Genomic DNA, 133405 nt, shown 5'->3' on the forward strand with positions numbered 1-133405 from the left:
TAACCTTAGGCAAGGCAGCTTCCTTCAACAGAGGGCAGTTTCTGGGGAGAAACTCAGCTGTGAGCTGTCAGCAACTAATACTCCCAGCAGCTAATAATAAGTGCCTCAGTTCTGAAAGAGGGAATCTGAGTGATATATCATCATCACACTTGGTTAACTAGAATATCTCCTCAGTCAGTATATATATTTTCCCAGCACTATGAATAAAAGTCAGTTGAATGAGAAATTGAAAGTACCTCTGATTGGTCCCCTCCTGCAACCAATCAGGCTGGTGGCAGGCCAAGTTTTCATTTGTATAGGAGTGTAACTTTGTAACTTCACTTCAGCCTCTGATTGGTCACTTTCTGCAACCAATCAGACTGACCATGGACCACTACTTCATTTGCATGGGGTATACACCAAGTGGCTAATGGGAAACCTCTAGCGGGTATTTAAACCCCAGAAAATTCTGTAACCAAGCTCTTGAGCTGCTTGCTCAGGCCTGCTCTCACCTTGTGGAGTATACTTTTGAAACCGCCTTTGCAAAAATCATAACTGAGGAAATTATGACAGTGAAAGAGATCAGACCTAACCTACCCTATCTTCCTTCTAACTTCTAAAATGTCTTTGTTCATTCCTGGGTATAGGCCAAACTAGCCTTGGGAAAGAATTTATAGTGTAAACTCTGAGACAAAATTGATAACAGCCCTTTCCCCTTCTTGCTGGGACCAGTCTGCCTTTCTTTGTAGGTGTAACAAATTAGCTACAAGATTATAAATTACAGTTTAGGGGCCATGCAGCCTCCGGCTGCAAGAATCTGAACCTCCCCAAATTGCTTCTGGGAATAACATCACCATTGCAAATCCTAAGATCAGGGCTTGAGATATTTTGCAGACCCTGCATTCTCATGCAGCAGAGGACACCACCCAGACTGATAATCTGGCTCAACTAGCTCCACGATCCCACCCAGGAAGAACTCGCAAGAACTCACTTCGACCCCGTGATTTAATCTTCATCCCGACCAACTAGCACTCCCCACTTTCCGAACCCATACCTGCCAAATTATCCTTAAAAACTCTGATTCCAGAATGCTCAGGGAGACTGATTTGAGTGATAATGAAACTGGTCTCCCGCACAGCGATCAGCGTGAATTATTCTTTCGCCATTGCAATTCCCGTCTTCATAAATCAGCTCTGTCTAGGCAGCGGACAAGGTGAACCCATTGGGCGGTTACACTTTCGTTTTCAATACATCTCTGCTTTTATTGCTTCATTCTTTCTTTGCTTGGTGCATTTCGTCCAGTTCTTAGTTCAAGACGCTAAGAACTTGGACACCCTCCACGGGTAACGGGACTACAGGTGCCCGCCACCACGTCTAGCTAATTTTTTGTATTTTTAGTAGAGATGGGGTTTTGCTATGTTGCTCAGGCTGGTCTCGAACCACCGGGCTCAAGCAATCTGCCGGCCTTGGCCTCCCAAAGTGCCGGGATTAAAGGCGTGAGCCACCGCGCCTGGCCCACTAAACTTCTCTGTGCATCAGTTATTTCATTTGCCTAATGAGGATAATAGTAGTCACTACTGCGTTTTGTGAGCGTTGGTTAATATATGAAAAATGCCATGTGTTTGCCATTAGCATCAATCATGCCATAACCAGAAAAATTACATTGCATTTTTTATTTTAAAAAAGGTGGGGGCCAGAGTGGACCTGGGCCTTTTCCAACTTCTGAGAGGTCTCTATTACTAAGTAAGCCTTAAGAAGCAGAATTCCATGAAGGGAGCTAGGAAACCAGGATTTTCCAAAAGGAGGTGGCATTTGCATTGATCCTGGTAGGGCAGCCTCGAATTCCACGGGGTTGGGGTTGCGCCTTTTCCAAGGCAGCCCTGGGTTTGCGCAGGGATGCGGCTGCTCTGGGCGTGGTTCCGGGAAACGCAGCGGCGCCGACCTTGGGTCTCGCACATTCTTCACGTCCGTTCGCAGCGTCACCCGGATCTTCGCCGCTACCCTTGTGGGCCCCCCGGCGACGCTTCCTGCTCCGCCCCTAAGTCGGGAAGGTTCCTTGCGGTTCGCGGCGTGCCGGACGTGACAAACGGAAGCCGCACGTCTCACTAGTACCCTCGCAGACGGACAGCGCCAAGGAGCAATGGCAGCGCGCCGACCGCGATGGGCTGTGGCCAATAGCGGCTGCTCAGCAGGGCGCGCCGGGAGCAGCGGCCGGGAAGGGGCGGTGCGGGAGGCGGGGTGTGGGGCGGTAGTGTGGCCCCTGTTCCTGCCCGCGCGGTGTTCGGCATTCTGCAAGCCTCCGGAGCGGACGTCAGCAGTCGGCTCCCTCGTTGACCGAATCACCGACCTCTCTCCCCAGCTGTATTTCCAAAATGTCGCTTTCTAACAAGCTGACGCTGGACAAGCTGGACGTTAAAGGGAAGCGGGTCGTTATGAGGTAATTCTGCACGTTTGCCCGCGTGCTCTCTGTGCTCTGTCGCAAACCTCTGGCCGGAACCGACTTGTTCTCTCGTCTGCTCTAAGTTGCTTTTAGCTTTTGGCTGGGCCCCAGGGGTCCTAGGCTTGGAGGGCGAGGCTGCTCACGGGTTTGGTGGTTTCTAGCCGCATTTTCCCCAGCCCAGAAAGCAGCCGAAGTCACCCTTCGGGGATGGATCCCACTGAGGAAGGGCTGAGATTGCCGCTGGGACCCATTTTGTCCTTTTTCCTATTGGTGAAATGCAGTTCCGTTGCCTCCAGCTCCCAGTCGGCGAGATGGGACTTAATGCTTATCCTGCAAATCTCTAGGCTTCAAGGAAGGGACCTTGAAAGGTCATTTTACTTTCCCTTCCCCCACGCTCCTAGACCGTCGCAGCCAAATGAGAAGCGGCCCACATCTCACAGGTTCCTGCACAAAAGGATATTTTTCCAAGAGGATGTTGATTTAACTGTTCAGGAGTAGACCCCCCCGCCCCCCGCCACTAAAGAATTGGGGTGGGAGGGTAGGGCGGGGCGCACTGGAGGAGGCCCTGCAGAGCTTACGTAACAGGCGTCTGCTGCCCTGCAGCGCGGTATCGTTGGACTCTTGGGCACAGGATTTGCATCAGGATTGTGACATACTAGGTAATGGTAGAGCAGGGTGTGGCTGCTCATACTTGCTGGCCTCCAATCTCATCCCCACGTGTGGCTAGAAAAGTAGAATTTTAAAATTGGGGGAAGTTTCCTCGTGCACTTTGGGTCTCTTACTCTGCGCATGTGGATCTCTAGTCACTTGCCAACACGGCTTCTCTCATCTGCCAGAATTGTTGGTAGAGTGGGGAGCTTTTACATTTATCCTTTTTGTCACGTGTGGTATATTTGTGCATACCAGGAGCAAGGTGCAGGAGGATGAGTCGGTATGTAACTGATGGACTTGACTGTTTATATACCTTAACAGGATCCAAGAGTGGTGTTTTTGAGGGGTCATAAAGGTTTCTGTTGATAGCATTTTGCAACCTTGACCTTTTAGGGAAGTGGTTGATTGATGGGTACGTATTTGGCTGGTGTAATCTAGCCCCTTTTCCAATTTGGGCTGGTTCAAATGAGGGTTTGTGTTGGATATTAACAGACACGTAAGTCAGTAGGAGATCTCCCTTTACTCTAACTTTAAACATATGAGGACACGTTTGAGTTAGGGAACTGTATGGGTACCCTAAAAGGACATGTAGCTCTCCTCTTCTCTCTAATTTCACTTTGGTCAATATTTTTGCAGGTAACCGCTGCCCTGCTATGGAGATAGAAGAACCCAATAATTTATGTCCATGAAAAATACCTGGTTTCCACATTTCCCCAAATGACATAGGCCTTTGTAATCTGGACAAAGTAGGAGTCATAGCCATGTTAGTACTAGAGGAGTGCCCTTTCTGGCCCTCATACAATCCTAAAAAAAGGGGATAGACCCTGTAAAAAACAGGACAGGTGGACATTGGCATGCAACTAGCTTTTAGGTTTTAATTAGTTCCTTGCATCTCCCCTGTGTTCGAGGCTGATTCTTCCAGATGCATGGACCAACTAAAAGACAAGGAGTGGGACATTATGCTGATAACCTTCCTATAATTGCAGTCTTGGGCTTTATTTCTTCTCTCTCTAGGGAAACTGGCTTGAGGAAGCTAGCTGGGGGCGGGATTGGAGGAGCTGCTTAACTTTTCTCCCTCTGGACCTAATAAAGTTTCATTTAGCACACACTAACCCAAAGCCTTGAAGTGATTGGCTAGTCCTGTTTTGCTGATGGAAAATGACCTGTTCAGGGTTACTGAACTACCAAGTTGGTGGCAGAGCTAGGAGTAGAATTTAGGTCTCCTTGGCTATCAACTAGATCCTCTGAATATTCGAGACAATGACCAAGGATACGTTGAAATAGAACTTTCTCCCGTAACCTGGATACCTTCTACTTATTTAGGCTGAGGACAGGAAGTTACATGGTTCCCTGATTATTAATGTATTTCTTTTGAACAGAGAGTCACATTGTAGGCCTACTTTTTTGGAGGTGCCTAGGCAGCCATGTGGTGTCAGCTCAATTCCTTTTTGTTTCAACGTGGTGGTTGCTGGCGGTGTTTCCGGAATGGGGCTTCCTGAGTAGTGGCTGCCTCATTTGTCGTCTTTGTCCTGCAGAAGTGAACTATGGTATTTGCTGACTCTTCTGGTCCACTGGTTTGGATTGCCAAGGGAAATTAATTTGTTGAGGTAACATGGGATAGCCAGAAACCTCTGACTTGTTAATTACCAGGTTCCATCTTAGTTTTTTAGGACTCCGCAGTTGACTTTACAGCCTCTTTGAATACACTTCTGCTTATTTTTGTGGTAATTTCCTTTCTTTCTCTCATAGGTTGCCAGTCATCCTTTGCCTGCTTGTAAAGCACTTCCTTTTTGCTTGCTCCTGCCTTTTTTTTTAAACCTTACTGGTTTTCTCCAACTTGTAACTTGTAAAGAAACTGCTTTGATGTAGTGGGAAGAGAAACAGGAAAAAATTGAGAGCAGAGAAAAAGTCACTGAGACACCCACAATATCCCAGTTTTCCATCTGGGGCAGTGAAGCATTGATGGACATGGTTCCTTTGAGAGTTTTTAATGGAACTGGACCTGGGACCTGAGATTTCAGGTGATAGAGACTTGATATTCTTATTCCAGCTAAATCAGTATATTTTTTAATGTTTTATTTTGAAATAATTAAAGATTCATGGGAGGTTACAAAGTTAGAGAGGTCTTGTGTTCAACCCATTTTCCCCCAATGGATGCATCTTATCTAATTATAGAACAATATCAAAAGTAGGAAATTGACATTGGTATAAAGTGTGTATGGTTCTATGCCATTTTATTACGTGCGTAGATTTGTGTAACCGCCACCACAATCAAGATACAGAACTATTCGATCACCACCAAGATCTCCTTCATGCTACCTCTTTATAATAATAACCACCCCCCTTCCTGACTCCTGGTAACTACTGATCTGTCCACTGTTTCTAAAATTTTGTCACTTCAAAAATACTATACAGATTGAATCACATGGTATATAACCTTTTGGGATTAACTTTTTTCACTTAGCATAATGTCCTCAAAATTTATCCACATTGTCACATGTATCAAAAGTTCATACCTGTGTATTGCTGAGTAGTATTCCATGGTGTGGATGTATTATAGTTTGTTTAACTATCATTGAAGGATATTAGGGTTGTTTCTGATTTGGGGCTATTACAAATAAAGCTGCTGTGAACATTTGTATACAAGTCTTGGTATGGACATATGCTGTCATTTTTCATGGGTAAACACCTAGGAGTGGAATTGCTGGGCCACGTCCTTTTGAGGTATCCCCAGACTGTTTTCCAAGGTGGCTGCAGCATTTCACATTTCTACCAGCAGTATGTGAGTAATCAGTTTCTCTGCTTCATTACCAGCTATTTTAGTTATTTTTCGTTCTGATGGATATGTAGTAATAACTGACTTTGTGCCTGAAGCAAAGCTCAGGAGTGTTATAAGGAAACGAAAAAAAAAAAAAAGAAAATTGTGCATATTTTATGTAAAATGGAACAAGTAGAATCTGTAGGCAAGAGCAGTTCCTGTGTTGGAGTCCTCTGAGGAGAAGCTGAAAGCAGAGCTGTTGTGAGTGTAGGAGATAAGGGGAGGTAATCCAGAGGGCATTGAGGAGAGAGTATCAACCAAGTCTAATTCATTAGTAAGCTGACACCATGGCAGCTTGGATAGATGAGACAGTTTCTTAGGTGTCTCTGCCCAAAGATATTCCTCCCTGTAAGGGTTGGGGGTAGAGAGTAGCACTGCAAGAAGTGGCTTGTGCCCATCCTTTTGCCATTAGTCCTTTTGAGCATAGGCCTTCTGGGAGGTTGCATGGGGGAAAATGACCCATGGTAATGGGATATTCTCTCTTCTTTGGAATGTACTTTAAGGCTGGCAGGCTCCTTGTTCAGGATATTTAAAGAAGACAGAGAATCAAGTGGCCTGAAACAAAGTAGAGTGTATTTCTTTCATCAGAGGCTTACTGCCTTTAATTTTGAAGACTTTAAAACATGTTTTACTATAGAATTATTTTTCCTCAGCCTACCTTTGGAAAGGCTGTTCTTCAGTGAGGTAGATTGGAGTTCAGGCCTAGTGGATATAGGAAATTGGTGGTCTTTTCAGTATGTCTGTAGGAGTTTGTAATTGCCTTAGCCTTAGAGAGGAAGGGGTATTTAAAAAGGCAGAGGAAAAAGATGGAGGCTTATAATCAAGGATAGCAGCAGTCTTCTTGATTAGGTCATACTTCACTGTAGTCCCTTTGCAAGTGATGTTAGCTGTTTTTAGTAGTGGTTGATTTACTTGCCAAATCACAGAATTACATTTTGGAGAAACATATAACAACAACACTTTTATGGCATTTACTGTGTGTCAGGTACACTTCTAAGCACTTTACAAATTGCTGACTTAATTCTCTCAGTAACTACGAGGTAGATACTGTCATCCTGATGAGAAAAAAATCACTTAAAATAATCATGGCAGGCACAACTCTTAAACCTTAAAAATAGCTGCTATACATTATTGTTTTCATTCACATTGAAGTAGGCTGAGGTTCCAAGGAGTTCAGAATAATTGGTTCTTAAGAATGATAACATAGTAATATGTTGGGTAAGAGATACTGCAGTACATTATTTTCTTGTGTCGTCTTGATTACTTCCCTTCTAATTTGTCTGTTTGTCAGGTGGGCTGGGGCACATGTCCCACCCTCTCTTCTCAGGCTTTTTGAAAGAGGCTGTCTTATGTTGTGTGTATTGCTTGAAGGACCCCTAGTCTTAAGGCCCCAGGCTTTCTCCAAAAAGAATGATTTTCTCTTAGTGTGTTTTATTTTTATTTTAATTTTTTTCTCGAGTCATGTTAGTTTCACGAGGACCCAGAAATAGTATCAAGGGAATTAGGATCAAGATGCATTCCTTATTATTCCTCACCCCTCTAGCTGCTACCCGGATACTATTGTGCCAGGCCCAGACAGATATCTTTTTAGGTGGAACTAGCTTTAGCTTCCCAGATCTTCAGGGCTAGTTCCTGTGATTTAAGTTAGGTTTTTTTTTTAAAATTCTTTTTAAAGTATGAATACATACCTAAAAGGGCACAAATCACAAGTTCAAAGAATTACCACAAAATGAGCACATTTGTATGGTCACTGAGGTTAAGAGATAGAACATTACCAGAACCCCAAAGCCTCTGGTGTCGTTATCCCAGTCACCACTCCCGCCATCCTCCCCATGACTAACTACTATTTTGACTTTTAATGCCACTGATTATTTTTAAGATGAGATTTGAATTTCCGACTTATTTAACTGGTTCATTAAAAATGCATCTCCTAATCTTTGATGGAACAGTAAGTTGATCATGGTCTTGAATCTTTCTTTTTTAGAGTCGACTTCAATGTTCCTATGAAGAACAACCAGATAACAAACAACCAGAGGTAAGGTCCCTGCTAAGCCTTGGGCTGGGTTTAAGATGTGTGTAGGTACACAGGATGAAATGTTTTTCCTTTCATATTGTATTATGGAACTGTAGCAACTTAAAACAAATGATTTTGGCTTTCTATCAACCCACTCTCTGATCTGCTTTCTTATTTATGAGAATATACAAATATAAGCAAAATCTTAAGAAAGTGATTCCCCTCCCCTTGTTTTTTGAAAATTAGAAGAATTTGGAGTTCATTTTCTTTTTTTGAGATAGGGTCTCACTCTGTCACCCAGACTGGAGTATAGTGGTGTGATCACGGTTCACTGCAGCCTTAACCTTCTGGGCTCAAGCAGTCCTCTGGCCTCAGCTTCCCGAGGAGCTGGAACAACAGGTGCACACCACTACACCTGGTTAAATTAAAAAAAAATTTTTTTTTTTGTAGAGATGGGGTCTCACTATGTTGCCTAGGCTGTTCTCAAACTCCTGGACTCAACTGATCCTCCTGCCTTGGCTTCCTAAAGTGCTGGGACCACAGGTGTAAGCCCCCATACCTGGCAGAGTTATTCATTTTTAAAGAATATAAAAGTTGGCTGGGTGCGGTGGCTCACATCTGTAATCCCAGCACTTTGGAAGGCCGAGGCAGGAGGATTACTTGAGGCCAGTAGTTTGAGAACAGCCTGGCCAATATAGTAAGACACCATCTCTATAAAACACACACAAAAAATATAAAAATTTAAGGTTACTTGGCTTCTCTTGCAAAATGAAGAACTATGTAAGAGAAGGATTTTAAAAGTACCAGTAGTTACTAAGGTTATATGTAGTTTTACAAGCCCCCATTCAAATGGCTCAGATAAGTCAATTTTTGAGAATTTTCATTTGTTTTTGCTTCCAAAAAAACAAACAGGAAAGACTTCAGAAGTACGTTTTCAGTCAGTTTAGCTGCTCCAGTGTCTTGGATCCTAGATTCAGAAACAAATTTTAAGTGAGAGTACTGCTCTTGCTTTTGACTAGATTATAAAAGGTCTTTATTTTTGTCTTTACTTTCTTTTTAATTTTTTTAATTTTTAATTTTTGTAGATTTTATATATATATATGGGTTACATGAGATATTTTGATAAAAGCATGCAATACATAATCACATCAGGTTAAATGGGGTATCCATCAAGAAGGTTTTTATTTAATTTTTTTTTTTTTTTGAGACAGGGCCTCGTTCTGTTGCCCAGGCTGGAGTGCAGTGGCACGATCTTGGCTCACTGCAATCTCTGCCTCCTGGGCTCAAGCGATCCTCCCATCTCAGCCTCCCAGGGAGCTGAGACCACAGGCGTGGGCCACCACACCTGGCTACTTTTTCATATTTTTTTTGTAGAGACAGCGTTTTGCCCTTTTGCCCAAGCTGGCCTTGAGCTCCTGGACCCCGCCCACCTTGGCCTCCCAAAGTGCTGGGAATACAGGCATGAGTCACTGTGCTCTGCCTATTTTAAATTTTAAATGAAGGGTTTGTGTTGGCAAGGTGCTTTCTAATGATCTAGACCAGTGGTATCTAATAGAAATACAATGTGAGCCAAATTGTGTTAATTAAATTAAAGGGACATTTAACTTTTTTGGTACTAAGTCTTCAAGATCTGGCATGTGTTTTTATACTTACAGCACATCTCAATTTGATCTAGTTATATATCTGGTACTCAACAGACACACATGACTAAATGACTGTCGTAATGGACAGTGCAGGTCTAGCCCAGAACATTTTCAGGTATTGGTCCTAGAATAGAGCCTGTCATTTTGCCAAGCACATCCCTGCTGTACCATAGTGGCAGGGTCTTTGTATAAGGCAGATCTGATCCCGCTTGATCTTCATTATTGTGCAACATACAGAAACGATTGGAAATATGCCTATCAAGTTATTTTAAGAGTAAAGAAACATGTTTGGAAATCTTTTCATTTCTGGAAATCCATGGAGTTGATTAACAAAATGAAGCATTAGAAATAATAAAACTTGCTGATAAGGGATAGTCCTGAAAACTAATTGGTTCCATTGCACAAACTTTGTACCTGATACAGATTTTTAAATTTGATATAAATGAGTTCTTATATCTGCTAAATATTAATAACATAAGATATTTTAAAAGTATAACTTTTTTAATCATTCCATTCTTTGCTCAGATGTCATCATATCAGACTGTCCCTGGCCATCCTGTCTAAAAATCTCCTCTACCATTGTTCCCCGGTCATTTTTGTCCTCAAAAGTAGGGGAACAAAAATGGGGAATAATGGTTTGTTTTTTTTCTGTATCTCACCATCTGATATATTACATGTACGCACACACACATACATGTTTATTGTCTCTCTCCATTAGAATTTCACTTCCATGAGAACAGAGAGTTTTTAAAAAAGTTTTCTGTTTCATTCTCAGAACCTGGAATGATGCCTGGCACAAAAGAAGCATTCAATAAATATTTGGTGAATAAATAAATGCTTTTCTTGATCAATTTTAATTTCTTATAAACTGGCAAAATGGCAAGTTAGTAGCAGGTTTATAACAAAACTTTTAAATGTTTAAAGGGAGTTAATTTTTTGATTAATTTATAATGTAATGAATGTGATACATTATGGAAACCAAGCTCTAGACAGTGCAATTATTTTTTCCTACATAAAAAAGTGACTTAGGATCTATTAATAGGTGCAGAAAAGTTACTACATGTTTTTTATTTTTCCCCAAATTTCCTTTGATGGTTTCAAGATTTGAGAATTTTATGTATTTTCCATAGTCGTATAAGAAGTGTTTTCAGGGGTCCCCAAGATCACCCACATATCTCATGATGATTTGCTAGGACTCAGAGTTGTTCTCATGGCTAAAGTTTATTACAGTGAAAGAATGCATGACAAGATTAGGAAGAGGAAAAGACATGGGGGAGTCTAGAGAAATCCATGGGCTTCCAGTTTCCTGTGAGGGGACACATCAAGTGTTTTCCTTTCTTCAGCAGTGAAAAATGCAGTAATTGTCTGCAGTGTTTCTGCCTGGAGAAGCATGCTAGAGACTCAGATCCCAAGATTTTTGTTGGGAACTGGTAACATAGGGATCCTCTGCCTAGCAACTACCAAAATTATAAACTTCTGCTGGGTGTGGTGGCTCACGCCTGTATTCCCAGCAGTTTGGGAGGCTGAGGCCCGCAGATAACTTGAGCCCAGGAGTTCAAGACCAGCCTGGACAACATGGCAAAACCCCTACAAAAAATACAAAAATTAGCTGGGCATGGTGGTGCATTCCTGTAGTTCCAGCTACTTGGGAGGCTGAGGTAGGAAGATGACCTAAGCCCCTGGGGAGGTTGAAGCTGCAGTGAGCTGAGATTGTGCCTCTCCACTCCAGCCTGCTGGGTGACAGAGTGAGACCCTGTCTCAAAAAAAAAAAAAAAAGGAAAAGAAAAAAAAAATTCTAGACTTCTAGAGTGGGGCAAGTGTCCAGCATAAATCACCGTGTTTGTATAGACGGTCTAGGAAGAGTGAATAGCCCTTGTTGGTCTTGTCAGTTAACTTTGAAAGCCAAGTTCCCAGATACCAGCCAGAATCTAATCTTGCAGACAGGTCCTTCTGTAGATAGTAACCTCAGGCCTGCTGTGTTAACTCTTATCTGTGAAAGGGGCAGATACATAATGAGATTGTACAATCCTAGGTGGAGGGTTGGCATTGCATTTAACTTCTTTCCTTAAGGACCACCATTGAATTACTGATAGTAGATTTGAAGGAACTTGGAGAAGAAAAGGAGCTTTATGCTTTATGAGGTTATCAATAAACTAGTTCCTACTAATTTCTAGGAGTAACTTCGTTCTGTTTGTTGTCTCTCTTTGGTTGCAGGATTAAGGCTGCTGTCCCAAGCATCAAATTCTGCTTGGACAATGGAGCCAAGTCGGTAGTCCTTATGAGCCACCTAGGCCGGCCTGATGGTGTGCCCATGCCTGACAAGTACTCCTTAGAGCCAGTTGCTGTAGAACTCAAATCTCTGCTGGGCAAGTAAGTGCCAGGCTCTGGTGCTGGTAGACTTTGTGGCGGGGGAAGTTGTCAAGCACGTTGTTACTGTTTTTAACTTTCATACTGCTCAAGTGTCTTCATCTCTTCCTCTTCTCAGGGATGTTCTGTTCTTGAAGGACTGTGTAGGCCCAGAAGTGGAGAAAGCCTGTGCCAACCCAGCTGCTGGGTCTGTCATCCTGCTGGAGAACCTCCGCTTTCATGTGGAGGAAGAAGGGAAGGGAAAAGATGCTTCTGGGAACAAGGTAGGACCTGTGATTTTGACATTATTGGGGGTGAGGGCCTGAGTCTGTAAGAGACTGTGGTTGAAGAATAGAGAAAGCTCATTTATTTTAACTTAGACACCTTTTATTGAAGTATACAATGCCGACACAGCTTGATGGGTTATCTCAAAGTAAACACACTTGTGTAACCACCACCCAAGTCAAGGAATAGAATATTTCCCAGCATCCCAGAAGCCCTCCTTCATGTTCAGGTGGTGTTTAAATATGTTTGAAAAATATGTGAACACTTTTGAGGTGAAAGAGTATTCAGTGAATATGATGGTCATGATGATGTCACCTTGGATTTAAGGCATTTTCTTAAGATGTGTAAAGTATGTTCCTTTAAATCTCTCTTTAAGATAGAGGTACAGGTATCAACTTATTTCATAAAGAAACTAAGTCTCAAAAAAAAAAACTTAAGTTTCTGAAAGGCAGTTATACGATTAAAGTTAGAGGCAGTGGTGCTGTTGGTGGTCTTTAGAGCTCAGCCCATTCGATCAGCAAACTTTTTCTATAAATGGCCAGATAGTTAATATTTTAGGCTTTCTGTGTTGTGCAGTCACTTCCATCTGCATATAGTCTCTGTTGGAACTATTCACCTCTGCCGATGTTGTGCAAAAGCAGCCATAGATAACTCACCAAACAGATTACTGTGAACTGACAACCAGAATTCAAATATTCAATGATAAAACTGGCTCTTTGCAGATGATTTTGAATTTGCCCATTGACTAGAAAGGAAGCTGAAGGCATTTTTTAGTACTTTCCACTATTCTGGTCTTTAGTATCTCGGAGAACAAGATGCTCTGAGTCTAGTGTCTCAGTCTCCTTTGGCTTCTCACATTTATTAAGGTCATTGGGAGTGCCTGCTTTCAAGCAGTTTCTTTTTTTAGCACCAAAGATGCTGGTCTTGCCTTATCCTGCTTTTGGCATGGTCTTGCTACAGTATTAGGAGTCAAATGCTGACCTAAAATTTGGTGTCCTTTTAATCTGGAACTCATGATGCATGAACTCTAGGGCTTAGAAGTGGCAGGAGGCAAAGGGCAAATTGAAGCAAAACTTTTTATTTAGGAAATGATGAGCTGACTGTATAGTCTATGACTTTTTTAGTAAACTGACTTGACATTCACTATCTAATGGCTTTTAATACCTGAAATTTCAGGAGTCAGTCCCAAGTTCAAAATGGATTAAAAAAACAGTGAGGCTGGGTGCGGTGCCTCATGCCTGTAATCCCAGCGCTTTGGGAGGCCGAGGTGGGTGGATCACAAGGTCAGGAGTTCGAGACCTGCCTGGCCAACATGGTGAAACCCTGTTTCTACTAAAAATACAAAAAAGTCGGGCATGGTGGCAAGTGCCTGTAATCCCAGCTACTCCGGAGGCTAAGGCAGGAGAATTGCTTGAACCCAGGATGTGGAGGTTGCAGTGAGCCAAGTTTGCAGCACTGCATTCCAGCCTGGGCAACAGAGCAAGACTCTGTCTCAAAAAAACCACAAAAACAAAGTGAGGATATGAGGACATAAACATTTTCCCTTTATCCAAAGTGCCCACATTGATCTTTTAAGGGCCTTCTCTTTCTTCTAGTTATTTGCAGATCAGTAAATGAGAAATGGGTTCTGATTGATATTATTTCCATGGCACCTTTTTTCATGAAGAGCTTTCAATTTACCCTGTTTTTCCTTAAATATCTTTTTAAAGAGACAGGGTCTTGTTCTGTTGCCCATGGTGGAGTGCAGTGGCATGACATTAATTATTGCAGCCTCAAACTTGAGGGCTGAAGTGATCCTCCTGCCTCATCCTTGCAGGGAGCTAGGACTACAGGCACATACCACCATGTCCAACTGAGTTTTACTTTTTTTTTTTTTCCTAGTAGAGACGGGGTCTTGCTATGTTGCCCAGGCTCATCTTGAACTCCTGGGCTTAAGTGATCCTCCCATGTTGGCCTCCCAAAGTGTTGGGATTATAGGTGTGAGCTACTGCCCCTGGCCTCCTTAAATAGTTCGTAAATGGAGGGGTTTTAAATGCCTTTTTGATAGAAGGGAAAATTTCAGAGCAACTTCCCAAAGGTGACACAATGAATTAGCGTCAGAGCTGGACATAGAACTCAGGTCTCCTTACATTTGAGCATTGTTATCATTACTACATGTGTCATCTTCCAATCACTAGTGGCAGATGTTATTGTAGTCTACAGAGCTTATGGGAGTGCCACAATCTTCAATTTTAGCATTAGTACCTCTGCAATTCTTTGGATCTTTAGGGAAAAGCCCCATTTTTTATGGCAGTCCCCTTCACCTCCTTGATACATAGGAGCATAGGAGTGGGCAGTGACTTAAAATGAACATCTGCTTTGTGCTATGTACTCTTCTGTGTCCTGTCCCCTTTCATCTGGCTTGCTTCCTGTGCCTCTTTGCTTAATCTCCTGCCAGAGACTCTCTGGTTTGCTTATCCTCCCATCTTGCTTTCTGTCCCCTTTGGGGTATGCCTTGATGGCAAGCTGACATTTTAAAGCTCTATGTTTAACTTCTACATTTTCTTCCTCTCTTTTTGTAGAAGTATATTTCTTGTTTTCTCAGATGCCTAGCTTCCAGAGAAGGTCATAAAATACCTCTTTGTCAATGTGAAGTGTTTCTGAGGTTCTTTTCTGTTGTCATGTTTCCATCTGCCTTCTCTGTCCCAGCTTGCCCTTGTTGCTTTTATGAGGAATATGTGTGAGAGCCCCTTGCACTTCGCAGAAAGGCCTTGGTAGCCAGCAGCTTGAGTCAAGTATGATACTATCACAAGGAGAATGTTTAAAATGAGGAACTAAGTCAAGGAGAGGGAAGGATAATCAGAACCTTGAGCTGAAGGCTGGGGAGAGGCTAGTGGGGTGTGGTTAACTTCATGTGATTAGAGGTAAAGCCATCGTTCAGGAATATTAGGTTTGCAATTTGAGGGAAGTTAAGGGAGAGCAGAAACATGCAGAAATGACCAAAGTATCTGGAATATTTGGAAGAAAGAACACATCCTACTGCTGGTTGTAAAAAATCGCTGTCCCACCTACTCAGGGTCTTTAGAGATGTTCAAGAGGACTCTTGGTGTATGAAATGCTTTTATAGTTGTCTTTGGAGCCATCACATTTTCTGTTTTTGTTTTTCTCTATAGGTTAAAGCCGAGCCAGCCAAAATAGAAGCTTTCCGAGCTTCACTTTCCAAGCTAGGGGATGTCTACGTCAATGATGCTTTTGGCACTGCTCACAGAGCCCACAGGTACCAAGAACCTTGTAGACTACCACACTGAGAACAGTATTCCTATTTACTTGAGTAGCCCAAGCTCTGGGTTGTTTTTGGAGAGTTTTGTATTATACTGTAATCCTTTCAGCTTCTCTAATTGGAACTGCCACTATGGCTCTTGTTGAGTAGCTCTCATCCAAAGAGGAAATAAAGGTAAAAAAATGTTGGTAATTGTAGGGCTTTTTGTGGAGTTTCAGGAAGAGGTTGCTCTTTCTCACCTTAGATATTTTGTACAGAGTTATCCTTTTATGAACGTTATAAGATCAGACTCTCATGCTGTCAGTAGGAAGCAAATTGAGGAATCCTCTTCTGCTATCATCAACCGGCCAATTACTTATTGTGATTTGCCCTTTGGCCTGCTGAAGAGTGTTAACTGAGTATCTTAAATTCTACCTAAGTTCATTACTTTTTTACTCTTTCCCTTTGACCTTGCACTATTAGTTAAAAATCTTATCTTGTACCTAAGTGTTTTTTGTTGCAATGTAGGGATGAAAACCATGATTTCTTGCAGTCCAGAAGTAGAAATATTTTAGTGATAAGGAGCTGGCCTCTAGGACTAGGAGGAATGATAGGGATTGACTAGAATTTGAATGTCTTTGATCTTTTCTAGCTCCATGGTAGGAGTCAATCTGCCACAGAAGGCTGGTGGGTTTTTGATGAAGAAGGAGCTGAACTACTTTGCAAAGGCCTTGGAGAGCCCAGAGCGACCCTTCCTGGCCATCCTGGGCGGGTATGAAGAACTCTTTAAGATCATGCTTTAAGTATTGTTTGCCTGGTAGTAGGCCATAACTTGGGTGGTTTATTGTCATATAGCTCAGTCACACTGGGTAACTGAGGAGAATTTAATAAAGGAACTACAGGCTGGGCATGGTGGCTCACACCTGTAATCCCAGCACATTGGGAGGGCCCAGGCAGGAAGATTGCTTGAGCCCAGGAGTTTGAGATGGGCCCAGACAACAAAGTGAGATCTCATGTCTACAAAAAAAAATTAGCTGGGTGGTGGTGGTATGCACCTGTGGTCCCAGTTACCAGAGAGGCTGAGGTGGGAGGATCACTTGAGCCCGGGAGGTAGAGGCTGCAGTGCACTGTGATCACGCCACTGCACTCCAGCCTGGGTGACAGAGCAAGACCGTTTCAAAATAAATAAATATAAATAAATAAATAAATAAATAAACGAACGAACGAACGAACTACATACAGAGGTGTGGGTAGGGTTCAGGGAAACCACAAAGGGACAGTACAGTAATTTGGGGCTACCAACAGGCATCACCATTTCTATGCCTGAAGGGACAAAGGGAGGGGAATGGTTATCAGAATTCAGAGAGGAAAGTTGGTGTGGAGAGAGCTATCTGATGGGAACTGTAGCCTTTGGTCAAAGGACACAAGATCTGGTAGGGAGGGGGAGCCAGGGCAATAAATATTCTGATCTCCTTTCAGTCTCCTGCTGCTGCACCCCCTCCCACCCTCAATTTGGCTGAAACCCAAATGGAAGCCAGAGCGCAAGAAAGCTCCTTGATGTAGTCCATGCAGGTCCTCCTCCTGTGATGCAACAGGGTAGAGAAGGATAGAAGATGGCTCTGCAGGGAAGAATGGGAAAGATCCACCATAGGTGCTCATTTAGCAATTTTGAAGTGCTTGAGCCTTATAACCTGGCAGGGTATAACTATATAACCTGGCAGGGTATAACCATATAACCTGGCAGGGTATAACCATATAACCTGGCAGGGTATAACTATGAAAACCTCTTCATATGTGTTTAATATATAATTTAGACCTCATTTCTCCAGATTACATACCTATTTTATCTTTTCTCCTATAGGGAAAGGCAGCAAGTAGATAATGATTTTCCAATGGGTTAGTTAAAAATAGAAATTTCAGAATTGAGGGTTGAGAGGAGGATAAATTTTAGGTGAGAGAGCCAGCACTGCTTGGATAAGACAATTTCCTGTGGCTTGGTGTGGTGATCTAGGTAGCAGTCTCTTTATGGCTGGAGGCCCATTACCCTTCTATGAGCAGGGTTTTTTCCCCCAGGGGAGTGAACATACTATCTCCTGATGAAAATTGACTCTGGAGTTGGGTGTCAATTTCAGGTAGCATAGTTGCTTATACTGTTTGGCTCTGTGTCTCCACCCAAATCTCATCTCGAATTATCCCCACGTGTTGTGGGAGGGACCTGGTGATTGGATCAAGGGGGCGGTTCCCCCCATACTGTTCTTGTGATAGTGTTGTTTGGCAGTTCCACCCTTGCTCGCCTCTCTCTTGCCACCATGTAAGATGTGACTTGCTTCCCCTTTGCCTTCCGCCACGATTGTAAATTTCCTGAGGCCTCTCCAGCCATGCGGAACTGTGAGTCAATTAAACCTTTCTTTATAAATTACCAAGTCTCAGGTAGTCCTTTATAGCATTGTGAAAATGGGCTAATACAGTTGCTTTCTAGGCTTTATGAGCCCAGTTTCAGAGTCTTAAAAATAACTCAGGTAGATACAGGTTGTTGTGTCTTGTTCTTGGAAAAAGGTATCTATTCCTGGGCTTTGTTCTTCAACTTTCTGTAGACCTGGAATATGGGAGTGAGTGCCACCTAGTGCTACCTTATGGTTAGGTTTTTAGGTTCAGACTGAAATAGCTGTTACGGGGAATTGGATGTGAGATTTTTTTGCCACCTTTCTTGCAGTGTAGTTTCCCTAGGCCATTAACAGTTTTTGGGAAAACTTTTATATTTTATTAAACAAACTTTATTGTAAGAAACACTCATATGTACGGAAGTTGAGAGAATAGTGTAGTAAACTCCCAGGTATCCATTACCCTGTTTCAACAATTAATTGACATTTTTGCTAATCTTGTTTCTTTTATGTCCTAACTCTGTTTTGTCAGGAATGTACACACACACACACACACATATATATACACACACACACACACACACACGTATATATTCCTGACAAAGTGAATACAAGTGAAATAAATATGTGTATATATGTGTGTGTGTGTATATATATAGATATTTTAGATATGTAGACATATCTATATATCTAGATCTAGATCTATATATAGATTTTTTTTTTTCTGATACAGGGTCTCACTCTGCTGCCCAGGCTGAAATGCAGTGGCATGATCACAGCTCACTGCAGCTTTGACCTTCCAGGCTCAAGCGATCCTCCCACCTCAGCCTCCCGAGTAGCCGGGACTACAGGCATGCATCACCATGCCTGGCTAATTTTTGAATCTTTTTGTAGAGACAGGGTCTCACTGTGTTGCCCAGGCTGGTCTCGAACTCCGGGGCTCAGGCGATCTGCCTGCCTTGGTCTCCCAAAGTGTTGAGATTACAGGCGTGAGCTTGTGCCCTGCTGTCAGGAATGTTTTTAAGTTAGCCTTAGACATCATATACTTTCACTTACATAGGTTGAGTATCTTTTATCTGAAATGCTTGGGACCATAAATGTTTTGGATTTCAGATTTATTTTTGGATTTTGGAATATTTGCATGGTACTTACCAGTTGAGCATCCTAATCTGAAAATATGAAATCTGAAATGTTCCAATGATATTTCCTTTGAGCTCAAACAGTTTTGATCTTGGAGGATTTCAGATTTTTGGATTAGGGATACTCAACCTGTAATACTCCTGTATACATCTTGTAACTGCTAAGCAGATTTCTTTTAAATAATCACCATATTATACCTAACAAATTTAGCAGTTTTGTTACTATCATCCAATACCCAATCTGTATTCAGATGTCCTTGATCATCTCAGAAGTGTCTTTTTACAGTTGGTTTGTTTGAATAAGGATTCAAATGAAGTCCATGCATTGCCTTTGGCTGTTAGGTATCTCTTGTAATAATCTCCTATTTATTACTTTCATTCTGTTGATTTGTTGAAGAAACAGGCATTTGAGCTGTAAGCTATTCTTTAGAAGAAATTGAACTCCTTTCTAACTGCTTTCTTCCCTTTGTGTGTGTGTGTGTGTGTGTGTGTGTGTGTGTGTGTGTGTGTGTGTATGTATTTAAAACAATCTATCTTTACCCTTGGTGGTAGCCAATCTTTACAACTGAAATAAATAGTAAATAGTTTCTTGCCATCTGTTCACCCACATCACTGTTGTTTCATACCTCCTTTTCACAAATCCTAGCATAGGGTTTCTCACTGGATAGGCATTATCTTGTTTATTGAATGAAGAAGGAAACAGACACAAGGTGGTTTGTCCACGTAAGTGGGATTTAGTTATATGGGAATGTTTATGGAAGGCAGGCTATTACTTTGTTTCTCTTTAGTTTGGATCTTTTTTGTCTCATAGGGAGATGCAAGATACATGTGTATTTATCTTATTTCCATGTACTAGAAAATAAGATCCCAAAGGGTAGGGATCTTTCTGTTGCCTTTGCCCTCTGATGTTTCTCAAAGACCTAGAATAGTGCTTGGCACAGAGTAGGTGCCCAGTAAATGTGTTGAATTGGGTGACCCAACAAAAATAAATGCCATAAAGAAAATGTCCCAGGCTGGGCATGGTGGTTTAGGCATGTAACCCTAGTGCTTTGGAAGGCCAAGGCAGGAGGATCACTTGAGCTTAGGAGTTTGAAACTAGCCTGGGCAACATAGTGAGACCTTGTCTCTACAAAAAAATTTAAAAAGAAAAATTATCCAGGGGTAGTGTTGTACGCCTGTGGTTGCAGCTACTTGAGAGGCTGAGGCAAGAGGATTGCTTGAGCCTAGGAGTTCCAGGTTACAGTGAGCTATGATTGTACCACTGCACTCCAGCCTCGGCAACAGAGTGAGACTTTGTGTTGAAAAGAGAGAGAGAAAAAAAATGTCCCAGCAACTGAGCATAGGGTATGACTTTAGGAATATATATTTTTGTTCAGTATATATTTATTTAGTATACAGTCCAATCAATCCCTGCTCTAAGGTTAGGATAATTCTGAGTGGCTCTGGGATCCCACAATTAGCAATCGTGCTTAGATACAATTAGCAATCTTGATGCTCTGAATTTGTGTGTGTGTGTGTGTGTGTGTGTGTGTGTGTTGGGGAATGTGCAAAATAGATGTGGAACCCATAGTTTCCTTAGACAAGAGTAGGTCTTCTGAGCCCTGCTTAAAAAAAGAATATGGATTTAAATCTGTTGTCCATCAGCTTCTAGGTAGAATTAAAAAAAAAATGTATTGATGGTAAGTGGGGTGAGGAATTTTTAAAAAGATACACTGATATCTGGAGCCATACCTTAAAAGGATTTCTTAGAAATGGATTGAGTTTTTGGGTTGGAGAAACATAGGGCAAAGTTAGGCAGTACTTTTGTCACTTTGAGACTTTCTCTGTTCCTGTGCCTTGAAATAGAAACTCAGGTTCTATGTAATACCACTTCTCTAGTCCATTCTTCTTTAAGTGATGATTCTTGCTTTCTCTTGTAGAGCTAAAGTTGCAGACAAGATCCAGCTCATCAATAATATGCTGGACAAAGTCAATGAGATGATTATTGGTGGTGGAATGGCTTTTACCTTCCTTAAGGTGCTCAACAACATGGAGGTAGGAAACCAATGCCAAGTGGATGTGAAATAGCTCTCCATGATAATAGCAGGTTGTATAAATGTAAAAAGAAAACAGTCTTTTGACATGAGCCCTGAAAATTCCCATTTTTATTTATTTTGGCAAGTCTTTCGTCTTTGCATTGTTCCTTTATATTGTATTGTGTCTGGTTCCTGTCTGCTTTGTGAGGCAGTCTTGTTCTTAGTATAGATGCTGACCTCCATCATTTTGGCTCCCCTGTGTAGATTGGCACTTCTCTGTTTGATGAAGAGGGAGCCAAGATTGTCAAAGACCTAATGTCCAAAGCTGAGAAGAATGGTGTGAAGATTACCTTGCCTGTTGACTTTGTCACTGCTGACAAGTTTGATGAGAATGCCAAGACTGGCCAAGCCACTGTGGCTTCTGGCATACCTGCTGGCTGGATGGTGAGTCACTTGAGTGGGTTGGTAGTGTGAGTGAACAGAAACTCTGTGGTGTCATTTATTCATTGATTCAGCCAATCAACAAGCATTTTAAAACAATCTCTATAGGAGATCTGTCAGAGAGGGCTCTGCATGTTGCAGTGAGTCCCTCATGGAAGAATCCATGGGAGAAAAGCAGTGCTATTGGATTACTGGCCTTCAGTAATGCAGTAATGTGTTGTAAAACTTTGTTGTTATTGTTGTTTTTTTTTTGAGACAGAGTCTCGCTGTGTCACCAGGCTGGAGTGCAGTGGCACGATCTCGGCTCACTGCAACCTCTGCCTCCCAGGTTCAAGTGATTCTCCTGCCTAACCCTCCCCAGTAGCTGGGACTACAGGTGTGCACCACCATGCCCAGCTAATTTTTGTATTTTTCATAGAGACGGGGTTTCACCATGTTGGTCAGGATGATCTCAATCTCTTGACCTCGTGATCCACCTGCTTTGGCCTCCCAAAGTGCTGGGATTACAGGCGTGAGCCACTGTGCCCGGCCCATTTTTAGTTTTATCTGTTTTTTCTTCATCTGTTTAATGTGTATTAAGTACTTACTGCCTGCTGGAGATAGTGTCATGTACTTTCATGGTTTGGGTTGTTTTGGATTATGTTGCTATCTAGAAAGCTATATAAGAAAACTTTCTCATATGAAAAAATTAAGTATACTGATTACAAGCAGGGAGAAATGTAAGTGTATATTAAAGACTAATATAGTTGATTTTAGGGTGCTCCAAATATCATTTTGATTGCTGTATAAAATTGTATCATGTTTTTACATGCTAGTTTGCTTATTTTTCTTTTCAGGCATTCACGTATTATTTAGTTCAGTGTTTCTCAAAGTATGTTCCTAAGACCAGCAGTATCAGTATCATTTTTGGAACTTGTTAAAAATGCAAGTTCTTGGGTCCCACCCCAGACCTACGGAATCAGGAACTGGGGGTGGGGCCAAACAGTCTGTTTGAATAAGCCCTCCTGGTGATTCTCATGCATGGCAAAGTTTGAGTACTACTGATCTAGTTTACTGTCATTCCCAACACTATTGACATCTGTTGTTTTGTGGGGGACTGTAGAATTGTAAGGTTGTTTAAAGCATCCTTGGCCACTAGATGCCAGTAGCACCCTCCCAAGTTGCAACAACAATATTTCTAGACATTGCCACATGCCTATCTATTGTGAAGGGGCAGAACTGACCCTGGTTGAGAACCATTGATCTAGTTTTCACTAACATAAATATTGTGGCTAAGAATGTCTTTATTAAATAACTTTTGAGGTTTTCCGTTAGACTTGATCTTCCATACAGTAGAATTTTTGAGTATAAAGGGCATGAACAGGTTTATAAAGACTGAAGGGTACTATTTGGTTCTAGAAGAAACTTTGGTGTGCAGCCCTGAGTTCTGGTCTTGGTGGAGGTGGTGTTTAAGTAGCTTTTCTTGATAGCTCATCTTCTCTTTCACCTCTACCCCTCAGGGCTTGGACTGTGGTCCTGAAAGCAGCAAGAAGTATGCTGAGGCTGTCACTCGGGCTAAGCAGATTGTGTGGAATGGTCCTGTGGGGGTATTTGAATGGGAAGCTTTTGCCCGGGGAACCAAAGCTCTCATGGATGAGGTGGTGAAAGCCACTTCTAGGGGCTGCATCACCATCATAGGTAAGCAGTCCTATACAAAGCTAATACCCATATAAGCTGGCAGAATTCTGATCAGAGGAAGGTGGAATGGAGAACTTCTTCTATGTCTCTTTATTCTGGGTAAATGTTAAGAGGTAAACAGGTAGGTAATTTACAGAGGAGCCTCTTGGTAAGATAGAGTTGGGGGTTTATCAGCTACCTTTTGGGTTGGGGAGCACACTGCCTTACAGTTTTGGTGCCAATCCCTTTTTTTTCTTTTCTCTCTTTCCCCTTTTTACCTGGCTTTCATTCAACAGGTGGTGGAGACACTGCCACTTGCTGTGCCAAATGGAACACGGAGGATAAAGTCAGCCATGTGAGCACTGGGGGTGGTGCCAGTTTGGAGCTCCTGGAAGGTGAGGGTCTTCTGTTTTTTGGCTTGTTTGGGATAAGGGTGGACTGTGCAGTGAGAGGTGGGTAGAATGGAGTGGAGAAAGTTAGAAGGTAGTGTTGTCATTAGCAGTCATTACTAGCTGGGCAGTACAGAGGAACTTCAGATAAAGCTCCTGGCATCCACTGAGGCGGGGAGGGACAGATAGAAACTTGTTCTGAGAGTTATGGTCTAGTAGACCTGGAATCCACAATGTAAGAGTTGGCCAGCTCCTGGCCATATATCCTAAAAAAGAGCTGGCATGTTATTGGGAAGATAAAGTGGGGGAAATCTGGCTTACTGGGCCCTATAGTAATGCTGTCTATGTATGTGTGCTCTCTCAAAAACAGGTAAAGTCCTTCCTGGGGTGGATGCTCTCAGCAATATTTAGTACTTTCCTGCCTTTTAGTTCCTGTGCACAGCCCCTAAGTCAACTTAGCATTTTCTGCATCTCCACTTGGCATTAGCTAAAACCTTCCATGTCAAGATTCAGCTAGTGGCCAAGAGATGCAGTGCCAGGAACCCTTAAACAGTTGCACAGCATCTCAGCTCATCTTTACTGCACCCTGGATTTGCCTACATTCTTCAAGATCCCATTTGAATTTCTTAGTGACTAAACCATTGTGCATTCTAGAGTGCATATATTTATATTTTGCCTGTTAAAAAGAAAGTGAGCAGTGTTAGCTTAGTTCTCTTTTGATGTAGGTTATTATGATTAGCTTTGTCACTGTTTCACTACTCAGCATGGAAACAAGATGAAATTCCATTTGTAGGTAGTGAGACAAAATTGATGATCCATTAAGTAAACAATAAAAGTGTCCATTGAAACCGTGATTTTTTTTTTTTCCTGTCATACTTTGTTAGGAAGGGTGAGAATAGAATCTTGAGGGACGGATCAGATGTCTATATTGCTGAATGCAAGAAGTGGGGCAGCAGCAGTGGAGAGATGGGACAATTAGATAAATGTCTATTCTTTATCAAGGGCCTACTTTATGGCAGACATTGTGCTAGTGCTTTTATTCTAACTTTTATTTTTATCAGTTACACATGATCATAATTTAAAAAGTCAAGGCTTACAACAAAAAAGCCCCAGCCCATTCCTCCCATTCAAGATTCCCACTCCCCAGAGGTGACCACTTTCAACTCTTGAGTTTTTCAGGTATATACCTCCATGTTTCTAAGTAATATGCTTATATTGTTCACTTCTTTTTTTTTATTTTTTAAAGAAATCTATTTCATACCATGGAGGAAGGCTCTGTTCCACATATATTTCCACTTCTTCATTCTCTCGGTATAGTTTTGTCACAATTATAGATTAGATCAAAAGTCTACATAACTAATACTCACAGCTGAGCTATGTAGTATGCTATGATTAAATTTACTTATGTAACTTTTATTGTCTTTGGCATTAACAGTGTTTCAAAAAATTTTCTTTTTCTGTGTATACCCATCAGTGATTCATTCCCAATCTTCTAGAAGCATAAGTGTCTCAATATATTAAAACATATTAATAATCCTTGTTAGAGTTATCCCTGCAGGAGTCCTTAGTGCTCCTTTATCCAATTTGTACTTGATGCCCTCTAGGCAAGGTGTACAGCTAGCTGTTGCTCTGGTATTTCCTATAACCTTCTTGGGGATTCCTTTTACCTCCTGTGTTAGACTCCTGTTTTCTGGATTCCCCCTTTTCCCTCTTTCTTGGTCTACTTTTTGTAGAACACAAGACTCTACTAGCTTCCTGAGAAAGGGTGCCTGGGAGGCAAAATCTCTAAGACTTTGTAAGTCTGAAAATGTCTTTATTCGACCCTTATACTTGATTCCTAGTTTGGCTATATATAGAATTTTAGCCTGAGTATCACTTTTTGAGACTCGAAGCCACTGTTTCATTGTCACTATTGAGAATCTAAATGGCCATTCGGATTCTTTCATCATCTTTATAATTTTACCTTCCTATTTCTTTCCTGTCCTTTTAATGGAGTTTTGGGAGAGAGCAGAGGTAAACATGATTTGAAAAAGCCATGTCTGACCAGAAATTCTGTGCTGGCAAGATATGTATTTCACCTTTAGGGACAAAGAAATAAACTTTTGGACAGGACCACAGAGCTAGTAAGTAACAGCAGGGATTCAAGTCCAGGTTTGTCTGGTTCCAGTGGCTGATGCTTTTCCAATGTGCCTCCGTCCCTGACATGATGCTTCTAGGCTATAGATGCTTCTAGACTCTATCCCTGACATGATGCTTCTAGACTATTTTGTTTAACCCTGGATAGAATAGCAAAAGAAAATTTTGGTGGTTGCTCTAAACAAAACAGAAATTTGAAAGCTCAAGTTTTTTCTTCATTTGTATTTTAGTTAATACTGTACCCATATTTGTAGTTAATTTTAAATTGTACCATGTTTCTGCATACCTCTATGGGTACTCAGGAATTCTAGTCCAATTTTTGTGACTTTTTCCTACTGATTACCTTTCCTCCAACGTTTTAAAAATTATTTCAAATGGAACTGAAAGAAGCATAAACTCCCATAAACCCAGCACCTAGACTCTACAATTGCCAACATTATCTATCCAACAATCTCTGACTGTACCTTTTAAGTACTTTCTACTGGACTGTTTCCAGGATCACCCCTCATTTATTTGGGTTGTTAACCTAAAGAATGAATGGGGGAATCTCCAGTCATAAACAACTTGTCAATTAGGCAAATATTTGAGTTCCTTCTATGTGCTTAAAGATGTGATAGAGGGAATATAAGAGCATTTATGTTCTGAAGGAATTTTTAACCTAACCAAAGAAGATAGTAGATAACTTGTGTGCATATAAGCTAGAACAGTATAAGGGGCTGGGCATGGTGGCTTACGCCTGTAATCCCAGGACTTTGGGAGGCCGAGGCGGGCAGATCACCTGTCAGGAGTTTGGGACCAGCCTGGCCAACATGGTGAAACCCCGTTTCTACCAAAAATACAAAAATTAGCCGGGCGTGGTGGCGGGTGCCACTGTAGTCCCAGCTATTCAGAAGGCTGAGGCAGGAGAATCACTTGAACCCGGGAGGTGGAGGTTGCAGTGAGCTGAGATCATGCTACTGCATTCCTGCCTGGGCGACAGAGCGAGACTCTGCCTCAAAACAGAAACCCCACAAAACAGTATAAGGATGTGCTTTCTAATTTGGAATTATGAATTATTGGTAAAATATTGCAAAGGTGTATGCTTTAAGTTGTAAATTCACCTTTAACCCTAGACTATATATGTGTGTTTATATGCAGAAAAAAATAATTCCCATGTCGTAAGTGAACAATTTGGTTCTTTAGCTCAGTGTTTTCCTGTTTTCTTCATTTCCAAAATTTCCCTCTAGCACAGGGGTTTACACATGATCAAAAAGGAGTATACAATGAAGACACCTTCCTCAGTCCCCTACCTACCAGTTTCCCTCCCCAGAAGCAACCTCTGGAAGACCAGTTTCTTTCAATCTAAGGCTATTTAATATACATAAAGAGGCCGGGCGCGGTGGCTCACGCCTGTAATCCCAACACTTTGGGAGGCCCAGGCAGGCGGGTCATGAGGTCAGGAGATTGAGACCATCCTGGCTAACAAACACGGTGAAACCCTGTCTCTACTAAAAATACAAAAAATTAGCTGGGCGTGATGGTGGGCGCCTGTAGTCCCAGCTACTCGGGAGGCTGAGGCAGGAGAATGGCGTGAACCTGGGAAGCGGAGCTCGCAGTGAGCCGAGATCACGCCACTGCACTCCAGCCTGGGCGACAGTGAGACTCTGCATAAAGAGCATACCCATGTGTGTATCTATCTATCTGTCTGTCTGTATATAGATATATTAAAATGTAAATGGTGGCATACCTGCTGTTCTGTAGTTGATTAGTGTTTTCTTTCCTGCCTCTTGAATATTCCCTGTCACCTTGGATCCCTTAGAACATAGTGTGCATCACATCTTCCATTCTCACCCTGCCCCATGCTGGCTATATTCCTATATTCGTACTCAGATCATAGACACTTGTTTGCTACCCATAAAAGGAAGAACGAGATAACAGTGTCCTCATCCCATTTACCATCAGCACATATTTTTTAAAAATTCCACCTAGAAGCTGAAGGACAACAACAGATTTAAACCCATATTCTTCTACTCATTTTCAATTTGCTTCACTATGATGGTGTCACATGCTGATTCCAGATAAAAGCAAGTGAATTTCTGATACATAACCATTAAACAAATCTTACTGGTCTTTGGCCATCAGAATTACTGGGCTTTGTTCATCTCCCTTGAATCCTAAAAAATGAAAACACTGATAAGCTCAAATTTTTATTAACCTTGGAACAAATGCAATAATTCCTTACAGTCATACAGCATTTTACAATTTTGAAAGAATTTTCACATATACCAATTGAACCCTCACAACAGCCCTGTGAGGTAGGCAGGGTAGGTGTTACTTTCCTACTGCTAGTGAGGAGAACAAGGCTAAGAGGTGAAGTAAGGTCACACAGTTGGTAAATGATGGAGCTAGGACTAGAATCTAGGCCTTCTGACTTGCTGCCTCCCTGAGAACATTCAAGTAATAATATCCTATGCTATATAATGAATATTTATCTCCTATGATGTTGATCAGGTCTATTTTTATACATTTTACCTGTTTTTATATTACCTTTCCCTAATACTGAAAAACACTAAAACTGATACGAGACATTTGAGACATTTCTTCTCTGTTACTGGACTTTCTTAGATATATCAAACACTATCCTAAGATGAAACTTCTGTTTTGAGGATCCTTGGCTATAAATTCTCAATTATGATATGAACATTTATTTTACAAATTCTACAAAAGTATGTTGAACTTAAGAAAAACAAAACAGGTGTGTTTATATTCTCAAAAGCTTTGCCATCTTTCCCAATATGACTTTAATATGTGTATAAATGGAAAACAGGGAAAGGTGTTCAGCAACATTACAGTATTATTGGGAAACCTATGCAGAGTGCACATAAATGCAAGTTACATCACATTAATTTGTTTTCTTTGTTGGCCTTATAGAGGATGAACCATTAGTGTCTTTCAGGTTTGATCCTGTCTTATATGTGACATCCTCAGCAACAAGCTAAAATGATCTGAATTATACCAATAGCGGGGCTCAAGCAGCAGTGATCAAAACATAATATGTATGTGGTAAAAAGGAACACTTGTTCTTCAGTGGTTTTGCCTAGGTCCAGTGTAATTACTTATCAAAACATGTTTTAAGCTACAGCATCTCTGTTAAATTTAGAAATGTGAAACATGGAAGAGTTATCAACTTGGAATACAATACTAAAACTGAATATAACTGACCCAAAACTACCTGTCAAAAGCACAGTAAAGCCTAACAGGCATAAAAACTAAGGGGTAAAACCCAACTGCTCTGACATAAGAGTGAAAAACAGCAAATGCAAACCATCAGGTTAAAGTGAATCACAAAACATTAGGCATGTAGAGCATGTTTTAAAAATAGGAAAATGACACTGAGCTGTATTACCAGGAATAATATTTTTAAAATTCCAGGTATGGCCTTCTACATTTAACAGCAATGGAGAGAAACAAGCCTATGGGGGAGGTGCAGAAAATGAATGGGATCTAGAAAGGGAGTTGAGTTTGGAAGTTAAGGAAGTCAAAGAAACAAATACATCCAAAATGGATTTAGAATCTCTCCTCTAAATCCATCCTTTCCAAAAAATGTTTCCTATATTGAGAGATTTGGTAAAAAAAAAAAAAAAAAAAGCTAGTGACAGTAAGTAACTATATTACCTTATAAAATAAAGTAGTATTTAAATGTAGATCAGAAATTATGCTGTCAAAGATAAATCTGCTGACTAGGCTGTAGAATCTGAAACTTAAATGCTGCTATCAGTGATAGAAGGCAGAAAAGTGTCTCAAAAACAGAATTGCCATACTAGGACTCAACATTAATGAAACTATTAAGAAACAAGTACTTAACTGTTTGTAATTGAAGCCTACTGAAAAACACATTTGTATGTTTACTAAAGAGATCTAACAGTTTTAACTGACGAAAAATACTGCAGCTACGTTTCAGTCTTTTAAGGTAAAACAAGATCTAGAATATTCTAGTTCAGTATACTGGGCTCAAAACCAACTTTCCTTTTGAAATGCATCTAGACTAGACTATATTCCTTACATAATATCATTGTCATCATCATCATCATGTTTTCTCTTCAGTGGGTTTGCTTCATTGGCCGTGTTCTGTGACGAAACCATGTTGGTGGTAATAAGAATATTTTTGGGCCCAATCATTGAAGGATTTATCAGAACATTTTGAACTGCAGTTGTTGCAGGAACTGTAAACAGAGAAGAAAGCCCCCCCAAAACCAAGCTATGAATTACCCAGAATCTGAAACATATGATAAAAAGTATACAACAAAGCTGAATGTAATTCTAATACCAATTTCAATAGCATGAAGTGCAACTATATCATAGAAGAAACATAGGTACTTATACTGCAATGAGTTGAATTAAATTTTAAAAAATCTTTATTTTTAATTGGCAAATAATAATTGTGTATTTATTTTTGAATTACTATTTTTTTGAGACAGTGTCTCGCTCTGTCGTCCAAGCTGGCGTGATCTTGGCTCACTGCAACCTCCGCCTCCTGAGTTCAAGTGATTCTCGTGCCTCAGGTTCCCAAGTAGCTGGGATTATAGGCGTGCACCACCATACCTGGCTAATTTTTGTATTTTCAGTAGAGACGGGGTTTCACCACGTTGGCCAGGCTGGTCTCGAACTCCTGGCCTCAAGTGATCCTCCTGCCTCGGTCTCCCAAAGTGCTGGGATTACAGGTGTAAGCCATTGTACCCTGCCAATAATTGTGTATATGTACGGGATATAATGTGATGTTCTGATCTATGTATAGATAAAGATTAAACATATCTAGTACAAGGTTGAAGAAGTTCTGTTGTATTTTAACAACCTAGAATTTCAATTTAGTCATGGGAAACTGCACTGGATTCATCATGCAACATACTAAACAAAGGCCTATGTTCAAGGTCAGGAATCACTTCTCTAATAGGCCAGTATTTTACGTTAGTTGCTTATTGTGTGCGGTTAGGTTTCAGAAGATATGAAATCTAGACATACACATTAGTAAACTGTGCTATGACAGAATTCTTATTCCAATCTGTGTGTGTGTGTGTGTGTGTGTGTGTGTGTGTGTGTGTGTATCCTATGAAATAAAGGTACAATTTCATTTGAATTTACATTTATGTTCTGGATTGCATACACATATTCATCACTAAGTTTTGTCGCTTTCTTGAGCTTTTACCTTAACTGCTTTTCCTTGAAGACGACTTAGATTTGTGGACCCTAACTGTTTAGCTGACTGTGTTCTTTGAAAATCTGATGAACACACTGAATACTCTTTCCCTCCTCCCCAAAACGTTACATATATAGTAGTCCCCCCTTATCTGCAGTTTCAGCTACTTGTGGTCAACTGCGATCCAAAAATAGATGAGTACAGTACAGTAAGATACTTTGAGAGATCACACTCACATATATTTTATTACAGTATGTTGTTGTAATTGTTAATTAATTATTGTTAATTTCTTGCCGTGCCTAATTTATAAATTAAACCTTATAATTTAGAAAGTTTATAAATTTAACTTTAAAGGTTGTAAATTTAACTGGGGGTCTTGGAACAATCCCTCAAGGATAAGGGGGGAGACTACTTTATGTAAAATTTCACAGAATTTTAGAGGGCTCATAGGTCCCTCTGAAGAACCCTCATTTGCAGCATTACTGCCACCTTCCTGTTGGGTATTAAAACAATTTACCTCTTGCTATAGGAATACAAACGGTTCTACAATTTCAAATTATTCACAAATTCTGTCCCCCACTCCCAATCACATTACCTGGTTTGACAGGTGTGGACTGAGAAGGTGGAATCTGCACCGTAAATCTTTGGCTTGTCACTGACATTGGAGTTGCAACTTTATTTGGGACAGACACCGTTTGTGGGGTTGCTGTAGTTACAATAAACAGACCATGTTTGTTAGGTGACTTATACAGATTTATATTCTACACTCAGCTTACCGCAAACTATCTTCAAAGCAAAGGAAACTAATAAAAGGTGAGGAAAAAGTCATTAGAAATAAGAGCAAAACAACCTTAAAAAAATTTACAAGCTTGTTTAGATGTTACAAAATTCAGTATAGAATAGTGGTAAAGAATGTAGGCTCTGTAGCCTACCTGCTTGAGTTTGAATCCAGGCTCTCACCTACTAGCTGAGTGTCCTTGGGCAAGTTTATTTAAATTTTTGTGCCTCAGTTTTCTCCTCTGTAAAATGGGGGATATATCACCCATTTCATATAATTATTGTGAAAATTAAGTAAAAATAATCCCTGTAAAACTCTTCAAACAGCATCTAGTACACAGTAAGCACTGAGGTATAGCTGGATGAAGACATAAAGATGAGAGTTTAACCTACCAGAATAAAGACCCAGGTTTTCTATTTATTACCTTAGTTGGCACTTTTAATCTTGGTCACCTGCTGAGAATCAGAAGATGTCATCTATGCCCATGAAACTAAAGCAGAGATCAAATACACCCCTTGAGGTCTCCAGGTGGGCCCAGAAAATTTATTCCCTTTCTGTGTTCAGATACTTTTTAAGCAGAAAAATATCTTGGAGATAACCTAGTCTAAACCCCCAGTCATCTAAATTCTACCCATTATTCCAAGGTACAGCTCAAATACGACCCCGTTTTATAAAACTTTCCTTAATTTTCTCAGTTAAACGTCTTATATCCTGCCTCTGAAGTTCCCTTAACGTCATAGGAGTCATTATTATCTTATCTCATTGACTAGATTACAAGCCTTGACTAACATTTTTCATCCTTGTGAGCACATGGCTCTTTTACCTTGCTCCTAATAGGTACTCAACAAATGTTTGCTTAATAAATGTATTTTGTAAGACTCGAAGACTTAATATATATACTGACATCATTGCTCTCTTAAAAAATACATTTATGGAAATGTATCCATTTCCAATTTTTCATTTGGGGATGCAGGCTTTCCAATACATCCCTTCCCCCTGGAACCAGCAGTCTACCCAGAGATAGAGTTGCTGAGGACACTACAATTATCATCATTTCTAGAGACAAAGGTGAAGAAAGTCTAAGGGAATAAAGCCCAAAGGTACCGAGAAATCCGGGTTTTACTGCTTTCTCTCCCAAACACAGAAGGTGAGACCTTCCTCTAAAATATCTCCATCCCTAGGTAAGTTTTCCCATGTATTAAGGATCAGTTCAAAGAATTTGGTGAAGCGTAATGAAGCAATGTAAGTATTTTATTTTATAAAGAAAAAAGAAAACTCACAGTAGGTGGATGTTTTCTTGGCCTAAGGATTGTTAATACATTTTAGTAGGTATGGAGTTCAGGCTTTAAAACTGAACACATTAGACTGTAGATGGATCTTCCCCCAATTGAACAGAGTAAATACTCAGGTCTTAAGTCTATATAAATCATTTTAATTTTTTTTTTTTTTTGAGACAGAGTCTTACTCTGTCGTCCAAGCTGGAATGCAGTGGCATGATCTTGGCTCACTGTGACCTCCGCCTCTTGGGTTCAAGCGATTCTCGTGCCTCAGCCTCCCGAGTAGCTGGGATTACAGGCACCCGCCACCATGCCTGGCTAATTTTTGTATTTTTAGTAGAGACAGGGTTTCACCATGTTGGCCAGGCTGCTCTTGAACTCCTGACCTCAAGTGATAGGCCCGCCTTGGCCTCCCAAAGTGCTAGGATTACAGGTGTGAGCCACCGCACCTGGCCAACTCATTTTAATTTTTTTAAATTTTAAAACTTGCATCTTTATGCCTGGCGTGGTGGCTCACACCTGTAATCCTAGCACTTTGGGAGGCCGAGGCAGGCAGATCACTTGAGGTCAGGAGTTCAAGACCAGCCTGGCCAACATGGTGAAATCCCGTCTTTACTGAAAAAAAAAAAAAAAAACACAAAAAACCAAAAATTAGCCTGGTGTGGTGACGCACACCTGTAATCCCAGCTACTCGGGAGGCTGAGGCAGGAGAATTGCTTGAACCCAGGAGGCAGAGGTTGCAGTGAGCCAAGATTGTGCCATTGCACTCCAGCCTGGCCTGGGTAACAGAGCAAGAGTCTGTCTCAAAAAATAAAAAATAAAAACAAACAAAAAAACTTGCATCTTTAAAACTATCAGGTGTTTTTTGGTAGTGCCCTGGCTCTAGATTTTAACAGTCTCTGAAGTATGTACAACAAATGTCTAGCTAGGAATAAAAATCACAACTGATAACTAAAATTGGTTAACCTGCCTAACACACGAAACTGATTACCAGCCTAGGGGTTTAAAAAAGCTGGTATTCATTTAAGTAATGTGAACCCACAGACAAACAGTATATGATGAAAATTTACAAAGATTATAATGCAGATTTCTGTCCACAAAGGTCACAGGTAGGTAATTAGACATGTACAACTAATACTATACCAAACTGGTTTTACAATGCTGAAATGCAAATTTACATCCTGAGAATATGAAGAGAGGGTTTACACACCTCAAAAATCAAATGCTGTTTATACCTGAGCTATATGACAGCTATAGGACTCAAGTTATAAGCAATAAGAGCCAATAAATTAATACTGGTGAAAAGGGACTTTTCTGAAAATACTTTGAATACTAGACTATGCAAGAAACCCAGCAGGAATGTAGGAAAAAAAAAAAACAGGAAATCTAAGTCCATTATTTGTTTTCCTTATTATCTAAACAACGATATTAAAAAGAAACAAATAATGGTTTCTAAATACCATTCTCCACTAAAAGGAACTAGAGCTCTTTGGACAAGTGGATGATTCTAGGACCTAGGCAGAAAAATATAAAGATGAGTTTGGAACATCTTGTTGCATCAGAAAGCAAGAAATGATCACAGAATGATGCAGATACGTCAAAAGGACACAGGAAACAGCTTGAAGGGGCTCCCACTGACCAATCTAAAACAATCAGTACTATGTTTTAAAAAGGTTAGTATTAAAAACAATTTTTTTCTTTGAAATCCTTAAGATTTTTGTACACCTTAATCTTCTTTCTACTGTATTCTCATCAATGTATTTGGAAATTTAAATTTCTAATAAGTAGTCTACTGCCGTAAGTGTGTGTGGCACCTTATAGAAGGCGTAAAGTACACAGCTAAGAGTAAATTCCTGTTTTTGGCATCAGAGTTTATACCAACAACAATGGGGGCAATGTCCAATTTTATATTCATTTGAGATCAGACGTTCCTTGTGGCTTTCTCATTTTGAAATCCAGTAACATGTATGTTTATAGCTGTACTAGAGGATGAGTAAAATTATTAATAGTAACACATACACAAGAATTTCTGATTCACTTTTTGACTTGCATTATAGTTCAAAACCAAGTGCTGAGGCACTGCTTTACCAGCCAGAAATGCCATTGTCTCCTCTCACTTACCTATAGTAGGAGTAGTAGGTTTGCTACTAACAGCACCAACACTTAATCGTGGAACTAGTCTCCCTTGGTTAGGTCCCTAGGGGATTTAAAAAACAAATTAATGTTAAGATGTGACACCTAAATTTACCAGGAATGAAATTAGGATTGCTGATGTAAATGATTATGGATAATCCATGGCAAGAAAGTCCTGTTTTTGTTCTCTCAGTGTTCTAAATCCAACATTTAATCTGGGGTTTGTATAAACATATATACATGTCTCTATCTATATAAAAATAGATATGAATACGTATATAATCTTATGCAGTATTAAAGTTTAAGATAGCAGTTATCCCCATTCAAATAAGACTGTAACTACTTTGTGATTTTTAATCTTAATTGGTCAATTTCTTAACCCAAAAAAGAATAAAACTCTTATAGTGGAACTTCAGAAAAGGCAGCCTATTATGGGGAGAACTTTTTCAGTGGTGGGAGAGCTTTATGTCATATTTTAGAAAGCTGGCCTAATTCCTGATGGTATCATTTCCTCTGTTATTAGGCCTCACTAAAAAACTATGATATAGTGGAAAGATTGGGAGTTATGAGGCTTGGAATCAGTCCTAGCTTTGCTACTAACTTCATAAATGAGTTCAGGCCCTGCTTCCTGATGTGAAAACTGACGAGTTAGATGAACACTAAAGTTCCATCTAGCTCGAAAATTTTTTAAAATTAAAAAAATTCTAGTAAGTTATCTTAACCTTTAATCTACTATACTAGCTACAGGAATTTGCTTTTCACAAAGTCCCCTATCATATTCCACCTTTTGAAGAAAGAAAAGTTGACTAAAATTTCTTACCTTTTTAATTAAGGACTTCAGCCTATAGTTTGGAGCTGTTAAGCAGTATCTATCAGGTGGCAGTCTAGGTCCTGCATATGGCTTAATCAGTGGCAAAGGGGTTTGATTTTTCTGCCTTGCGATATCCAGTAAAAACTTAAAAAAAAAATCCTTATTAGAACTACAGTTTAAAAAATTGTAAGTAAAAATAACTTCAAATCAAAGTTTGCTCACATCTCTTGGGGGAGGAGAGGTAAAAGATTGGTCAGCACGACACTGGATTGCCAGTCTCACATCATCTGCATCAACATTAGGTTTCTTAGCATGGCTCGAATAAATTTTTGCATCATCCAGAATTGTAGTCACATAACCTATAAGAACAAAACAATCTTTTCTTAAACATATGAAGACAGCTTAATATTTATGGCTACTTGTCTTAATAAAACTTTCCACTAATTTGTAGACGGTTTATAAATTTTGTGGGTTTTTGTAGAGACAGGGTCTCACTATGTTGCCCAGGAAACTCCTGGCCTCCCTGCGACAGCCTCCCGAAGTGCTGAGATTACAGGTGTAAGCTACTGTGCTCAGCCTAAATGCTGATTTTAATAAGTAATTGTCCTGTCTATATGATCAGTTTTAAACAGATATCACAGTGTGAATACTACTGTCCCCTAGCTTGAGCTCCTTTCGTTCTTTAGGCTGAATTCTATGATACTGTTAACATAATTTGGTTGAAAATGTTCTTACAAGGCTGGGCGCGGTGGCTCACGCCTGTAATCCCAACACTTTGGGAGGCCGAGATGGGCGGATCACTTGAGTCAGTAGTTCGAGGCCAGCCTGGGCAATATGGCGAAACTCCCTTTCTACTAATAATACAACACTTAGCCAGGCGTGGTGGCAAGTGCCTGTAGTCCCAGCTCGGGAGGCTGAGGCACAAGAATCGCTTGAACCCAGGAGGCGGAGGCCGCAGTGAGCCAAGATCGCGCCACTGCCTTCTAGCCTGGGCAACAGCGAGTCCCTGTCTCAAAAAAGAAAATAAAAGAAAATGTTCTTACAATAAAAATATCTTTTCAAGTTCACAAGTTAGGCAAGTTTTTGGTGTTTCATTAACTTACGGAAAGCAAATTCCAACATTTGATTTATAACCCTTGGTTCATATTCTGTGATTCCCATATCCTTCAGGATCTGTGCCATCACCTGTGGATTCAAATAAAAACACCAGATGCAGAATTTGGTACTGGAAATCAAGGCTGCACTGAAGGGTAGTATTTATATTTATGATACAAGGTTCCCCTTCTTTGGGCTCCAAAGTCCTACTCACCCTTGCCCTCCCAAGTGAGTCAGTGATCACACGAAATCGCATAGTACGCTTTTGCAGAAAACTTTTATTTTTATTTTTTGGCGGGGTTGGGGGCGGGGTGTGGGGCAAAGAGAAGACAGAAGTTGGCTTCCCCAGCAGAGGTAAGTAGCTCCAGCTGGTTGTCATTTTTGGCTGTGGCGGCGGGTTAAGGTAGCATCAGAACCCTGGACGCGGAGTCAGGGCTGGCAGATTGCTAGAGACGAGGGGGAGGCAGGGGCCCGAAGCCCAGGACACAAAGCTGGGCAGCCGTTCCGCAAGCTCCGCTGGACCGCGACCCTCTGGCAAGACTTGGCCCAAGCGGCGAGATAGGGGCCCGGGGGCCAGGGCGCATCCCCATCACCCTCTCCTCCTGACGGCCCTGACTAGACTGAAACGAGCGTGCGAGCCGACCCTCAGGCCCTCAGCGTGGCCCCGCCTCGCAGGTCCCTGGCTGCACCTGGCTTCGCGATCCGCGGCTTATCCTTCGCACTTACCAAGGCATCTCTCGGAGCGTTCTTGGGAGGCGCCATCTTGCCCGACTCCATGTTATCCAGCCACTCGTCATCCGCGGAGACAGAGGAGAGAGGAGAGCTCGCGGGCTCCTCGCTCAGGCTCCACCCCTGCGGGGAGCGGGAGGAGGGAAACGGAAGGCGGGGTTACGTGCCAGCCGCCGGGGGCGGGAGTTTCAGCAAGCCGCTGGCCAGGGGAAGAGACGCGCTGGGGTGCCCGAGTTCAGTATTGGAAGAGGCAGGTAATCCTTCCCCATGGAGCCTGCTGGGGCCTGAAAGAAGTAGAGGGGCCGAGAAGCTCGACTTCCCAGAGTTGTTTCCCGGCAAAGGGCACCAAGTGGGCCAACCTCACCTTTGCGGGGGTCCCTCCTCACACCTCCACGGCTACCACCTTTGCCCCTTTCGGCTTCCCAGAATTCCAGACCCAGTCGGTGTTAGGGCTGCTTGGTCCAACACAGTTGGACCCGTTACGTTTGAATGTCACATCAACAAGGAATACATTTTTAGTATAAGTATATCCCAGATTTGCACAGGCCATACTTATGCTACGAAATAATTGTTCTGATATTCATATTTAACCGGGTGTCCTGGATTTTTATTAGCTAAATCTGACAATCCTACCCAATAGCTTGCTCTCCCCACAGCAAGACTTTGGTCAGCCCTTGTCACACTCAAAGCCCTACCGTGGCTGCCCATTTCACACTGATGAAAAACTAAAGCCTTCACTCGGCCCGTTAGAGACCCTCTAGCCTCTCTTGGCCCTGGACCAGCTTCCTGTCTCCCCGCTGAGGCCAACACAGGACCCTTCCTTGCCTCCCAGTTACACCCTTCCCAGCCCCTCACCCACAGAACAGCCCGAATGACTTTTCGTGAGAACCTACCATCCAGCCCCAGTGACTTTCAAAAAATATGCATCAGTTAACTATCTCTGGCTTAAAATGTCGCAGATAACTCATTCTTACCCTCCACATCCACCAACGCCCTAGGATTCTCCCTCAGGAACAGGAACCGTGACTCACCCAGGCCAGAAACGGAGCAGGCAGCCATGTTGGCGCTTTCCCTCAACAATCCACACTCAATCTAGCAACAAGTCTTGTCCGGGTGACCTCCCAAAGTTCTATCCATGTCTCCACATCTCCATCCAGTGCTACTATGCTAACGAGTCCAAGCCAACATCCTTACCAAGATTACAGAAATATGCTCCCCAAATAGTGTCCCCCCACATTCCTTACACAGCTAGACGGACCTTTCAGTCATAAATCCAATCATTATTTTCCTTAAAACCCTCCAGTGGCTCTCCTCACAAACACATACACAAATACATACTAATTTCCCAGGCTTAGCGGGTCCTTCAGTTTTGTGGCGCAGCTCACCTCATCAGACTCATCAGAATCAGCCGTCCACCTGGCCGCCATCTTGAAGTTCGGGCAGGAACTCCCCCCAACCAAGAACCATGTGTTCTCAATACATTGTTTCCAGTGAGAGCACGTGCTCCCACGCTGAGCTAGTGCCTTTCTCCACTCTTACTGTGGCCAACCTCTGTGTAAAACTAGTAACAGTCCCTTGCTTTTGAATATTTGCAAGGTACATTTAAAAATAGGTGGGGGCCAGGCACGGTGGCTCACGCCTGTAATCCCAGCACTTTGGGAGCCGAGGCGGGCGGATCACTTAACGTCAGGAGTTTGAGATCAGTTTGGCCAATGTGGTGAAACCCTGTCTCTACTAAAAATACAAAATTTAGCCGGGCATGGCAGGGCACGCCTGTAGTCCCAGCTACTCAGGAGGCTGAGGCAGGAGAATCGCTGGAACCCAGGAGGTGGACGTTGCAGTGAGTCGAGATTGCGCCACTGCACTCCAGCCTGGGCGACAGAGCGAGACTCCATCTCAAAAAAAGAAATAAAATAAAATAAAAATACGTGGTATATTTGCAAGGTACAACATTTAAGACTACTTTAAAATACCCTAGTAAAAGAAAGCCTCTCTCACCTGTTCCAGCCACTGATGTCACTTTCACAGATGGCACCATTGTTTATCAGTTTCTATTCTGTGCAATTTACAAATAGTATCTTGTTTATATATTTTTCCTCCCACTAGAATGGTACTATAGTCTTAGGGTGGCCAACCTTCAGAGAGCCAACCCAGGACATAGATGTGCTAGATGAAGAAAACCCATAACATATTATAAATAATTGTCCATATGTATCATTACTTAAGAATAAGTGTTCACTTGAAATTATATATTTTGTATGTATTATTTTCTGTTACATAAGTGCTATTTAAACAAAACAGTAGGACTAAACAGTGGCCATTAGTAGTAATTAATAGTAGGATAAGTTAAATAATATGTGTGAGAAAATCTAACAATATTTTTCATTATATTTCTGTCCTCAACAATTTAACTCTTGCACATTTAAATTTTGTACATCGTATTGTGTATTCTTTATATACAGAAATATAAGACTTTTAAAAGGAATGTAAATATAAGACAAATGGCTATCTATATATATTTTTAATTTTTAATTTTTCTGTGTATATAGTAAGTGTATATATTTATGGGTACATGAAATGTTTTGATGCATGCATGCAATGTGAAATAATCACATCATGGAAAATAGGGTATCTATCTCTTCAAGCATTTATCCTTTGTGTTACAAGCAATCCAATTGCACTCTTAGTTATTTTAAAATTTACAATTAAGTTATTATTGACTATAGTCACTCTGTTGTGCTAGCAAATACCAGGTTTTATTCATCGTTTCTATTTTGTTGTACACATAAACCTACCTGCGTCTCCACCCTCCCACTATACTTTCCAGCCTCTGGTAACCATCTTTCTACTCTCTGTGTCCATGAGTTCAATTGTTTTGAGTTTTGGATCCCACAAATAAGTGAAAACGTGTGATGTTTGTATTTCTGTCCTTGGCTTATTTCACTTACCATAATGACTTTCGGTTCCATCCATGTGGTTGCAAATAACAGGATCTCATTCTTTTTTATGGCTGAATAGTGCTCCATTGCATATAAGTACCACATTAAAATTTTTAAAAATTTTATGTTCAGGGGTGTATGTGCAGGTTTGTTATATAGGTAAACTTGTGTCACAGGGGTTTGTCATACAGATTATTTTGCCACCCTAGTACCAAATAGTTATTTTTCCTTATTCTCTCCCTCCTCTTACCCTCCAACGTTAGGTAGGCCCCAGTGTCTGTTGTTCCCCTCTTTGTGTCCATGAGTTCTCATCATTTACCTCCCACTTATGAGTGAGAACATGGGGTATTTGGTTTTCCGTTCCTGCATTAGTTTGCCAAGGATAATGGCCTTCAGCTCCATCCATGTTCCCAGAAGACCTGATCTTGTTCATTTTTATGGCTGCACAGTATTCCATGATGTATATGTACCACATTTCTTTATCCAATCTGTCCATTGATGGGCATTTAGATTGATTCCATGTTTTTACTATTGTGCATAGTGCTGCAATGAACTTTCACATACATGTATGTGTGTGCGTATATATATATATTTAGATGGAGTCTTGCTGTGTTGCGCAGGCTGGAGTGTAGTGATGTGATCTCGGTTCATTGTAACCTCTGCCTCCCAGGTTCAAGTGATTTCCGGCTAATTTACGTATTTTTTTAGTAGAGGCAGGGTTTCATCATGTTGGCCAGGCTGGTCTTGAACTTCTGACCTCAAGTGATCCACCTGCCTCGGCCTCCCAAAGTGCTAGGATTACAGGCATCCACTGCACCTGGCCTGCATTTGTCTTTATGGTAGATAATTTATATTCCTTTGGGTATATACCCAGTTATGCGATTGCTGGGTAAAATGGTAGTTCTGTTTTTAGTTCTTTGAGGAATCGCCACACTGCTTTCCAGAATGGTTGAACTAATTTATACTCCGTCTGACAGTATATAAGTGTTCCCTTTTCTCTGCAACCTTGCCAACACCTGTTATTTTTGACTTCTTTTTATTTGAGACTGGGTCTCACTCTGTCACCCTGGATGGACTACAGAGGCACGCTCACAGCTCAGTGCAGCTTCGACCTCCTGGGCTCAAGCGATCCTCCCACCTCAGCCTCCTTAGTAGCTAGGACTATAGGTGTGTGCCACCATGCCCAGCTAATTTTGGTACTTTTTGTAGAGGTGGGGTTTTGCCATGTTGCCCAGGCTCATCTCTAACTCCTGGGCTCAAGTGATCTGCCCATTTCAGCCTCCCAAAGTGCTAGGATTACAGAAATAAGCCACTGTGCCTGGCCTGACTTTTTAATAATAGCCATTCTGACTGGTGTGAAATGGTATCTCATTGTGGCTTTGATTTGCATTTCTCTGATGATCAGTGATATTGAGCTTTTTTCATATACATGTTGGCCACATGTATGTCTTCGTTTGAAAAGTATCTGCTTATATCCTTTGCCCACCTATTGATGGGGTTGTTTTTTTCTTGTAAATTTGTTTAAGTTGCTTAGAGATTCTGGATATTAGACCTTTGTCAGATGCGTAGTTTACAAATATTTTCTCCCATTCTGTAGGTTGTCTGTTTACTCTGTTGATAGTTTCTTTTGCAGTGCAGAAGCTCTCAAGTTTAATTAGATCCCATTTGTCAGTTTTTGCTTTTGTTGCAATTGCTTTTGGCATCTTTATTATAAATCTTTGCTCATTCCTATGTCCAGAATGGTATTGCCTGTGTTGTCTTCCAGGATTTTTATAGTTTCGAATTTTACATTTAAGTCTTTAATCCATCTTGCATTGATTTTGTATATGGTATAAGAAAGGGGTCCAGTTTCAATCTTTTGTCTATGGCTAGCCAGATATCCCAGCACCATTTATTGAATAGGGAGTCCTTTCCCCATTGCTTGTTTTTGTCAGCTTTGTTGAAGATCAGATGGTTGTAGGTGTATGACTTTATTTCTGGGTTCCCTATTTTGTTCCATTGGTCTATGTGTCTGTTTTTGTATCAGCACTGTGCTATTTTGATTACTGTAGTCCTGTAGTATAGTTTGAAGTCAGGTAATGTGATGCCTCCAGCTTTGTTCTCTTTGCTTAGGGTTGCCTGGGCTATTCGGGCTCTTTTTTTTTTTTTTTTTTTTTTGGTTCCAGATGAATTTTAAAATAGTTTTTTTGGCCGGGCATGGTGGCTCATGCCTGTAATCCCAGCACTTTGGGAGGCCGAGGCGGGTGGATCACCTGAGGTCAGGAGTTCAAAACCAGCCTGGCCAACATGGCGAAACCCACTTTTAGTAGAGATTTTTAGTCTCTACTAAAAATACAAAAATTAGCCAGGTGCGGTGGTGGGTGCCTGTAATCCCAGCCACTCGGGAGACTGAGGCAGGAGAATTGCTTGAACCCGGGAGGTGGAGGTTGCAGTGAGCTGAGATCACGCCATTGCACTCCAGACTGGGCAACAGAGCGAGACTCTGTCTCAAAAAAAAAAAAAAAAGAAAAAAACATCTTTTTCTAGTTATGTGAAGAATGTCATTGGTGGTTTGATAGGAATAGCATTGAATCTGTAAATTACTTTGGGCAGTATGGCCATTTAAACAATATTGATTCTTCCTATCCATGAGCATGGAATGTTTTTCCATTTGTTTGTATCATCTCATCTCAGATTTCTTTAAGCAGTGTTTTGGAGTTCTCATTGTAGAGATCTTTCACCTCACTGGTTAGCTATATTTCTAGGTATTTTATTCTTTTTGTGGCAATTGTGAATGGCATTGTATTCCTGATTTGGCTCTTGGCTTCACTGTTATTGGTGTATAGAAATGCTAGTGATTTTTGTCCATTGATTTTTGTATCCTGAAATTTTGCTGAAGTTGTTTATCAGCTAAAGGAGCTTTTGGCCTGAGACTATGGATTTTCTAGACACAGAATCATGTCATCTGCAAACAGGGACAGTTTGAAGTCCTCTCTTCCTATTTGGATGCCCTTTGTTTGTTTTGCCTGATTGCTCTGGACAGGAATCCAATACTACGTTGAATAGGAGTGGTGAGAGAGGGCATCCTTGTTTTGGTACCACATTTTCTTTATCCATTCATCTGTTGATGGACACTTAGACTGCTTCCAAATGATGGCTATTGTGAAGAGTACTGCAACAAACATGGGAGTGCAGACATCTCTTTGGTATATGGATTTTCTTTCTTTTGGATATACCCAGCAGTCAGATTGCTGGATTACATGGTACTCTATTTTTAGTTTTTTGAGGAACCTCCAAACCTCTTCTTTATAGTGGTTGAGTATTAATAATTTACAATCCCACCAACAGTGTAGGGGGCTCTCTTTTTTCCACACCCTCATCAGCATTTGTTATTGCCTGTCTTTTGTATAAAAGCCATTTTAACTGGAATGAGATAATATCTCATTGTAGTTTTGATTTGTATTTCTCTGATGGTCAATGATGTCAAACACCTTTTCATATACATTTTCCATTTTTGTGTCTTCTTTTGATAATGTCTATTCAACTCTTTTGCCTATTTTTTAAAATCAGATTATTAGATTGTTTTCCTATAGAGTTGTTTGAGCTTCTTATATTGTCTGGTTATTAATCCCTTGTCAGATGGGTAGTTTGCAAATATTTTCTCCTATTCTGTGGGTAGTCTCTTCACATTGTTGGTTGCACCATTTGCTGTACAGGAGCTTTTAAACTTGATGTGATCTCATTTGCCTATTTTTGCTTTGGTTGCCTGTGCTTGTGGGGTATTACTCAAGAAATCTTTGCCAAGATTGATGCCTCTTGGAATTTCTCCAGTGTTTTGTTTCAGTAGTTTCATAGTTTCAGGTCTTAGATTTAGGTATTTAATCCATTTTGATTTGATTTTTGTATATGGCAAGAGATATATGAGTCTAGTTTCATTCTTCTGCGTATGGATATTCAGTTTTCCCAGCACCATTTATTGAAGAGAGTGTCTTTTTCCCAGTGTACATTCTTGGCACCTTTGTCAACAATGAGTTCACTGTATTTGTGTGGATTTGTTTCTGGATTTTATACTTTGTTCCATTGGTCTATGTGTCCATTTTAATGCCAGTACCATGTTGTTTTGGTAACTGTAGCTCTGTAATATAATTTGAAGTCAGGTAATGTGATTCCTCCAGTTTTGTTCTTATTGCTTAGGATAGCATTGGCTATTCTGGAGTTTTATTGGTTCTATAAACATTTTAGGATTGTTTTTTCTGTTTCTGTGAAGAATGTCATCGGTATACTGATGGAAATTTTGTTGAATCTGTAGATTGCTTGTACCTTACAGATCTCCTGGCCTGTAAGGTTTTCTCTGAAAAGTTTGGTGCCCGATGTATTGCAGCTCCATTGTATGTTATTTGTTTCTTTTCTCTTGCTGCTTTTAGGATCCTTTGTTTGTCCTTGATCTTTGGGGTTCTGATTATTAAATGCCTTGAGGTAGTCTTCTTTGGGTAGTAATATGGTTTGACTGTGTCCCCAACCAAATCTCGTCTTGAATTGTAACTCCCACATTTCCCACATGTCATGGGAGGAACCCGGTGGGAGGTGACTGAATTATGGGGGTGAGTCTTTCCTGCACTGTTTTTGTGAGAGTGAATGAGTCTCATGAGATCTGAAGGTTTTAAAAATCTACGGTTTTTCTGCACAAGGTCTCTCTTTTTCCCTGCTGCCATCCATGTAAGACGTGACTTGCTCCTCCTTGCCTTCTGCCATGATTCTGAGGTCTCCCCAGCCACGTCGAACTGAGTCCAATTAAACCTCTTTCTTTTGTAAATTGCCCAGTCTCAGGTATATCTTTATCAGCAGTGTGAAAATGGACTAATACAATAAATTGGTACCAGAAGTGGAGTGCTGCTGAAAAGATACCCAAAAATGTGGAAGTGACTTTGGAACTGGGTAACAAGCAGAGGTTGGAACAGTTTGGAGGGCTCAGAAGAAGACAGGAAAATGTGGGAAAGTTTGAAACTCCCTAGGGACTTGTTTAATGGCTTTGCCCAAAATGCTGATAGCAATATGGACAAGAAAGTCCAGGCTAAGATGGTCTCAGATGGAAATGAGGAACTTGTTGGGAACTGGAGCAGAGGTGACTCTTGTTATGTTTTAGCAAAGAGACTGGTGGAATTTTGCCCCTGCCTTAGAGATTTGTGGAACTTCGAACTTGAGAGAGATGATTTAGGGTATCTGGTGGAAGAAATTTATAAGCAGCAAAGCACTCAAGAGGTGACTTGGGTGCTGTTAAAGGCATTCAGTTTTATAAGGGAAGAAAAGCATAAAAGTTTGGAAAATTTGCAGCCTTACAATGGCATAGAAGAGAAAATCCCATTTTCTGAGCACAAATTTAAGCCCACTGAAGAAATTTGCATAAGTAACAAGGGGCTGAATGTTAATCCCCAAGACAATGGGGAAAATGTATCCAGGGCATGTCAGAGGTCTTCAGGGCAGGCCCTCCATCACAGGCCCAGAGGCCTAGGAGGAAAAAGTGGTTTTGTGGGCCAGGTCCAGGGTCCCTGTGCTGTGTTCAGCCTAGGGACTTGCTACCCCACATCCCAGCCACTCCAGCCATGGGTGAAAGGGGTCAATGTAGAGCTTGGGCTGTGGCTTTAGAGGGTTCAAGCCTCAAGCCTTGGCAGCTTCCACATGGTATTGAGCCTGAAAGAGCACAGAATTCAAGAATTGAGGTTTGGGAACCTCTGCCTAGATCTCAGAGGATGTATGGAAATGCCTGGATCTCCAGGCAGAAGTTTGCTGTAGGCGTGGAGCCATCATGGGGAACCTCTGCTAGGGCAGTATGGGAGGGAAATGTGGGGTCAGAGTCCCCACAAAGAGTCCCTACTGGGGTACCACCTGGTGGAGCTGTGAGAAGAGGGCCACTGTCCTCCAGACCCCAGAATGGTAGATCCATTGACAGCTTGTACTGTGTATCTGGAAAAGCTGCACACTCACTGCCAGCCTGTGAAGGCAGCCAGGAGGGAGGCTATACCCTGCAAAGCCACCGGGCTAGAGCTACCCAAGACCATGGCAACCCACCTCTTGCATCAGCTTGACCTGGATGTGAGACATGGAGTCAAAGGAGATCATTTTGGACCTTTAAGATTTGTCTGCCCTGCTGGATTTTGGATTTGCACGGGGCCTGTAGCCCCTTTCTTTTGGCCAATTTCTCCCATTTGGAATGGCTGTATTTACCCAATGCCTGTACCTCCATTGTATCTAGGAAGTAAGTAGCTTTCTTTTGATTTTACAGGCTCATAGGCTCATAGGCAGAAGTGACTTGCCTTGTCTCAGATGAGACTTTGGACTGTGGACTTTTGAGTTAATGCTGAAATGAGTTAAGACTGGGGGACTGTTGCAAAGGCATGATTGGCTTTGACATGTGAGGATATGAGATTTGGAAGGGGCCAGGGTTGGAATGATATGGTTTGGCTATGTCCCCACCCAAATCTCATCTTGAATTGTAACTGCCGCAATTCCCACGTGTTGTGGAAGGTAGAGTGGAAGGTAATTGAATCATGGGGGTGGGTCTTTCCCCTGCTGTTTTAACAATAGTGAATAAGTCTCAGGAGATCCGATGGTTTTATCAAGAGGAGTCCCCCTGCACAATCTCTGTCTTTGCTTGCTGCCATCCATGTAAGTCATGACTTGCTCCTTCTTGCCTTCCACCTTGATTGTGAGGCTTCTGCAGCCACGTGGAACCGTAAGTCCATTAAACCCCTTTCTTTTGTAAATTGCCCAGTCTTGGGTATGTCTTTATCAGTGGTGTGAAAATGGACTAATAGACCTTCTTAGGTTAATTTTTAGGTATTTAAATTTATTTGTGGCAATTTTAAATAGGATTTTTTTTGTTTATTTTTTATTCACATTGTTTACTGTTGGTATATAGAAATGCTACTGATTTTTGTATGTTGATTTTGTATTCTACAACTTTACTGAATTTGTCAGTTCTGATGGTTTTTTGATGGAATCTTTAGATTTTTCCAAATATAGGGTTATATCATCTCCAAACAAGGATAATTTGATTTCTTCCTTTTCAGTTTGGATGCCCTGTATTGCTTTCTCTTGTCTGATTGCTCTAGCAAGCACTTCCAGTACTATGGTGAATAATGGTAGTGAAAGTGGGCATCCTTGTCCTGTTCCATATCTTAGAGGAAGGGCTTTCAGTTATTCCCCATTTAGTATGATACTAGCTATGGGTCTGTCATATATGGCTTTTATTATGTTGAGATATGTTCCTTCTATACCCATATTTCTGATGGTTTTTATCCTGAAGGGATGTTGAATTTTATCAAATGCTTTTTCACCATCAATTGAAATACTCATATGGTTTTCATTCTTCATTTTGTTGCTAAGATCTGTCACGTTGATTGATTTGTGTTTGTTGAACCATTTTTGCATCCCAGGGATAAATCCCACTTGATCATGATGAATGATCTTCTTAATGTTTTGTTCAATTTGGTTTGCTAGTATTTTGTTGAGGATTTATACATGAATATTCATCAAAGATATTGGCTTGTAGTTTTCTTTTTTTGAAGTGTCTTTGTCTGGTTTTGGTATCAGAGTAATACTGGCCTCATAGAAAGAGTTTGATAGTATTCTATCCTCCTCTGTTTTTCAGAATAGTTTTAGTAGAATTGGTATTAGTTCTTTAAATATTTCATAGAATTAATCAGTAAAGCCATCAGGTCCTGGGCTTTTCTTTCGTGGGAGACTTTTTATTATGTCTTTGATCTCATTATTTGTTATTGATCTGTTCAGGTTATGGATTTCTTTATGTTTCAATCTTGGTAGGTTGAATGCATCTAGGAATTTATCCACTTATTTTATAGTTTCCAATTTATTTGGATATAGTTGCTCATAGTAGCCACTAATGGTGCTTTGAATTTCTGCAGTATTAGTTGTAATGTTTCCTATTTCATCTGTGACTTTATTTATTTGGCTCTTTTCTCTTTTTTTCTTTGTCAGACTAAAGGTTTGTCAATTTTGTTTAACTTCTCAGAAAACTAACTTTTTGTTTCATTAATCTTTTGTATTCTTAATTTCAGTTTCATTTAATTTTTATTTGTTTCAATCTTTATTATTTCTATCTTTCCATTAATTTTGGGTTTGGTTTTGTCTTGTTTTCTAGTTCTTTTTAAGATGGATTGTTGTTGTTTATTTGAATTTTTTCCTCTTTTTTGATGTAGGTACATATAGGTATAAACTTTTTTTTTTCACTACTGCTTGTGTTTTATCCCATAGGTTTTGGTATGTTATGGTTTCATTATCATGTGTTTTCAAAATTTTTCTTGTTATTAATTTTTAGTTTTATTCTATTGTGGTCAGAGAAGAAACTTGATATTATTTCTTTTTTTTAAATTTTAAGGTGTGTTTTGTGACCTAGCCTATGGTACATCCTTGAGAATGATCCATGTGCTGAGGAGAAGAATATATATTCTGCAGCTGATGAAATGTTCTGTAGATGAAATGTTCTGTAATATCTATTAGGTTCATTTGTCCTGTAGTACAGATTAGGTCCAATGTTTCTTTGCTGATATTGTGTCTGGAAGTCCTGTCCAATGCTGAAAGTGGGATGTTGAAGTATCCAGTTATTGTTTTATTGGACTTTATCTCTCTTTTTAGCTCTAATAATATTTGTTTTGGATATCTGTGTGCTCCAGTGTTGGGTGTATATATATTTTAATTTGTTATAAGCTCTTGCTGAATTGGCCCCTTTATCTTTATATAGTGACCTTCTTTGTAGTTTTTGTCTTGAACCCTATTTCTTTTCAAGTAAGTTCAGCTAGTCCTGCTCTTCTTTGGTTTCCCTTGGCATGGAGTACCTTTTTCCATCTCTCTATTGTCAGTCTATGTGTGTCTTTCTAGGTGGAATGTGTTTCTTGTAGGCAACAGATTATTAGGTCTTGCTTTATTTTTATCTATTCAGCCACTCTATGTCTTTTATTTTTTATTTCCATAGGTTTTTGGGGAACATGTGGTATTTGGTTACATGAGTAAGTTCTTTAGTGGTGATTTGTGAGGTTTTGGTGCACCCATCACCTGAACAGTATACACTGAAGTTAATTTGTAGACTTTTATCACTATCCCCTTTGGACCCTTTCCCTGAGTCCCCAGAGTCCATTGTATTATTCTTATGCCTTTGCATCTTTATAACTTAGCTCCCACTTACGAGTGAGAAAATATGATGTTTGGCTTTCCATTCGTAAGTTACTTCACTTAGAATATTAGTCTTCAATCCCATCCAGGTGGCTGCAAATGCCATTAATTCATTCCTTTATGGCTGAGTAGTATTCAATCATGTACATATATAGCACAGTTTCTTTAACCACTCATTGATTGATGGGCATTTGGGCTGGTTCCATATTTTTGCAGTTGTGAATTGTGCTGCTATAAACATACTGAAATTGAATGTATTCACAATCAGGCTGATAGTTAACTCTAAAAATAGAGTACGGGATCAAACAAATGTATTCCTCAATGGAATAAGTGAGGTTGAAACTCGGTCTAATGTATGAGGAAACCATACCATGTGAATGACCTAGTGGTTTAAAACAATTTTTTTTTTTTCCATAGGTTACTGGGAAACAGGTAGTGTTTGGTTACATGAGTAAGTTCTTTAGTGGTGATTTGTGAGATTTTGTTTACCCATCACCAGAGCATTATACACTGCACCCTATTTGTAGTTTATCCCTTTCCCCCGGAGTCCCCAAAGACTATTGTGTCATTCTTATGCCTTTGCATCCTCATAGCTTAGCTCGCACTTATAAGTGAGAACATAGGATGTTTGGTTTTCCATTCCTCAGTTACCTTACTTAGTATAATAGTCTCTCATCTCATCCAGGCCTTGATACTGAGTTTTTTTTTTTGAGAAATATCCATACTGTTTTCCATAGTGGCTTTAATAATTTGTGTTTCTACGAGCAGTGTATAGAGTTTACTTTTCTTTTTTTTTCAGTTTTTTTTTTTTAGTATACTTTAAGTTTTAGGGTACATGTGCACAACGTGCAGGTTTGTTACCTATCTATACATGTGCCATGTTGGTGTGCTGCACCCATTAACTCGTCATTTAACATTAGGTATATCTCCTAATGCTGTCCCTCCCCACTCCCCCCACCCCACAACAGGCCCTGGTGTGTGATGTTCCCCTTCCTGTGTCCATGTGTTCTAACTGTTCAATTCCCACCTATGAGTGAGAACATGCAGTGTTTGGTTTTTTGTCCTTGCAATAGTTTGCTGAGAAGGATGGTTTCCAGCTTCATCCATGTACCTACAAAGGACATGAACTCATCCTTTTTATGGCTGCATAGTATTCCATGGTGTATATGTGCCACATTTTCTTAATCCAGTCTATCATTCTTGGACATTGGGCTTGGTTCCAAGTCTTTGCTATTGTGAATAGTGCCGCAATAAATATACGTGTGCATGCGTCTTTATAGCAGCATGATTTATAATCCTTTGGGTATATACCCAGTAATGGGATGGCTGGGCCAAATGGTATTTCTAGTTCTAGATCCCTGAGGAATCGCCACACTGACTTCCACAATGGTGGAACTAGTTTACAGTCCCACCAACAGTGTAAAAGTGTTCCTATTTCTCCACATGCTCTCCAGCACCTGTTGTTTCCTGATTTTTTAATGATCGCCATTCTAACTGGTGTGAGACGCTATCTCATTGTGGTTTTGATTTGCATTTCTCTGATGGCCAGTGATGGTGAGCATTTTTTCATGTGTCTTTTGGCTGCATAAATGTCTTCTTTTGAGAAGTGTCTGTTCATATCCTTCGCCCACTTTCTGATGGGGTTGTTTGTTTTTTTCTTGTAAATTTGTTGGAGTTCATTGTAGATTCTGGATATTAGCCCTTGGTCAGATGAGTAGATTGCAAAAATTTTCTCCCATTCTGTAGGTTGCCTGTTCACTCTGATGGTAGTTTCTTTTGCTGTGCAGAAGCTCTTTAGTTGAATTAGATCCCATTTGTCAATTTTGGCTTTTGTTGCCATTGCTTTTTGTGTTTTAGTCATGAAGTTGTTGCCCATGCCTATGTCCTGAATGGTATTGCCTAGGTTTTCTTCTAGGGATTTTATGGTTTTAGGTCTAACATTTAAGTCTTTAATCCATCTTGAATTAATTTTTGTATAAGGTGTAAGGAAGGGATCCAGTTTCAGCTTTCTACATCTGACTAGCCAGTTTTCCCAGCACCATTTATTAAATCGGGAATCCTTTCCCCATTTCTTGTTTTTGTCAAGTTTGTCAAAGATCAGATAGTTGTAGATATGCGGCATTATTTCTGAGGGTTCTATTCTGTTCCAGTGGTCTATATCTCTGTTTTGGTACCAGTACCATGCTGCTTTGGTTACTGTAGCCTTGTAGTATAGTTTGAAGTCAGGTAGCGTGATGCCTCCAGCTTTGTTCTTTTGGCTTAGGATTGACTTGGCAATGCAGGCTCTTTTTTGATTCCATATGAACTTTAAAGAAGTTTTTTCCAATTCTGTGAAGAAAGTCATTGGTAACTTGATGGGGATGGCATTGAATCTATAAATTACCTTGGGCAGTGTGGCCATTTTCACGATCTTGATTCTTCCTACCCATGAGCATGGAATGTTCTTCCATTTGTTTGTATCCTCTTTTATTTCATTGAGCAGTGGTTTGTAGTTCTCCTTGAAGAGGTCCTTCACGTCCCTTGTAAGTTGGATTCCTAGGTATTTTATTCTCTTTGAAGCAATTGTGAATGGGAGTTCACTCATGATTTGGCTCTCTGTTTGTCTGTTATTGGTGTATAAGAATGCTTGTGATTTTTGCACATTGATTTTGTATCCTGAGACTTTGCTGAAGTTGCCTATCAGCTTAAGGAGATTTTGGGCTGAGATGATGGGGTTTTCTAGATATACAATCATGTCATCTGCAAACAGGGACAATTTGACTTCCTCTTTTCCTAATTGAATATCCTTTATTTCCTTCTCCTGCCTGATTGCCCTGGCCAGAACTTCCAACAGTATGTTGAATAGGAGTGGTGAGAGAGGGCATCCCTGTCTTGTGCCAGTTTTCAAAGGGAATGCTTCCAGTTTTTGCCCATTCAGTATGATGTTGGTTGTGGATTTGTCATAGATAGCTCTTATTATTTTGAGATATGTCCCATCAATACCTAATTTATTGAGAGTTTTTAGCATGAAGGGCTGTTGAATTTTGTCAAAGGACTTTTCTGCATCTATTGAGATAATCATATGGTTTTTGTTGTTGGTTCTGTTTATATGGTGGATTATATTTGTTGATTTGCGTATATTGAACCAGCCTTGCATCCCAGGGATGAAGCCCACTTGATCATGGTGGATAAGCTTTTTGATGTGCTGCTGCATTCGGTTTGCCAGTATTTTATTGAGGATTTTTATGTCTATGTTCATCAGGGATATTGGTCTAAAATTCTCTTGTTTTTTTGTGTCTCTGCCAGGCTTTGCTATCAGGATGATGCTGGCCTCATAAAATGACTTAGGGAGGATTCCCTCTTTTTTCTATTGATTGGAATAGTTTCAGAAGGAATGGTACCAGCTCCTCCTTGTACCTCTGGTAGAATTCGGCTGTGAATCCATCTGGTCCTGGACTTTTTTTGGTTGGTAAGCTATTAATTATGGCCTCAATTTCAGAGCCTGTTTTTGGTCTATTCAGAGATTCAACTTCTTCCTGGTTTAGTCTTGGGAGGGTGTATGTGTCGAGGAATTTATCCATTTCTTCTAGATTTTCTAGTTTATTTGCATAGAGGTGTTTATAGTATTCTCTGATGGTAGTTTGCATTTCTGTGGGATCAGTGGTGATATCCCCTTTATCATTTTTTTATTGCATCTATTTGATTCTTCTCTGTTTTCTTCTTTATTAGTCTTGCTAGCAGCCTATCAATTTTGTTGATCTTTTCAAAAAACCAGCTCCTGGATTCGTTGATTTTTTGAAGGGCTTTTTGTGTCTCTATTTCCTTCAGTTCTGCTCTGATCTTAATTATTTCTTGCCTTCTGCAAGCTTTTGAATGTGTTTGCTCTTGCTTCTCTAGTTCTTTTAATTGTGATGTTAGGGTGTCAATGTTAGATCTTTCCTGCTTTCTCTTGTGGGCATTTAGTGCCATCAATTTCGCTCTACACACTGCTTTGAATGTGTCCCAGAGATTGTGGTATGTTGTGTCTTTGTTCTTGTTGGTTTCAAAAAACATCTTTATTTCTGCCTTCGTTTCGTTATGTACCCAGTAGTCATTCAGGAGCAGGTTGTTCAGTTTCCATGTAGTTGAGCGATTTTGAGTGAGTTTCTTAATCCTGAGTTCTAGTTTGATTGCAGTGTGGTCTGAGAGACAGTTTGTTATAATTTGTGTTCTTTTACATTTGCTGAGGAGTGCTTTACTTCCAACTATGTGGTCAGTTTTGGAATAGGTGTGGTGTGGTGCTGAAAAGAATGTATATTCTGTTGATTTGGTGTGGAGAGTTCTGTAGATGTCTATTAGGTCTGCTTGGTGCAGAGCTGAGTTCAATTCCTGTATATCCTTGTTAACTTTCTGCCTCGTTGGTCTGTCTAATGTTGACAGTGAGGTGTTAAAGTCTCCCATTATTATTGTGTGGGAGTCTAAGTCTCTTTGTAGGTCTCTAAGGATTTGCTTTATGAATCTGGGTGCTCCTGTATTGGGTGCATACATATTTAGGATAGTTAGTTCTTCTTGTTGAATTGATCCCTTTACCATTATGTAATGGCCTTCTTTGTCTCTTTTGATCTTTTTTGGTTTAAAGTCTGCTTTATCAGAGACTAGGATTGCAACCCCTGCCTTTTTTTGTTTTCCATTTGCTTGGTAGATCTTCCTCCATCCCTTTATTTTGAGCTTATGTGTATTTCTGCGTGTGAGATGGGTTTCCTGAATACAGCACACTGATGGGTCTTGAGTTTTTATCCAATTTGCCAGTCTGTGTCTTTTAATTGGAGCAATTAACCCATTTACCTTTAAGGTTAATATTGTTATGTGTGAATTTGATCCTGTCATTATGATGTTAGCTGGTTATTTTGCTCATTAGTTGATGCAGTTTCTTCCTAGCCTCGATGGTCTTTACAATTTGGCATGTTTTTGCAGTGGCTGGTCCCAGTTGTTCCTTTCCATGTTTAGTGCTTCCTTCAGGAGCTCTTTTAGGGCAGGCCTGGTGGTGACAAAATCTCTCAGCATTTGCTTGTCTGTAACGGATTTTGTTTCTCCTTCACTTATGAAGCTTAGTTTGGCTGGATATGAAATTCTGGGTTGAAAATTCTTTTCTTTAAGAATGTTGAATATTGGCCTGCACTCTCTTCTGGCTTGTAGAGTTTCTGCCAAGAGATCAGCTGTTAGTGTGATGGGCTTCCCTTTGTGGGTAACCTGACTTTTCTCTCTGGCTGCCCTTAACATTTTTTCCTTCATTTCAACTTTGGTGAATCTGTTCCACTGCTGGTGTGGAGCTGCATTCCTTTGGAGGAGGAGAGGTGCTCTGCTTTTTAGAGGTTCTAGTTTTTCTGCTCTGTTTTTTTCCCCATCTTTGTGGTTTTATCTGCCTTTGGTCTTTGATGATGGTGACGTACAAATGGGGTTTTGGTGTGTATGTCCTTTCTCTTTGTTAGTTTTCCTTCTAACAGTCAGGACCCTCAGCTGCAGGTCTGTTGGAGTTTGCTGGAAGTCCACTCCAGACCCTGTTTGCCTGGGTATTGGCAGTGGAGGCTGCAGAACAGTGGATATTGGTGAACAGCAAATGTTGCTGCCTGATCGTTCCTCGGGAAGTTTTGTCTCAGAGGAGTACCTGGCCATGCGAGGTGTCAGTCTGCCCCTACTGGGGGGTGCCTACCAGTTAGGCTACTCGGGGGTCAGGGACCCACTTGGGGAGGCAGTCTGTCCATTCTCAGATCTCCAGCTGCGTGCTGGGAGAACCACTACTCTCTTCAAAGCTGTCAGACAGGGACATTTAAGTCTGCAGAGGATTCTGCTGCCTTTTGTTTGGCTATGCCATGCCCCCAGAGGTGGAGTCTACAGAGACAGGCAGGCCTCCTTGAGCTGTGGTGGGCTCCACCCAGTTCGAGCTTCCTGGCCGCTTTGTTTACCTCCTCAAGCCTTGGCAATGGCAGGCACCCCTCCCCCAGCCTCACTGCCACTTGCAGTTTGATCTCAGACTGCTGTGCTAGCAATGAGCAAGGCTTCAGGGGCGTAGGACCCTCCGAGCCTTGTGTGGTATATAATCTCCTGGTGTGCTGTTTGCTGAGACTGTTGGGAAAGTGCATTATTAGGGTGGGAGTGACCCGACTTTCCAGATGCCGTCTGTCATCCCTTTCTTTGACTAAGAAAAAGGGAATTCCCTGACCCCTTGCACTTCCCGGGGGAGGCAATGCCTCGCCCTGCTTTGGCTCGTGCTCGATGTGCTGCCCCCACTGTCCTGCACCCGCTTTCCCACACTCCCCAGTGAGATGAACCCAGTACCTCAGTTGGAAATGCAGAAATCACCCGTCTTCTGCGTCGCTCATGCTGGGAGCTGTAGACTGGAGCTGTTCCTATTTGGCTATCTTGGCTCCACCCCCTAGAGTTTACTTTTCTTGAGAGAGGGCGGATCATGGCAGATGAGAGGCAGGGATAGATTGCAGTTCTGGATAGAGCAGCATTGTGGAGGCTTGCATTGTGAATTTTAGCTCCAGATCGACTGCAAGGACAAAACAGCAATTCTGAGAAGACCCACAGACCCTCTGAAGGAAGAAGACTGCTCCTGCAGGACCCAGGAGACACCCCAAATACTGTGAGTGCCCTAACTTTGGTAGTGGGAAAGGGAGACCCTCCTTTCTGGAACACATACCCCCACTGGAGAGTTTGAAGGTCTTTTAATGAGAGACTTTCCAGACTTTATCTGGAGCTGAGTCAAGTTAGCAGAGCCGAGTGAAATACAGGGGTGGAGGAGGCAGCAGGGAGGCCCTGGGAGCTTGCTGAATCCCCAAGCAGCCTATTCCTGCCTGACACCACAGGGATCCATCAGGAGGGAGGCCAGAGGAGCAGGAGGTAAGACCCCACCAGGGAGAAGGACTTCCCTAGCTGAACTCTGTAACAATTTGAACATGGCGAGAATTCTCCTAGCCAGAACTCAGGGGAGGGCGTGAATCCGGCTTACAGACTTCACAGGTGGGGGGAAGAACTAAAGTCCTTTTCTTCGGCGGATGGGAGGTGGAAGCCTCGGGCAAGCTTTCAAGCCTGTCCTTCACCTGGAAAGAGACTTGGGGCTGTTGCGGGTAGCACGGTGGAAGTGAGACCAGCCCTTCGGTTGGGTTGGAGCTGGGTAAGGCCTGTGACTGCTGGCTTTTCCCCACTTCCCTGACAACCTACATGACTCAGCAAAGGCAGCCATAATCCTCCTAGGTACACAACTCCAGTGACCTGGGAACCTTACCCCATCCCCCACAGTAGCCGCAGCAAGACCCCCTCAAGGAGAGTCTGAGCTCAGACACACCTAGCCCTGCCCCCACCTGATGGTCCTTCCCTACCCACCCTGGTAGTGGAAGACAAAGGACATGTAATCTTGGGAGTTCTAGGGCCCTGCCCACAGCTGGTCCCTCTTCACACTACTACAGCTAATGCTTTCTGGAAAGCATCACCTCCTGGCAGGAGGTCAACCAGCACAAAAATAGAGCATTAAACCACTAAAGCTAAGAACACTCACGGAGGGTTCTTGCAGCCTTCACCACCTTTACCAGCACAGGTACTGGTATTCACAGTTGAGAGACCCATAGATGGTTCACATCACAGGACTCTGCAGAAACCCACAGAACCAGCAAGGAGCTGGGTAGACTCGCTGGGTGGCTAGACCCAGAAGAGGGACAATAATCACTGCAGTTCAGCTCACAGAAAGCCACAACCACAGGAAAAGGGGACGAGCACTACATCAAGGGAATACTCAGTGGGACAAAAAAATCTGAACAACAGCCTTCAGCCCTAGACCTTCCCTCTGACAGAGCCCACCCCAATGGGAAGGAACCAGAAAAGCAACCCTGGTAATATGACAAAACAAGGCTCATTAACACCCCCCAAAAATCACACTAGTTTAACAGCAATGGATCCAAACCAAGAAGAAATCCCTGACTTACCTGAAAAAGAATTCAGGAGATTAGTTATTAAGCTGATAAGGGAGGTACCAGAGAAAGCAAAGCCCAATGCAAGGAAATTCAAAAAACGATACAAGAAGTGAAGGGAGAAATATTCAACAAAATAGATAACTTAAAGAAAAAACAAAAATTCAGGAGACTTTGGACACACTTTTAGAAATGCAAAATGCTCTGGAAAGTCTCAGCAATAGAATTGAACAAGTAGGAGAAAGAAATTCAGAGCTCGAAGACAAGGTCTTCAAATTAACCCAATCCAACAAAGACAAAGAAAAAAGAACAAGGAAATATGAACAAAACCTCCAAGAAGTTTGGGATTGTTAATTCACCAAACCTAAGAATAATTGGTATTCATGAGGAAGAAGAGAATTCTAAAAGCTTGGAAAAACATTTTGGGGGGGATAATCGAGGAAAACTTCCCCAGCCTTGCTAGAGACCTAGATATGCAAACATAAGAAGCACAAAGAACACCTGGAAAATTCATCACAAAAACATCTTCACCTAGGCAAATTGTCATCAGGTTATCCAAACTTAAGACCAAGGAAAGAATCTTAAGAGCTGCGAGACACAGCACCAGGTAACCTATAAAGGAAAACCTGTCAGATTAACAGTAGACTTCTCAGCAGAAACCCTACAAGCTAGAAAGGATTGGGGCCCTATCTTTAACCTCCTCAAACAAAACAATCTTCAGCCAAGAATTTTGTGTCCAGCAAAACTAGGCATCATATATGAAGAAAAGATATAATCATTTTCAGATAAACAAATGCTGAGAGAATTTGCCGTTACCAAGCCACCACTACAAGAACTGCTAAAAGGAGCTCTAAATCTTGAAACAATCCTGGAAACACATGGAAACAGAATACTTTAAAGCATAAAGCACACAGGACCTATAAAACAAAAATTCAAGTTAAAAAACAAAAAACAAAGGACGCAGGTAACAAAGAGCATGATGAATGCAATGGTACTTCACATTTCAATACTAACATTCATAAATGGCCTAAATGCTCTACTTAAAAGATACAGAACTGCAGAATGCATAAGAACTCACCAACCAACTATCTGCTGCCTTCAGAAGACTCACCTAACACATAAGTTTCACTCACATCCATGTGAAGAGACCACCAAACAGGCTTTGTGTGAGCGATAAAGCTTTTTAATCACCTGGGTGCAGGCGGGCTGAGTCTGAACAGAGAGTCAGTGAAGGGAGATAGGGGTGGGGTTGTTTTATAAGATTTGGGTAGGTAAAGGAAAATTACAGTCAAAGCAGGGTTGTTCTCTGGCGGGAAGGAGTGGGGGTAACAAGGTGTTCAGTGGGGGAGCTTTTCTGAGCCAGGATGAGCCAGGAAAAGGAATTTCACAAGGTAATGTCATCACTTAAGGCAAGGACCAGCCATTTTCACTTCTTTTATGGTGGAATGTTATCAGTTAAGGCAAGGAGGGGCCATTTTCACTTCTTTTGTGGTGGAATGTCATCAGTTAAGGCAGGAACCGGCCATCTGGATGTGTATGTGCAGGTCACAGGGGATATGATGGCTTAGCTTAGGCTCAGAGGCCTGACAATAAGGACTTACATAAACTTAAAGTAAAGGGGTGGAAAAACGCATTTCATGCAAATGGACACCAAAATCAAGCAGGAGTAGCTATTCTTATATCAGACAAAACAAACTTTAAAGCAATAGTGGTTAAAAGAGACAAAGGGGGACATTATATAATGGTAGAAGGCCTATCCAACAGGAAAATATCACAATCCTAAACATACATACACCTAACACTGGACCTCCCAAATGTATAAAACAATTACTAATAGACCTAAGAAATGAGATAGACAGTAACACAATAATAGCGGGAGACTTCAGTACTCCACTGACAGTACTAGACAAGTCATCAAGACAGAAAGTCAACAAAGAAACAATGGATTTAAACTATACCTTGGAACAAATGGACCTAACAGATATATACAGATCACTTCATCCAACAACCACAGGATCACGTTCTATTCAACAGCCTGTGGAAATTTCTCCAAGATAGACAACATGAAAGGCCATAAAACGAGCCTCAATAAATTTTTAAAAATTGAACTTATATCAAGCACTCTCTCAGACCACAGTGGAATAGAACTGGAAATCAACTCCAAAGGGAACCCTCAAAGCCATGCAAATACATGGAAATTAAATAACCTGCTCCTGAATGAGCATTGGGTCAAAAATGAAATCAAGATGGAAATTAAAATTTTCAGGACAGGCGTGGTGGCTCACGCCTGTAATCCCAGCACTTTGGGAGATGGAGGTGGGTGGATCACCTGAGGTCAGGAGTTCTCGAGACCAGCTTGACCAACATGGTAAACTCCATCTCTGCTAAAAATACAAAAATTAGCCAGGTGTGGTGGTGGGTGCCTGTATTCCCAGCTACTTGGGAGGCTGAGGCATGAGAATTGCTTGAACCTGGGAGGTGAAAGTTGCAGTGAGCCGAGATCGTGCCACTGCACTGCAGTCTGGGTGACAGAGTGAGACTCTGTCTTAAAAAAAAATTTTTTTTTTCACACTGAATGACAGTAATGACACAACCTATCAAAACCTCTGGGATACAGCTAATACAGTGCTAAGAGGAAAGTTCATAGCCCTAAACACCTACATCAAAAAGTCTGAAAGAGCACAAACAGACAATCTAAGGTCATGCCTCAAGGAGCTAGAGAAACAAGAGCAAACCAAAACCAGCAGAAGAAAGGAAGTAACCAAGATCAGAGCAGAACTAAACGAAATGGAAACAAACAAAAAAAAAGTGTGAAAGATAAATGAAACAAAAAGCTGGTTCTTTGAAAAGATAAATAAGATTGATTAACCATTAGCAAGATTAACCAAGAAAAGAAGAGAGAAAATCCAAATAACTCCACTGAGAAACAAAACAGGAGATATTACAACTGACACCACCAAAATACAAAAGATCATTCAAGGCTGCTATGAACAGCTTTACGCACATAAACTAGAAAACCTACAAGAGATGGATAAATTCTTGGAAAAAATACAACCCTCCTAGCTTAAATCAGCAAGAATTAGATACCCTGAACAGACCAATAACAAGCAGTGAGATTGAAATGGTAATTTAAAAATTACCAACAAAAAAAAGTCCAGGACCAGACGGATTCACAGCAGAATTCGACCAGACATTCAAAGAAGAATTGGTGCCAATCCTTTTGACACTATTCCACATGATAGAGAAAGAAGGAACCCTCCCTAATTCATTTTATGAGGCCAGCATTACCCTAATACCAAAACCGGGAAAGGATACAACCAAAAAAGAAAACTACGTACTGATATCCTTGATGAACATGGATGCTAAAATCCTTAACAAAATACTAGCTCACCAAATCTGACAACATATCAAAAAGATAATCCACCGTGATCAAGTGGGTTTCATACCAGGAATGCAGGGATGGTTTAACATACACAAGTCAATAAATGTGATTCACCACATAAACAGAATTTAAAACAAACATCACATGATCATCACAATAGATGCAGAAAAAGCATTCAACAAAGTCCAGCATCACTTTATGATCAAAACTCTCAGCAAAATCGGCATACAAGGGGCATACCTTAATGTAATAAAAGCTGTCTATGACAAACCCACAGCCAACATGATACTGAATGGGGAAAAGTTCAAAGCATTCCCCCTGAGAACGGGAACAAGACAAGGATGCCCACTCACACTACTCCTCTTCAACATAATACTGGGAGTCTTAGCCAGAGCAATCCAACAAGAGAAAGAGATAAAAGGCATCCTAATCAGTAAAGAGGAAGTCAAACTGTCCCTGTTTCCTGATGATATGATAGTTTACCTTGAAAACCCTAAGGACTCCTCCAGAAAGCTCCTAGAACTGATAAAAGAATTCAGCAGAGTGGGCATGGTGGCTCATGCCTGTAATCCTAGCACTTCGGGTGGCCAAGGCAGGTGGATCACCTGAGGTCAGGAGTTCGAGACCAGCCTGGCCAAAGTGGTGAAACCCTGTCTCTACTGAAAATACAAAAATTAGCCAGGCGTCGTCATGCACACTTGTAATCCCAGCTACTTGGGAGGCTGAGGCAGGAGAATCGCTTGAACCTGGGAGGTGGAGGTTGCAGTGAGCTGAGATTGCACCACTGCACTCCAGCCTGGGTGACAAGACTGAAACTCCGTCTCAAAAAAAAAAAAAATCACCGAAGTTTCTGGATACAAGATTAATGTACACAAACCAGTAGCTCTTCTATACACCAACAGTGACCAAGCAGAGAATCAAATCAAGAACTTGACCCCTTTTACAATAGCTGCAAAAAAAAAAAAAAAAAAAAACCTAACAAAGGAGCCAAAAGACCTCTACATGGAAAACTACAAAGCATTGCTAAAAGAATCAGATGACACAAAATATCCCATACTCATGGATGGGTAGAATCAATATTGTGAAAATGACCATACTGCCAAAAGCAATCTACAAATTTAATGCAATCCCCATCAAAATACCACTATCATTCTTCACAGAGTTAGAAAAAGCAATTCTAAAATTCATATGGAACCAAAAAAGAGCCTGCATAACCAAAGCAAGACTAAGCAAAAAGAACAAATCCAGAGGCATAACACTGCCTGATTTCAAACTATACTATAAGGTTGTAGTCACCAAAACAGCATGGGACTAATATAAAAATACACACATAGACCAATGGAACAGAATAGGGAATCCAGAAATAAAGCCAAATTCTTACAGCCAACTGATCTTTGACAAAGCAAACAAAAACATAACGTGGGGAAAGGACTCCCTTTTCAACAAATGCTGCTGAGATAATTGGCTAGCCACATGTAGGAGAATGAAACTGGATCCCTTATCTCTCACATTATACAAAAATCAACTCAAGATGGATTAAGGACTTAAACCTAAGTCCTGAAACTATAAAAATTCTAGAGGATAACATTGGAAAAACCCTTCTAGACATTGGCTTAGGCAAGGATTTCATGATGAAAAACCCAAAAGCAATTGCAATAAAAACAAAGATAAATAGCTGGGACCTAAGTAAACTAAAGAGCTTTTGCATGGCAAAAGGAACAGTCAGCAGAACCCAGGCTGATTTTGAACTCCTGGGCTCAAGGAATCCTCCCACCTCAACCTCCCAAAAAGCTGGGATTACAGGCATGAGCCGTCAAGCCTGGCCTTCTTTGTCTTTTTAATTATAGCCTTCTTACTGGTTTAAGATGATATCTTATTGTGGTTTTGATTTGCTAATGTTGAGCATTTAAAAATATACCTGTTGGCCATTTGTATGTCTTCTTTCATCACCTATCCTTTGGGCTATTGCAATGGCCTCCTAATTAATAAATATATATTGTGACAGTATTTTTTCCAACACAAAAAATAGTGACACCCAACAAATCTGACAAAGGATTTTTTTTAAAAAAGACAACTTTCAGTTATGAAAGGCAATCTGAGGGATGGACATCAGATGTCAAGTATCAGGGTTCGGGTTATGAATCTTACAGTTCTAGTAGTTCAGAAGAGGAAGAGATCACTTCCATTTTGGTTATCAGGGAAACATTTATACAAGAGCTTGGTTTTAAGGAACAAGATAGGCAGAGAGCACAGTATGAACAAATGCACATGGCATATTTGTTAGTGGTGATGTTGGAGTAGACTTATTTGTTTGGAATAGAGAGTTCATGCAGTTTTTCCTAATTGATGATAATTATCACTTTGGGTGCTTGTTAAATATACAGATTAGCAAACCTCTGGATTAGAAATTTTGATTCAATAGGTCTGAGTGAGGGTATAGGAGTCAGTGTTTTTAACAAGCATATCAGATGATTCTTAGGTTCAGGGAAATTTGGGAAACACAGAACTGTAGAGAGAATAATGGCAGATCAAGGTGGAATGGAAAGTAGGTGCTAGATTATGTAAGACTTTCAATGCCAGGTGCAGCAGCTCAGAATGTTGTCACCGAATATGAGCAACAGCTAACATTTGGAAGTCTGTGATTATCTTCTGGTTTCCACACTGGAAATGCTGCCAGTATTATGACTGTAGATAGCATAGGTTATGAGCTGTTGTCTTGTTTACATTGGAAGAACTGTCAGGTTTACCTGGACTCTGCAAAAATATGTAGTTGCAGGAATGAGACCTTTAACTTCATAGCTCAAGCAAGGGCCTGTGTAAATCAAGTGCACTGATTTTTCAATTTGTCCACACTCTAGCCTGTAATCAGTGATTTCAGCACCATTGCACACAGGAATCTGAAAGATGCAGTAGAGAAATTGAGCTCTTTCTCTAGGTAGTCACTATACTAGATACTGTCGAGAGTTACAACATGATCCTTTCAGTGCCAAAGCTTATAATCTATTAAATGCTATGAGATACAGACAAGTGTAGAAATAGTTAAGCATAAGGCAGTATACTATAATTAACATTAAAAGGCTCAAATAAAATTAAGAAAAAGGATCATCTAATTCACATATTAGATGAATGCTTTTTAAAAATTTATTAAAATTATTTTTAAGTGAGTTACTCAAAAAACAGCAAACATATATACTAATGTTGCTTTATATTACTATTGGTTACTGGGATGAAACACAAACCCAAGTATTCTCTGGTATTTATACAGTGATACAGTGATATAATCATACCTGTCATCTATTATTAAGAGACTAAGGCTTTTTGTTAACGCTACACATACCCTGCTAGAGTCTGGGGAAAAGGGAAGAAAAATTTAAAGATACTTACGTGGCTAAATAATTAGGCCATTTTTTTTAAGAGCTTTGTTTGAATGGGAAAATATTTACATGGATGTAAAAAAGTTATTTATTTATTTTTTTTTGAGATGGATTTTCGTTCTTGTTGCCCAGGTTGGAGTGCAATGGTGCCATCTTGGCCCACCGCAACCTCCACCTCCAGGGTTCAAGTGATTTAGTGATTCTCCTGCCTCAGCCTCCCAAGTAGCTGGGATTACAGGCATGTGCCACCACGCCCGGGTAATTTTGTATTTTTAGTAGAGACAGGGTTTCTCCATGTTGGTCAGGCTGTCTTGAACTCCTGACCTCAGGTGATCCGCCTGCCTCAGCCTCCCAAAGTGCAGGGATTACAGGTGTGAGCCACTGCGCCTGACCAAAAGTTTTTTTTTTTTTTTAAAGCTTCATTAACTTATAGCCACATTTCTTATGTGTCGTACTGTATAGTAACATGCAAGCAAACATGACCAGAGATTTCCCAATGAAGCTTTAAAAAATGCTAAGTTCTATAAATTGATTTAACTTTATCTCTTATTTTAGTTTTAAAAATTAAATTAGTGACCTATTGATATTCTACTTGGTTTTCCAAATGTATTACTTTCCTCAAATATAGGCTCTGTAGGGCAGGATTAGTATTGCTATAGCCTTCCTAATACCATTAGTATTACGTTCTAGGTGTGTTCCAGAAACCATGATCCAAGATTTGTGGGATTCTAATTCTAAACTCTGACTCCTTAGGGAGTTCCAGAGTTTCCAAAAAAGGTTCTAAAAAAATTACTGTGCTTTTATAATAATCATAAGTTAATAACAATACATTGATAACATACTCCCCAACTAACAACAACACAGTTTGGACCCTTTCAGGTTAGTACAGGTGTACCACATTGAGAAGGAGGGCCTGGGACTGATGGCGGTTTCACACTTCATTGAAAGATCCAAACTACAAACAAACAAATAAGCAAACATACAAATGATTGTGCAGGCATGATCACTTCCCACCTTGACGGGAAGTAGCAGCATATATCCATCCAAAGTGAAATGGACTACAAATGGGACAACTTAACAGTATAACTTCTCTATCCCTATTTGCTGTTTTTAACTAGAAACTGTGGATTCTACAGGAATTAATTTACTCAATCTGTATTTCACGTCAGAGCCAGGGTGCCCTTGTGTGTCATCTTGGTTACCGTTTGCTTTTTTGACATATACAAGTGCTTCAGGGTTTCTATTAGCAAGAGAATTGTCTATAAAAATATACAAAATCAAATTTAAAGTATTTTGTAAATAGTTTTAAAGGTGCTTCTCTAAAATTATACAAAATAATTTGAGAAGACTGTTAAAACACAGTAACAGAAGACTCAAAATGTAGTAATTTGTGTCAATTAATTTTTAAATTTTATTTACAGACTTCAAAAAAATTTGTGGTTTCAATTACTAAGTAAGAAACAACTGGCCAGGCTCGGTGGCTCCTGCCTGTAATCTCAGTGCTTTGGGAGGCTGAGGTGGGAGGATCACTTGAGGCCAGGAATTCATGACCAGCCTGGGCAACAAAGTGAGACCCTGTTTCTACAAAAAATAAAAAATGTAGCTGGATATGACAGTGGATGCCTGTAGTCCCAGCTACTCAGGAGGCTGAAGAGGGAGGTTTGCTTGAGCCCAGGGGTTCAAGGCTGCAATGAGCTATGATTACTGTCAGTGCACTCCAGCTCGGGTGACAGAGTGAGACCCGGAGTCTAAAAAATGAACAAAGTAAAAAATGAAACAATTGGCTGACCAATATTTGATTATATTCTAAAAGAAAATCACTGGTTCTGCTTTAGTATCATTTAATATATAAAAAACCAAAAGTTACAAAACAGGAAATGTAGGCTTAGTCATACAAATCACACAAAGAAGCCTCACTGCATAGGAGATTGGTTTCTCTGGACTTTGTCTTACCATTCAAGGGTGGAGGACAGCAAGATGCAGGAGGAAGAGTAGGTGTTTGAATAGTCAATATATCTGAAGGCTAAGAGAAAGAAAAAATACCTTATGACTGTACTGATTCAAGTTCAGTTTTGTAAAACATTTAGTAATATGATACAGCTCATTTCAGTCTTCAATTTAAAATGTTTTCCATCCTTCTTTTCTCACCTGTCTGGCCTATAAGTGAGGTATAAAAGACTCTCAGTTTATATGCAGTATCAGGTTGCAGGTGATTATGTAGAAATTCCTTTGTTGCCACTGTAAATTATGTTTCAGAGATTCACTGAAGGGATAAAAGCAAATTTATTCAATTTATTTATAGGTAGCTTATTTAAAAAAAATTTTTTTTGAGCGGAGTCTTGCTCTATCGTCCAGGCTGGAGTGTAGTGGTGTAATGTTGGCTCACTGCAACCTCTGCCTCCTGGGTTCAAGCGATTCTCATGCCTCAGCCTCCCAAGTAACTGGGATTACAAGCCTGCGCCACCAAGCCTGGCTAATTTTTGTATTTTTAGTAGATACGGGGTTTCACCATGTTGGCTAGGCTGGTCTTGAACTCCTGACCTCAAGTAATCCACCCGCCTTGGTCTCCCAAAGTGTTGGGATTACAGGCGTGAGCCGCTGTGCCCAGCTTGCTTATAAATGTTACCGGTTTCCATGATATCTCATGTATATACTAAGAATAACAATTTTGGAAATGAAGTTGGTCCAGTTATCTATTTCAATAGTAAAATAATATATGCCCCGTGAATTAACCATAAAATCATAAGATATCAGTCAGTAAACATGATTTATTACTAAAAACTGCAGAAATTCAAGTAATTTCTCGGGTTTAGGTGATAGTATTATCTCAATGCCAGTTTCCTAGTTTTGATAATTGTACTATGGTTATGTAAAATATTAATCTTAGGAGAAGCTGAGTGAAGATTTTACATGGGAACTCTCTATACCTTTTTTTTTTTACAACTTCTAGTGAGTCTAAAATTGTTTCAAAATAAAATATTTTTAAAAATCATGATGCCTTACCATCTGAATTTTCACTAACTTCTAAACTGTAACTTGAAATGTATGTTCCACCATTATCTTTGGATGGCTCTGAAAAGAGAAATAAAATCAAAATTATTCTTGAATAAACTTATAAGTCTCCCACTGGAATGTTATCACATGAGTTAAGAAACATTTTTCACAGAGGAAAAAATATAAACATGAAACAATAGTGTATTAATAACCACATATTAATAAAGATAATAAAAACATAATTCAAGTTACATGTTTGGAATATTAGAAATGAAGCATTTAAATAAATATTGTAAAGTTATTTGCAAGAGATTGAAAAGCTAAGTATATGTGCCATAAAGTTGATTTCTCTAGTTTAGAGAGAAAATAATTTGTATGAATATAATTTCTTAAGCTGACATTTATCATTGATGTGGCCTTCTAATTGTGGCCTCCATATTAGATGTAATCTTATTTAAGGACACATAAAGCTCAATAATGTGTTCATGTGCAAATTAATGAGATAGCAAGAGAGAACTAGAAAAATAATATAGTTTACAACTAAACTCATTTATATGGCAGAATATCTCACATATAAATGACTAAAAGAACATTTTATAAAGCTGAGGACAATGAGAGGAAGATTTCTTCTCAATAGTTAATATTAAGACAGAGGGAAAAATTTAAATACAAAAACATTACTTACTCCATCCAATTTTTACACTGTGTGCATGGACCTTTCCCTTTATATATGGTTTTCTAGGGGATCCGGTTTTATCTGGACAGGTTGTATATTTTACTTCTCCACTGCTGTTGCTTCTTCCTTCCATATTGCAGGCAAAGATCTGTTTAAATAAAAGAGGATGATATGGTTGACCATTGCAAATAAACGTCTGATTTGAAAATGTTCAGTTTGCAAATATAAAGTAAGTTGAGTGAGCATTTCTAAGAACTAAATGCAAAATAAGGTTTGATTTCAAACAAAATATACTCATTTCTCTGGTGAAAAGTATAATTTTATATTAAAATATGACACAAATTTATAAAGTATAGCCACATACCCTTGTATGTAGTACTTCTCTGAAGACTTCTTATAGTGCATGAAAGGTCTTCTCCATTGTATTTCGGCTTAAAATCTAAACCCTAGAAATACAATGAACTTTGGAACTGGGCAAGCCTGCATTACAACTTCAACTTATTTTCCATCTGGGTGATTCTGAGCAAGACCCTTAGTCTCTCTGAACTTCAGTTTCTCTATATAAAAAATGGAGATAATTTCTACTTTGACGGCCTCATTCCTTTGGGGGGATTTAATGAGATAATGAATGTGAAAGCACTTAGCACGTTACTTGCAACATAGAACACTTCTCAACATTTATCTACTTTATGTAAACTGTGGTAAAATATACATAATGTAATTTACAGCTGCTTTACAAATTTACCAGCCTATTCAGTACAGACTTGAAAGTTCAGGATGGAATGAAATAGTTGCCCACCCTTATCAGGAATCCAGTGATATGAACAAAGGGTAGAAATATGTTGAGGTGCTGAAGATTTATGTGACTGTGCAAGATTGTCTGGTATAGGCCCAAAGTTAAAAACTAACACGCTTCTCTGAGTCTCTATGCTATTGTTATGGCTGCTGCTGCTTCTAGCTAATTTGCAGAGACTTGAGTACTTTTAGATCTTTCCGTGCAGAATTGCCTAACCCCAGCTCCGCCTTGGCCCCATCTGGAACACAGGAAGTCAGGAATCACGCAATTCCTGGCCCAACCTTGGCTCTGCATTGGCTCCCTGCAGAACACAGGGACTTGGGAATCATGCAATTCCTGAATGAATCGATTGAGTAGAAAGCAAATTGATTAAATTAAAAATCTTCTCAAGTGCGGAATCCATATAACATATACCTAAAACTGAGGTTGAAGATTAAAGCTTATGAAAGAAAAGCTTACAGATCCTGCTTCCTCCATTTCTAGTACATAAGTAGGAGTGTCATTTGGGTTTGTGTTGGGGCACACCAGTCTACTGACAACAGATTCCTTTCCTGCTTCTTTTAGCTTAGGAGGTGGAGGTGTTGCAGGCATAGTTCCTGATGTATGGAAGACTGCTATTTAACTGAAATCACTGAAGAATAGATTAAGATGGAAAATTAGTCTCAGATTCTTATTGAAGTATAGACTTAAATATTGTAAATATTTAAATATACTTCAAGCCAAAGTTGTTTTTGGTAGCTAATCTGAATGAGTATTTTGTAGAAATACTCAGTTCAATTATCTTGTGCTGTTTCATGGTACTCATATAGCAACTTTTGAAGTCTTCACCTTTGCCTTTAATAATAGACACAAAATACTAGAATATCATAAAATGCTACAGTTAACAACAAAAATTCATCATAACATTAATAATCATCCACAAACAAGTGCTTTTTAAAAATAAAACTGTATACTTCATCCCATTCCAAAAGGAAGCTGTTTATTTTGGAACGATTATCATTGAAACCCTAAAAATGTTTTTAAAAAGTCATGAGGGGCTGTTTTTACATGGAATACATATATATATGCTAAATACATGTATGCATATGTATATAAATTTAAAGCTATATGTTACTCTAAAATTAATCTGCTTATATTTTGTTTATGAAGCAATCCAGATTTTGAAGCTAAAACGCATTTTTTACACTCTACAAGACATCCTTAGATTCTTTGTGTTGTTATGTTTTCCAAATTGTATACAATGAAAAAAATTGGAACTTAAGCAAATTGAGAGGTAAATTTATTGGTAACTACAATGATAAATAATTAAGTTGTAGAAATCGATACTCCAACTTTTATTAATTATTGAAATTCTTACAAACATTTCTCAATTTTCCTTGATGCTTGGTATATAGAAGGGAAAGATTATTATGAATAATACAAAGTGCTAGGGAAATAAGTCGGATGAGGCATGCATCATTCTATACAATTTAGGACACTGTAGGAAGAGTATTTTTAAATTATAAAAACATGATCAGGTGCTTTTGATAGTAAAATCCTTACTTTCCACTGTAAATTCAGGCTGCTCTTGGATCTGTTAATGAGTCTGGGTGCAAGTGGAGGGTCCGGTTTGCATCTTGGGGTTATGAAACTAACCACTTCAAACACAGTTGTGTGTTCTGAGCCTCTTATGGTTGTTACTCTAAAAATGTAATGACAATTGTAAACTTTCAAATATTTATCCTAACATACATGATAAATTGCAAACTTGGGTTTCAGACATATTTCCTATGAGCTAAGTATAAGAAATTTACTAATAAAAATTTTCTAATAGAGCAAAGTTGAGTCCCTGCAAATAATGATTCTCAAAGCACTCTTACCTGTTCCAAATGAAAGAAAATGAACTAATGCTAGATATTGAGGAGGCTATTTTGAAGCTTGAAGGCAAGGTCACTTTGTTGGCAAATAGTAAGGCAGACTGAAGGAATTATAAGTAGTAACTGATACAGACTGGAGAGTCTGGGGGGATATGGGGTGGTGTACTTTGTTTAGAATGAAGTTCTTACCTTAAAAACTAGGCCATGGATGGTTGTAGATCAACTAGGGTAAATGTAACTCCATCACCACTGTGAAGATAATCTTTGTTTACAATGGATCTCACACATATTTAAAAGCTAAGTAAGCAGTGCTAATCGTATGTATTCAACTGACAAAAAAAGAGAAGCACAATTGAAATTTGGATAACTTTAACCCATTTTATGTGCATGCAAAATAGTGATTTAATAATTCATTACACTTTATTTGCATATCAAATTAATCCAGCTTTAAGAAATGAAATTTTACTATTTTACCATTGCGCATTCTTCACACTGTAATAGTGCAGACTTCCCTTCAACTAGTTTATTTTAAATAATATAGATATGAAAAGCCTCAAAGAAACCATGAATCATGAAATTTATTCATTCAGTCACCAAGAAAAATTTTCCTGGGGTGGGCACCTATCTGCTACAATGAATAGAGTGACTGCTCCCAAACAAATGCCTTCCTGAGCAAACAGTCACAAGTACCTAGGTGTGTTCTACCACCTTAAGAACTCCTTCAGGCTACAGACTCTAAAATGTCCTCCAAAAGTAAAAAGATTGATACTTCCAAGCACAGGCCACTCAGGGTGACCAGAGGTATCGGAAATAATATTTTCAATTAAAAATAATAATTTTTGTAAAGTGCATAATACCAGACAAATACCACCATGCAAATTCATACAAAAGTCAATTTTACAAATAGCTTTTCATCACGTTACACTTTCCCATCCCCCTATCCAATATAGAAGGTTACATATTGTAATACTTAGACTTAAAAATTAATCTTTTGTCCATTCAACCTGGAAGTTTTCTGCTTATATAAATTAAGTATGAATGCAATAGGCTTCCTATCAATCTGACTTCTAGGAACACCATGATTAATTAGCCAATGGCAGAGCTCTACATTAGTCAGACTATTCTGATTGCTGCTTTGCCTCTGCTGTCCATTACGGTACCTACATCTACCTTGCCTTTGACAGCTGAGTGCCACCACTTGGCCCCTGCCACCTCAGGATCCAATTATTCCCATTGTACTTAAATTTTGTAGTTGAGTGACTGCAGTTCCCACTGCTAGATCTGACATACAGAGAAAAGCAATTACAGGGCTCTTCAAAGATGCAGGTGCTGCCCTCACAAATCTATTTTGCAAGGCATTGGTCAAGGATATATCTTCTGGATCCTCCCAGGTGGGATGAGTAGGTCTAAAGTGACTAATCCACTCCACCATCCCAATATCCCTAAGATTTTGGATCCCATCCTCTACATTAAACCAAGGGAGATCAGGCATTTCCAGCTTGCTCACAGTGGGCCATCTTTTAATCCATATTTCAGCTAACAAAGCAAATAGACTATTAGAACCTTTTCTATCTCCCTGAGCTGCAACATTAAATGCAGCATCCCTACTTACTGGGCCCAAATTAATACATTCAGCCTCATCCAACTCTATGTTCCTTCCATCATTATCCCACATCCTTAATATCCATTCCCATTCCTGTTATCCAGATTTCCACTTATATAGATTAGAAAACTCAAGCAGTTTTTTTTGAGTGTAGTGCACCTCCAAATGGGTCACACTCTGAACCTCACCTCTAGGGGCCTGCTGGGACTTTAATTATATGTCTAGAAGCAAACAGGGATGTTGGGGGGTGGCTCCTGAGGAAAATAAATATTATTTTGTCTGGCAGCTACCTTACGGGAGGCCATCACTTTTGCCTCAGGCAGCGAAGGGTTTATCTCAAAGATGGAAAGTCTGATGGCAGCATGGGTTGGGGAGGGGATGTTGCCACGACTAGGGGTGGAGAAGCTGTTCCTTCTGGCAAAAAAGGTTCATCAGAGTTTATAAGCTCAGTGTCCCCAGCTTCATCACAGTCCCTGTTCCAAGTTGCATGGTCTCATTCTTTTCCAATCAATACCCTCACTTTAACAGTAGACACATGGCAAGGCTGTGCATGCACCTTTCATTTCAGGTCAGCCACTCACATGATAGGAGCTTGTATCTGTTTTTCCACAATTTTAGCTCTTTCTCTACAGAAGATAATACTCTCACTCAGGGCAATCTGAACAAACTTGAGGCTCAGCAACTGCTTCTGAAGCCAGGAGTTAGAATCCCTGAATTCATCATTTTCTTTCATCACTTTGTCCAGTGAGCTTAGGAGCAACCAGCCAACTTCACTATGTTCCTTGGTTCTCCACATATAGTGAAAGGTATTATGTATAGAGTCACTAAACTCCTTACCTCTCATGAGTGGTGAATCAGGAGTGTCAAATGCATTATTTTGCATAACTCTCTAAACAGTTCATGCCATGGACTCTCAGTGTTCTCCATACTATTAGAAGTAGAGTCCTTAGCATTTTGGGGTCTAATCATATTAAGCAGCCAACTCCAGAAACCCCCAAATCAATGAAAGAACTCCATCCTTAATATTCTGATACTCTAGAACCACTCCTGGTAACAAAATCTATATTACTGAGTTCTATAGAGGTATAGAACTATTAGAATATATATATACTAATATATATATATACTAATATATATACTAATATATATACTTATATATAAACTAATATATATACTAATATATATACTAATAAATATATATACTAATATACATATATACTAATATATATATATATATGAGTTTATTAAGTAGTATTAACTCACACGATCACAAGGTCCCACAATAGGCCATCTGCAAGCTGAGGAGCAAGGAAGCCAGTCTGAGTCCAAAAGCTGAAGAACTTGGAGTCTGATGTTCGAGGGCAGGAAGCATCCAGCATGGGAGAAAGATGTAGTCTGGGAGGCTAAGCCAGTCTAACTTTTTCACGTTTTTCTGGCTGCTTCATATTCTGGCTGGGCTGGCAGCTGATTAGATGCTGCCCGCCACCCAGATTAAGGGTGGGTCTGCCTTTCCCAGACCACTGACTCAAATGTTAATCTCCTTTGGCAACACCCTCACAGACATGCCCAGGATCAATACTTTGCATCCTTCAATCCAATCAAATTGACACTCAGTATTAACCACCACAGTGAGTGAGTTCTCACATTTGTTCATTTAAAAGTGTGTGGCATCTCCCCTACCCACTCTCTTGTTTGCTCCTGCTTTTGCCATTTGATGTGCCTGCTCCACCTTCACCTCCTGCCATTGTAAGCTTCCTTAGGCCAACCTAGAAGCCTAGCATATACCAGAACCATGCTGCCTGTAAATCCTGCAGAACAGTAAGCCAGTTAAAACTCTTCTCTTTATAAATTACCCAGTCTCCGCCTCCTTAAGTGGGTCCCTGACCCCCAAGTAGCCTAAATGGGAGGCACCCCCCAGTAGGGGTGGACTGACACCTCACACGGCCGGGTACTCATCTGAGACAAAACTTCCAGAGGAACGATCAGGCAGCAGCATTTGCGGTTCACCAATATCCGCCATTCTGCAGCCACCGCTGCTGATACCCAGGCAAACAGGGTCTGGAGTGGACCTCCAGTAAACTCCAACAGACCTGCAGCTGAGGGTCCTGACTGTTAGAAGGAAAACTAACAAACAGAGAGGACATCCACACCAAAAACCCATCTGTACATCACCATCATCAAAGGCCAAAGGTAGATAAAACCACAAAGATGGGGAAAATACAGAGCAGAAAAACTGGAAACTCTAAAAATCAGAGCGCCTCTCCTCCTCCAAAGGAACGTGGCTCCTCACCAGCAATGGAACAAAGCTGGATGGAGAATGACTTTGACGAGTTGAGAGAAGAAGGCTTCAGAAGATCAAACTACTCTGAGCTAAAGGAGGAAGTTCGAACTCATGGCAAAGAAGTTAAAAACTATAAAAAAAAGTAGACGAATGTCTAACTAGAATAACCAATGCAGAGAAGTCCTTAAAGGACCTGATGGAGCTGAAAACCACGGCACGAGAACTACGTGATGAATGCACAAGCCTCAGTAACCAATGTGATCAACTGGAAGAAAGGGTATCAGTGATGAAAGATGAAATGAATGAAATGCAGCGTGAAGAGAAGTTTAGAGAAAAAAGAATAAAAAGAAACGAACAAAGCCTCCAAGAAATATGGGACTAGGTGAAAAGACCAAATCTACATCTGATTGGTGTACCTGAAAGTGACGGGGAGAATGGAACCAAGTTGGAAAACACTCTGCAGGATGTTATCCAGGAGAACTTCCCCAATCTAGCAAGGCAGGCCAACATTCAAATTCACAAAATGCAGAGAATGCCACAAAGATACTCCTCAAGAAGAGCAACTCCAAGACATAATTGTCAGATTCACCAATGTTGAAATGAAGGAAAAAATGTTAAGGGCAGCCAGAGAGAAAGGTCGGGTTACCCACAAAGGGAAGCCCATCAGACTAACAGCGGATCTCTCGGCAGAAACTCTACAAGCCAGAAGAGAGTGGGGACCAATATCCAACATTCTTAAAGAAAAGAATTTTCAACCCAGAATTTCATATCCAGCCAAACTAAGCTTCATAAGTGAAGGAGAAATAAAATCCTTTACAGACAAGCAAATGCTGAGAGATTTTGTCACCGCCAGGCCTGCCCTAAAATAGCTCCTGAAGGAAGCACTAAACATGGAAAGGAACAACCGGTACCAGCCACTGCAAAATCATGCCAAATTGTAAAGACCATCGAGGCTAGGAAGAAACTGCATCAACTAACGAGCAAAATAACCAGCTAACATCATAATGACAGGATCAAATTCACACATAACAATATTAACCTTAAATGTAAGTGGGCTAAATGCTCCAATTAAAAGGCACAGACTGGCAAATTGGATAAAGAGTCAAGACCCATCAGTGTGCTGTATTCAGGAAACGCATCTCACGTGCAGAGACACACATAGGCCCAAAATAAAGGGATGGAGGAAGATCTACCAAGCAAATGGAAAACAAAAAAAGGCAGGGGTTGCAATCCTAGTCTCTGATAAAACAGACTTTAAACCAACAAAGATCAAAAGAGACAAAGAAGGCCATTACATAATGGTAAAGGGATCAATTCAACAAGAAGAACTAACTATCCTAAATATATATGCACCCAATACAGGAGCACCCCGATTCGTAAAGCAAGTCCTTAGTGACCTACAAAGAGACTTAGACTCCCACACAATAATAATGGGAGACTTTAACATCCCACTGTCAACATTAGACAGACCAATGACAGAAAGTTAACAAGGATATCCAGGAATTGAACTCAGGTCTGCAGCAAGTGGACCTAATAGACAGCTACAGAACTCTCCACCCCAAATCAACAGAATATACCTTCTTTTCAGCACCACACCACACCTATTCCAAAACTGACCACATAGTTGGAAGTAAAGCACTCCTCAGCAATGTAAAAGAACACGAATTATAACAAACTGTCTCTCAGACCACAGTGCAATCAAACTAGAACTCAGGATTAAGAAACTCACTCAAAACCACTCAACTACATGGAAACTGAACAACCTGCTCCTGAATGACTACTGGGTACATAACGAAACGAAGGCAGAAATAAAGATGTTCTTTGAAACCAACAAGAACAAAGACACAACATACCAGAATCTCTGGGACACATTCAAAGCAGTGTGTAAAGGGAAATTGATAGCACTAAATGCCCACAAGAGAAAGCAGGAAAGATCTAAAATTGACACCCTAACATCACAATTAAAAGAACTAGAGAAGCAAGAGCAAACACATTCAAAAGCTAGCAGAAGGTAAGAAATAACTAAGATTAGAGCAGAACTGAAGGAAATAGAGACACAAAAAACCCTTCAAAAAATCGATGAATCCAGGAGCTGGTTTTTTGAAAAGATCAAGAAAATTGATAGGCCGCTAGCAAGATTAATAAAGAAGAAAAGAGAGAAGAATCAAATAGATGCAATAAAAAATGACAAAGGGGATATCACCACCGATCCCACAGAAATACAAACTACCATCAGAGAATACTAGAAACACCCCTATGCAAATTAACTAGAAAATCTAGAAGAAATGGATAAATTCCTCGACACATACACTCTCCCAAGACTAAACCAGGAAGAAGTTGAATCTCTGAATAGACCAATAACAGGCTCTGAAATTGAGGCAATAATTAATAGCTTATCAACCAAAAAAAGTCCAGGACCAGATGGATTCACAGCTGAATTCTACCAGAGGTACAAGGAGGAGCTGGTACTATTCCTTCTGAAACTATTCCAATCAATAGAAAAAGAGGGAATCCTCCCTAACTCATTTTATGAGGCCAGCATCATCCTGATACCAAAGCCTGGCAGAGACACAACAAAAAAAGAGAATTTTAGACCAATGTGCTTGATGAACATCGATGCAACAATCCTCAATAAAATACTGGCAAGCCAAATCCAGCAGCACATCAAAAAGCTTATCCACCATGGTCAAGTGGGCTTCATCCCTGGGATACAAGGCTGGTTCAACATACGAAAATCAATAAACGTATTCCAGCATATAAACAGAACCAAAGACAAAAACCACATGATTATCTCAATAGATGCGGAAAACCTCCTGGTTCCTTAAACTGCCCCTTTCTTGAGCCCAGTCTGGGTCTGGGATCCATTCCCAGTACCCAGTAACACTGAGCAGGCAATCCTGCTTCTTCCCTCCTCAACCACTGTCTTCTATTGCCTGTCTATTAAATTTCAGTGTTTGCTCTCAAAAGATCTGTTTAAAGTATCAAAATTTAGTCAATATTGTGGTTCCTCTTCATGGAAGAGGCACATCTCAGCTGCCTCAGTCAGCCACCTTTTTCATCTATATTTTGGATGTTAATTTTGTTTACATTCAGAAAACCAAAATATCCTTTAGTTATTAGGATCTCATTTAAAGGCTAGAGAATAGCAACCACAACAACAAATTTTGGTGTTCTGTAGCTTCAGTTCTCAACTGAAAGGAATTTTATCCTTCATGTACTTATCCCTACATATTCTGGTTCTCCATCTAAGCTGCCTCTTAAAATCGTGAATAAATGAATTTCATGCAAAATATGTATACCACATAATTTTTTCTAGTTGCCTGCTAGTAAAAAGATTGTGAGTTATTCTACAGTCCTAGTGAGTTAACATGATTTTATTGAAACTGGGGACTTTTGTTAAAATTTGTTTAATAGTATATCCTTTAGACTACCCTCGCGTTTTAAATATTTTAATGTTAATTGCTATTAGGTGTTTGGTAGAACTCTTGGTGATTATGTATTTATAGTTGCATAACAGACATCTAACTCCTTTCTCTTGTTTTTGCCAATGTAATATTTTGTTTTGGGTTGCTCTTTTTTTACTTTTAGAGCAAAGCAGAAAATGGAAACTCATGTTGTTTCAACATTGGGAAACCTGTAGTAAGTAATTAAAGTGCATATTTAAGTATTCTTTTTAATTTGTCAGTCTAAAACATACACATTCTCTAGTACAGTTTTAATTTCAAGCTTTACCTGGTTAAAACTTTGATAATCTCCTTTAGCAATTCAATAAGTAAGGATCAAGTGTGACATTGTTAAAAATAAAATTAATGGTCCATTGTTTAATCACAGTATTTAAGCACCTAATATGAGGAGAACAATATGCTTAGCATCAAATAAGACTTAAAGACTGCATCATAACTTACAGATTATAATTTTTAAGTATGCTACTTGAATTTTTGTTATTTTAGGTTTCTGATAGTCAAACAAGGTCTGCTGTTATTTCAGGGACTCTACATAGTTCTGAGATGTGTGACCACACTAAATCTCCTATAACATTGAATTGGCAATATCTAACCATGGTAAAAATGGAAAATATAATAACATATATATGAAGGTTTCTTTTTAATCATATCTTATTTCTTATAATTCAATTCAAATATGCTATCTAAACATATAAACCCCAACTTACACCTACTCTGAGTTCTAAAGTTTTGTAATTTTTTTCCCAACTGAATGCATTTTTCTACAGAAATAGTTTTCCAAATAGTGGTAGGTCACCAGGCCAAGCCACAAAATTCACTGGATCAGAAGTAGATTAGAGCTGAGGGGGACCTTAAATATCAACTGGTCCATTTTCTTTAGTTTGCAGACTTCCTATTAGGTAAGTTTAGACTCAAGGAAGGAAACACTCTTCCATATCCTCCTTTTCATTTTCCACTTAGGTCATTTTAGGGAAAAATAAAATTTCCCATGATGGTAGGCCTTTGGGTACACAAGTGAGGTATTTACATTGCAATGGAAATTTAGGACTTTGGCTCTCCTGGGAATTTCATTATAGGAGCTAGTTATAAGTTGGAGGCTATAGTAGTAGTAAGATGAGCTTAGAAATGTGCTCAAAGATAGAAACGAGGTGGGGGCAGGGATACAGTGGAAGACACAGCAAGAGCACACTCAGCCACTCCTAATAGCTTCTGGATTGCAGAGTTATGTACAATCTGAAAGACAGCAAGCTGAGAGAGGCACAGTAGGAAAAAAAAAAAAAAAAAACCCAAGTGGGGAAGAAGGAGAAATTCCTATTCCCACCAAACAACTAGGCAATAAGTAAATCAGAGATTGTGGAGTTGTCTGTACTCTACCTTAACAAACACAATATCCTCAACTTTTTTTGCTAGAATTTGTCATCTTTATTTAGAGGCTCAAAGTGAAAAACTTGAATGTAATTGGTTATATGTTGTATAAAGTTTTATTTCTTTTTTTAACTTTTAAGTTTAGGGGTACAAGTACAAGTTTATTACATAGGTAAACTTGTGTCATGGGGGTTTGTTGTACAGATTATTTCATCATCCAGTTATTAAGCCTAGTATCTATTATTCTTCCTGATCCTCTCCCTCCTCTCACCCTCTATCCTCCAAAAGGTGCCAACGTGTAGTTTCCCTCAATGTGGCCCTGTGTTCTCATCATTTAGCTCCCACTTATATGTGAGATCATGTAGTATTTGTTTTTCTGTTACTGTGTTAGTTTGCTAAAGATAATGGCCTCCAGCTCCATCCATGTCCCTGCAAAGGACATAATCTCGTTTTTTTTTTTGGCTGCATAATATTCCATGGTGTATATGTACCACATTTTAAAAATCCAGTCTATCATTGATGGGCATTTAGGTTGATTCCATGTCTTTGCTATTGTGAATAGTGCTGCAGTGAACATACGTGTGCACATGTCTTTATGATGGAATGATTTATATTCCTTTGGGTATATACCCAGTAATGGGATTGCTGGGTCAAATGATATTTCTGTTGTTAGCTCTTTGAGGAATCACCACACTGTCTTCCACAATGGCTGAACTAATTTACACTCTCACCAACAGTGTATAAGCATTCCTTTTTCTCCACAACCTTGCCAGCATCTGTTATTTTATGACTTTTTAATAATAGCCATTCTGGATCATCACGGTGGATGGGAGGCAGGACTAGATTGCAGCTTTGGACAGAGCAGCATACGGATGCTCGCACTGTGAAAGTTAGCTCCAGATCAACTGCAAAAACAAACCAGCAGAGGACCCACAGACCCTCTGAAGGAAGCCGACTTCTCCTGTAGGACTCTTGAGACACACCAAATACTGTGAGTGCCCCAACTGCAGAAGTGGGACAGGGAGAGCCTCCTTTCCTGAACACACACCCCCACTGGAGAAACTGAAGCTCTGTTTGTGGGAGAAGTTTCTGATCCTACCTGGAGCTGAGTCAATTTAGGGAGTTGAGCAAAATACAGGGGTAGAGGAGGCAGCAGAAAGGCCCTGGGAGCTCCCTGGGTCCCCAAGCAGGCCATTCCTGCCTGGCACCGCAGGGATCCATGGGGAGGTCAGCCAGAGGAACAGGGCATAAAACTCCACAAGGAGAAGAAAATCTCTAGCTGAACTGTATAACAATTTGAAGGAGGAGAGAAGCCTCCTGGACACAACTCCAGGGAAGGTGCAAATACGGCATGCAGACATCACAGGCAGGGGAAAAACCAAGCTGTTTTCTTTCGCAGATGGGAGGAGGGTAGCCTGGGGCAAGTTTTGAAGCCTGGCTTGCCCACCGCCTGGAAACAGACCCTGGGCTGTTGGGGGTGGAGCACGGTAGGAGTGAGACGAGCCCTTCGGTTTGAGTGGGAGCTGGGTGAGGCCTGTGACTGCTGGCTTTCCCCACTTCTCTAACAACCTGTATGACTCAGCAGAGGCAGCCATAATCCTCCTAGGTACACAACTGCAGTGACCTGGGAATCTCACCCCCCATCCCCCACAGCAGCCGCAGCAAGACCCACCCAAGGAGAATCTGAGCTGAGACACACCTAGCCCTGCCCCCACCTGATGGTCCTTCCCTACCCACCCTGGTATCAGAAGACAAAGGGCATATAATCTTGGGAGTTTTAGGGTCCCACCCACCACAGGTCCCTCTCCATACTACCACAGCTGATTGCTCTCTGGAAAGTGCCACCTCCCAGCAAGAGGCAAACCTGCACAAAAATAGAGTATTAAACACCAAAGCTAAGAACCCTCATGAAGTCCACTGCACCCCCTCCCCACAATGTCCACAAGAACAGGCACAGGCATCCACAGCTGAGAGACCCATAGACAGTTCATATCACAGGACTCTGTGCAGACAACCCCCAGTACCAGCCCAGAGCCAGGTAGACCTGCTGGGTGGCTAGACCCAGAAGAGAGACAACAATTACTGCAGTTCGGCTCACAGGAATCCACATCCATAGGAAAATGGGGGAGACTACTACATCAAGGAAACACACAGTGGGACAAAAAAAATCTTAACAGCCTTTAGCCCTAGAACTTCCTTCTGACAGAGCCCACCCAAATGAGAAGGAACCAGAAAACCAACCCTAGTAATATGACAAAACAAGGCTCGTCAACACCCCCAAAATATCACACTAGTTCACCAGCGATGGATGCAAACCAAGAAGAAATTCCTGATTTACCTGAAAAAGAATTCAGGAGATTGGTTATTAAGCTAATGAGGGAGGCAGATGAGAAAGGCAAAGCCCAATGCAAGGAAATCCAAAAAAGAAACAATACAAGAAGTGGAGAGAAATATCCAAGGAAGTAGATAGCTTAAAGAAAAAGGCCAGGCACGGTGGCTCACGCCTGTAATCCCAGCACTTTGGGAGGCTGAGGCGGGTGGATCACAAGGTCAGGAGATCGAGACCATCCTGGCTAACACAGTGAAACCCTGTCTCTACTAAAAATACAAAAAATTAGCCAGGCGTGGTGGCAGGCGCCTGTAGTCCCAGCTACTCGGGAGGCTGAGGCAGGAGAATGGCATGAACCTGGGAGGTGGAGCTTGCAGTGAGCCGATATCACACCACTGCACTCCAGCCTGGGTGACAGAGAGAGACTCCATCTCAAAACAAAAAAAAAAAAAGAAAAAAAAAAGAGAAAAAAAAATGCAGAAAACATTGACAGACTTATAGAAATGCAAAATGTTCTGGAAACTCTCAGCAATAGAATTGAACAAGTAGAAGAAAGAAATTCAGAGCTTGAAGACAAGGTCTTCAAATCAACCTAATCCAACAAAGACAAAGAAAAAAGAATAAGAAAATATGAACAAAGCCTCCAAGAAGTCTTGGATTATGTTAAATGACCAAACCTAAGAATAATCAGTGTTCCTGAGGAAGAAGAGAATTCTAAAAGCTTGCAAAACGTATTTGGGAGAATAATCAAGGAAAACTTCCCAGTCTTGCTAGAGATCTAAACATCCAAATAGAAGAAGCACAAAGAACACCTGGGAAATTAATTGCAGAAAGATCATCAGCTAGGCACATTGTTGTCAGGTTATCCAAAGTTAAGATGAAGGAAAGAATCTTAAAAGCTGTAAGACAGAAGCACCAGGTAACCTATAAAGGAAGACCTATCAGATTAACAGCAGACTTCTCTGCAGAAACCCTACAAGCTAGAAGGGTTTGGGGCCCTATCTTCAGTCTCCTCAAACAAAACAATTATCAGTCAAAAATTCTGTATCCAGCACTAAGCATCAAATATGAAGGAAAGATAGAGTCTTTTTCAGACAAACAATGGCTGAGAGAATTCGCCACTATCAAACGACCACTACAAGAACTGCTAAAAGGAGCTCTAAATCTTGAAACAAATCCTGGAAACACATCAAAACAGAACCTCTTTAAAGCATAAATCACACAGGACCTATAGAAGAAAAATACAAGTTAAAAAAACAAAACAAAAAAAGCGAAGTACACAGGCAACAAAGAGCATGATGAATGCAGTGATACCTCAGATTTCAATAATAACATGGAATGTAAATGACCTAAATTCTCCACTTAAAAGATATAGAACTGCAGAATGGATAAGAACTCACCAACCAACTATCTGCTGCCTTCAGAAGACTCACCTAACACATCAGGACTCACATAAACTTATAATAAAGTAGTGGAAGAAGACATTTCATGCAAATGGACACCAAAATCAAGCAGGGGTAGCTATTCTTATATCAGAAAAAAACAAACTTTAAAGCAACAGCTGTTAAAACAGACAAAGAGGGACATTATATGATAGTAAAAGGCCTTGTCCAACAGGTAAATATCACAATCCTAAACATACATACACCTAACACTGGACCTCCCAAATTTATAAAACAATTACTAATAGACCTAAGAAATGAGATAGATAGCAACACAATAATAGTGGGGGACTTCAGTACTCCACTGACAGCACTAGACAGGTCATCAAGACAGAAAGTCAACAAAGAAACAATAGATTTAAACTATACCTTGTAACAAATGGACTTAACAGATATATACAGAACATTTCATCCAACAACCACAGAAAACACATTCTATTTAACATCACATGAAATCTTCTCCAAGATAGACCATACGATGGGCCATAAAACGAGCCTCAATAAATTTAAGAAAATTGAAATTATATCAAGCAGTCTCTCAGACCACAGTGGAATAAAACTGGAAATTAACTTCTAAAGGAACCTTCGAAGCCATGCAAATACATGGAAATTAAATAACCTGCTCCTGAATGAGCATTGGGTCCAAAACGAAATAAAGATGGAAATTAAAAAATTCTTTAAACTGAACGACAATAAGGACACAACCTACCAAAACCTCTGGGATATAGCAAAGGCAGTGCTAAGAGGAAAGTTCATAGCCATAACTGCCTACATCAAAAAGACTGAAATAACACAAACTGACAATCTAAGGTCACACCTCAAGGAACTAGAGAAACAAGAGCAAACCAAATCCAAACCCAGGAGAAGAAATAACCAAGATCAGAGCAGAACTAAATGAAATTCAAACAAAAAAAAAATTACAAAAGATAAATGAAACAAAAAACTGGTTCTTTGAAAAGATAAATAAAATCGATAGACCATTAGCAAGATTAACCAAGAAAATAAGAGAGAAAATCCAAATAAACTCACTAGGAAACGAAACAGGAGATATTACAATTGACACCACTGAAATACAAAAGATCATTCAAGGCTACTATGAACACCTTTATGCACATAAACTAGAAAACCTGAAAGAGGTGGATAAATTTCTGGAAAAATACAACCCTCCTACCTTAAATCAGGAAGAATTAGATACCCTGAACAGGTATCTAATCTTAATAACAAGCAGTGAGATCGAAATGGTAATTTAAAAATTACCAACATGCAGCCATAAAAAAGGATGAGTTCATGTCCTTTGTAGGGACATGGATGAAGCTGGAAACCATCATTCTGAACAAACTATTGCAAGGACAGAAAACCAAACACCACATGTTCTCACTCATAGGTGGGAATTGAACAATGAGAACACTTGGACACAGGGTGGGGAGCATCACACACTGGGGCCTGTCGTGGGGTAGGGGGAGGGGGAAGAAAAAGCATTAGGAGATATACCTAATGTAAATGATGAGTTAACGGGTGCAGCACACCAACATGGCACATATATACATATGTAACAAACCTGTACGTTGTGCACATGTACCCTAAAACCTAAAGTATAATAAAAAATAATAAAAAAAATAAAAAAATAAAAATTACCAACAAAAAGAAGTCCAGGACCAGATGGATTCACAGCAGAATTCGACCAGACATTCAAAGAAGAATTGGTACCAATCCTTTTGACACTATACCATAAGACAGAGAAAGAAGAAACCCTCCCTAATTCATTCTACGATGCTAAAATCCTTAACAAAATACTATCAAACCAAACCCAACAACATATCAAAAAGATAATCCACCATGATCAAGTGGGTTTCATAACAGGGATGCAGGGATGGTTTAACATACACAAGTCAATAAATGTGATACACCACATAAACAGAATTAAAAACAAAAATCACATGATCATCTCAATAGATGCAGAAAAAGCATTCAACAAAATCTAGCATCCCTTTATGATTAAAACTCTCAGCAAAATTGGCATACAAGGGACATAGCTTAATGTAATAAAAGCCATCTATGACAAACCCACAGCCAACATGATACTGAATGGTGAAACATTGAAAGCATTCCCACTGAGAACTGGAACAAGACAAGGATGCCCACTCTCACCACTCCTCTTCAACGTAATACTGGAAGTCCTAGCCAGAGCAATCAGACAAGAGAAAGAAATAAAGGGCATCCGAATCAGTAAAGAAGAAGACAAACTGTCCCTATTTGCTGACAATACGATTGTGTTCCTTAAAAACCCTAAGGACTCCTCCAGAAAGATCCTAGAACTGATAAAAGAATTCAGCAGAGTTTCCAGATACAATATTAATGTACACAAATCAGTAGCTCTTCTATATACCAACAGCGACCAAGTGGAGAATCAAATCAAGAACTCTACTTCTTTTACAATAGCTGGAAAAAATAAAATGCTTAGGAATATACCTAACAAAGGAGTCAAAAGACCTCTACAAGGAAAACTACAAAACACTGCTGAAAGAATTCATAGACACAACTAAATGGAAACACAACCCATGCTCATGGATGGGTAGAATCAATATTGTGAAAATGACCATATTGCCAAGAGCATTCTACAAATTCAATGCAATCCCCATCAAAATACCATAATCATTCTTCACAGAATTAGAAAAAAAAATTCTAAAATTCATAAGGAACTAAAAAAGACCCCTCATAGCAAAAGGAAGACTAAGCAAAAAGAACAAATCTGGAGGCACCACACTACCTGATTTCAAACTATACTATAAGGCCATAGTCACAAAAACAACATGGTACTGGCATAAAAATACGTGCATAGACCACTGGAACAGAATAGAGAACCCAAAAATAAACCCAAATACAGCTAACTAATCTTCGACAAAGCAAACAAAAAACATAAAGTGGGGAAAGGACTACCTTTTCAACCAAATGGTGCTGGGATAATTGGCTAGCTATATGCAGGATAATGAAACTGGATCCTCATCTCTCACCTTATACAAAAATCATCTCAAGATGGATTAAGGACTTAAACCTAAGACCTGAAACTATAACAATTCTAGAAGATAACATTGGAAAAATCCTTCTAGACATTGGCTTAGGGAAGGATTTCATGACCAAAAACCCAAAAACACATGGAATAAAAACAAAGATAAATAGCTGGGACCTAATTAAACTAAAGAGCTTTTGCACAGCAAAAGGAAGAGTGAGCAGAGTTAACAGACAACCCACAGAGTGGGAGAAAATCTTCATAATCTATACATCTGACAAAGGAATAATAACCAGAATCTACAATTAACTCAAACGAATCAGAAAAAAAACAATCCCATCAAAAAGTGAGCTAAAGACAAGGACAATCCTCAAAAGAAGATATGCAAATGGCCAACCACGTATGAAAAAATGCAGGAGGAAGGGCCAAGATGGCCGAATAGGAACAGCTCCGGTCTACAGCTCCCAGCATGAGTGACGCAGAAGACGGGTGATTTCTGAATTTCCATCTGAGGTACCGGGTTCATCTCACTAGGGAGTGCCAGACAGTGGGCGCAGGACAGTAGGTGCAGCGCACCATGCGTGAGCTGAAGCAGGGCGAGGCATTGCCTCACTCGGGAAGCGCAAGGGGTCAGGGAGTTCCCTTTCCTAGTCAAAGAAAGGGGTGACAGATGGCACCTGGAAAATCGGGTCACTCCCACCCCAATACTGTGCTTTTCTGATGGGCTTAAAGAACGGCACACCAGGAGATTATATCCTGCACCTGGCACGGAGGGTCCTACGCCGATGGAGTCTCACTGATTGCTAGCACAGCAGTCTGAGATCAAACTGCAAGGTGGCAGCAAGGCTGGGGGAGGGGTGCCCACCATTGCCCAGTCTTGCTTAGGTGAACAAAGCAGCCAGGAAGCTCAAACTGGGTGGAGCCCACCACAGCTCAAGGAGGCCTGCCTGCCTCTGTAGGCTCCACCTCTGGGGGCAGGGCACAGACAAACAAAAAGACAGCAGTAACCTCTGCAGACTTAAATGTCCCTGTCTGACAGCTTTGAAGAGAGCAGTGGTTCTCCCAGCATGCAGCTGGAGATCTGAGAATGGGCAGACTGCCTCCTCAAGTGGGTCCCTGACACCTGACCCCCGAGCAGCTTACTGGGAGGCACCTCCCAGTAGGGGCAGACTGACACCTCACATGGCCGGGTACTCCTCTGAGACAAAACTTCCAGAGGATAAATCAGACAGCAGCATTCGTGGTTCACGAAAATCTGCTGTTCTGCAGCCACCACTGCTGGTACCCAGGCAAACAGGGTCTGGAGTGGACCTCTAGCAAACTCCAACAGACCTGCAGCTGAGGGTCCTGTCTGGTAGAAGGAAAACTAACAAACAGAAAGGACATCCACACCAAAAACCCATCTGTACATCATCATCAAAGATCAAAAGTAGATAAAACCACAAAGATGGGGAAAAAACAGAGCAGAAAAACTGGAAACTCTAAAAAGCAGAGTGCCTCTCCTCCTCCGAAGGAACGCAGCTCCTCACCAGCAATGGAACAAATCTGGACAGAGAATGACTTTGATGAGTTGGGAGAAGAAGGCTTCAGAAGATCAAACTACTATGAGCTACAGGAGGAAATTCAAACCACAGGCAAAGAAGTTGAAAACTTTGAAAAAATTTAGATGAATGTATAACTAGAATAACCAATACAGAGAAGTGCTTAAAGGAGCTGATGGAGCTGAAAGCCAAGGCTCAAGAACTATGTGAAGAATGCAGAAGCTTCAGGAGCCAATGGGATCAACTGGAAGAAAGGGTATCAGTGATGGAAGATGAAATGAATGAAATGAAGTGAGAAGGGAAGTTTAGAGAAAAAAGAATAAAAAGAAATGAACAAAGCCTCCAAGAAATATGGGACTATGTGAAAAGATCAAATCTACGTCTGATTGGTGTACCTGAAAGTGACGGGGAGAATGGAACCAAGTTGGAAAACACTCTGCAGGATATTATCCAGGAGAACTTCCCCAATCTTGCAAGGCAGGCCAACATTCAGATTCAGGAAATACAGAGGACGCCACAAAGATACTCCTGGAGAAAAGCAACTCCAAGACACATAATTGTCAGATTCACCAAAGTTGAAATGAAGGAAAAAACGTTAAGGGCAGCCAGAGAGAAAGGTCGGGTTACCCACAAAGGGAAGCCCATCAGACTAACAGCGGATCTCTCGGCAGAAACTCTACAAGCCAGAAGAGAGTGGGGACCAATATCCAACATTCTTAAAGAAAAGAATTTTCAACCCAGAATTTCATATCCAGCCAAACTAAGCTTCATAAGTGAAGGAGAAATAAAATCCTTTACAGACAAGCAAATGCTGAGAGATTTTGTCACCACCAGGCCTGCCCTAAAAGAGCTCCTGAAGGAAGCATTAAACATAGAAAGCAACAACCAGTACCAGCCACTGCAAAATCATGCCAAATTGTAAAGACCATCAATGCTAGGAAGAAACTGCATCAACTAACGAGCAAAATAACCAGCTAACATCATAATGACAGGATCAAATTCACACATAACAATATTAACTTTAAATGTAAGTGGACTAAATGCTCCAATTAAAAGACACAGACTGGCAAATTGGATAAAGAGTCAAGACCCATCAATGTGCTGTATTCAGGAAACGCATCTCATGTGCAGAGACACACATAAGCTCAAAATAAAGGGATGGAGGAAGATCTACCAAGCAAATGGAAAACAAAAAAAGGTAGGGGTTGCAAACCTAGTCTCTGATAAAACAGATTTTAAACCAACAAAGATCAAAAGAGACAAGGCGATTAGATAATGGTAAAGGGATCAATTCAACAAGAAGAGCTAATATCCTAAATATATATGCACCCAATACAGGAGCACCCAGATTCATAAAGCAAGTCCTGAGTGACCTACAAAGAGACTTAGACTTCCACACAATAATAATGGGAGACTTTAACACCCCACTGTCAACATTAGACAGATCAATGAGACAGAAAGTTAACAAGGATATCCAGGAATTGAACTCAGCTCTGCACCAAATGGACCTAATAGACATCTACAGAACTCTCCACCCCAAATCAACAGAATGTACATTTTTTCCAGCACCACACCACACCTATTCCAAAATTGACCACATAGTTGGAAGTAAAGCTCTCCTCAGCAAATGAAAAAGAACAGAAATTATAACAAACTGTCTCTCAGACCAGAGTGCAATCAAACTAGAACTCAGGATTAAGAATCTCACTCAAAACCGCTCAACTACATGGAAACTGAACAACCTGCTCCTGAATGACTACTGGGTACATAACGAAACGAAGGCAGAAATAAAGATGTTCTTTGAAACCAATAAGAACAAAGACACAACATACCAGAATCTCTGGGACACATTCAAAGCAGTGTGTAGAGGGAAATTTATAGCACTAAATGCCCACAAGAGAAAGCAGGAAAGATCCAAAATTGACACCCTAACATCACAATTAAAAGAACTAGAAAAGCAAGAGCAAACACATTCAAAAGCTAGCAGAAGGCAAGAAATAACTAAAATCAGAGCAGAACTGAAGGAAACAGAGACACAAAAAACCCTTCAAAAAATTAAGGAATCCAGGAGCTGGTTTTTTGTAAGGATCAACAAAATTGATAGACCGCTAGCAAGACAAATAAAGAAGAAAAGAGAGAAGAATCAAATAGACGCAATAAAAAATGACAAAGGGGAAATCACCACCGATCCCACAGAAATACAAACTACCATCAGAGAATACTACAAACACCTCTATGCAAACTAACTAGAAAATCTGGAAGAAATGGATAAATTCCTCGACAGATACACCCTCCCAAGATTAAACCAGGAAGAAGTTGACTCTCTGAGTAGACCAATAACAGGCTCTGAAATTGTGGCAATAATCAATAGCTTACCAACCAAAAAGAGTCTAGGACCAGATGGATTCACAGCCGAATTCTACCAGAGGTACAAGGAGGAACTGGTCCCATTCCTTCTGAAACTATTCCAATGAATAGAAAAAGAGGGAATCCTCCCTAAGTCATTTTATGAGGCCACCATCATCCTGATACCAAAGCCTGGCAGAGGCACAACAAAAAAAGAGAATTTTAGACCAATATCCTTGATGAACATTGATGCAAAAATCCTCAATAAAATACTGGCAAACCGAATCCAGCAGCACATCAAAAAGCTTATCCACCATGATCAAGTGGGCTTCATCCCTGGAATGCAAGGCTGGTTCAATATATGCAAATCAATAAATGTAATCCAGCATATAAACAGAACCAAAGACAAAAACCACATGATTATCTCAATAGATGCAGAAAAGTCCTTTGACAAAATTCAACAGCACTTCATGCTAAAAACTCTCAATAAATTAGTTATTGATGGGACATATCTCAAAATAATAAGAGCTATCTATGACAAACCCACAGCCAATGTCATACTGAATGGGCAAAAACTGGAAGCATTCCCTTTGAAAACTGGCACAAGACAGGGATGCCCTCTCTCACCACTCCTATTCAACATAGTGTTGGAAGTTCTGGCCGGGGCTATTAGGCAGGAGAAGGAAATAAAGGGTATTCAATTAGGAAAAGAGGAAGTCAAATTGTCCTTGTTTGCAGATGACATGACTGTATATCTAGAAAACCCCATTGTGTCAGCCCAAAATCTCCTTAAGCTGATAGGCAACTTCAGCAAAGTCTCAGGATACAAAATCAGTGTACAAAAATCACAAGCATTCTTATACACCAATAAGAGACAAACAGAGAGCCAAATCATGAGTGAACTCCCATTCACAATTGCTTCAAAGAGAATAAAATGCCTAGGAATCCAACTTACAAGGGATGTGAAGGACCTCTTCAAGGAGAACTACAAACTACTGCTCAATGAAATGAAAGAGGGTACAAACAAATGGAAGAACATTCCATGCTCATGGGTAGGAAGAATCAATATCGTGAAAATGGCCACACTGCCCAAGGTAATTTATAGATTCAATGCCATCCCCATGAAGCTACCAATGACTTTCTTCACAGAATTGGAAAAAACTACTTTAAAGTTCATATGGAATCAAAAAGGAGCCCGCATCGCCAAGTCAATCCTAAGCCAAAAGAACAAAGCTGGAGGCATCATGCTACCTGACTTCAAACTATACTAGAAGACTACAGTAACCAAAATAGCATGGTACTGGTACCAAAACAGAGATATAGATCAATGGAAAGAACAGAGCCCCCAGAAATAATGCCGCATATCTACAACTGTCTGATCTTTGACAAACCTGAGAAAAACAAACAATGGGGAAAGGATTCCCTATTTAATAAATGGTGCTGGGAAAACTGGCTAGCCATATGTAGAAAGCTGAAACTGCATCCCTTCCTTACACCTTATACAAAAATTAATTCAAGATGGATTAAAGGCTTAAACGTTAGACCTAAGACCATAAAAACCCTAGAAGAAAACCTAGGCATTACCATTCAGGACATAGGCATGGGCCAGGACTTCATGTCTAAAACACAAAAAGCAATGGCAACAGAAGCCAAAATTGACAAATGGGATCTAATTCAACTAAAGAGCTTCTGAACAGCAAAAGAAACTACCATCAGAGTGAACAGGCAACCTACAAAATGGGAGAAAATTTTCGCAACCTACTCATCTGACAAAGGGCTAATATCCAAAATCTACAAAGAACTCAAACAAATTTACAAGAAAAAAACAAACAACCCCATCAAAAAGTGGGCAAAGGACATGAACAGACACTTCTCAAAAGAAGACATTTATGCAGCCAAAAAACACATGAAAAAATGCTCATCATCACTGGCCATCAGAGAAATGCAAATCAAAACCACAATGAGATACCATCTCACACCAGTTAGAATGGCAATCATTCAAAAGTCAGGAAACAAGAGGTGCTGGAGAGGATGTGGAGAAATAGGAACACTTTTACACTGTTGGTGGGACTGTAAACTAGTTCAACCATTGTGGAAGTCAGTGTGGCGATTCCTCAGGGATCTAGAACTAGAAATACCATTTGACCCAGCCATCCCATTACTGGGTATATACCCAAATGACTATAAATCATGCTGCTATAAAGACACATGCACACGTATGTTTATTGCGACATTATTCACGATAGCAAAGACTTGGAACCAACCCAAATGCCCAACAATGATAGACTGGATTAAGAAAATGTGGCACATATACACCATGGAATACTATGCAGCCATAAAAAATGATGAGTTTATGTCCTTTGTAGGGACATGGATGAAATTGGAAATCATCATTCTCAGTAAACTATCGCAAGAACAAAAAACCAAACACCGCATATTCTCACTCATAGGTGGGAATTGAACAATGAGATCACATGGACACAGGAAGGGGAATATCACACTCTGGGGACTGTGGTGGGGTGGGGGGAGGGGGGAGGGATAGCATTGGGAGATATACCTAATGCTAGATGACGAGTTAGTGGGTGCAGCGCACCAGCATGGCACATGTATACATATGTAACTAACCTGCACAATGTGCACATGTACCCTAAAACTTACAGTATAATTAAAAAAAAAAAGAAAAAAAAATCAGAGGAAAAGAAAAAAAATAAAATCTGCTTTATCAGATATTAGGATTGCAACTCCTGCTTTTTTTTTTTGCTTTCCATTTGCTTGGTAAATATTCCTCCATCCCTTTATTTTGAGCCTATGTGTGTCTTTGGATGTGAGGTGGGTCTCCTGAATACAGCACACTGATGGGTCTTGACTCTTCATCCAGTTTGCCAGTCTATCTTTTAATTGGGTCATTTAGCCCATTTACATTTAAGGTTAATATTGTTATGTGTGAATTTGATCCTGTCATTATGATGCTAGCTGGTTGTTTTGCCTATTTGTTGATGCAGTTTCTTCATAGTGTCTATGTTTTTTTACAATTTGGTATGTTTTTGCAGGGCCTGATACCGGTTATTCCTTTCCATCTTTAGTGCTTCCTTCAGGAGCTCTTGTAAGGCAGGCCTGGTGGTGACAAAATCTCTCAGCATTTGCTTGTCTGTAAAGGATTTCGTTTCTCCTTTGCTTATGAAGCTTAGTTTGGCTGGATATGAAATTCTGTGTTGAAAATTCTTTTCTTTAAGAATGTTGAATATTGGACCCCGATCTCTTCTGGCTTGTAGGTTTTCTGCAGAGAGATTTGCTGTTAGTCTGATGGGCTTCTCCTTATTGGTCACCTGACCTTTCTCTCTTGCTGCTGTTAACATTTTTCCTTCATTTCGACCTTGGTGATTCTGATGTTTATGTTTCTTGGGGTTGCTCTTCTCAAGGAGTATCTTTGTGGTGTTCTCTGTATTTCCTCAATTTGAATGTTGGCCTGTCTTGCTAGGTTGGGGTAGTTCTCCTGGATAATATCCTGAAGAGTGTTTTCCAACTTGGTTCCATTCTCCTCGTCACTTTCAGGTACACCAGTCAAATGTAGATTTGGTCTTTTCATGTAGTCCCATATTTCTTGGAGGCTTTTTTTCATTCCTTTTTGTTCTTTTTTCTCTAATCTTGTCTTCATGCTTTATTTCATTAACTTGATCCTCAATCACTGATATCCTTTCTTCTGCTTGATTAATTCAGGTATTGAAACTTGTGTATACTTCACTAAGTTCTCGTGCTGTAGTTTTCAGCTTCATCAGGTCATTTGTGGTCTTCTCTACTCTTGTTATTCTAGTTAGCAATTCATCTAACCTTTTTTCAAGGTTCTTAGCTTTCTTGCATTGGGTGAGAACATGCTCCTTTAGCTCAGAGGAGGTTGTTATTACCTGCCTTCGGAAGCCTACTTCTGTCAATTTGTCAAACTCATTCTCCATCTAGTTTTGTTCCCTTGCTGGCAAGGAGTTGTGATTCTTTGGAGGAGAAGAGGTGTTCTCGTTTTTGGAATTTTCAGCTTTTTGTGCTGGTTTCTCCCCATCTTTGTGGATTTATGTACCTTTGGGCTTTGATGTTGGTGACCTTCGAATGGGGTCTTTGAATGGTTGGTTGGTTTCTTTCTGTTGGTTGGTTTTCCTTCTGACAGTCAGGCCCCTCTGCTGCTGGTCTGCTGGAGTTTGCTGTAGGTCCATTCCTGACACTGTTTGCCTGGGTGTCACCAGCGGAGTCTGCAGAACAGCAAAGATTGCTGCCTGATATTTCCTCTCAAGGCTTTGTGCCAGAGGGGTACCTGTCAGATGCCAGCCAGAACTCTCCTGTGTGAGGTATCTGTCGGCCCCTACTGGGAGGTGTCTCCCAGTTAGGATACATGGTGGTCAGGGACCCACTTCAGGAGGCAGTCTGACCCTTAGCAGAGCTCGAACACTGAGCTGGGAGGTCTGCTGCTGTCTTCAGAGCCGTCAGGGAGGGACGTTTAAGTCTGCTGAAGCTGCGCCCACAGCCACCCCTTTTCCCAGGTGCTCTGTCCCAGGGAGATGGGGGTTTTGTCTATAAGTCCCTGACTGGGGCTGTTGCCTTATTTTCAGAGATGCCCTGCCCAGAGAAGGGAAATTTGGCAATCTGGACACAGCAGCCTTGCTGAGCTGCAGTGGGCTCTGCCCCATTGGAACTTCCCAGTGGATTTGTTTACACTGTGATTGTAAAACCACCTACTCAAGCCTCAGCATTGGTGGATGCCTCTCCCCCTACCAAGCTTGAGCGTCCCTGGTAGATCTCAGACTGCTGCTGTGCTGGCAGTGAGAATTTCAAGCCAGTGGATCTTAGTTTGCTGGGCTCCATGGGGGTGGGACTTGCTGAGCCAGACCACTTGGCTCCCTGGCTTCAGCACCCCTTTCCAGGGGACTGAATGGTTCTGTCTTGCTGGCGTTCCAGGCGCCACTGGAGTATGGAAAAAATGAACTCCTGCAGCTAGTTTGGTGTCTGCCCAAATGGCTGCCTGGTTTTGTGTTTGAAACCCAGGGCCCTGGTGGGGTAGGCACCGGAGGACTCTCCTGGTTTGCGGGTTGTGAAAACCGTGGGACAAGCGCAGTATCTGTGGCAGAGTTTCTCAGGCTCAGCCCCTCACGGCTTCTCTTGGGTGGGGGAGAAAATTCCCTGACCACTTGCACTTCCTGGGTGAGGTGACACCCCACCCTGCTTCAGCTTGCCCTCCATGGGCTTCACCCACTGTCTGACCAGCCCCAGTGAGATGAACCAGGTACCTCACTTGGAAATGCAGAAATCACCTGCTTTCTGGGACGATCTTGCTGGGAGCTGCAGACCGGAGCTGTTCCTATTTGGCCATCTCAACAGCCTCAAGAATAGAAAACACTTTCTCTCTTTTTTTTTTTTTTTGAGACAGAGTCTCACTCTGTCGCCCAGGCTGGAGTGCAGCAGCGCGATCTCGGCTCACTGCAAGCTCTGCCTCCCGGGTTCACACCATTCTCCTGCCTCAGCCTCCTGAGTTGCTGGGACTACAGGTGCCTGCCACCACGCCCTGCTAATTTTTTTTTGTACTTTTAGTAGAGACTGGGTTTCACTGTGTTAGCCAGGATGGTCTGGATTTCCTGACCTCGTGATCTGCCCGTCTCAGCCTCCCAAAGTGCTGGGATTACAGGTGTGAGCCACGACGCCCGGCCAAGAGTAGAAAACACTTTCTACCTCATTCCCTAATGCCAGCATTACCTTGATATGGTGGCATGGAGGGATGGAGGGAGCAATATGAGCAAAGATTTAGAAGGGAGGTACTGTATATGTGGAGAGGTAATGTAAGCAGTTGAGTTTCACTGGAATTTTAAAGTGTGAAGCAGGAGAAGGTGAGAGATGAGGCTGGAGAATTAGGCAGAGGTCAGATCATGGACACCTATATATGTAATGTTAAGAAGCTTAGCTCTTATCCTCTATGTATTCTTGATGTTTAGCCTGAAACCTGTCACTTTTACAATGCAGATATGACAATAAATTGAATCAAAATTACTTCAAATACAGAACAGTGTCTAGGAATAAGCTTCAATGAGATATAAATATTCAGTTATAAAAATAATTGCTTTCATACCTTTGTAATGTTGGCATCAAAGGAGGACACTATACTATAATGAATAGATGTACTATGTTTACATACATAGAAAACATAATTTGATTTTATAAAGTGGAAAAAATTGACTAGCAAACCATTCTAAATGATTTTATTTTTTATGTTACAATTATATTTTCAGGAATCTTTAATTTTTTTATTTTTAACTTTTGTGGGTACATAGTAGTTGCATATATTTATGGGGTATGTGGGATGTTTTGATATAGGCATGCAATGTTAACTAAGCACATCTTAGAGAATGGGGTAGCTGTCCCCTCAAGCATTTATCCTTTGAGTTGCAAACAATCCAATTACACTCTTGAAGTTATTTTAAAATATACAATTAAGTTATTATTGACTATCATCACCCTATTGTGGTATCAAAGTGTAGGTCTTATTCATTCTTTCTAACTATTATTTTTGTGTTAATTAACCATTCTCAGCTCACCAAAGGCCCTCACAACACTTCCAAGCCTCTGGTAACTGCTTTCTATGACCGTAAGTTCAATTGTTTCAATTTTTAAATCCCACAAATAAGTGATAAGATATGATGTTTGCTTTTCTGTGCCTGGCTCATTTCACTTAATATAATGATCTCCAGTTCCATCTACGTTGTTTGAACTGACTGGATCTCATTCTTTTTATGGCCGAATAATATTTTATTGTATATATGTACCACATTTTCTTTATCCATTTATCTGATGATGGACACTTATATTGCTTCCAAATATTGGCTATTGTAAACAGTGTTACGAGAAATATAGGAGTGCAGATATCCCTTTGATATACTAATTGTTTTTCTTTTGGGTACATTCCCAACAATGGGATTGCTGGATCATATGGTAGCTCAATTTTTAGTTTTTTGAGGAACCTCCAAACTGTTCTCCATAGTGGTTGTACTAATTTACACTTCCACCAACAGTGTACAAGAGTTCCTTTTTCTCCTCATCCTCACCAGCATTTGTTATTGCTTGTCTTTTGTATATAAGTAATTTTAATGGGGGTTGAGATGATATCTCATTGTAGTTTTGATTTGCATTTCTCTGATCAATGAGGTGAGCACTTTTTCATATGCTTGTTTGCAATTTGTATGTCTTCTTTTGAGTAATGCCTATTCACATCTTTTCCCATTTTTTGATTAGATTATTAGATTTTCTTCTATACAGTTGTTTAAACTCCTTATATAGTCTGGTTATTAATTCCCTGTCAAATGGGTAGTTTGCAAATATTTTCTTCCATTCTGTGGGTTGTCTCTTCGTTGATTGTATTCTTTGCTGTGCAGAAGCTTCTTAACTTGATGTTATTTGTCTGTTTTTGCTTTGGTTGCCTGTGCTTGTGGGGGTATTGCTCAAGAAATTTTTGCCCAGAATGTCGTGTAGAGTTTCCCCTATGTTTTCTTGTAGTAGTTTCATAGATTGAGGTCTTAGATTTAAGACTCTAATCCATTTTGATTTGATTTTTATATATAGTGAGAGATAAGGGTATAGTTTTATTCTTCTGTATATGAATATATACTTTTTATTTATTTTTATTTTTATTTTTATTTTTGAGACGTAGTTTCACTCTTGTTGCCCAGGCTGGAGTGCAATGGCAGGATCTCGGCTCACGGCAACCTCCACCTCCCGTGTTCAATCGATTCGCCTGCGTCAGCCTATCGAGTAGCTGGGATTACAGGCATGCGCCACCACTCCCGGCTAATTTTGTATTTTTAGTAGAGACAGGGTTTCTTCATGTTGGTCAGACTGGTCTCGAACTACCGACGTCAGGTGATGCATCTGCCTCGGCCTCCCAAAGTGCTGGGATTACAGGCGTGAACCACCGTGCCCGGCCCTACTTTTTATTTTTATTTATTTTTTTTTTTTGAGACCGAGTCTCACTCTGTTGCCCAGGCTGGAGTGCACTGGCGCAATCTCGGCTCACTGCAACCTCCACCCTCTACCTGCCGGGTTGAAGGATTCTCCTGCCTCAGCCTCTTGAGTAGCAGGGATTACAGGCGCCTGCTACCGCACCTAGCTAATTTTTGTATTTTTAGTAGAGTTGGGGTTTTGCCATGTTGGCCAGGCTGGTCTAGAAGTCCTGACCTTAGAAGATTCACCCACCTCAGCCTCCCAAAGTGCTGGGATTACAGGCTTGAGCCACTGTACCTGGCCTGAATATTTACTTTTTAAAGCACTGTTTATTAAAGAGATTGTCTTTTCCACAGTGTATGTTTTGGCACCTTTGTTGAAAATAAGTTCACTGTTAATGGATGGATTTATTTCTAGGTTCTCTATTCTTTTCTATTCATCTATGTATGTGTTTTTATGCCAGTACCATGCTGTTTTGGTGACTATAGCTCTGTAGTAGTAAAATTTGAAGTCAGGTAATATGATTCCTCCAGTTTTGTTCTTTTTGTTTATGATAGCTCTGGCTATTCTGGGTTCTTTGTGGTTCTATATAAATTTCAGGACTGTTTTTCCTATTTCTGTGAAGAATGTCATTGGTATTTTGATAGGGATTGCACTGAATCTGTGGATTGCTTTGTATAGTATGGACATTTTAAGAATATTGCTTCTTCTAATTCATGAACATATAATTTTTTTTATTTTTGTGTTTCCTCTTCAATTTCTTTTATCAGTATTTTTACTTTTTATTACAGAGATCATTCACTTCTTTGGTTAATTCCTATGTATTTAATTTTATGTGTAGCTAATGAAAATGGGATTAGTTTCAACATTTCTTTTTCACATTTTCACTATTGGCATATAGAAATGCTGATGATTTTTGTACGTTAAATTTTTGTCCTGAAATTTTACTGAATTTGTTGATCAGTTCTAATAGTTTTCCTGTGGAGACTTCAGGTTTTATCAAATATAAGATCACATCATCTGCAAATAAGGATAATCTGATTTCTCCCTTTCCAGTTGGGATGCCCTTTTAATCTCTGTCTTGTCTGATTGCTCTAGCTAAGACTTCCAGTACTATGTTGAGTAACAGTGGTGAAAGTGGGTATCCTTGTCCTTCAGATCTGAGTCAGACCTGAAGCCAGCACAGCACTGGGTCTTGCCCAGTGCCTGCTGTAACCACTTTCTGGCTACTGCATATGTTGTCTCAAGGCCCTGGGGCTCTACATTCAACAGGTACCAAAGCCAGCCAGGGTTGTGTCTTTCCTATCAGGACAGTGAGGGCCCCAGTCCCCATTTGGGTTCAGAAATGCTGTCTGGGAGTCAGGGATGAGAGTAAAAAACCTTAGAAGTCTACCTGCTGCTCTGTTGTATGGCAGCTAAGCTGACACTCAAACCACTAGATGCAGACCTTCCCACTCTTCACTCCCCTTTCAAAAGGCAGAGTAGCCTCACTCTGTAGCCACTGCCATCTCAGGCCATGAGGAGTACTGGCAGTCTACCAGCCAATGTTCCTCTAAGGCCCATGGGCTTTTAAATCAGTTTGTGGTGAATGCTGTCTGGCCTGGGACTCACCCTTCAGGGTAGTGGGCCCTTCTCTGTCCCTGGGCAGGTCCAGAAATGCCATTCAAGAGTCACAACCTGGAATCAGGGACCCTAGGAACTTGCTTGGTGCTCTGTCCCACTGTGCCTGTGCTGGTACCTAAGGTGTCAGACAAAGTCCATTTACTTTTCCCTCTGCTTTTCTCAAGCAGAAGTTTTGCCTCATAGCCACCATAGCTAGTAATGTGCTGAGTCTCACATGAAGCCAGCAAGCCTCAGGGGCTCACCCAAGGCCCTTGATATAGTACCTGGGTATCACTGCTGGTTATTCACGGCCCAAGGGCTCTTCAGTTAGCAGATGAAGAATGCTGCCACGACTAGGTTTTTCATGAAAGGCGGCAGGTTCCTTTCTGGCAAAAGGTGTGTCTAGAGATGTCGTCTGGAAGCTAAGGCCTGTAATGGGGGCATCATGACTCTATCTGGTGCCCTATTCTGCTGTGACTGTGCTAGTATTCAAGATGCAAGACAAAGTCCTTCCCACTCTTCCATCTCTTCTCCTCAAGAAAAAGGAAGGGGTCTCTTTTGGACCTGTGAGCTGTGCAGCCTGGGGTTAGGGGAGGGGTGATGCCAGCATTTCCTTGACTTCCCTAGTTGCTGTTTCAGTATGTCACATGTCCCCCCACACAAATCACAGTCTACGGCCTAGTTCAGCACTAGGACTCACCTAGGAGTTGCATTTCTTATGGCCTTGGCTACTTTTCAAATTTACTTTGAGACACAGGGTGCAGTAGCCTCAGTGGTGATGTTTGCAGGAACTCACACTCCAACCACTGGGATTGGTGATTCTCTTCTGGCTAGGGCTGGTTTACATGTGCCCTCCAAGGGCAGGCATAAGCTGAGTTTGATCAGGTTTTTCTTTCTGCTTTAACAGGACAACATTGAGTTCAATGCCTCACAATTACTGTGTTCTCTCTCCTCTAGTGCCCAGAGTTGCACTCCACACCATGCTGCCACTGGAGGTAAGAGAGGGGTGTCATCAGTGACTTCAGACTGTTTTTTTCTATCTCCTCAGTGTCTCTTTGAGTGATATGAAGTTAAAATCAGGTTCTATGAATGTGCACCTAATTTTTGGTTCTTATAAAGATTTTTTTTTTCTTTGTAGATCGTTGTTAACTTGGTGTACTTGTAGAGGGGGATGATTGGTGGAGCCTTGTATTCTGCCATCTTGCTCCATTTCTCTAAAAACCATTTTGTAATGGTGTTTTACTCTGTATTATTGACAATCATCAGCAATGTAAGTGTAGTTCAGGAAAAGGCTTGAATATGTGTCTTTATATTTGTCAGAGAACAAATTTACTGGTGGCTGTCACTGAGAATGCAGCCATGGCTGGGATCTTATATACCTGACAGTATTATTTTATTTTCTGAATTCATGGTCAATTTTCACATATCAGTTTGTTTCACTTTATGATAAGGTAAATATGCTCTTAAAGACAACTGTGTTTTATGAATCATTGTGGTCACTTTTTATAGACTCTAGACTGTAAGTAACTACTCTTAAATAATTGATTTACTGTACACGTTGGGCTGTGCATGTCTGGCTATAGCATATTTTGCATATGAAGACTAACAAATTAAGTAATAAAATGACTGCTCAAAAAAACTACTGCTGGCTTAACTGAGGTTATAAAATAAATCACTATAAAAAGTACTTAAATTGAGTTTTAATGAGTTCTATCTTCCCCTACACTCATGGAAACATATGATTTCTAAGTTCATGGAAGAATATTCTTGTCTATGTCATCTTCTGGGTAGCCTAAATGTTCTTTCTGGGTAGCTAATAACTTATGTACCTGCATAGAATGTTTGGTAGGGAGGCAGGCCAAAATGGATTGGAAAGCATTTGGGACTAGTGGGTCCTTTATGGAAGAGTCCTAGAGTCATCATGGGATTAGGGTAGAGGTGTCAACTAGCTGTCACAAAATGCTACTGTGAGTACTCCTATATTCCAGTGCTGTTTTTTCAGCCTCTAGAGCCATTGATCTGTAAACTTGCTGTGAAAAGCAGGGAGAAAGGAGTATTATTTCTAGATGAAGGTTCATCTGTCATGCGGGCTACAGAAACCACCTAGACAAAGAGATTGGATTTAGCCTTAGTTTGGGACTATTTCTCTGAAAGACTCAGAGAATATGAATTGAGAGATTTGTTAACTGACAGATAATTTAACCATTAAACAGGAGATTCCTAAAATATATAAATTCAATCTTAAACTAAGGTTGATTGAATTTTAATTAGCTGAACCATAAATAATGTTCCTTTACTAATTAAAATATTCAGGGTGGCAGGGCTAAGACTGTTGACTAGAAGGAGCTCATGTTCACCACTCTCACAGAGAGAAAATTGAAGGGCTACTGAACATAGACTCTGCAGGCCTATTATTTGAGAAACCACAGCAGGATCCACCAGGGCAGCAAAGAAACACAGAGAACAGAGAGGAGCAAAGCTGAGCGTCAGCCTGTCTGGGCTCAGCACAGAGCCAGGAAAACCTCTTCAACACAGGAAAGGGTGAGTGAATGAGAGCCTTCAGGGGGATTCACACTTTCAGAGGCACCTGTGTAAGACTGGAATGGGAGAACCACCCTGGCCCTCCCACGCACCCACCCCCACCATGATTCTAGACTGAGGCAGAGAGACACCTGGACATTTTGTGGGGGCAACTCCTGAGTCCAGTGGGACTTCCACAAGCCTTGGGCCCTGGAGCAGACCAGCAGTGGTGCCACATCTCCAACAGAGGCCACAGGTGCAGTGCCACGTTGCTCCACCACTGCTCAGGGCCAGGGCTCAGCACCAGCTTTTAGCCCAGCAGTCCTGCTTTGGCCTGAACTCATCTGGCCACCCTTCCCATCTCCGCCACTGATATCCAGCTGGGTAATGCTTGCTGGGGCCTTCAGTTCAGTGGTCCCACTTTTGTGTGAACTCAGCTGGAAGGAGCAGCTTTCTCTTTTCACAGGCAACGCCCTAATGGCAGAGCATGAGACCCCACCCACTCTGCCCTGGTAGGAGCGGGCAGCACTTTCTAAAGCTTCTGGCCCAAAAGCCTTGCCTTTGTGTGAGCTTAGCTGGAGGGCATAGCTCCTGTGGTCACAAGAAATACCCCAACAGCATAGCATGAGAGCTAACCCTCCCCTGCCATTGGTAGCCAGGTGGACAACAACTGCTAGAACCTCCAGCCCAGTGGTCCCAATTTTATGTGAACTCAGCTGGATGGCCAGTTTCCTGTTATCACAGGAAACACCCCAATGGCAGAGCAAGTGACCCAACCCATGCCTGCCACTAGTAGCCAGTGGGGATGACAGCTGTTAGAGCCTCCAGCGTAGCAGCCTTGCTTTTGCATAAACCCAGCTGGAGGGTGCAGCTTACTGTTGTAGTGGAAAACACTGGGATGGCAGAGCCCGAGACCCCACCTGCCTCTGCCACTGGTGGCCAGGTAGGCAAAGCCTTCTAGAGCTTCCAGAACAGTAGGCATGCTTTTTTAGTTAACTTAGTTGGAGGGTGCCACTTCCTGTTGTCACAGGAAACACTCAGACAGCAGAGCATGAGAGCCCACCTACCCCCACCACTGGTATCCAGGCAGGCAACACCTACTACAGCTTCTATCCCAGTGGCCTTGCTTCTGTGTGAGCTTGACTAGAGGGCACAGCTTTTTGATGTTCCAGGAAACACCTGGATGATAAAGAATGAGTCCCCAACTGCCCTGACTGCTGGTAGCCAGGTGGGCAACACTTCATCAAGCTTTTGACCCAATAGCCCCACTTCTGTGTGAACTCAGCTGAAGGGTGCAGCCTTCTCTTGTCCCAGTGTCAGGGTGCATAAACCTACAGAACCCCATTACTAATATCTAGGTGGACAACAGTTACTAGAGCATCCAGTCCAACTGTTCTACATCTGCCTGAATGTGCCCAGGGGGCACAGCCCCCTATTGCCCTGGAAAAACCTAAACAGTAAGACTGGCAACCCCACCCACACTCATTCCCATAGCCAGATGGGCCACACCCATTGGAGTTTCCAACCCAGCAGTTTCACATCCAGCTGAACTTTGTGGGTGGACATAACCATATGTTGTCCCAGGAAGCAAAAAAATGGCAAATTAGGGGCAACCTGGCAAGGACACAACTTGGGCAACTTTATCCCCAGCCTGAGGGAGCCCTGTGGACCAGAACTCTCAAGAAAAGAAACATGGGCACAGAGACAGTAATTGGAGGGGGTTCCTCCAAGACCCAGGAGCAGATTAGTATTGAAGCCAGTCAATGAAACCCACCTTATATCTTTATCAAAACTCCAAGGGCATCAAAGAAGAAAAAAATCAAAGCAATCTATCCAAGGACAGAAACTTCAAAGACTGAAGAAACATTAACCCATGCAAATGAGAAAGAAACAGCATAAGAATTCTGGCAACTCAAAAAGCCAGAGTGCATTCTTTCCTTCAAACAATCACAGTAATTCTCCAGCAAGGTTTTTTAATCAGGCTGAGATGGCTGAAATGACAGAAATAGAATTCAGAATATGGATAGGAATGAAGAGCAGTGAGATTCAGAACATTGAAACCCAATGCAAGGAAGCTAAGAATCACAATCAAATGATGCAGGGGCTGACAGATGAAATTGCCAATATAGAAATAATGTAGCTGACCTGATAGAACTGAAAAAGACACTACAAGAATTTCATAATGCAATTGCAAGTATTAACAGCAGAATATACCAAGCTGAGAGAAGAATTTCAGAACTTGAACACTGGCTTTCTGAAATATGATAGTCAGACAAGGATAAAGAAAAAGGAACAAAAATGAATGAACAAAACCCCAGAGAATTGTAGCATTATGTAAAGAGAACAAATCTATAACTCATTGATGTCCTAGAAAAAGATGGGGAGAAAGGGGGCAACTTGGAAAACATATTTCAGAATATTGTTCATGAGAACTTCCCCAACCTAGCTAGAGAGGTCAACATCCAAATTCAGGAAATGCAGAGAACCCCACAAGATACTTCACAAGAAGACCATCCCCAAGACATAATCATCTCCAAGGTTGAAATGAAAGGAAAATGTTAAAGGCAGCTAGAGAAAGAGGACAGGTCACCTAAAAGGAGAAACCCATGACTAACAGTGGACCTCTCAGCAGAAACCCTACAAGCCAGAAGAGATTGGGGGCCCATATTCAACATTCTTAAAGAAAAGAAATTCCAACCAATAATTTCATATCTGTCAAAACTAAACTTCATAAGCAAAGATGAAGTAAGATCCTTTACAGAGAAGCAAATTTGGAGGCAATTTGTTACTGCCAGGTCTGCCTTACAAGAGCTCCTGAAAGAAGTACTAAATATGGAAAGGAAAGATCACTACCAGCCACTACAACACACTTAAGTACACAGACTAGTGACACTGTAAAGCAACCACACAAGCAAGTATGCATGATAACCAGTTAACAATACAATGACAAGATCAAATCCACACATATCAATAATAACCTTAAATGTAAATGGGCTAAGTGTCTCAGTTAAAAGTCATAGAGTGGCAAATTGGATAAAGAAGCAAGACCCAATGGTATGCGGTCTTCAAGAGACCCATTTCACATGCAAAGACACCCATAGGCTCAAAGATAGAGGAATGAAGAGAAATCTATCAAGCAAATGGGAAACAGAAAAAAAGTAGGGGTGGCAATCCTAATATCAGACAAAACAGACTTTAAACCAACAAAGATAAAAAAGACAAGGGCATTACATAATGGTAAAGCATTCAATCCAACAGGAAGACCTAACTATCCTAAATCTCTTAGCACCCAATGCAGGTGCACCCAGATTTATAAAGCAAATTCTTAGAGACCTACAAAGAGACTTAGACTTACACACAATAATAGCGGGAGACCTCAACACCTTACTGACAGTATTAGACAGATGATTGAGCAGAAAGTTAACAAAGAGATTCCAGATCTGAATTCCACACTTGACCAAATGGACCTAATAGACATCCATAAAACTTTCTACCCAAAGACAATAGAATATACATTTTTTTCATTGCCACAAGTACATACTGTAAAATCGACCATGAAGTTGGACATAAGACAATTCTCAGCAAACTCAAAAAAACCAAATCAACCACCCTGTTGGACCATAGCACAATAAAAATAGAAATCAAGCCCAGAAAAATTACTCAAAACCATACAATTATTTGGAAATTAAACAACATGCTCCTGAATAACCCTTGGGCAAATAATGAGATTAAAGCAGAAATCAAGAATTTCTTTGAAACTAATGAGACCAAAGACACAACATACCAGAATCTCTGGGACACAGCTAAGGCAGTGTTAAGAGAGAAATGTATAGCACTAAACAACCACATCAAAAAGTTAGAAAGGTCTCACATTAACAACCTAACATCACAACTAGAAGAACTACAGAAGGAAGAGCAAACCAACCTCAAAGCTAGCAGAAGAGAAGACATAACCAAAATCAGAACTGAACTAAAGGAGATAGAGAAACAAAAAGCCTTATAAAAGATCAATGAGTCTAGAAGGTGGTTCTTGAAAAAATTAATAAGATAGACCACTAGCTAGACTAGTAAAGAAGAAAAAGAGATAATCCAAATAAAGATAATTAGAAATGACAAAGGAGATGTTACCAATCTTACACCACAGAAATACAAATAACCATCAGAGGCTACTATGAACACCTCTATTCAAACTAGAAAATCTAAAAGAAATGGATAAATTCCTGGACACATACGTCTTCCCAGGACTGAACAAAAAGAAATTGAATCCCTGAACAGACCAATAATGAACTCTGAAATTGAATAAATAATAAATATCCTACCAACTAAAAAAAGCCTAGGACCAGATGGATTCACATACAAATTCTACTAGATGTGCAAAAAAAGCTGGTAACATTCCTACTAAAGCTATTCAAAAAAATTGAGGCTGAGGAATTCATTTCCAATTCATTCTATGAGACCAGCATCATACTGATACCAAAACCTAGTAGAGACACAAGAAAAAAGAAAACTTCAGGCTAATATCCCTGATGAACATAGATGCAAAAATCTTCAACAAAATACTAGCAAACTAAATCCAGCATCACATCAAGAAGTTAATCCACTATAGGCAAATCAATAAATGTGATTCATCACATAAAAGAACTAAAGACAAAAACTCTATGATTATCTCAATAGATACAGAAAAGGCTTTTAATAAAATTCAGTATCTGTTCTCATTAAAACCCCTGAATTAACTAGGCACTGAAAGAACATACTTTAAAATAATAAGATCCATCTATGACAAACCCACAGCCAATATCATACTGAATGGGCAAAATCTGAAAACTTTCCTGTTGAAAACTGGCACAAGACAAGGATGCCAACTCTCACCACTACTATTCAACATAATATTGAAAGTTCTGTCCAAAGCAATCAGGCAAGACAAAGAAATAAACAACATTTAAATAAGAAGAGAGGAACTAAAACTATTCCTGTTTGCAGATGACATGATTTTATACCAAGAACCACCCCCCACCCCCAGTCTTAGCTCAAAAGCTCTTTGAGCTGATAAGAAACTTCAGCAAAGTTCTGGGATACAAAACCAATGGACAAATATCAGTAGCATTTCTGTACATGAACACCCCCAAGCCAAGAGCCAAATCAGAAGTGAAATCTTAAAATTGCCACAAAAGAATAAAATACCCTAAAACTTAAAGTATAATAACAATAATAATAATAATAATAAAACCTAGGACTACAGCTAGCCAGGGAGGTGAAAGATCCCTACAATAAGAATTACAAAACACTGCTCAAAGAAATGAAAGATGACATAGACAAATAGAAGAACATTCCTTGCCCATGGATAGGAAAAATTAATATAATTAAAATGGCCATACTGTCCAAAGCAAAGCAGTGTACAAATTCAATGCTGTTCCCATCAAACTACCAAGGGCATTCTTCACAGAACTCAAAAAAAATTATTCTAAAATTAATTTGGAACCCAAAAAGAGCCCAAATAGGAAAGATAATCCTAAGTAAAAAGAACAAAGCTGGAAGTATCACATTGCCTGACTTCAAACTGTACTACAAAGCTGCAGTAATAAAAATAGCATGCTACTGGCACAAAAACATACACATAGATCAAAACTGGTACAAAAACATACATAGATCAATGGAACAGAATAGAGAACCCAGAAATAATGCCACACACCTACAACCATCTGATCTTCAGCAAAGCTGACAAAAACAAGCAATGGGGAAAGAACTCCCTATTAAATAAATGGTGCTGGTATAACTGCCAAGCTATATGCGTGTAAAGGTTGTTTTCATACTGCTACAAACAAATACCTGAGACTGGGTAATTTTCTTTTTTTTTTTGGAATGGAGTCTTCCTCTGTCACCCAGGCTGGAGTGCAGTGGTGCAATCTTGGCTCACTGCAGCCTCTGCCTCCTGGGTTCCAGTGATTCTCCTGCCTCAGCTTCCTGGGTAGCTGGGATTACAGGTGCATGCCACCACACCCACCTAATTTTTTTATTTTTAGTAGAGATGGGGTTTCACCATTTTGGCCAGGCTGTTCTCAAACTCCTGACCTCAGGTGATCCGCCTGCCTCGGCCTCCCAAAGTGCTGGGATTACAGGCATGAGCCCAGCCGAGACTGGGTAATTTTTTAAGGAAGGAGGTTTAATTGACTCACAGTTCCACATGGCTGGTGGGAGAGGTCCTCAGGAAACTTACAATCATGGTGGAAGGTGAAGGAGAAGCAAGTACCTTTCTCACATGGTGGCAGAAAAGAAAAATGCCAGGAAGGGAAATGCCAGACACTTATAAAACCATCAGATCTCATGAGAACTCAATCAGTATCATAAAGACAGTATTGGGGAAACTGACCCCATGATCCAATCACCTCCCTCCCTTGATACGTGGGGATTACAGGTTTCTCCCTTGACACGTGAGGATTGCAATTCGATATGGGATGATGAGTGGGGACAGAGAGCCAAACCTTATCAATGTGGAAGAGTGAAACTGGACGCCTTCCTTATACCATATACAAAAATCATCTCAAGATGAATTAAGGACCTAAATATAATACTCAAAACTATAAAACCCCTGTAATATAACCTAGGAAATACCATTCTGGACATAGGAACTGGCAAAGATTTCATAATGAAAATGCCAAAAGCAATTGCAACTAAAGCAAAAATTGAGAAATTGAACTTAATTAAACTCTAGAGTTCTGCACAGCAAAAGAAACTGTCAACAGAGTCAACATGCAGCCTACAGAACGAGAGAAAATATTTGTAAATTATACATCTGACAAAGGTCTAATTTTCAGAATCTATAAGGAACTGAAATGTTCAAGCAAAAAACAAGCAAACCTATTAAAAAGTGGGCAAAGGACATGAACAGACACCATTCAAAAGAAGACATACATGCGGCCAAGAATGATATGAAAAAATGCTCAATATCCCTAAACATTAAAGAAATGCAAATCAAAACCACAATGAGATACCATCTCACACACAGTTTGAATGGCTATTATTAAAAAGACAAAAATAACAGATTCTGGTGAGGTTGCAGAGAAAAAGGAATGTTTATACATTGCTGGTGTATAAGCTTTCTGCCACAGTGCTTTCTACCATTGTAGAAATGGTAGAAAGGAGGAGAAAGAGATTTGGGAAAAAAAACCTGTTGGGTACTATGTTTAGTACCCAGGTGATGAAATAGTTTGTACACCAAACCCCTGAGTCAGTAGTTTACCTATATAACAAACCAGCAGATGTACCCCTGACTAAAATAAAAGTTAAAATATTTAAAAAGACACATTGTTAATTGAACACACATGTACAAATTGGCAAATATTTACAGTCTGTTACCATTTTTTCTGAAAAAGGTATAGAGTGAATGTATAAAAACACATATATGTAGGCATTTGCTAATATGTTTGTGAAAAGATACACAGGTGACTGATCACATTGTCTGCTTCCAGAAGGGGAAAATGGGTGGCTGGACAGAGAGGTGGAGAAGTCTGTGCACCAAATACTCATTCTGTTTTTTGATTCTTGAACCATATGAGTGCATTAACTATTCAAAAATTTTTTTGCAAAATTGTTTATACATTACAATCATAATTTCAAATCTTATTTGAAATTGAATAATATGTTGTCTCTGTGGACTAAAATAATTTATAAATAGTTAATAAAAATGGAATAACTCTTTCAATGGCTTAGTAATAAAAGGTTTAGTATCTGCTTTAATTATTGATTGATATTTAGTGGTTTATAAGTTATAAATCCATAAATAACCTATAAAATATTAATTAAAATCTACAGTAAAACTCTAAATTGTAATGGTAATAATTTTTGCTTATATAAATTTATGGAGTATAAGTGTAATTTTGTTACATGAATAGATTGTGTAGTGGTGAAGTCAGGGCTTTTAGAGTGTCCATTATCCAAATAATGTACATTGTACCAATTAAGTAATTTCCCATCCTTCATCGCCTCAAACCCCCTTATCACTGAGTCTCCATTGTCTTATCATTCCACATTCTACATTCACATATACACGTTATTTACCTCCCATTATAAGTGAGAATATGTGATTGTTGTCTTTCTGTGTTTGAGTGGTTTCACTTAAGATAATGGCTTTCAGTTCCATTCATGTTACTGACAAAGACATTATTTCATTATTTTTAAAGGCTGAATAGTATTCCATTGTGTATAGATACCACATTTTCTTTACCCAGTCATCCATTGATGGATATTAAGGTTGATTCCATGTCTTTGCTATTGTGAATAGTGCTGTTATAAATATATAATATATATTATATATTTATGCTGTTATCTTTTAAATATAATTATTTCTTTTCCTTTGGGTAAATGCCCAGTAGTGGGATTGCTGGATTGATTGGTAGTCCTATTTTTAGTTCTTTGAGAATCTCTATATTGTTTTTCATAGAGGCTGTACTAATTTACATTCCCACCAACAGTGTATTGGCATTTTCTTTCTTCAAATCCTCCAACATGTTATTTTTTTTGTCATTTTTAATGAGCCATTCTAAGTCCTATAAGATGATACCTCGTTGTGGTTTTAGTTTGCATTTTTCTAATAATAAGTGATGTTGAACATTTTTTCATATGGTTGTTGGTTATTTGTATGTCTTCTTTTGAAAAATATCTATTCATGCCCTGTTAAAACTTTTTAATGGGATTGTTTTTATTTTGTTGAGTTCCTTGTAAATTATGGATATCTGTCCCCTGTTGGATGCATAGTTTGCAAATATTTTATGTCATTCTGTATGTTGTCTCTTAACTCTGTTTATTGTTTCCTTTGCTGTGCAGAGTATTTTCAGTTTAAGTTTCATTTACTTATTTTTGTTTTTGTTGCTTGTGCTTCTGAGGTCTTATTCATAATTTTTTTGCCTAGACCAATGTCCAAAAGAGTTTTTACTAGGTTTTCTTCTAGTATTTTTATAGTTTCAGGTCTTACATTTGGGTCTTTAATCCATCTCGAGTTGACTTTTGTACATGGTGAGAAATAGGGGTCCAGTTTTATTATTCTGCATATGGCAATCAAATTTTCCCAGCACCTATTGAAAAGGGTGTCCTTTCCTCAGTGTATGTTCTTTTCAACTTTGTGAAAGATCAGTTAGCTGTATTCATGTGACTTTATTTCTTGGTTTTCTATTCTGTTCAACTGATCTATGCATCTATTTTTATACCAGCATGATGCTGTTATAATTACTCTAGCCTTGAAGTGCAATTTGAGGTCAGGCAATGGAATGCCTGTAGCTATTTTTTTTCTTTTTTCCTTAGGATTGCTTTGGCTATTTGAGTTCTTTTTTGGTTCCATATGAATTTCAGGATTGTTTTTCCTAATTCTGTGATAAATGACATTGGTTTTTATAGAGATTGCATTGAATCTGTAGATTTCCTTAGGCAGTATGTTCATTTTTACAATAGTAATTCTTCTGATCCATGAAAACGAATGTTTTTTCCACTTTTTTCATCTATAATTTCTTTTATCAGTGTTTTGTAGTTTTTTTTTTTTTTTTGTAGAGCTCTTTCAACTCCCTGATTAAATATATTCCTAGGTTTTTTTTTTGTAGCTTTAGTAAGGGGGAGTGCCTCCTTGATTTTTTTCGCAGGTTCATCATTATTAGTGTATAGAAATGCTACTGATTTTTGCACATTGATTTTGCATCCTGAAACTTCACTGAAGTGACATGTCAAATCTAAGAGTTTTTTTTTTTTGGCAGAGTCTTTAGTGTTTTCTAAATAGAAAATAATCTCATCAATGCTTTTTATGCATTTATTGAGATTATCATCTGGTTTATGTCCTTTATTCTGTTCATGTGTTGTATTACATTTATTGATATGCATATGTTGAACCAACCTTGCATTCCTGGGAAGAAATACACTTGATTATGGTGTATTATCTTTGTGAGGTGCTGTTGGATTCAGTTTGGTAGTATTTTATTGATAATTTATGCGCCTATGTTTATTAGTGATATTGGCATGCAGTTTTATTCTTTCATGTGTGTTCTTGCCTGGTTTTGGTATCATAGTGATACCGGCTTTGGAGAATTCGTTTCTCCTCAGTGTTTTGAAATAGTTTTTGGAGGATTGTTATTAGCTTTCCTTTTATTTTACTTTTTTAGAATTCAGCTGTTAACTCATCTGGTCTGGCATTTTCTTCGTTGGGAGGTTTTTAAACTACTGATTCAATTTCACTACTCATTATTGAACTGTTCACCTTTTCTATCTCTTCTTGGTTCAATCTTGGAAGATTATATGTTTCCAGGAATTAATCCATTTCCTCTAGGCTTTTTAGTTTGTGAGCATATACTTTTTCATAATAGCCTGTGATGATCTTTTTTATTACTGTGGCATTAATTGTAATGTCTCTTTTTTGTAACTGATTTTATTTATTTGAATCTTCTTTCTTCTTTTCTTGGTTAGTCTAGCTAGCAGTTTATCAATTTTGTTTGCTTATTTATTTTGAGAAAACATCTCGCTCTGTCACCCAGGCTAGAGTGAAGTGGCATAATCATGGCTTACTGTAGCCTTAACCTCCCAGGCTCAAGCAATCTTTCTGCCTCAGTCTCCCATGTAAATGGGACTACAGGTCCTACCACACCTGGCTAATTTTTATTTTTATTTTTTGTAGAGATGGTAGTCTCACTTTGTTGCTCAGGCTTGTCTTGAACTCCTGAGCTAAGTAATCCTTCCATTTTGGCCTCTGAAATTGCTGGAATTACAGGCATGAGTTACTGTGCTTGGCCTGTTTATCTTTTTGAAGAACCAACTTTTTGTTTTGTTGATCCTTTGTATTGTTTTTTCATCTCTATTTCATTTAGTTCTGTTGTGATGTTTGTTATATTTTTCTTCTGCTAACTTTAGGTTAGGTTTGTTCTTGCTTTTCTGGCTCCTTGAGGTGCAATATTGAGTTGTTAATTTATAATTTTTCCTCTTTTTTCATGTAGGCATTTAATGCTATAAACTTCCATCTTACCACTGCTTTTGCCATATCTCATAGGTTTTGGGATGTTCTGTTTCCATTTTCGTTTGCTTTAAAAAATGTTTTCAATTTCTTTCTTAATTTCTTCATTGATCCAATGATCATTCAGGAGCATGTGGTTTAATTTCCATGTATTTGTATAGTTTGCAGAGTTTCTCTTGGTATTGATTTCTACTTTTATTTCACTGTGGTCTGAGATCATATTTGATATAATTTTGATTTTAAAAAATGTGTTGAGATTTGTTTTGTAGCATAACATATGGTCTATCATGGAGAATGTTATATTGATGAGAATAATGCATATTCTGTAGTTGTTGGGTAGAAAGTTCTGTAAATGTCTGTTAGGTTTATTTGATTTAAAGTTGATTGTCCATCTAGATGATCTGTCCCATGCTGTGAGTAGGGAATCAAAGTCTCCCACTATTATTGTACTGCTGTCTATCTCTTTCTTTAGGTCCAATAATATTCGCTTTATGAATCTGGATGTTCCAGTGTTGGGTGCATATATATTTAAAATTCTTATAGCCCCTTGCTGAATTGACACTTTTATCATTATATAATGATCTTCTTTTACTATTTTTACTGTTTTTGATTTAAAGAATGTTTTATCTCATATGAGTGTTGTTACTCCTGCTTGCTTTTGGCTTCTGTTTGCATAGAATAATTTTTCCATCTCTTTACTTTCAATCTATGTGTTTTTACAGATAAGGAGAGATTTTGTGAGCAGCATATGATTGGATCACATTTTAAACATTTATTCTGCCAATCTCTCTCTATATATTTTTGTATTAATGTTTTCTTTCTTTTTCAAAAAATTTTTGTAGGTACATGATAGGTGTATACATTTATGGGATTCATTAAAAATTTCATAAGACATGCAACAAACAATAATCACATTGTGAAAAATGGGGTATCCATCTCATTAAACATTTATCTTTTCTGTTAGAAATGATCTAATTATACTCTCTTAGTTATTTTAAAATGTACAATTAAATTATTATTAGCTATTGTCACCCCGTTGAGCTCCAAAATACTAGGTCTTATTCATTCTTTCTAACTATATATTTTTGTACCCATTAGCTATTCCCACTTCCCCCTGCTCCCCACCCCCCACTAAGATTTCCAGCTCCCGGTAAACATTCTTCTACTTTTTTGTGTCCATGAATTGAATTGTTTTCATTTTCAGCAACCACAAATAAATGAGAACATGCAAAGTTAGTATTTCTATGTATAACATATTTCACTTAACATAATGACTTCCAGTTCCATCCATGTTGTGGCAAATGACAGGATCTCATTTTTTATGGCTGCATAGTACTCCATTGTATATATATACGACATTTTTAAATCCAGTCATCTGTTGATGGACATTTAGTTTGCTTCCAAACTTGGCTATTGTGAACAGTACTGCAACAAACATGGGAGTGCAGATATCTCTTCAATATACCAATTTTCTTTCTTTTGGGTATATACCCAGCAGTAAGAATTCAGGATCACATGGTAGCTAAATTTTTAGTTTCTTGAGGAACCTCCAAACGGTTTTCCATAGTGGTTATACTAATTTACATTCCCCCCAAGAATGTATGAGTGTTACCTTTTCTTCACATCCTCTCCAGCATTTTTTAATGTCTGTCTTTTGGATAAAAGCCATTTTAACTGGGGTGAGATGATATCTCATTTTAGTTTTGATTTTCATTTCTCTGATGATGAATGATGTTGAGCACCTTTTCATAGGCTGATTTGCCATTTGTATGTCTTCTTTTGAGAAATGTCTATTCAAATCATTTGCCCATTTTAAAATTGGATTATTAGATTTTTTTTTCCTATACAGTTGTTTGAGTTTCTTATATATTCTGGTTACTAATCCCTTGTCAGATGGGTAGTTTGCAAATATTTTCTCCCATTCTGTGGGTTGTCTCTTCACTATATTGTTTTCTTTGTGGTGCAGGAGCTTTTAAATTGATTTGTCTGTGCTTGTGGGGTATTATTTAGAAAATTTTTGCCCAGACCAATGTCCTGGAGAGTTTCCCTAATGTTTTCATATAGTAGTTTCATGGTTTGAAGTCTTAGATTTAAATCTTCCATCCATTTTGATTTGATTTTTGTATATGGTGTGAGATAGGGGTCACGTTTCATTCTTCTGCATGTGGATATCCATTTTTCCAAGCACAATTTGTTGAAGAAACTGTCTTTTCCCCAGTGTATTTTCTTGGAAACTTTGGCAAAAATGAGTTTATTGTATTTATGTGGATTTGCTTTTGAGTTCTTTATTCTGTTTCATTGGTCTATGTGTCTGTTTTTATGCCAGTACCATGCTGTTTTGGTTACTATAGCTCTGTAGTATAATTTGAAGTGAGGTAATGTGATTGCTCCAGTTTTTTTCTTTCTGCTAGGAATAACTTTGGCTATTCTGGGTCTTTTGTGGTTCTATATAAATGTTAGGATCTTCTTTTCTATTTCTGTGAAGAATGTCTTTGGTTTTTTGGTAGGATTTGCATTGAATATGTAGACTGCTTTGGGTAGTGTGGACATTTTGACAATGTTGATTCTTCCAATCCATGAACATGGAATATTTATGTTTGTTTAGTTTCCAAAATTCATCTTGTTATTGATTTGTAGATTTATTACATTGTGGCCAGAGAAGATACTTGAAATTATTTCGAGTTTTTTGAATGATTTAAGAATTGTTTTGAGACCTAACGTATGGCCTATCCTTGAGAACGATTTATGTGCTGAGGAGAAGAATGTGTATTTTCCAGCCTTTGGATAAAATGTTCTGTAAATTTCTATTAGGTCCATATGTATTATAGCATCAATTAAATCTGATGTTTCTTTGTTGATATTTTTGTCTGGAAGAGCTGTCTAATGTTGAAAGTGAGGTATTGAATTGAAGTGTCCACCTATTATTGTATTGGGCACTCTCTCTTTTTCTATAATAATATTTGCTTTATATATTTGGGTATTTTATGGTTGAGTATGTATGTATTTAAACTTGTTATATACTCTTGCTGAACTGACCCCTTTATCATTATATAGTGACCTTCTTTGTCTCTTCTTATAGTTTTTTTCTTGAAATATATTTTATGTGATATAAGTATAGTAACTCCTGCTCTTTCTTGGTATCCACTGGCATGGAATATATTTTTCCATCCCTTTATTTTTAGTCTAAGTTTGTCTTTATAGGTGAAGTGTGTTTCTTGTAGGCAACAGTCTATTGGGTCTTATTTTTTATTCATTCAGCCAGTCTATGTCTTTTGATGGGAGAGTTTAGTACATTTAAATTCAATGGTATTATTGATAAGTAAGGACTTACTCCTGCCATTTTGTTATTTCTTCACCTCCTTCTTTCCTTTCTTCCTGGCTTTCTTTTAGTGAAGGTGATTTTCTCTGGTGGTACAATTTAATTTCTTACTTTTGATTTTTTGTATCTGTTGTATATTTTTAAATTTGAGGTTACTATGAGACTTGCAATTACTATCCTGTAGCCCATTATTTTAAACTGATGATAATTTAACACCGATTTTATAAACAAACACTTAAAAAGAAAACAAAAGCTCTAAGCTTTAACTATCTTTCACTACTTTTTAACTTTTTGTTTTTTTCTCTTCATGTCTTTTTTTAACTATATATGTTTTGAACAGTTGTTGAAGCTACTATGTTTGATTGGTTCACCATTTAGTCTTTCTACTTAAGAAAAGTGTACACACCACAATTACTGTTATACTTTTCTGTTTTTTTCCCATGTGCTTATTATTGCAAGTAGTTTTGTACCTTCATGTGATATCTTCTTGCTCATTAACATCCTTTTCCTTCAGATTGAAGAAATCTTTTAGTATTTCTTATAGGATAGGTCTGGTGTTGATAAAATCTCTCAGCTTTTGTTTGTCTGGAAAATCTCTATTTCTTCATGCTTAAGAGATATCTTTGCTGGCTGTACTATTCTAGGGTAATGATTTTTTTTCTTCTAGCACTTTTAAATAATTCACACCACTTTCTCCTGACCTATAAGGTTTCCAGCAAAAAGTCTGTTGCTAGACCTATTGGAGCTCCATTGTGTGTTGTTTGTTACTTATGTGTTGCTGCTTTTAGGAACCTTTTGTTGTCCTTGACCTTTGGGAGTTTGATTTAAGTGCCTTGAGGTAGTCTTCTTTTGGTTAAACCTGCTTGGTATTCTATAACCTTCTTGTACATAAATGTTGCTATCTTTCTCTATGTTTGTGAAGTTACCTGATTTTTTTTAATAAACTTTCTATCCATATCTCTTTCTCTACCTCCTCTTTAAGGCCAGTAACTCTTAGGTTTGCTTTTTAAAGGCTATTTTATAGATCCTGTAGGCATGCTTCATTTTTTTAATGCTTTTTTCTTTGTCTCCTCTGTTTATTTTTGAATAGCCTGTATTCAAGCTTTCTAATTCTCTCTTCTGCTTGGTCATTTCTGCTGTTAAAAGACTCTGATGCAGTCTTCACAAAGCTAATTGCATTTTGAATTCTATCTGAAAGGTACCATATCTCTGTTTCTCCAGGATTGGTCCCAGGATTTTGACCTGTTTTTGTGCCTTATTTATTTCATTTGGTGAGGTCATATTTTCCTGGATGGTGTTGGTGCTAGTAGATGTTTTTCAGTGTCTGGGCACTGAAGAGTTAGGTATTTATTTTAATTTTTATTGTGTGAGCTTATTTGTAGCTGTTCTTCTTGTGAAGGCTTTCTAGATATTAGAAAGAACTTATGTGTTATCGAAGATATATCTGCTTTAAGGAGCACTCGCAGCCTAGTAATGCTGTGTTTCTTGTGGAATCATAGAGGTACTGCCTTGATGTTCTTGGATAAGATTTCAGAGAATTCTCTGGATTACCAGGCAAAGACTGTTGTTCCCTTCCCTTACTTTCTCCCAAACAGTCTCCCTCTCTGTTCTAAGTCATGTAATGCTTGGGGTGAAGTGACACAAAACCCCCTGTGGCCACCACCACTATGACTGCTCTGGGTCAGACCTGAAGCTAGCACAGCACTGGGTCTCACCCAAGACCTGCTGTAACCACTCCCTCATTATTGCCTATGTTCACTTGATGCCCTGGGGCTCTAAAATCAGCAGGTAGCAAAGCCAGCCAGGCCTATGCCTTTACCTTCAGGTTGGAGAGGACCCCCAGGCCCTGGGTGGGTCCAGGAGTGCCATCTGGGAGGGAGTCAGGGACTAGTGTAAAAATCCTTAGCAGTTTACATGGTATTTTACTGTGTAGTGGCTGAACTGGCACTCAAACTACAAGTTGCAGTTCTTCTCACTCTTCTCTCACCTTTCCAAAGGCAGAGAAGTTACACCCCGTGACTACCACCAACTCTTGTCACAAGGAATACTACCAGACTACCACTGATGTTTCCTTAAGCCTCAAGGTCTCTTGGTCAGCTTGTGGTGAATGCTGCCTTACCTAGGACTCACCCTTCGGGGCAGTGGATTCCCGTCTGGCCCAGGGCAAGTCCAGAAATGCCATCCAAGACTCATGTCCTGAAAATGGGGATCCCTAAGAGCCTGCTTGGTGCTTTACCACACCCTGTGGTATTGTTGGTAACTAATGTGCAAGACTAAGTTCCCTTAACTTTTCCCTCTGCTTTTCTCAAGCAGGAGGAGTTTTGTCCCATAGCCACTACAGCTGGTAATGTGCTGAGTCTCACCTGAAGCCAACAAGTCTCAGAGGCTCACACAAGGCCCTGGATGTAGCACCTTGGTATTGCTGCTGATTATTCAGGGCCCCAGAAATCTTCAGTTAGCAGGTGATAAATGCTGGCAGGACTGAGTTTTTCCTTCAAGGCACCAGGTTCTCTTCTGGTTCAGGGTGTGTCTAGAAATGTCATCTGGGAGCTAGGGCCTGGAACGATGGTCTCATGACTCTGACCAGAGCCCTATCCTGCTGTGGCTGAGCTGGTATCCAAGATACAAAAGAAAGTCATCCCCACTTTTCTGTCTCTTTTCCTTAAGCGGAAAGAGGGGATATTTTCTTGAGCTGGGAGCTGTGCAGCCTGGGGTTAGGGAAGGGGTGATTCCAGCACACCGTTGGCTGCCCCAGCCGGTCTTTCAGTATGTCATGTGCCCTCCCAGTCCACTGTTTCTGGGCCTAGTTCAGGCCTAGGACTCACCTAAGAGTTGCAGTCCTTGTGGCCTAGATTGCCTTTCAGGTTTACTTAGGGAACAAGTAAACTTTGTTTACTTTGTTTTGGCCCTCGGTGGCGAGGTTTTCAGGCATAACTCAAGTTTGGACCATTGGGATAGGTGATTTTCCTTTGGCTAGGGCTGGTTTAAATGCCTCCTCTGTGGGTGGGCATCAGCTGAGCTGGATCTGCTTTTTCTTTCTGCTCTAACAGGAGGGCACCGAGTTCAATGCCTCACAATTACTGTGTTCTCCCTCCCCCAGTGCCCAGAGATGCTTTCAGCACCTCTGGGGTGGGGATGGGGTGGTGTCAGCAATTCAGGTTTGTTTTTTCTATTTCTTCAGTGCCCCTTCCAGCAATATGACGTTTAAACGAGGTCCTATGAGTGCTTATCTGATTTTTGGTTCTTATGCAGGTGTTTTTTTTTTCTTTTCTGTGTGGTGTCCTTCTGGGTGGCACGATTGATGGAGCTGTCTATTCTGTCATCTTGCTCTGTCTCTCTAATTTTACTTACTTTTCAAGAACCAGTTCTTTTAAAAATATCTTTTCAACTTTTATTTTAAGTTCAGGGGGTACATGTGCAGGCTGTTACATGGCTATATTTTGTGACACTGAGGTTTGGGTTAAAAATGATCCTGTCACCCACGAAGTGAGCATAGGATGCAATAGGTAGTTTCTTAGCCCTTTCTCTGCTTTCTCTTCTTCCATTAGTAGTCCCTGGTGTCTATTGCTGCCATCTTTATGTCCATATGTACCCAATGTTTAGCTCCCACTTATAAGTGAGAGCATGTGATATTTGGTTTTCCATTCCTCTGTTAATTTGGTTAAGATTATGGCCTTCAGCTGCATCTATGTTGCTTCAAAGGACACAATTTTATCCTTTTATATGGCCACATAGTATTCCGTGGTGTATATATACGCCACATTTTCTTTATCCAACTTACTATTGATGGGCCCCTAGGTTAATTCCAGGTATTTGCTATTGTGAATAGTGCTGCAATGAACATATGAAGCCATGTGTCTTGTTTAGACAACAATTTATTTTTCTTTGGGTGTCTACCCAGTAATGGGATTACTGTGTCAAATGGTAATTCTGTTTAATATTCATTGAGAAATCTCTAAACTGCTCCCTACACTGGTTGAACTAATTCACATTCCCACCAACAGTTTATGAGTTTACAAGCATTCCCTTTTCTTTGCAGCCTCACCAGCATCTGTTTTTTTTTTAAATTTTATTATTATTATACTTTAAGTTTTGGGGTACATGTGCACAATGTGCAGGTTAGTTACATATGTATACATGTGCCATGCTGGTGTGCTGCACCCATTAACTCGTCATTTAGCATTAGGTATATCTCCTAAAGCTATCCCTCCCCCCTTCCTCCACCCCACAACAGTCCCCAGAGTGTGATGTTCCCCTTCCTGTGTCCATGTGATCCCATTGTTCAATTCCCACCTATGAGTGAGAATATGCGGTGTTTGGTTTTTTGTTCTTGCAATAGTTTACTGAGAATGATGATTTCCAATTTCATCCATGTCCCTACAAAGGACATGAACTCATCCTTTTTTATGGCTGCATAGTATTCCATGGTGTATATGTGCCACATTTTCTTAATCCAGTCTATCATTGTTGGACATTTGGGTTGGTTCCAAGTCTTTGCTATTGTGAATAGTGCCGCAATAAACATACGTGTGCATGTGTCTTTATAGCAGCATGATTTATAGTCTTTTGAGTATATACCCAGTAATGGGATGGCTGGGTCAAATGGTATTTCTAGTTCTAGATCCCTGAGGAATCGCCACACTGACTTCTACAAGGGTTGAACTAGTTTACAGTCCCACCAACAGTGTAAAAGTGTTCCTATTTCTCCACATCCTCTCCAGCACCTGTTGTTTCCTGACTTTTTAATGATTGCCATTCTAACTGGTGTGAGATGCTATCTTATTGTGGTTTTGATTTGCATTTCTCTGATGGCCAGTGATGGTGAGCATTTTTTCATGTGTTTTTTGGCTGCATAAATGTCTTCTTTTGAGAAGTATCTGTTCATGTCCTTCACCCACTTTTTGATGGGGTTGTTTTTTTCTTGTAAATTTGTTTGAGTTCATTGTAGATTCTGGATATTAGCCCTTTGTCAGATGAGTAGGTTGCAAAAATTTTCTCCCATTTTTAGGTTGCCTGTTCACTCTGATGGTAGTTTCTTTTGCTGTGCACAAGCTCTTTAGTTTAATTAGATCCCATTTGTCAATTTTGGCTTTTGTTGCCATTGCTTTTGGTGTTTTAGACATGAAGTCCTTGCCCATGCCTATGTCCTGAATGGTAATGCCTAGGTTTTCTTCTAGGGTTTTTATGGTTTTAGGTCTAATATTTAAGTCTTTAATCCATCTTGAATTAATTTTTGTATAAGGTGTAATTTTGTACAAGGTGTAAGGAAGGGATGCAGTTTCAGCTTTCTACATATGGCTAGCCAGTTTCCCCAGCACCATTTATTCAATAGGGAATCCTTTCCCCATCGCTTTCTTTTTCTCAGGTTTGTCAAAGATCAGATAGTTGTAGATATGCGGCGTTATTTCTGAGGGCTCCGTTCTTTTCCATTGATCTATATCTCTGCTTTGGTACCAGTACCATGCTGTTTTGGTTACTGTAGCCTTGTAGTATAGTTTGAAGTCAGGTAGCATGATGCCTCTAGCTTTGTTCTTTTGGCTTAGGATTGACTTGGTGATGCGGGCTCTTTTTTGGTTCCATATGAACTTTAAAGTAGTTTTTTCCAATTCTGTGAAGAAAGTCATTGGTGGCTTGATGGGGATCGCATTGAATCTATAAATTACCTTGGGCAGTATGGCCATTTTCATGATATTGATTCTTCCTACCCATGAGCATGGAATGTTCTTCCATTTGTTTGTATCCTCTTTTATTTCATTGAGCAGTGGTTTGTAGTTCTCCTTGAAGAGGTCCTTCACGTAGCTTGTAAGTTGGATTCCTAGGTATTTTATTCTCTTTGAAGCAATTGTGAATGGGAGTTCACTCATGATTTGGCTCTCTGTTTGTCTGTTATTGGTGTATAAGAATGCTTGTGATTTTTGCACATTGATTTTGTATCCTGAGACTTTGCTGAAGTTGCCTATCAGCTTAAGGAGATTTTGGGCTGAGACGATGGGGTTTTCTAGATATACAATCATGTCATCTGCAAACAGGGTCAATTTGACTTCCTCTTTTCCTAATTGAATACCCTTTATTTCCTTCTCCTGCCTGATTGCCCTGGCCAGAACTTCCAACAGTATGTTGAATAGGAGTGGTGAGAGAGGGCATCCCTGTCTTGTGCCAGTTTTCAAAGGGAATGCTTCCAGTTTTTGCCCATTCAGTATGATATAGGCTGTGGGTTTGTCATAGATAGCTCTTATTATTTTGAGATACATCCCATCAATACCTAATTTATTGAGAGTTTTTAGCATGAAGCATTGTTGAATTTTGTCAGAGGCCTTTTCTGCATCTATTGAGATAGTCATATTTTTTTGTCCTTGGTTCTGTTTATATGCTAGATTATGTTTATTGATTTGCGTATGTTGAACCAGCCTTGCATCCCAGGGATGAAGCCCACTTGATCATGGTGAATAAGCTTTTTGATGTGCTGCTGGATTCGGTTTGCCAGTATTTTGTTGAGGATTTTTGCATCGATGTTCATCAGGGATATTGGTCTAAAATTCTCTTGTTTTGTTGTGTCTCTGCCAGGCTTTGGTATCAGGATGATTCTGGCCTCATAAAATGAGTTAGGGAGGATTCCCTCTTTTTCTATTGATTGGAATAGTTTCAGAAGGAATGGTACCAGCTCCTCTTTGTACCTCTGGTAGAATTTGGCTGTGAATCCATCTGGTCCTGGACTTTTTTTGGTTGGTAAGCTATTCATTGTTGCCTCAATTTCAGAGCCTGTTATTGATTTATTCAGAGATTCAACTTCTTCCTGGTTTAGTCTTGGGAGGGTGTATGTGTCGAGGAATTTATCAGTTTCTTCTAGATTTTCTAGTTTATTTGCATAGAGGTGTTTATAGTATTCTCTGATGGTAGTTTGCATTTCTGTGGGATTGGTGGTGATATCCCCTTTATCATTTTTTATTGCATCTATTTGATTCTTCTCTCTTTTCTTCTTTATTAGTGTTGCTAGTAGTCTATCAATTTTGTCGGTCTTTTCAAAAAACCAGCTCCTGGATTCATTGATTTTTTGAAGGGTTTTTTGTGTCTCTATTTCCTTCAGTTCTGATCTGATCTTCGTTATTTCTTGCCTTCTGCTAGCTTTTGAATGTGTTTGCTCTTGCTTCTCTAGTTCTTTTAATTGTGATGTTAGGGTGTCAATTTTAGATCTTTCCTGCTTTCTCTTGTGGGCATTTAGTGCTATAAATTTCCCTCCACACACTGCTTTGAATGTGTCCCAGAGATTTTGGTATGTTCTGTCTTTGTTCTCGTTGGTTTCAAAGAACATCTTTTTTTCTGCCTTGGTAAATTTTTTTTTATCCCCTTATTTTGAGCCTCTGTTTGTCTTTGCATGTAAGATAGGTCTCTTGAAGACACCATGTTGATGGATCTTGACTCTGTGTACAGCTTACCCTTCTGTGTCTTTTAATTGGGGCATTTAGCCAATTTATATTTAAGGTTAATATGTTATGTGTGAATTTGATTCCATCATAATGGTTCTAGCTGGTTATTTTGCATGTATATATATATGTATTTTTTTTTGAGAGGGATTTTTGCTGTTTTGCCCAGGCTGGAGTACAGTGGCATGATATCAGCTCACTGCAACCTCTGCCTCCCAAGCTCAATCAATTCTTCTGCCTCAGCTTCCCATGTAATTGGGACTGCAGGCATACACTACCACACCTGGCTAATTTTTTTGTATTTTTAGTAGAGACGGGGTTTCACCATGTTGGTCAGGCTGGTCTTGAACTCCTGACCTCACATAATCTGCCCACCTCAGCCTCCCAAAGTGCTGGGATTACCAGTGTGAGCCACCACGCCCCGCCATGCAGACTTGTTGATGTAATTGCTTCATAGTGTCATTGGTCTTTGTACTTCAGTGTGTTTTTGTAGTGGCTGGTAACAATTTTTCCTTTCTATATTTAGTACTTCCTCCAGGAGTTCTTGCAAGGCAGGCTTAGTGGTGACAAACTCCCTTGGCATTTGCTTGTCTGAAAAAACAAATATTTCTCCTTTGCTTATGAAGCTCAGTTTGGCCAGGTAGGAAATTCTGGTATGGAAATTCTTTTCTTTAAGAATGTTGAATATTTGCCCCCAATCTCTTCTGGCTTGTAGGGTTTCTGCTAAGAGGTCCACTGTTAGTCTGATGGGCTTCTTTTTGTAGGTGACCTAGCCTTTCTCTCTGCCTGCCCTTAGCATTTTTCCTTCATTTTGACCTTGGAGAATCTGATGATTATGAGTCTTTGGATTGATCTTCTCTTGGAGCATCTTACTGGGGTTCTCTGGATTTCCTTGATTTGAATGTTAACCCCTCTAGCTAGGTTGGAGCTCTCCTGGATGTTATCCTGAAGTATGTTTTCCAACTTGATTTTGTTCTTTCTGTCTCTTTCAGGTACCCCAATCAGTCATAGATTCAGTCTTTTTACATAATCCATAGTTCTCAGATGTTTTATTGATTCTTTTTCATTCTGTTTTTTTTTTTTCTATTCTTGTTTGCCTGTCTTATTTCAGCAAGATAGTCTTCAAGCTCTGAAATTCTTTGTTTGGTCTATTTGGCTATTTATACTTGTATTTGCATTGTGAAGTTCTTGTGTTGTGTTTTTCACCTCCATCAGGTCATTAATGTTCCTTTCTAAACTGGTTATTCTGGTTAACAGCTTGTGTAGTGTTTTATCATGGTTCTTAGCTTCTTTGCATTGGGTTAGATCATGCTCCTTTACCTCAGGGAAGTTCATTATTAGTGGCCTTCTGAAGCCTACTTATGTCAATTTATCCATCTCAGCCTCTGCCCAGTTCTGTGCCCTTGCTGGGGAGGTGTTGTGATCATTTGCAAGAGAAGATACACTCTGCCTTGTTGAGTTTTCAGTGTTTTTGCATTGATTCTTTCTCATTTTCATAAGTTTATCTAGCTTCAATCTTTGAGGCTGCTGACTTTCAGATGGGTTTTTTGTGGGGACTTTTTTGTTGATGCTGTTGTTGTTATTGGTTTCTGTTTGTTTTTCTTTTAACAGTCAGGCCCCTCTTCCGTAGGGCTTCTGTGGTTTGCTAGGGGTCCCCTCCAGACCCTATTCACCTGGGTCCCTCCTGCACCTGGAGGTGTCACCACTGGAGGCTGCAGATAGCAAAGATTGCAGCCTGCTCCTTCCTCTGGGAGCTCCGTCTTAGAGGGGCACCAACCTGATGCCAGTGGGAACACTCCTATGTAAGCTGTCTGACAACCCCTGTTGAGTGGCCTCACCCAGTCAGGAGGCATGTGTTCAAGGTCCTGCTTAATGAAGCACTCTGGCTGTCCATTGGGGGAGGGGGTGCACTGTGCTGGGGAAAAATTCCACTCATTCAGACTGCCTGGATTCCTCAGTGCCAGCAGGGGAAAGACTAAGTCTGCTGATCTGTGGAGATGGCGGCCACCCTCCCCTTCGGGGGTCCATTCCAGGGAGATCAGAATTCTGTTCATAATCCCCTGGCTGGAGTTGCTGAAATTTCCACAGGGAGGCCCCACCTGGTGAAGAGGGATGGGTCAGGGTCCAGCCTAAAGAGGCAGTTTGGCCACGATCTGCCACAGCTGCTGTGCTGCATCGTGGAGAATTCCTCCTGGGTCCAAACTGCCCCATCTCCCTGGCTCTGGCAGGGGAAAAATGGCAGACTGGAGCTTTAGTGATGGCTGCTGCCTCTTCGCCTGGGAGTTCAGCCCTCTCAGGAAACAGGCAGCTGCAGTGATGGCTGCCGCCCCTCCCTTGAGGAGCTCAGTTGTCTTAGGCAGCAGGCAGCCACAGTGATGGTGGCCAACCCTTCCCATGGGAATTCAATAATCTTAGGCAGTCTCCAGCTGAATGGCTGCTGAGAATCTGCAGAGTTCTGTGCTTGGGACCCAAGACCCTGGTGGCATGGGCTCATGAGGGGGACCTCCTGATCCACAGGTTGCACAGATACATGGAAAAAAGACTGGTTTCCTGGGTGGGGTAGCACAATCGCTCACTGCCTCCCTTGGCTAGGGGTGGGAGCTCCCCTTGCCCCTTGTAGCTCCCAAGTGGGCTGTCGCACCACCCTGCTTTTCCTCATTCTCCATGGGTTGTGCCAACTGCCTAGTTAGTCCCAATGAGAGAACTTGAATACCTCAGTTGCTGGTGCAGGATTCACTTGCTCTTTTCATTCTTCTTAGTGGGAGCCTCTGACCACAGCGGTTTCTAGTTCGCCATCTTGGAAACCCCTGCCCCTTTTAATACCTGATAATTTCCCTTCCTCTGAAGTCTCCTTTTCAGAATTGATATATGTATGTTCTTTCTTTTGATTAGTGCTATCATGGTATATTTTCTCCATTATTTTAATTTTAATCTATCTCTGTCTTTATATTTAAAGTGAGTATTGTGTAGAAAACATAGTTGGTCTTTCAAGAAATTCACTCTCACAGTCTCTTTTAGTTTGTGTATTTAGACTACTATTCACATTTAAGGTGATTATCAATATAGATGGATTAATAACTACTATATTTATAACTGTTGTCTATTCATTGCCCCAATTCTTTCTTTTCTTTTTTTTTTTTTTGATCTTTCACTCTTTTTTTCTCCTTTTCTGGTTTTGAGTTCCTGTCATTTTTTTTTTTCCAAGGCAGAAGAATTTTTCTTAGTACAGAACAAAATGAAAAGTCTCCCATGTCTACTTCTTTCCACACAGACACGGCAACCATCCGATTTCTCAATCCGTTCCCCACCTTTCCCCCCTTTCTACTCCACAAAACCACCACCGTCATCATGGCCCGTTCTCCATGAGCTGCTGGGCACACCTCCCAGACGGGGTGGTGGTTGGGCAGAGGGGCTCCTCACTTCCCAGTAGGGGTGGCCGGGCAGAGGCGCCCCTCACCTCCCGGACACGGCGGCTGACCGGGCGGGGGGCTGACCCCCCCACCTCCCTCCCAGACCGGGCGGCTGGCTGGGCAGAGGGGCTCCTCACTTCCCAGTAGGGGCGGCCGAGCAGAGGTGCCCCTCACTTCCCAGACGGGGCGGCTGGCCGGGTGGGGGGCTGACCCCCCCCACCTCCCTCCCGGACGGGGCGGCTGGCCGGGCGGGGGGCTGACCCCCCACCTCCCTCCCGGATGGGGCGGCTGGCCGGGCGGGGGGCTGACCCCCCACCTCCCTCCCGGACGGGGCGGCTGGCCGGGCGGGGGGCTGATCCCCCCACCTCCCTCCCGGACGGGGCGGCTGGCCGGGCGGGGGGCTGACCCCCCCACCTCCCTCCCGGACGGGGTCACGGGTCTCCTCACTTCTCAGACGGGGCGGCCGGGCAGAGACGCTCCTCACCTCCCTGATGGGGTCGCGGCCAGGCAGAGGCGCTCCTCACATCCCAGACGGGGTGGTGGGGCAGAGGCGCTCCCCACATCTCAGATGATGGGTGGCCGGGCAGAGACGCTCCTCACTTCCTAGATGGGATGGCGGCCGGGAAGAGGCGCTCCTCACTTCCTAGATGGGATGGCGGCCAGGCAGAGACGCTCCTCACTTTCCAGACTGGGCAGCCAGGCAGAGGGGCTCCTCACATCCCAGATGATGGGCGGCTGGGCAGAGACGCTCCTCACTTCCCAGACGGGGTGGTGGCCAGGCAGAGGCTGCAATCTCGGCACTTTGGGAGGCCAAGGCAGGCGGCTGGGAGGTGGAGGTTGTAGCGAGCAGAGACCACGCCACTGCACTCCAGCCTGGGCACCATTGAGCACTGAGTGAATGAGACTCCGTCTGCAATCCCGGCACCTCGGGAGGCCGAGGCTGGCGGATCACTCGCGGTTAGGAGCTGGAGACCAGCCCGGCCAACACAGCGAAACCCTGTCTCCACCAAAAAAATACGAAAACCAGTCAGGCCTGGCGGCGCGCGCCTGCAATCGCAGGCACTCGGCAGGCTGAGGCAGGAGAATCAGGCAGGGAGGTTGCAGCGAGCGGAGATGGCAGCAGTACAGTCCAGCCTCAGCTCGGCATCAGAGGGAGACCGTGGAAAGAGAGGGAGAGGGAGACCGTGGGGAGAGGGAGAGGGAGACGGAGAGGGAGAGGGAGATGGAGAGCGAGAGCGAGTTCCTGTCATTTTTAAGAACAGGCTAAGTAGCCACTTGGCAGAAAGCCCTAGAGGGTAATCAAACAATGTATGGGAGTCCGAACTACACAATCTTTAGGGTCTCTTTCAATTCCCAGATTGTAAGATTCTTAATTAGTCAAATTATTCAACAGTTATATGGAGACACAGTCAAGGTGATTATAGTATCTACTTTTTTTTATAGTGTCTACTTTTAAAGTACCATAACCATATTTGCAATATTGAGGAATAGCTTAATAAACAAGACTTTGAGGTTGCAGTATTTCTCTATCCCAGAGTTGAGGCTTCCAATGCATTCATATTAGAAACTTCTATCTTTTGTCAATTTATTTTTTCAGGGATGGTTTGGAGCTGAGAGGAAAGGGTATGGGGTTTGGGCCACAGGGAAACTAGCTCGTCTTGCCCAAACTCACCAGAAAAGAATCTGTACCAGAAAACCAGTTGAATAATATATAGTAAAAAGTGAAATAATGAAGCAGATGATATTCTAATCAACTAGTCAATATTTTGTCTTTCTGGCAAGTAAGCAAAAAAATGGATATTCTAAAGTTTATTGATAAATAATGCACTTGACAAGAGAAAAGACTGTACAAACTAACCAGATCTCCTGTCATCCATTTGGGCACTCCCTTGAGTGCCCCTGTACATATATTGTCCTAATATCACCTCAACTGCCTCTTTCAAACATTCCATGGTGCTTCCTGGGATTTTATAATGATATGAACACTCACCTTAAGGGTCCCTAATTATTTTAGCCTTGAGAAAGGCCCAATTTCTCTGTTAATACACTAGCTTATCACTCCCTTGAATCAAGGAATTTTAGGCTTCTTCCAATATTCTGACAATATTAGAATATAGATTGTCAACAGGACCTTCCCAAAACAGGGGAAGAAAGGGTTCATTCAAGATGCCAGTTATGCTGAGTACTAAATATGGCATAGTGGGAAAAGACACAGAGTCAGAAATCAAGCCCTGCAGGACTATAGGATCTGATTTGCAATGCTTTTATAATTAGACTTAAATTCAAAACCTGATATACATGAAGAGTTGTTGGTGCTGTTTTAGTGACAAAAACTCCTGTGGAGCGAATAAAGAGCTAAATCTTAGCTGAGCTACTATAACTTTTATCCAGTAAAAGGGAAAACTATTTGGAAGAGTAAAAGGGGATAAATTTTCTTGGTTTCTTGTCAGTTGTTTGAACTTTTTTTAAAAAGGGAAACTAGAATTAGGTAGTAATTTGAATTATTCTTTGCCAAGTTGCAGAAAGAATAATCTGGTTTTTAATGGGATGTAAAACATTATTTTTCATTATTTAATTTTCATAACTGTCTGGGTCTTCAAGAGATCATTACACTTTCAAGTTAGGAAGGTGAAAAAACACCAAACCAAAAGCAGTTATGGGTATTCAGAAACAAATATGCTACTTTTTATTTACCCAGAGTGCAATGCAACGAGGCAAGGGCATAGTTTTACTTTGTTTTGCCATTTGGATAGCCAGTAAATAACTTTGTGCACCAAAAGGACAGTTTTCCATAAGGATAATTTAATTGGGTTAAAGTTCTAAGATAGTGCTAGTGACATGCAAAAGATTTCTTAGATCAAGTGACTAGCTATCAAGAGACACTGTAAGGGTCAGCTTCTTGGGGATACAAATTTAAATGTCATTTGAGCCAGTGTTCCATGTAAATCTGTTTGATAAAGTTTAAGTTATGCCTTTGTAATTTAGAAAAGAAATATATTTTTGTGATTTAGCAGAGTTACCATGGAGGGGATTATGTAAAGGGATTACATATACTGCAGAGAAAAGGGAACTAACAAGCAGATGAATGAGGAGTTAGAAGTTGTCTTGTGATTTATCTGGAGTAACAGAGCTCTTGGTGGATCAAAGAAAATGTTTTGGATTTGGTTCTCAGAAACATTTTGCTATTTTAATATCAGGCAAAGCCAATCTAACCTGGGTTGTACATATGAGGTAGAATGTGATAAATGAGCTTCTTTTCCTACCTTCTGTGCAGTAGTGCTTACCAAAAAGAGCCCACAAATTTACATTGCTGAGATCTAATCTCACCTTTCAAGCTTCCAAATTTCTACCTTTGGAGTCACTAAAGTGTTAGTAAGAAGTAGATATTGAAATATATATATATATATTTAATTATCTTAAAAGGACAATTAAAATGCAAAATTATGTCACTAAGGTGAAAGGCTAGGAGGTTTTGACAACCAAGAAAACCAAAGTTTACAGTTAAGATGAGTACACAGAACTATTTATGTTTATTTTGTAGGTGAAAATGCAGAGTATTCTTACAAGATTGAAATAGTTTTTGATATACATAAACCATATTGGCTGAGGAAAATAAAAAACTAAGTATATAATGAGAGTTTAGATAGCTGATAATATTTAAAAGGACCATTTACAACCAAAAGAATGAGTGTGAAGGCCATTAGGAATCACAAATGTCAAGCTCCTTCTAATGTCAATGTTCTAGGATATAATATATATAAATATATAATGTATATAATATATAAATATATAATATATATAATGTATAAATATAATATATATTATATATAAATATATTATATATAATATATATTATATAGAATATATAAATATATAATATATATGATATATAAATATATTATATATCATATATATTATATAGAATATATAAATATATAAATATATAATATATAATATATAAAATATATAAATATATATTATATAAAATATATTATATATTATATAAAATATATAAATATATAAAATATATAATATATATTATATATAATATATATAATATGTAACATATAAATATATAATATATATTATATAACTATATATTATATATCATATATTATATAACTATATTATATAGTTATATAATATATCTATATATTATATAACTATATAATACAGTTATATAATATATAGATATATTATATAACTATATAATATAGTTATATAATATATTATATAACTATATTATATAGTTATATAATATATTATATAACTATATTATATAGTTATATAATATATTATATAACTATATTATATAGTTATGTAATATATATTATATAAATATATAATATATTTATATAATATATATTATATAACTATATAATATATAGTTATATAATATATATATATATATTATATATAAAAATATATAATATAAATATATATTATATGTTTATATAATATATATTATATAAACATATAATATATATTTATATATGATATATGATATATATTAGATATAATATATAATAATTATATCTAATATATATCTATATATTATATAAATATATAATATATACTTATATAATATATATAATATTAATATATAATATATATTAATATTATATATATATTATATAGAATATATAAAATATATCTATTCTATATAATATATAAATGTATTCTATATTCTATATTCTATATAATATATAAATATATATTCTATATTCTATATAATATATATAAATATATATTCTATATTCTATATAATATATATAAATATATATTCTATATTCTATATAATATATATAAATATAGAATATATATTCTATATAATATATAAATATAGAATATATATTCTATATAATTTATAAATATAGAATATATATTCTATATAATATATATAAATATAGAATATATATTCTATATAATATATATAATATATATAATATATATTCTATATAATATGTATAATATATAGAATATATATTCTATATAATATGTATAATATATAGAATATATATTCTATATAATATATAAATATATAATATATAGAATATATATTCTATATAATATATAAATATATAATATATAGAATATATATTCTATATAATATATAAATATATAATATATAGAATATATATTCTATATAATATATAAATATATAATATATAGAATATATATTCTATATAATATATAAATATATAATATATAGAATATATATTCTATATAATATATAAATATATAATATATAGAATATATATTCTATATAATATATAAATATATAATATATAGAATATATATTCTATATAATATATAAATATATAATATATAGAATATATATTCTATATAATATATAAATATATAATATATAGAATATATATTCTATATAATATATAAATATATAATATATAGAATATATATTCTATAATATATAAATATATAATATATAGAATATATATTCTATATAATATATAAATATATAATATATAATGTATAAATATATAATATATAATATATTTATATAGAATATAGAATATATATATAATATATTCTACATTAATATAGAATATATTCTATATATAGAATATATAGAATATATTCTATATTAATGTAGAATATATTATATATATATTCTATATTAATATAGATTATATAATATATAATATATAATATATCTATATGTAGTATATATTATATAATATATATAATGCATATAACTATATATATTATATATATATATTTTTTGAGACAGAGCTTTGCTCTGTCACCTAGGCTGGAGTGCAGTGGCACGATCTTGGCTCACTGCAACCTCTACTTCCCGGGTTCAAGTAATTCTCCTGCCTCAGCCTCCCTAGTAGCTGGAATTGCAGGTGCGTGCCACCACGCCTAGCTAATTTTTGTGTTTTTAGTAGAGATGGGGTTTTCACCATGTTGGCCAGGCTGGTCTCGAACTCCTGACCTCGTGATCTGCCTGCCTTGGTCTCCCAAAATGGTGGAATTACAGGCATAAGCCACTGCGCCTGGCCAGGATATAATATTCTTAATATGTTCTTCCAACTAAAATAATAGGCTTTAGGTCATGGTTCATGTGTTTATATAATTAAAAAATATAAGCATGTAGTTTAATTAAAC

General features: G+C 39.8%; 2 protein-coding genes across 3 annotated transcripts; one reads left to right on the plus strand and one right to left on the minus strand.

Annotated features, from left to right (window-relative positions):
- Positions 1–2266: 2266 nt before the first annotated feature.
- Positions 2267–24289, plus strand: PGK1 (phosphoglycerate kinase 1). Its single transcript, NM_001135738.1, is given in 11 exon segments — positions 2267–2416; positions 7873–7923; positions 11760–11915; positions 12031–12175; positions 15329–15432; positions 16067–16186; positions 20854–20968; positions 21214–21393; positions 22890–23067; positions 23343–23441; positions 23806–24289. Coding segments are annotated over 11 exon segments (1254 nt in total). The 5' UTR covers positions 2267–2351; the 3' UTR covers positions 23847–24289.
- A 3455-nt stretch (positions 24290–27744) lies between these two features.
- TAF9B (TATA-box binding protein associated factor 9b) lies at positions 27745–70923 on the minus strand. Of its 2 annotated transcripts, XM_063804192.1 has the most exons (13): positions 70864–70923; positions 68032–68170; positions 67356–67424; positions 66306–66375; positions 63726–63875; positions 55966–56182; positions 37565–37690; positions 36847–36928; positions 35966–36102; positions 35753–35887; positions 34921–34996; positions 31340–31450; positions 27745–29773 (listed from the first exon to the last, which is right to left on the minus strand). In XM_063804192.1, exons 5-13 carry the CDS (start codon positions 63773–63775, stop codon positions 29610–29612), a joined length of 1098 nt encoding a protein of 365 aa, XP_063660262.1. In that variant the 5' UTR covers positions 63776–63875; positions 66306–66375; positions 67356–67424; positions 68032–68170; positions 70864–70923; the 3' UTR covers positions 27745–29609. The 2 variants fall into 2 exon arrangements, with proteins under 2 accessions (XP_063660262.1, XP_016798671.3); XM_016943182.3 differs by lacking the exons at positions 55966–56182; positions 63726–63875; positions 66306–66375; ... (1 more) ...; positions 68032–68170; positions 70864–70923 and adding an exon at positions 38953–39245.
- Between the last annotated feature and the right edge of the window lie 62482 nt (positions 70924–133405).

This window comes from Pan troglodytes, chromosome X (assembly GCF_028858775.2).
Source record: "Pan troglodytes isolate AG18354 chromosome X, NHGRI_mPanTro3-v2.0_pri, whole genome shotgun sequence".
NCBI classification, from domain to species: domain Eukaryota; kingdom Metazoa; phylum Chordata; class Mammalia; order Primates; family Hominidae; genus Pan; species Pan troglodytes.

Bases quoted from the DNA above. Each gene is read 5' to 3' on its own strand.
- TAF9B (XM_063804192.1), bottom strand. From the start codon at position 63,775: ATGAAGTTAAAGGTCTCATTCCTGCAACTACATATTTTTGCAGAGTCC. The intron at 36,103-36,846 runs GTAAGTTAATGA...TTGTTCTTATAG, and splicing joins AATGTTGGAATTTGCTTTCC to GTTATGTGACTACAATTCTG. The intron at 29,774-31,339 runs GTAATGTGATTG...CTCTGTTTACAG, and splicing joins GTCCACACCTGTCAAACCAG to TTCCTGCAACAACTGCAGTT.